The sequence below is a fragment of the Pseudophryne corroboree genome, chromosome 5 (assembly GCF_028390025.1).
Source record: "Pseudophryne corroboree isolate aPseCor3 chromosome 5, aPseCor3.hap2, whole genome shotgun sequence".
Lineage (NCBI taxonomy): Eukaryota > Metazoa > Chordata > Amphibia > Anura > Myobatrachidae > Pseudophryne > Pseudophryne corroboree.
In genome coordinates, this window is record NC_086448.1 from 605404745 (window position 1) to 605548923 (window position 144179).

The following is a 144179-nucleotide window of genomic DNA, read 5'->3' on the forward strand; positions in this document are numbered from 1 at the left end:
GTGCATATTCTATGTACAGTGCAAGGTAATATTGTGGTAATACAATTAGATCTATATAAATCAGTGAACTTAATTGACGTAAACTAGGACTACTTTATTACTGTCTATTTGTATACGTGCAACACTTGTACTGAGCGACAACAACACGGCATTAGACACAAGAAAGCCTTCAGATTGCTTACTGTGTCTCAATTAAATTATTTCACCTAAATGCAATATTAGTAATGTGCCTCAATATTTTCTATACAGCTATCATTCCAATACTTTTTCATCACATAATGCGCATACGGTAATTTGAGCACTGTAATAAGATTAGTTGAACATGAACAATATAGAATAAGCACAAACCTTGACAAAACAATCCCTGTTACTTGTTTGCTCTTCTGTTACAATCTATTATTTAGTACCACTCATGTAACAGTAGCAAACTACAAAAGGGATTTTCCTGTATGATGGATTTGCAAAGGTTGTTTAAATTATATATTACCTTGAAACACTACAGAGTATTTTATGTTCATTTTCTACTTGAAGAGGTAAAAAATTATCGTATTTATTTTTGTTTTTGCATTTTACTTTAGGAAGTATGAATTTTAAACATGGCAAGACATATATGTCATTTTTTATTTTTTTTTAAATGTATTACTGTCTTTGTGTAAACACTTAGGCAGTGTTTTTTCCCGGCAATGAGGATGGCAGACATTTTTCTTTTAGTGGGCCCTATTCAGAGAATATGTCGATGTTGTACCTGTGAAGCGATATTTGCCATGGTGCATGCGTATAAGTTGCGCTGCGCATGTACCTTTATTGTCTCGTGATGGAGGAAGCAGAGAAGATTTATTTGCAAAGTGAGTGACAGGCATTTGAAGGAGGTAACAGGTGGTGACTCAAACGCAGGCGTGTCGAGACAACGTCTCTGGCGTCTTGCTTCCTGCAGCCATGCTGTGGAACTGTAGGGTTATTTGGAAGGTTGATTATTGATCGATGTGTGTCCGATGTCTGTGCCTTCACACACAAGTGGCAGATCCCAGGCCTCTACAGTGGGCTTCTCAATACAATTCCTGGCAGTTGCGACATTTGCATAGTTTTGCCCTGCCGCTGCATACTAAATGTCAGATGTGACTGCATGTGTGTCTACATCTCTAAAAAGAGAAAAATTTAAAGCAATAAAATTAAAAACTTCATATGAAAACACTAAGGGGGTAATTCAGACCTGATTGCTAGGGGGCGTTTTTTTGTATCCCTGCGATCAGGTAGTCAACGCCTACAGGGGGAGAGGGAATTCGCTGTGCAGGTGTGCGATCGCATGTGTAGGAGAGCTGCACAAACAGCAGATTGTGCAGTCTGTGCACAGCCTAGGACTTACTCAGCAACTGCGATGGTCGAGGCCGGAGCTGACATCACGAATCCTCCCACAAAACGCTGGGTCCCTCCTGCATTTTTCCGGACACTCCCTAGAAACCGTCAGTTGCCACCCACAAATGCCCTCTTCCTGTCAATCTTCTTTCGATCGCCGGTGCGATTGGAAGTTTTGCACCATCCCATCGCTGCTTGGTGCTCCCCGCCGCTGCAGACCATCGCGCCTGCGTATTGCGGTGCATACGCCTGCGCAGTTCAGACCTGATCGCCCACTGTGCAAAACCACTTAAAATTGCCCGCTGTGCGAAAACAATTTAAAAAGTGTTAGAAATCCTTTTTAATGATATTCTATTCTAAATTCTCATTATAAGATTAAATGGAATGGCCTCCTTTGGTTGTGGACTGGCAGTGGCCCCCTCCATAGTTATTTGTAGAGTCAGATTTGTCAGTAATATATAATTACCAATGTCAAACCCAGAGAACACAGACAAACTGATATTGTTTATATTACATGTAATTGGAGAAGCATTGGTAGAATAATCCCTACAGGCTGACATGACATCAGTTGTGTGCTATCCCTCAGATGTTATCTTTTCAGACTGTGACACAAGATAAAAGGAGAGTTATGGTAAGAGTTAACATTGTTAAATCTCTTTCTGTGAGTTACACTGGATTCCACAGGGAATAACATTGGGAGTGTAGAGTTGGATCTTGATCCGAGGCACCAACAGGCTAAAGCTTTGACTGTTCCCAGGATGCATTGCACTGCCTCCTTTATATCCCCGCCTCCAGGCACTGGAGCTCAGTTTTGTTAACCAGTCCAATGCAGTAGCAGGTAAAAGAGACGACAATAGTTAGTAGCCACAGATAACCACATTCTCACGACAGGAGAAGGTACCAGCGGCTAATGCCCTACAAACCCAAAGAATCTAAGTGCGTCAGGGTGGGCGCCCTGTGGAATCCAGTGTACCTCGCAGAAAGAGATTTAACAATGGTAAGTCTTACCATAAATCTCCTTTTCTGCAGCGGTGTACACTGGTATTCCACAGGGAATAACATTGGGGATGTCCTAATGCAGTTACTCATGGGTGGAGACCACAGGCGGATTGGGCATAGGGCCTACAGGGAAGATTCCCGGTGGGCCGACGCACCCGTGGGGCCTATTTTGTTTGAGGACATCTGGTCCTATTTATAGACATAATGAATAAGATGCCAAACAATTTGCATATATGAAAATGACTTTGCCACTTAGCCTGTGATTGCAGATGATCTAGTGTATGCTCTGTCTGCCTGTTTGGCTGACATATAAGATTGAGTGAATAGTGATTGGGATACGGTTGGTGTAATAAGCAAGAAAATATATCTTTCTAAAGAATTATATAGTTTCCTAAATTCTAAAGGTGTATCATATAATGTGCTCATAGTATGTAATTTTATTTCCTTTTAACTTCCCCCTTGATTCTGGACATGCCCACTATCTGGAAAGTCTTGGGGGGAGGGTGCTGCTGCCATGGCCCATGGCTAGACCTTACATCTCTGGTGCTGCCCAAGTGGGGACACTAGTACAAATTTTCCAGGGCCGCTTTTTGTTCCCAATCTGCCCCTGGTGGGGACGCACTGTAGCGGGCACAAGAATCCGGCGTCCAAAGGAAGCATCCTGGGAGGTGGAAGTATCAAAGGCATAGAACCTGATGAACGTGTTCACTGAGGACCACATAGCCGCCTTGCACAACTGTTCTAGGGACACTCCACGACGGGCCGCACAAGAAGGTCCAACAGACCGAGTAGAATGGGCCTTGATAGTAGCAGGAGCTGGAAGTCCAGCCTGTACATAAGCTTGTGCAATCACCATTCTAATCCATCTGGCCAAGGACTGCTTATTCGCAGGCCAGCCACGTTTGTGAAAACCAAAAAGGACAAAGAGAGAATCAGATCTCCTAAGAGAGGCAGTTCTCTTCACATAGATACGGAGACCGTTCTTTGGAGGACAGGAGAGATAAAGGCTGGTACCACAATCTCTTGATTAAGGTGGAAAGACGACACCACCTTAGGCAGATAACCAGGGCGAGTTCTAAGAACCGCACGGTCATGGTGAAAAATCAGAAAGGGTGGCCGACAGGATAAGGCACCTAAGTCTGAAACCCTTCTAGCAGAGGCAATAGCCAGCAAAAATAAGACCTTAAGTGTAAGCCATTTAAGATCCACAGACTCAAGAGGTTCAAACAGAGACTCTTGTAGGGCATCCAGAACAACCAAAAAATTCCAAGGAGCCACAGGAGGAACATAGGGAGGTTGAATCCGTAAAACACCCTGAGTGAAAGTATGAACATCAGGCAGAGTCGCAATTTTCTCTGAAACCATACCAACAAGGCTGAAATATGAACCTTGAGGGAGGCCAGACAAAGGCCTAAGTCCAGGCTCTGTTGCAGAGAAGCCAAAAGTTTGGCAGTACTGAACTTGAACGCTTCATAATTCTTAGCAGCACACAAGGTGAAGTAAGAATTCCAAACGCTATAATAAATCCGAGCTGAAGCCGGTTTACGGGCTTTCAACATAGTTTGAATGACCGCTTCAGAAAATCCCTTGGCCCTCCGAACTGAAGCTTCAAGAGCCACGCCATCAAAGCCAGATCCTGGTAGACACAAGGGCCCTGAACGAGGAGGTCTGGGTGTTGTGGAAGTAGAAGAGGACGCTCTATCGAGAGACCCTGCAGGTCTGAGAACCAATGCCGTCTGGGCCACGCTGGAGAGATTAGAAGTAGTAATCCTTCTTCTTGCTTGAACTTCCTTATTACCCTGGGCAGGAGTGACACTGGAGGGAACACGTTTGGCAGCCAAAAGTTCCATGGAATAGCCAGGGCATCTACGAATGGTGTTGAGGATCCCTTGTCCTTGCTCTGAAGACCGGAACCTTGTGATTGTGTCGAGATGCCATCAGGTCTACATCTGGTAGGCCCCACTTGTTCACTAGGAGTTGAAAGACTTCCGGATGAAGGCTCCACTCTCCGGCGTGTACGTCCTGATGACTGAGGAAGTCCGCTTCCCAGTTGAGGACCTCCGGAATGAACACTGCCAATATGGCTGGCAGATGGCGTTCCGCCCATAGAAGAATCTTTGACACTTCCATCATTGCCATGCGGCTTCGAGTGCCACCTTGATGATTTATGTACACCACCGTGGTGGTGTTGTTCGACTGTACTTGAACAGGCCTGTTCTGTACCAGAGGCAGGGCCAGTTTCAGAGCATTGAACACTGATCGCACTTCCAGAATGTTAATCTGAAGGAGAGATTCCTCCCTGGTCCACCGACCCTGAAGAGAGTGTTGCTCCAACACTGCGCTCCAACCCTGCAAACTGACATCCGTCATTAGCAGGACCCAGATGGAGATCCAGAAGGGATGACCCCTGCTCAATTGTTGGTCCTGGAGCCACCACAATCAGAAGAAGGATTGGGGACATTGTTCCAAATAGTGGGGGATGAGTAAACCGCCCTTCAGGTGTTTCTACCCCACCTATCTATTTGTGTTACATGTTTGTAGTGTCTTTTGTTATTGTATGTATACCGGTATTAGGTCTTCAGTAGAATAGTTTTAATTCAATTTACTAAATTTTTGCTTTTACATATTTTATTACCTATACATATTTTAATAAAACATTTTTGTTGACCTTTATTGTGATACGTATATATATACATATCAATTTAATTATATACACAACTACTCCATATCTTCAGCTAGGAAATAAGCGCAGTGTGACGCACCTTCACCCTCTTTTTCGTATATATTAAGAGGGAGTGTGTACCACTCTTCTTGTCATTTACCACAGCTATTTTCCTAGGCTAGTGATTAAGCGCAGCCCTCAAACTACCTTATTTCCTGGAATTGATAATGTAGGTTACCAATAGCAAACCGCAGATATTGCTGATGCAACATGGCAATAGGTATATGTAGGTAAGCATCCTCTATCCAGGGATACCATATAGTCCTTGGGCTCCAAGGCCAGAACAATAGAGCAAAGATTTTCCATACGGAATTTGGTTACCTTCACAAATTTGTTCAAAGGCTTGAGGTTGAGAATGGGCCTTGAGGATCCATTCAGTTTCGGAACTAGAAACAGCGTTTGAGCCAGAGACACTGGCACTATCACTCCTGTGTCTAGGAGGGATTGTACCACAAATTGTAGAGTTTTTGCTTTCAATGGATCCGAAGGGAGGGAGACATTTCTTGAAAGAGATGGCATATCCGTGAGTGACGACTTCCCTCACTCAGGTGTCTGAAGTGGTCTGTAACCATACCTGGGCAAACCACAGAAGTCGGCCTCCCACCCTGGAGTCCCCCAGGGGGAGGCCCGCCCCATCATGCAGCAGGCTTGTCTGGTTTGGAAGCAGGCTGACAGGCAGCCCAGGAATGTTTAGGTTTGGGCTTAGAGGTTTTGGAAGTGCGAGCCTGTTTTGGGTACGCCTGAGCCTTTGCTTTACTTGGAGGTTGAAAGGAACGAAAGGTGGTACTTTTAGCCTTCGGAGCCGAAGGATTAGTACTCTGCAGACATGCAGTTTTAGCAGACGCTAAGTCAGCAACAATCTTATTCAGATCTTCCCCAAAAAGGATGTTTCCCTTAAAAGGGTTTACCTCCAAGGTCTTTTTAGAGTCCAAAACAATAGACCAGGACCATAACCACAAAATCCAGCGAGCCAGAATAGACGTTGTAGATGCTTTGGCTGCCAGCACACCGGCATTAGAGGCCGCCTCCTGAATGTAATGAGAGGCTGTGGTAATATATACAAGACACTGTCTGGCATTATCAGAAAAATTAGGAGGTAGCTCCGCTTCAACTTCTTGAACCCAGACTTCAATAGCTTTTGCAGCCCAAGAAGCCACTAAAGTAGGTCTATGCACAGCACCCGCAAAAGTGTAAATAGACTTCAAGCAACCCTCCACATGCTTATCCGTCGGTTCCTACAGAGAGGTGACGGTAGAGACAGGCAGAGTAGAAGACACCACCAGATGTGCAACATGTGAGTCCACCGGCGGCAGTGTTTCCCAATTTTTACTTAACTCTGCAGCGAGGGGATAACGAGCTAGCATATTTTTAGACAGGGAGAATTTCTTTCCTGGAGACTCCCAGGATTCCTGACGTATGTCAACTAAATGGTCAGAATGTGTCAAAACTAATTTAGTAACCTTCTGACGTTTGAACTTATCAGGCTTCTTAGACGTATCTGGAGGTTCAATTTCATCATCGAAGAATCAGTTTGATAGCCTCCAAGAGGTCAGGAACATCCACCTGTGTTGTAGATTTCCCATCAGAAGCATCTGCATCAGTGTCTCATGGGTCAGTATGTACGCCATCTTCATCGGATGAAGTATCCGAAACATGCGTGGATTGTGAAGAAGAAATGGCTTACTTACATGACCCTTTGTTCCTAGGGGGGCGAGGGTCAGGCTTTTTTTTTTAACCAAGGACTGATTTAACTGCTGTAACTGAGTAGACAGAGTATTCCCCCATGGTGGATTTACAACAGGGACAATATGTGGCTGTAATGGCACAGGAGATCTCACAGGGGGCGCAAGTCTCATTACTAGCGTAGTCAGTAAATTAGAAAAAGCAGCCCAAGGTGGGTCTTGGTGTGCCACCGGTGCTGCAGGCTGACCGAGGGGTACAGAACCCCAATACCTGGACCCTCTGCTGAAATATTTTCCTCAGATAAATCCGCGGCGTCAGCACTGCATGATGCAGGATCAGATACAGATCTCCCGCCCTGTGATGCAGACATTGGAGACTGTAGCTCTAGGGCATAACAGTACAATATAGCCAGACACAGTAACTGATAAAAAAAAACCCTGTGGAGTGTGATTACAATGCAGATCACAGAGGATTTAAATGGTATAAGGTGACTGAAATACACAGAGAAAAATACCAAACAGTATATCCTGTGAAACAGTATATATATAGGACCCTGATGCACTTAGCCCCCGTCAGGGTACAGAATATAGGGAAAGTAATATGTGTGAGATACACGGAATAGGAACCACACAGCAGCTATTGGCACACACAGTCACATGTACAATGCAGAAATTATTACAAACAACAATAAAACTGCACTGGACTAGCATTACTAAGTAAAGCTATGTATGTATACAGATATAACAATGCACAGTAAATACTTGATGTACAGTATATCACAGGATACTTGTACTAAATATCCCTATAGTTATGAACTTGTTCTTAACTAATGCTGTCTAAACGACATGTAGAATACTTAAGTGTCCTGTAAATGCACAGCACTGATGAGGCAGGCGGCTTTACAGAGGAGACAGTGCCCAGCAGTCCCAGAATCAGCGCAGCTCTGTGTAATGGCGCCCAAATGCTGACAGGGATTGAGGAAGGGAGAGAGATGCAGCTCCAGAGTGGGAACATCTGCTGTAGATGGCGCCTGTGGCTGGGGGAGGGGCTACAGGTCAGAGCCTTATCCCCTTTGCTGGACTTCACCACTGGGTACTATGGAGCCTGTACTAAATGGATTTTAGTAAATCCAACCTGTGCTCCTTGCCTTGGTGGATATAGTGGGGTCCCTGCATGGCCACAGTGTCCACGCCAGCGGCACAGTCCGTCCCCGGAGACTATGAACGGATCGCGATTTTGGCAGGTCCCACCTGGGGGACCCTCTTACCTCCTCCCTATCGTGCGGCCATGCGATCCAGGAGAGCAGCGGCGGTATGTGTGCCTGATGGTACCGGAGCGCCACCCCTGTAAGTACCCGGCAACCAGGGCGCGGGAGTATACAGCGCTGCTGGGGGAGGTGATGGAGACCCGCAGCACGATATGTTAGTGTGACATATAGCATCTAGTGCCTTCTTTCTTGTCAGAAAAGCTCTTTTCAGGGCTGCCAAGCGCAGCTCTCCCTGTTAGGCACCAACTTACAAATTGAGCTCCAGTGCCTGGAGGCAGGGTTATAGAGGAGGCAGTGCAATGCATCCTGGGAACAGTCAAAGCTTTAGCCTGTTGGTGCCTCGGATCAAGATCCAACTCTACATCCCCAATGTTATTCCCTGTGGAATACCAGTGTACCCCACTGCAGAAAGTATTACTATCCCATAATGGGAGTCATTTACGAAAGGACTGTTGGAAGATCAGCAGCAGCACTCTGCACTACCCACGTCACTTTGGGGGTAATTCTGAGTTGATCGCAGCAGCAATTTTGTTAGCAGTTGGGCAAAACCATGTGCACTGCAGGGGGGGGGGGGGGGGCAGTTATTACATTTGCAGAGAGAGTTAGATTTGGGTGGGTTATTTTGTTTCTGTGCAGGGTAAATACTGGCTGCTTTATTTTTACACTGCAATTTAGATTTCGGTTTGAATACACTGCACTCAAATCTAACTCTCTCTGCACATGTTATATCTGTCCCCCCTGCAGTGCACATGGTTTTGCCCAACTGCTAACAAAATTGCTGCTGCAATCAACTGAGAATTACCCCCTATGTCCAGTGCATAATTGCTGGGCAATAGGACCCAAAGTCCTCAGGAAAATGCAACCTCTGACCCGATGTGCTATTGTGCAGACCAGGGGTGTCAGAACGTTTTTAGGTTGGGGGGGCAAGATATAATTTCCGTTTGGCGCCCCTTAATCGCTAAATGTCGCCCCCCTCTTTGTTATAAAATGGAGAGAGAGAAAGACATGAAGAGTGACAGAGAGAGAAACATGGAGAGAGAGATGGAGAAAGAGAAAGAGAGGTTTATCATCAGCAGCAGAATGTGAGGTGCCCAGGAGAGCAGTTACCTTGAGGTCTCCGGGAGGAGGCTGCATTGCTCTCCGGCCAGGCAGTGGTTCTGCAGGAGCTATGGCGGACTCCCAGGTCATAGGCATTTGTCCTGCAAAAATTAGGTGGTCGTGGGAGGGAGGGGGAGAGATAGGCGGGAGGATGGGAGGATAGACAGTGACGAGGTGGCTTAGGGATAGCAGGAGAGATTGAGACAGACAAAGCGGGTATCAGGGAGAGAGAGAAATAGAGAGAGGAGAGAGAAAGAAGGTTTCATGGAAAAAGAGGGAATGAGCAAAATAGAGGAGCGAGAAAGAGAGGGTGTCAGGGAGAAAGAGATGAGAGAGGGAGAAACAGTGTCAGGAGAGAGGTGGTGTCAGGGAGAGAGACAGTGTTGGCGAGTGAGAGGGAGAAAGACAGTGTCAAAGAGAGGGAGAGAGAGAGACATACAGTGTCAGGGAGAGAGAGAGAGAGCGAGAGAGAGAGAGACAGTGTCAGGGACAGAGAGACAGTGCCAGGGAGAGATATTTAGACAGCATCAGGGAGAGACAGTGTCACAGAGAGCGAGAAAGCTAGAGTGCCAGGGAGAGACAGACAGTGTCAGGAAGAGAGTGGGGGAGACAGTGTCAAAGAGAGAGGGTGTGGGGAGGGGACAGAGAGACAGTGTCAGGGAGAGAGCGATATAGTGTCAGAGATAGAGGAAGAGGGAAAAAGAGAGAGGGAGAGGGAGCCGGCTGGACATACACTACCTGACTACAGTACAGGTATCTTATGGGGGCGGACACTTCCCTGCGTTAGGCTCCACCCCCAAATGTGCGCAAATCACGGCACTACCACTGTGAGCCAACCAGGGCAGGTAGGACAGGGACAGCACAGGCTGGGTCAGGCTTGGTATCCCCTCTCTCGCTACATCCTCCATAGCTGCAGGGCTTCCAGTGTTTTGGGGTTAACCATGCCCCGTCATCAGGATAAATAACAAAGGTTCCGCAATGCCTAAGAAAATACATAAACAAATGGGCAAGACAAGAAAACAATGACTTAAGGTCCATACACACTTGCCGATAAAATGAGCGACGCTCATTTCCCCCCTCCCTGAGCGACGTCGCTCATTTTATCGGCAAGTGTGTATGCCGCCAGCGATGACCAATGCGCAGCCCCACGGGTCGGCAACGATTGTCGCTGTCGGCAGTGCATGCATGCAGGATCTGGACTGTTGTCCACGACCTGCATGCAGGGCTGCCGGAGGCGTGACGTCACTGAGCGATATGAGCGGTGATATCGCTCAGTGTGTACAGTCCGACCGGCCAGCCCAGGAGGTGAAACATTAGACGACGTCGCTCAAAGAGCGACATCGTCTAATGTGTATGGACCTTTGCAGTACAAGACAATGTAGGACAAGTATAGGGTATATAAACATTGTTGCATCGAGGGTTAGGTAGCGATAAATAGAGTATGAAATAGAAAATAGTCTAAAAGAATTAAAATCGCATGAAGGGAGAGGGCCCTGCCACTTAGCGTTTCGGGGTACGTAACTCTATCATCAGGACACACATGTTTGTATGATTTGGGGATGTTCTCCATTTCCTTAGTACACTGCAGAAAACCTTAAATATTTGACCTATTAGACCCTCCGCAGCAGTCTTCACATGTACGCCGTCTGACCTCTTCCGGTTGCAGCGCTGGTCTGAACAATCAGAAATGGTTTGACAGCGTACACATGGAGACAGCTGCAGGGGGTCTGGAAGGTAAGACGTTTAAGGTTTGTTTTTTGCACGGTATACTTTGCTGTATCCTGAAGAAGGGAAGCACATCTCCAAATCATTGATGTATTAAAGAACAGATTTTTCACCATCAAAAAGTCACTAAATGATTCCCTCCATCTTTGCGGTCTATTGCGGGTGCCGTCCACCTAGGAATGGCACCGATGCAGGATTTGTCTCCTTAGGGACTGCTAGAGTGTGGGATCCTTTGTATGGTGTGTGTTTACAGGCCCGGTGACAAGGGGGGTCAAAGGGGACATGCGTCCCAGGCCTCACCACTGTGAGGAGCCCCAAGGTCCAGCGGCAGCAGCAGCATGGCATGGATCCAGATTTAAATAATTATACAGATTGCGGCTTCGCTGCATCGTGCCAGCTGCGGCCCGCCCGCTATGTAGTAAAAGGACATTTTGGTGGTTCAGCTGCAGCGGCACCCCCGTGGTCACCACCCAGACCAGACCCATCTCAGCTGTCTGAGTCTCCAGCAGCCAGTCCCCGTGTGCAATGACGTTGCATGGCTATACGTAAGACCCTCGTCCTTCCCTCCTCTCCTCTCCACCCGCCCTGTCTCTGCTCTGTGAGGAGCGGCCGAGTGGGACTGTGGCTACAGAGTGCCAGCCCGAGCGTGCAGACACTCAGGCAGGCTGTCACTCATTTTTATTCTCTGGACACTGGACCACAAACATAATCAGTGACTGAACTATAGTGATATATCAGCTCTCTAGGAGGAATGTGTGGGTCTGAGGTCAAGGGGGGTTTGGTCCACACAGAGTTGGGCTGGGGGGGCACAAGGTTTCTGTTGCCGGCCGTGTGTGTGTGTGTGTGTATGTATGTATGTATGTATGTATATATACATACATATATATACATATAATACATACAAATATGATATAGCGCTGATTAGTATCAAGCAGAGTATTTAACATATATAAATGATGTGTATATAGAAATACACTTGACGTGTGTCCATATAGTTGAATCACTGCAACTTCTTATAGATGCTACAAATGTGCACTAGATCCTCGTTTTATTAATAGGACCGCAGCTCCCCTTCCAGCAATCCGAACTCCTCCGGAGAAGAAATATCTGTCAATAGAACATATATAGGGGGCGCTCCATAGTGCGTAAAAACTTTTTATTTTTAAAAGTATACACAAATTGTTAAAACCAACTGTTTTATATTCGTACCAGAAGGCAACCAGTGTGGGCTGGTTACCACGTGATTCAAATCAAATGATCGATAGGTATAGCAGGAACAAGTGTCAAGCGATCATACCGGATACCTCCACCCGCCGGCGGCTAGTCTCCCCAGACTCTCGGGCAGGAATCACACACGTCCCCAACTCCTCGCTCGGCAATACCAACGATCCTCTACGTCACCAGACTCCGCCCCAACGCGTTTCGTCATAGACTTCGTCAGAGGGCTGGAGTCTGTGACGTTCAGATCCATTATAAAGTGTTCAATGTCTAATTTACATAAATGTGAAAATGACTACACCTGAGCTGCAGGCTGTCGTTTGGTGCTATGAAAGGCATATACCATCTGGGTATTCCATGATATTGCATGGATGCCTAATACTAGTAGACTATAAATTAGTGTCTTAAATGACATTAATACCAACTCACCGTTAAAGGTGTAGGGGTTACAGGAGCTGTACTACCTCCATTTTTATGCAGTTACACCAATTTAGCCAATTTACAAACCACAGTGTGCAGCTGAGTTTACAATGCGTTCAGTATCTAATTTACACAGATGTCTAAACTACAACACCTAAGCCGCAGGCTGTCGTTTGATTATATAGTAGATGTATACGTTCTGATTATTCCGAGATACTGCATGGAAGTTTTTCTATGTCTTTCCTGCATGTCTGGGCAAACATTTCTATATGAGGTCCCTTCGATTCTAATGAAAAATACGTGGATTTACACTTGAGACCAGAGGAGTTTGTTTCCCTATTCTCATTCTGCCAGTTTCTAATGGGGGCATCATTCTTTTGCAAAAAGTGCCGTTTGAGGGTGAGGTTTCTTACATATAGACTAAGATCTATCTGTAGATTGGTTTTATTAACATGGCAAGATGGAGCAAACGATAGGCCGTTTTTTAATACATCTTTCTGTGTGTCACTGAGTTCTACTTTGGATAAATTGAAAATGCCTACATCATGTTTATCTAGTCCATGTTCCTTTTCTTTGAGTTGTTTGATGATGGTTCCAGCTCCTCTCCTTCCTCTAGGCGTCTTTTTCGACCTATTGGAGACTGGACCCTCGTGTGGTGGTATCTCACTACTCGTTCTTTTAACCTTGGGGGTCTTTGCTGCTCCTTTTGAAAATCCAGCTGGTCACTGGTCTGGTCCTCCCTCATAGATACTAAACGTTCATATCTATTTTTATGGGCGAATCCATTAGTATCAGATTTATATCTATAGTTCCCTTGGCTGCGTCCATGATAGCTATTGGTATCATATTGCCTTTGTTTATACCTAACTTGTTGCCAGCCTGCATCCCCTTGTGTGGTGTATGAATTATGCCTATCCCTATTATACCCACGATTGTCTCGGGGAGCATATTCAAAAGGTTTACGTGTTATTTGATCTCTCATATTATGATTTCCTTGGTTATTATTATTTGTTTTTCTGGTCTCATTTCTAATGATATGCCAATTACGAACCTGATCATTTAAGTAATCAGTTTTGTCACGAATACATTTTTTACTTTTAGTCTCAATTACTTTCTCCTCTATATTATTTATTTTTTTATCAATGTTAGTTTTTACAGACTTGTAATTAGCCATCAACTGTATATCTTCCTCTAATGAATTAAGCTCTTTTTCTGTTTCTTCCAATGTTTTCTTTTTTTCACATACTAGCAGTTTAATGAGTTCAAACGAACAATTGTCAAGTATTTTATACCATTCTTTGAGAAATTTTTCATTATCATAACCTACTGTGGGATTCTTCATTAGTCTAAGCCCTCTAGGGACTCGTCCACATTTAAGATAGTTTTCCAAACTATTAATGTCCCACCATGTTTTGGTTTCTCTGATGAGTAATTTCTCAAGAAGAGGGAGTCTATCCTCATTACCGTTGCTGAATACTTCCCCCGCTGCACCTGAGGTACCTTCCATTTTATTATCCTCAAATATCCTAGCACATTCATGAGACCTTTTAGTCTTAAAATCACTATTTCTGAACATATAAAAAAATATTTTAATAATTGGATGTTAAGTAATAAGTTCTGGTGTATACATCATTTATATACTGTATTACTAGGGTTGCTGGATAATGTCTCCATCATATCAGATATATTGTTAAACCTAGCCGCAAACTGTGGTTTGTTAATTGGCTAAATCGGTTAAAATATGAAAGCAACACTGCTCTTGTAATATATACATCTTCAATGTTGAGCAGTACTTAATGCTACTAAGCTACTAAATTACAGTTAATGAACATCAGGCTTCCATGCAGTATCTCGGAATAATCAGAACGTATACATCTACTATATAATCAAACGACAGCCTGCGGCTTAGGTGTTGTAGTTTAGACATCTGTGTAAATTAGATACTGAACGCATTGTAAACTCAGCTGCACACTGTGGTTTGTAAATTGGCTAAATTGGTGTAACTGCATAAAAATGGAGGTAGTACAGCTCCTGTAACCCCTACACCTTTAACGGTGAGTTGGTATTAATGTCATTTAAGACACTAATTTATAGTCTACTAGTATTAGGCATCCATGCAATATCATGGAATACCCAGATGGTATATGCCTTTCATAGCACCAAACGACAGCCTGCAGCTCAGGTGTAGTCATTTTCACATTTATGTAAATTAGACATTGAACACTTTATAATGGATCTGAACGTCACAGACTCCAGCCCTCTGACGAAGTCTATGACGAAACGCGTTGGGGCAGAGTCTGGTGACGTAGAGGATCGTTGGTATTGCCGAGCGAGGAGTTGGGGACGTGTGTGATTCCTGCCCGAGAGTCTGGGGAGACTAGCCGCCGGCGGGTTGAGGTATCCGGTATGATCGCTTGACACTTGTTCCTGCTATACCTATCGATCATTTGATTTGAATCACGTGGTAACCAGCCCACACTGGTTGCCTTCTGGTACGAATATAAAACAGTTGGTTTTAACAATTTGTGTATACTTTTAAAAATAAAAAGTTTTTACGCACTATGGAGCGCCCCCTATATATGTTCTATTGACAGATATATACATATGTATAGGTGTGTGTGTGTGGGGGTATGCAAAAGTGAAGGACGCAATTATGTGGTGCGCAGTCACCCAAAAGGGGCGTGGTCACCCAAAAGGGGGCGTGTCCAGTGTAGTAGAACCCCTTATACTATCTAGTACTGGTGACCCTTTCACCTTATAGCACACGGTACGAGCCGAAATTCACATTATAGCACATGGTACGAGCTGAAATTCACATTATAGCACACGGTACCAGCCGAAATTCACATTATAGCACACGGTACGAGCCGAAATTCACATTATAGCACATGGTACGAGCTGAAATTCACATTATAGCACACGGTACCAGCCGAAATTCACATTATAGCACACGGTACGAGCCGAAATTCACATTATAGCACATGGTACGAGCCGAAATTCACATTATAGCACACAGAATGAGCCGAAATTCACATTGTAGCACACTGAATGAGCCGAAATTCACATTGTAGCACAGTGAATGAGCCGAAATTCACACTGTAGCACTCTGAATGAGCCGAAATTCACATTGTAACACACTGAATGAGCCGAAATTCACATTGTAGCACAGTGTATGAGCCGAAATTCACATTGTAGCATACTGAATGAGCCGAAATTCACATTGTAGCACACTGAATGAGCCGAAATTCACATTGTAGCACATTGAATGAGACGAAATTCACATTATAGCACACTGAATGAGCTGAAATTGTGACAGCAGGGACAGGGAGAGAGAGTGACGACAGGGAGAGAGAGTGACGACAGGGAGAGAGAGTGACGACAGGGAGAGAGTGACGACAGGGAGAGAGTGACAACAGTGACGACAGGGAGAGAGAGTGACGACAGAGAGAGGGCGTGACGACAGGGAGGACAGGGAGAGAGTGACGACAGGGAGAGAGAATGAAGACAGTGACGACAGGGAGAGAGAGTGACGACGGAGAGAGAGTGACGACAGGGAGAGAGCGTGACGACATTGACGACAGGGAGAGAGTGACAACAGGGGGAGAGAATGACGACAGGGGGAGAGAGTGACGACAGGGGGAGAGAGTGACGACAGGGAGAGAGAGTGACGGTAGGGACAGGGACGGTAACGACAGGGAGAGAGGGAGCATTACCTCATTTGTTGCTGGTGAGCGGCGGACGGCGGTGAGCGGTGGGCGGCGGTGAGTGGCTGGCGGCGGTGAGCGGCTGATGACGGTGAGCAGCTGTGAGCTTGTACAGCGCTCTACACAGCCGCCGCGCAGGGATGGGGAGCAACATGTGCAGCAGGATGGCCACTTCCCTCGCCTCCTGCTGCACTTTCATTTGCTCATTGCCGGGTCAGTGGAAGAAGTGGCGGTATACCGCCCCACTTCAACCACTGTATACATATATATATACACATACATACAGCACATCTGTACATATGCATAGACATACATATACACACACACACACACATACATCTTACTTACAAGCACACGCACAGCAAACATACACAAAACATACATACACACTGAGTACATACATACAGGCCCACAACCCCCCCCCCCCCCCCCCCAATAACAGAAAGCAAAACTCCTTTTATAATAGACTTCCCACCCTGTCATATGTCATCCCCACTCCCTGTATGTGACACAAACCTGGCTTCCACACAGTCACTGCCTCACCTTTTCAGAGGCTGCGCCTCACACGAGGATCTGTGTTCAAGAACTGCTTGGGATGGGAGGAGCTGCGCGCGGCCACTGCAGCTCCCCCTACATGCAGCCAGTGCTGAGCCCAGCCTCTCAGTGTCAGCCGCTGCCTCATAGCTGTGCCAGCAGCTACGATGAATCGGCGCCGGGGAGGGGGGTTTGTAGGTACTCAGACCCCCTCCATTCTTTTGCGTGCGCGTGTGGCCAGTGGCCACTGTGGTTGGGGGCGGAGCCACTGCGGGGGAGGAGGCGTTCGGGACCACCTGAGAGTGACACCAGAGGAAGCAGGAGGAGCAGCCAGCAGCGGGTATTCACCTGACCGTCTGGCGCTCCTCTGATTGGTAGATCGGCGCCTGTCTCATCTTTGCGGGGGGCGAGCTGCCCCCTTGCCCCCCCCCCCCCCCCCATTCCGACGCCCCTGGTGCAGACGGAAGCCATCTTTGCTGCATAAAAATGTTTAGTCCTCAGTTTTTTTTTCTTGTTTATGACATAGGCATTATTTTCATACTATCACTGTACAAAATATAACTGATGCTAAAAAAACTGTTAACTGCAGACTGACAAAATGTTAATGCGCACCTGATTTCACAACAATTAGCTCTAATGCTGTGGTCTCAGGGATACGTTTTGCCTAGGTCTTATCATTTGTTGTTTTCAAACAATATTATCAATATATAATGTACCACTAGACATAAACTAAGAATAGTAAATAATACAATGATACATTGTAGATTGTAAGCTCTCATGAGCAGTGCCCTCTTCCCTCATGTGAGTTTTCTTCTCTAACTTAAACTATTTTAAACTCCATACTCTCTTCGATGGCACCAAATCCCTTGGTTTTCTGCTGCCCTGATACTTATTTAGTGTCAGCTGCTGATGCATCTATGTTTATATACCATACACTTGTTCTATATTGTCTTGAACTGTAAGTCACTGTTTCCTTTTCTTGCGTATTTGTTTATGTACCCTGTAATTGGGCATTGCTGATCCTTTGTGGCACCATATAAATAAAGGTTAATAATAATAATAATAATAATACAATACTGGGTCAAGTACCAATAATCACAAAGGTAAATACTCTGAAACTGTAGGGAACCAATGCTGCCCCGTGTTAGGAATGGACAATCCTCATGCATCCAGCACATCAAGACCTGCAGAATAAGAAGTAATTATTTTCACAAACATATGCACAAATACATTTTCTCTAACGTCCTAAGTGGATGCTGGGGACTCCGTAAGGACCATGGGGAATAGCGGCTCCGCAGGAGACTGGGCACAAAAATAAAGCTTTAGAACTACCTGGTGTGCACTGGCTCCTCCCCCTATGACCCTCCTCCAAGCCTCAGTTAGATTTTTGTGCCCGAACGAGAAGGGTGCACACTAGGTGGCTCTCCTGAGCTGCTTAGTAAAAAGTTTAGTTTTAGGTTTTTTATGTTCAGTGAGACCTGCTGGCAACAGGCTCACTGCATCGAGGGACTAAGGGGAGAAGAAGCGAACTCACCTGCGTGCAGAGTGGATTGGGCTTCTTAGGCTACTGGACATTAGCTCCAGAGGGACCGATCACAGGCCCAGCCATGGATAGGTCCCAGAGCCGCGCCGCCGGCCCCCTTACAGAGCCAGAAGACTGAAGAGGTCCGGAAAATCGGCGGCAGAAGACGTCCTGTCTTCAACAAGGTAGCGCACAGCACTGCAGCTGTGCGCCATTGCTCTCAGCACACTTCACACTCCGGTCACTGAGGGTGCAGGGCGCTGGGGGGGGGGCGCCCTGAGACACAATAAAAACACCTTGGATGGCAAAAAAAAATGCATCACATATAGCTCCTGGGCTATATGGATGAATTTAACCCCTGCCAAAATACACAGAAAAACGGGAGATAAGGCCGCCGAAAAGGGGGCGGAGCCTATCTCCTCAGCACACTGGCGCCATTTTCCCTCACAGCTCCGTTGGAGGGAAGCTCCCTGTCTCTCCCCTGCAGTCACTACACTGCAGAAAGGGTTAAAAAAGAGAGGGGGGCACTAATTACGCGCAGTATTAAAAATACAGCAGCTATAAGGGCAAAAACACTTATATAAGGTTATCCCTGTATATATATATAGCGCTCTGGTGTGTGCTGGCAAACTCTCCCTCTGTCTCCCCAAAGGGCTAGTGGGGTCCTGTCCTCTATCAGAGCATTCCCTGTGTGTGTGCTGTGTGTCGGTACGTTTGTGTCGACATGTATGAGGAGAAAAATGATGTGGAGACGGAGCAGATTGCCTGTAATAGTGATGTCACCCCCTAGGGGGTCGACACCTGAGTGGATGAACTGTTGGAAGGAATTACGTGACAGTGTCAGCTCTGTATAAAAGACAGTGGTTGACATGAGACAGCCGGCTACTCAGCTTGTGCCTGTCCAGACGTCTCATAGGCCGTCAGGGGCTCTAAAGCGCCCGTTACCTCAGATGGCAGATATAGACGCCGACACGGATACTGACTCAAGTGTCGACGGTGAAGAGACAAATGTGACTTCCAGTAGGGCCACACGTTACATGATTGAGGCAATGAAAAATGTTTTACACATTTCTGATAATACGAGTACCACCAAAAAGGGGTATTATGTTCGGTGAGGAAAAACTACCTGTAGTTTTCCTGAATCTGAGAAATTAAATGAGGTGTGTGATGATGCGTGGGTTTCCCCCGATAACAACTGATAATTTCTAGAATGTTATTGGCATTATATCCTTTCCCGCCAGAGGTTAGGGTGCGTTGGGAAACACCCCCTAGGGTGGATAAAGCGCTCACACGCTTGTAAGAACAAGGGCTCTACCCTCTCCTGAGATGGCCGCCCTTAAGGATCCTGCTGATAGAAAGCAGGAGGGTATCCTAAAATGTATTTACACACATACTGGTGTTATACTGCGACCAGCAATCGCCTCGGCCTGGATGTGCAGTGCTGGGTTGGCGTGGTCTGATTCCCTGACTGAAAATATTGATACCCTAGATAGGGACAGTATATTATTGCCTATAGAGCATTTAAAAGATGCATTTCTATATATGCGTGATGCACAGCGGAATATTTGCCGACTGGCATCAAGTCTAAGTGCGTTGTCCATTTCTGCCAGTAGAGGGTTATGGACACGACAGTGGTCAGGTGATGCGGATTCCAAACGGCATTTGGAAGTATTGCCTTATTAAGGGGAGGAGTTATTTGGGGTCGGTCTTTCAGACCTGGTGGCCACGGCAACAGCTGGGAAATCCACGTTTGTACCCCAGGTCGCCTCTCAACATAAGAAGACGCCGTATTATCAGGCGCAGTCTTTTCGTGGGCAAGCGGGCAAAAGGTTCCTCATTTCTGCCCCGTGACAGAGGGAGAGGAAAAAGGCTGCAGAAATCAGCCAGTTCCTAGGAACAGAAGCCCTCTCCCGCCTCTGCCAAGCCCTCAGTATGACGCTGGGGCTTTACAAGCAGAATCAGGCACGGTGGGGGCCCGTCTCAATGAATTTCAGCGCGCAGTGGGCTCACTCGCAAGTAGACCCCTGGATCCTTCAGGTGATATCTCAGGGGTACAAATTGGAATTCGAGACGTCTCCCCCTCGCCGTTTCCTAAAGTCGGCTTTACCGATGTCTCCTTCTGACAGGGAGGCAGTTTTGGAAGCCATTCACAAGCTGTATTCCCAGCAGGTGATAATCAAGGTACCCCTCCTGCAACAGGGAACGGGGTATTATTCCACACTGTTGTGGTACCGAAGCCGGACGGCTCGGTAAGACCGATTCTAAATCTAAAATCTTGAACAATTACATACAGAGGTTCAAATTCAAGATTGAGTCACTCAGAGCAGTGATTGCGAACCTGGAAGAAGGGGACTACATGATGTCTCGGGACATCAAGGATGCTTACCTTCATGTCCCAATTTACCCTTCTCACCAAGGGTACCTCAGGTTTATGGTACAGAACTGTCACTATCAGTTTCAGACGCTGCCGTATGGATGGTCCACGGCACCCCGGGTCTTTACCAAGGTAATGGCCGAAATGATGATACTCCTTCGAAGGAAGGGAATTTTAGTTATCCCTTACTTGGACGATTCCCTGATAAGGGTAAGATCCAGGGAACAGTTGGAGGTCGGTGTAGCACTATCTCAGGTAGTGTTGCGGCAGCACGATTGGATTCTCAATATTCCAAAATCGCAGCTGATTCCGACGACTCGTCTTCTGTTCCTAGGGATGATCCTGGACACAGTCCAGAAAAAGGTGTTTCTCCCGGAGGAGAAAGTCAGGGAGTTATCCGAGCTAGTCGGGAACCTCCTATAACCGAGCCAAGTCTCAGTACATCAATGAAATGGTTCTGGGAAAAATGGTTGCTTCCTACGAAGCAATCCCATTCGGCAGATTCCACGCGAGAACTTTCCAGTGGGACCTGCTGGACAAATGGTCCGGGTCGCATCTTCAGATGCATCAGCGGATAACCCTGTCACCAAGCACAAGGGTGTCTCTCCTGTGGTGGTTGCAGAGTGCTCATCTTCTAGAGGGCCGCACATTCAGGACTGGGTCCTGGTGACCACGGATGCCAGCCTGCGAGGCTGGGGAGCAGTCACACAGGGAAGTAATTTCCAGAGCTTATGGTCAAGCCTGGAGACATCACTTCACATAAATATCCTGAAGCTAAGGGCCATTTACAATGCTCTAAGCTCAGCAAGACCTCTGCTTCAAGGTCACCCGGAGTTGATCCATTCGGACAACATCACGGCAGTCACCCACGTAAACAGACAGGGTGACACAAGAAGCAGGGGGGCAATGGCAGAAGCTGCAAGGATTCTTCGCTGGGCGGAAAATCATGTGATAGCACTGTCAGCAGTATTCATTCCGGGAGTGGACAACTGGGAAGCAGACTTCCTCAGCAGACACGACCTCCACCCGGGAGAGTGGGGACTTCACCCAGAAGTCTTCCACATGTTTATAAAACTCGACAAGTATTGCGCCAGGTCAAGGGACCCTCAGGCAATAGCTGTGGACGCTCTGGTAACACAGTGGGTGTACCAGTCAGTGTATGTGTTCCCTCCTCTGCCTCTCATACCCAAGGTACTGAGAATTATAAGATGGAGAGGAGTAAGCACTATATTCGTGGCTCCGGATTGGCCAAGAAGGACTTGGTAACCGGAACTTCAAGAGATGCTCACGGAGGATCCATGGCCTCTACCTCTAAGAAGGGACCTGCTCCAGCAAGGACCCTGTCTGTTCCAAGACTTACCGCGGCTGCGTTTGACGGCATGGCGGTTGAACGCCGGATCCTGAAGGAGAAAGGCATTCCGGATGAAGTCATTCCTATCCTGATCAAAGCCAGGAAAGATATAACCGCAAAACATTATCACCGCATTTGGCGAAAATATGTTGCGTGGTGCGAGGCCAGTAAGGCCCCGACGGAGGAATTTTTCAACTAGGTCGATTCCTACATTTCCTGCAAACAGGAGTGTCTATGGGCCTGAAATGGGGGTCCATTAAGGTTCAAATTTCGGCCCTGTCAATTTTCTTCCAAAAAGAACTAGCTTCAGTCCCTGAAGTTCAGACGTTTGTGAAAGGGGTACTGTATATACAGCCTCCTTTTGTGCCTCCAGTGGCACCTTGGGATCTAAATGTAGTTTTGGGGTTCCAAAAGTCACATTGGTTTGAACCACTTAAATATGTGGAGTTAAAATATCTCACATGGAAAGTGGTCATGCTGTTGGCCCTGGCCTGGGCCAGGTGCGTGTCAGAATTGGCGGCTTTATCCTGTAAAAGCCCTCATCTGATTTTCCATTCGGACAGGGCGGAATTGAGGACTTGTCCTCAGTTTCTCCCTAAGGTGGTTTTCAGCGTTTCACCTGAATAAACCTATTGTGGTGCCTGCGGCTACTAGGGACTTGGAGGACTCCAAGTTGCTAGACGTTGTCAGAGCCCTGGAAATATAGGTTTCCAGGACGGCTGGAGTCAGAAAATCTGACTCGTTGTTTATTCTGTATGCACCCAACAAGCTGGGTGCTCCTACTTCTAAGCAGACTATTGCTCGTTGGATTTGTAGTACAATTCAGCTTGCACATTCTGTGGCAGGCCTGCCACAGCCAAAATCTGTAAAAGCCCATTCCACAAGGAAGGTGGGCTCATCTTGGGCGGCTGCCCGAGGGGTCTCGGCTTTACAACTTTGCCGAGCAGCTACTTGGTCAGGAGCAAATACGTTTGTAAAATTCTACAAATTTGATACCCTGTCTGAGGAGGACCTGGAGTTCTCTCATTTGGTGCTGCAGAGTCATCCGCACTCTCCCGCCCGTTTGGGAGCTTTGGTATAATCCCCATGGTCCTTACGGAGTCCCCAGCATCCACTTAGGACGTTAGAGAAAATAAGAATTTACTTACCGATAATTCTATTTCTCGTAGTCCGTAGTGGATGCTGGGCGCCCATCCCAAGTGCGGATTGTCTGCAATACTGGTACATAGTTATTGTTACCAAAAAATCGGGTTATTGCTGTAGTGAGCCATCTTTTCTAGAGGCTCCTCTGTTATCATGCTGTTAACTGGGTTCAGATCACAAGTTGTACGGTGTGATTGGTGTGGCTGGTATGAGTCTTACCAGGGATTCAAAATCCTTCCTTATTGTGTACGCTCTTCCGGGCACAGTATCCTAACTGAGGCTTGGAGGAGGGTCATAGGGGGAGGAGCCAGTGCACACCAGGTAGTTCTAAAGCTTTATTTTTGTGCCCAGTCTCCTGCGGAGCCGCTATTCCCCATGGTCCTTACGGAGTCCCCAGCATCCACTACGGACTACGAGAAATAGAATTATCGGTAAGTAAATTCTTATTTTCCACAACATAGGCATAGAGTATATACTTACATTATTGGCAGATGCTTACAAGTTGGTAGGTTGAGTAGCAGATGTGAGCAAGGATGTTAGTCCACATGTTGCTCCAAACTAGAGTAGGTTTTTGAAGATAACAGGATACAGGCTATAGAAGATAAACTGCAGTCAATATTATTATTATTACATTTTATTTACAGGCCGCCACAAGTGTTTCGCAGCGCCGTACAAAGGACAGTACAGGGAGACAAACCTTAGCATAACAGTAAATAAATAACAAAAATAGAGTGCCGGTAACAAAGAGCACCACAATTCTCAAAACATAATACTGCTTAGATGTAAGTAGCGAGGGAGTAATCATTGTACTACTTGGGGCTGGCGGCCACAGAGAGAGAGAGGAGCCTTTACCAGTAGGAGAAAAAGCAGGTAAAGATGGTCGCTGAGTGAAATGTGTTGAGAAGAGGGCTTAGACAACAAGAGGAAAGAGGGCCCTACTCTGAAGAGCTAACAATCTAGTGGGGAGGGGCGACAGACAGATGACATGAGGTGCAAGCAAGCAGGAGGAGGCCTGATGGTGGTAAGGTATCAGTCTCTCATGGGGAAGCATCACAGCCATACAGCACTGTGACACTCCAATAACACGGTGACCAGCTTGGGCTTATGCAGTACACAATCTAAAAAATAAGCGGACATTTATTTTTAAGACAAGTAGTTTTTATTTATTATTTCAAGTATCACTCCGTTATTCCTCCTCACACGTTCTATGTTGTGACAACCAAAGTAGCTTTTCAAAACCATTTTCACTTTAAACTCACACTAGGTGCCTACCACCATGCTTTGCGGTTGACATCATAGACACGAATCCCCATCAGATGCTTCTATTAGGCACTTTAGCAACATGAACTTCCAGACAGGGGACAAATATCTCAGTTTATTTTTAATTTTACTTCTTTTATAGTGCCTTCCTAGGGCATTCCCCCTTTCTTATTTTTAGGATCTTTATATGTTATATATTATTTAGTGAAATTGGTTTTTAATTACTTCCAGCTTCATGATGTGCATGATGATAAATAAGGACTACCACATGTTCTGGGTACCATTGCTGGCTTGTATAAAGTACCTAGTTGAAATTCCTTGGTGCGTATGGACCTACTTTACAAGTCATCCTACAGTATACAGGTTGGGTATCCCATATCCAAATATTCCAAAATATGGAATATGCTGAAATACAGAATTTTCCGAGTGAGACTGAGATAGTAAAACCTATGTTTTCTGATGGCTTAATGTACACAAATTTTGTTTAATACACAAAGTTATAAAAAATATTGTATTAAATGACCTTCAGGTTGTGCGTATAAGGTGTAAATGAAACATAAATGAATTGTGTATATGTACACAAACTTTGTTTTATGCACAAAGTAATTAAAAATATTGGCTAAAATCACCTTCAGGCTGTGTATATAAGGTGTATATGAAACATAAATGCATTATGTGCTTAGACTTGGGTCCCATCACGATGATATCTAATTATGGTATGCAATTATTCCAAAATACGGAAAAATCCAATAGCCAAAATACTTCTGGTCCCAAGCATTTTGGATATTGGGTCTAATTCAGACCTGACTGCAGCAGCAAAAATGTTCTCTAATGGGCAAAACCATGTTGCACTGCAGGTGGGGTAGATATAACATATGCAGAGAGAGTTAGATTTGGGTGGGGTCCGTTCAAACTGAAATCTAAATTGCAGTGTAAAAATAAAGCAGGCAGTATTTACCCTGCACAGAAACAATATAACCCGCCCAAATCTAACTCTCTCTGCATATGTTACTGTATATCCAGTGACGTGCAGTAAGGGAAATACTTGGGGAGGCACTGGCTAAACGGAGCAGCAGCACATGTATATACACAGCGAGAGGTGACATGGTCCCTAGTAGCTATGACAGGAGTGTTGTACTAGGGGCCTTATTCATCATCAGTTGCAGTTTTGCTAAAATAGCAAAACTGCAACTGCTATCACTTGCATGCCAGTGGCCACCCAGCACAGGGCAAGGCCGCCCAGCATGCTAAAGGCAGTCAGGCCATCGCCATTTTCCACGTCACAGCGGACACCATGACAATTGTGCCGACCGGCCACTGTTTTAGCTGGCCTGCCCCCACAATGCTGCATAACCACCCTGCAAACGCCTCTGCCTGTCAATCAGGCAGGGGTGTATGCATTAAAGCGATACGGTCGCATTGCCCGGATCGGGTACAACGTTCCCTGCACTTGTGCACTAGGCCAAAAAAGCATCAAGATGCGATCGCATAGCACCAGCGTGTGATTCTGTATGAGTCCCTAGGCCCGGGAATGACACCAACAGTACACGCCTATAATGGAGACTTAAACATGATCTGTGCCTGCAATCAGCCCCACTCAGGATATTTAATAATAAGGGAGCAATTCTGTCTACTGTATCCCAAGGGGCAGCTGCATAATACTGGATTGCTGCCCCCCACATGTCGCTGTTGGGCACATGTCCTCGCTACCTGCGTAGCGGGAATTCCTCAGCTACTAGTCACACTCCCCATAACCAGCACAGCTAGTGCTACAGCATACTGTACCTCCCAACTGTCCTGATTTTGGCAGGACTGTACCATTTTTCACGGCCTGTCCCGCTGTCCCACCCACAGGTTCCAGTGTCCTGTGGTGGTGGTGGTGGTGGTGGTGGTGGGGAGTTGGGAGATCCCCCTGTCACCCGCTGCTCTGAGCAGAGCAGCACTAAATAGATGCTGTGAGCATGTGCACAGCGTCTATTCCCAGCAGGGAATCCTGACTGCGTGATCAGCTGTTAGGAGACCGCTGGGTAGCATACCGATGCTGGTATCCTGGCAGCGGAATGCCATGGGAGAGGGGTGAGTGCAACAAGCTCCTTGTGGGCTCACTACGCTCGCCATGCTGCGGGCTCGGTGGCGACCTGTGGTAGCCGCAGTTCCTATTCCCACTCTATGGGTGTCGTGGATACCCACGAGTGGGAATAGTCCCTGTTGGTCTGCATTGTGACCAGCGGTCTCCTGACTCTGTGGTTGAGCTGTGTCCGCAGGCAGAAGTGGCTGGTGAGAGAATGTCAGTCACGCTCCCTCCTGAAAGGAATGCTGGTCTGACGGTACTTAAAATGCGGCTGCCCTGAGGGAAAGGCGTCTGACACCCTGCCCACCCAGCACAGCCCACCACTGCCACTATCCAATCACGTCTGCCTGATTGACAGGGGTGTGCCTTGATGTGGGCTGAAGGTACAGACCCCTGTCAATGAGGCAGACGTTCTTTTCATCAATTTTTCAATGGCCTTTTCCAGCCCACAGCTAGGCACCACCCCCTTCTGCCCCCCACTTCAGCCACTTTATAGAGATTTGGCTGTATTTTCATGCTAAAAATGATTAGAATAATACAAAGTAGAATCTTTGTATTATTTTAATCATTATAACAGGGGAGGCACTGCCTCCCCTGACTGCACGTCCCTGGTTATATATGACCCCCCTGCAGTGCACATGCTTTTGCCCATTAGAGAACAATTTTGCTGCTGCGATCAGATCTGAATTAGGCCCATGGGATACTCAACCTGTACTATCAATGACACAGTTTTTGCACTATCCAAATGAAAATAATGTGGACATGTGCATTTAAATAAGCCTAACTACCATACAATAAATATTCAAACACACAAAAGAGACACTGAATAAAATCTTCTCAATACTTTAATACCAAAGTCAAAAAGTCAAACTTTTGCATGAGTAGTCTTAAAATGTAAGTATGCATAAATTTGAAGTGACTGCTTTACTGCATCCACCATGCGTGTTTCCGGCAGGATGCACGGTAGGATACACAATTCCACAGAAGTAGGTACATGCCATTTTCTAGTGGAAATCCCTATAAGCTGGATGGTGACATACAGTAGAACTGTATAAATAGAATGCATAAAAAGGCGCAATTGCATAAAAAAGGCACCATTGGTGTCAAATTTATAGAAAATGCACGACAAGCACCAAATTTAAAGAATAACTTATAATGACAAAGTATGTGAATATACTGTAAGTGTGATGAAAAATGTTTTTGAAACACTGCCATGATAAGGTGCTGTATTGGTGTGTACAATACCTCTCTGTATTGATGTGTATAAAACCATCCTGTGCAACACATGCATTTGATATTACAGTAGGTTGCTAAAATCTCTCTGGCACAGCTGAAACAACTTGTGAACACATACACTTTTAAACATGCTTCCCCATTGCGCTAAAAAATGCCCTTTGTGCTTTACCTATGTTAGACTGCCCAAGTCGCACCATTTCTAATACCCATCTAGTAGCAGGTAGGCATAAGTGACACAGTCACAACAGTCTGCATGGGTGCATGTGCATTCTGTTCTGGATATGCACAGTGCAAATTCACACAAGACTCTGGTGCCGATTCAGACCTGATCGCTATGCTACGTTTTCTCACAGCCTGCGATCAGATCTGAAGAGCGCATGCGTATGCACCGCAATGCCCAGGTGTGACGGACCGCAGCAATGGGGATCACCGTTCAGCGACGGGATGGTGCAAAATTTACGAACGCACGGGTGATCGCAAAGAGATTGACAAGAAGAGGGCATTTGTGGGTGGCAACTGACCGTTTTCTGGGAGTGTTTGGAAAAACGCAGGCATCTCCAAGCGTTTGCAGGGAGGGTTCCTGACATCAATTCTGATCCCGGACAGGCTGATGTGATCACAGTGGCTGAGTAAGTCCTGTGCTGTGCAGAGACTGCACAAAATCAGTTTGTGCAGCTCTGCTACACATGTGATCGCACACTTGCACAGCTAAAATACACTCCCCCTGTAGGCGGCGACTATCTGATCGCAGCAGTGCAAAAATCGCTGCCTAGTGATCAGGTCTGAATTACCCCCTCTGTACACTAACTGGCATAATATTGCACATCAGGCTCTTTATGTGCATACTTACTCATCTATTGAAGTGTAAATCAGAAACTCTTAAGCCAAATACATATGGTGTGATCTGAATTACCGATATGTACTATATAATGGACTACATGTTTCCTCTCACAATACAAAAACATACTGGTACAGTAGTTTCTTTTGGCTTCTGACCTGCGATTTTCAGCGATATCATCCTATCCTGCCCCCTTCACTGGCAAGTGAGCAAGATGAAGAAGGGGTACCACTCTTCCGGGGGTGCCGTGTTCTCCGGGAGAGTAGCTAATTATGCTGTAAGTTTTGAGTACATGGACTGATGTGAATGATGCAATAGTCTTTGCAAATATGGTGGAGTTATGCTAAAAAAAATAATAATAATAATTAACAAACATAGTTTTCCTTTGGCAGAACCTCTGTGTTCAAAAAATATATTGTTGGGTCCAGTGGCGTAGGTTCATTCCAGTTGCCCAGAGGCAAGATAAAATAAGATTTTAAACCTACCGGTAAATCTATTTCTCCTAGTCTGTAGAGGATGCTGGGGACTCTGTAAGGACCATGGGGTATAGACGGGCTCCGCAGGAGATAGGGCACCTAAAAAGAACTTTGACTATGGGTGTGCACTGGCTCCTCCCTCTATGCCCCTCCTCCAGACCTCAGTTAGAGAACTGTGCCCAGAGGAGATGGACAATACAAGGCAGGATTTAGCAATCCAAGGGCAAGATTCATACCAGCCCACACCAATCATACCATGTAACCTGGAACATACATAACCAGTTAACAGTATGAACAAATGACAGTAACGGTCCAAGACCGATGTCAACTGTAACATAACCCTTATGTAAGCAACAACTATATACAAGTCTTGCAGAGTTTCCGCACTGGGACGGGCGCCCAGCATCCTCTACGGACTAGGAGAAATAGATTTACCAGTAGGTTTAAAATCTTATTTTCTCTTACGTCCTAGAGGATGCTGGGAACTCCGTAAGGACCATGGGGTTTATACCAAAGCATCCAATCGGGCGGGAGAGTGCGTATGACTCTGCAACACCGACCGAGCAAACGCTAGGTCCTCATCAGCCAGGGTATCAAACTTGTAGAATTTAGCAAAAGTGTTTGACCCCGACCAAGTCGCCGCTCGGCAAAGTTGTAATGCCGAGACGCCTCGGGCAGCCGCCCAAGAAGAGCCCACCTTCCTAGTGGAATGGGCCTTAACCGAATTTGGTGCCGGCAATCCAGCCATAGAGTGAGCCTGCTGAATCGTATTACAGATCCAGCGAGCAATAGTCTGCTTCGAAGCAGGAGCGCCAATCTTATTGGCCGCATACAGGACAAACAGAGCCTCTGTTTTCCTAATTCTAGCCGTCCTGGCTACATAAATTTTTAAGGCCCTGACTACGTCCAGGGATCTGGAATCCTCCAGGTCACTTGTAGCCACAGGCACCACAATAGGTTGATTCATATGGAACGAAGAAACCACTTTAGGCAAAAATTGCGGACGTGTCCTCAATTCAGCTCGATCCACATGAAAAATCAAGTAGGGGCTCTTGTGTGACAAAGCCGCCAATTCTGACACTTGCCTTGCTGATGCTAAGGCCAACAACATGACCACCTTCCAGGTAAGAAATTTCAACTCAACCTTGTTAAGCGGTTCAAACCAGTGTGATTTTAGGAACTGCAACACCACGTTCAGGTCCCATGGTGCCACTGGAGGCACAAAAGGGGGCTGAATGTGCAGCACTCCCTTTACAAACGTCTGGACTTCTGGAAGAGAAGCCAATTCCTTCTGAAAGAAAATCGAGAGGGCCGAAATCTGTACCTTAACAGAGCCTAATTTCAGGCCCATATCCACTCCTGTCTGTAGGAAGTGGAGAAAACGACCCAGATGAAAATCTTCCGTAGGTGCATTCTTGGTTTCACACAAAGACACATACTTTCGCCAGATACGGTGATAATGCTTAACCGTCACCTCCTTCCTAGCCTTTATTAAAGTAGGGATGACCTCATCTGGAATCCCCTTTTTCGCTAGGATTCGGCGTTCAACCGCCATGCCGTCAAACGTAACCGCGGTAAGTCTTGAAAACACAGGGCCCCTGCTGCAACAGGTCTTCCCTCAGAGGAAGAGGCCAGGGATCTCCTGTGAGCATCTCTTGTAGATCCGAGTACCAGGCCCTTCGAGGCCAGTCTGGGACAACAAGTATCGTTCGTACTCTTCTTCGTCTTATGATCCTCAACACTTTTGTGATGAGAGGAAGAGGAGGAAACACGTAGACCGATTTGAACACCCACGGTGTTACCAGAGCGTCTACTGCTATTGCCTGAGGGTCCCGAGACCTGGCGCAGTACATCCAAAGTTTTTTGTTGAGGCGTGACGCCATCATGTCTATTTGAGGAGTTCCCCAAAGACGTGTTACGTCTGCAAAGACTTCTTGATGAAGTCCCCACTCTCCTGGATGGAGATCGTGTCTGCTGAGGAAGTCTGCTTCCCAGTTGTCCACTCCCGGAATGAAGACAGCTGACAGAGCGCTTACATGATTTTCCGCCCAGCGAAGGATCCTTGTGGCTTCCGCCATCGCGACTCTGCTTTTTGTCCCGCCTTGGCGGTTCACATGAGCCACTGCTGTGACATTGTCTGATTGAATCAGAACCGGTAGGTTTCGAAGAAAATTCTCTGCTTGTCGAAGGCCGTTGTAAATGGCCCTGAGTTCCAACACATTGATGTGTAGACAGGACTCCTGGTCTGACCAAAGACCCTGAAATTTTTTTCCCTGTGTGACCGCTCCCCATCCTCGGAGGCTCGCGTCCGTGGTAACCAGGATCCAATCCTGAATTCCGAACCTGCGACCCTCCAGGAGGTGAGCACTTTGCAACCACCACAGGAGGGACACTCTGGTCCCTGGGGACAGAGTTATTTTCCGATGTAAGTGCAGATGGGACCCGGACCACTTGTCCAGAAGGTCCCATTGAAAAGTCCTTGCATGGAACCTTCCGAAGGGAATGGCCTCGTAGGCCGCCACCATTTTCCCCAGAACTCGAGTGCATTGGTGAACTGACACCGTTTTCGGTTCTAGCAGGTCTCTGACCATGTTCTGTATGTCTTGGGCTTTCTCTATTGGGAGGAAGACCTTCATTTGTTCCGTATCCAGTATCATACCTAGGAACAGTAGTCGAGTTGTCGGAATCAACTGTGACTTCGGTAGATTTAGAATCCAACCGTGTTGCTGGAGCACTTTCAGCGAGAGCGCCACACTGCTCAGCAATTTCTCCCTTGATCTCGCTTTTATCAGGAGATCGTCCAAGTATGGGATAATTGTGACTCCATGCTTGCGCAGGACCACCATCATTTCCGCCATTATCTTGGTGAAAATCCTCGGGGCCGTGGAGAGTCCAAACGGCAACGTCTGAAATTGGTAATGACAATCCTGTACAGCGAATCTCAGGTATTCCTGATGGGGGGCATATATGGGGACATGAAGGTACGCATCCTTTATGTCCAGAGACACCATAAACTCCCCCTCCTCCATGTTGGCTATTATCGCTCTGAGAGATTCCATTTTGAATTTGAATCTTTTTATGTACAGGTTTAGGGATTACAGATTCAAAATAGGTCTGACCGAACCGTCCGGTTTCGGGACCACAAATAGGGTTGAGTAGTAACCTCTTCCCTGCTGGTGCAGGGGAACCTTTATTATCACTTGCTGTATACACAGCGTTTGAATTGCAGCTAACACTACATCCCTTTCCGATGTGGAAGCTGGTAGGGCCGATTTGAAAAATCGGCACGGGGGCACCTCCTCGAATTCCAATTTGTAACCCTGGGAAACTATTTCCAACACCCAGGGATTCAGATCCGAACTGAGCCAGGCCTGACTGAAAAGTCGAAGATGTGCCCCCACCTGTGCGGACTCCCTCAGGGGAGCCCCAGCGTCATGCTGTGGGTTTTGGAGCAGCCGGGGAGGACTTTTGTTCCTGGGCACCTCTCTTGCCTCTGCCCTTACCTCTGGCGAGGAAAGAGGATCCCCGACCTCTTTTGGACTTGTGCGACCGAAAGGACTGCATCTGATAGGGTGTTACTTTCTTTTGCTGTTGGGGAATATATGGTAAAAAATTTGATTTACCTGCTGTAGCTGTGGAAACCAGATCCGTCAACCCATCCCCAAACAATACATCACCCTTATAGGGTAGTACTTCCATATGTTTCTTGGAATCCGCATCACCCGTCCATTGGCGAGTCCATAAGGATCTTCTCGCTGAGACAGACATGGCATTGGCCCTAGAAGCTAGCAATCCAATGTCCCTTTGAGCATCCCTCATAATTAAGACTGCGTCTTTAATATGGGCTAGAGTTAGGAATATAGTATCCGTATCCATATTATCAAATTGATCTGTCAGCTCATCTGTCCAAGCTGCAATTGCGCTACACACCCATGCCGACGCAATTGTCGGTCTTAGCACAGCACCCGTATGAGATTAAATACACTTTAAGGTAGTTTCTTGCCTGCGATCTGCAGGGTCCTTAAGGGCTGCTGTGTCAGGAGATGGTAGCGCCACTTTCTTGGACAAGCGCGTCAGGGCCTTGTCCACAGTGGGGGGTGATTCCCAAATCTCCCTGTCCTGCTTAGGGAAAGGGTATGCCATATAAATTCTTTTGGGGATCTGCGGTCTCTTATCCGGAGTCTCCCAAGCTTTTCCAAAGAATTTGTTTAATTCATGAGATGTGGGAAAGTTAATAATCTGTTTCTTTTCCTTAAACATGTGTACCCTTGTGTCGGGGACCGAGGGTTCATCCACAATATGCAACACATCCCTTATTGCCACAATCATACACTGAATGGTTTTAGTCACCCTAGGGTTCAATTTACCTTCGTCATAGTCGACACTGGAATCAGAATCCGTGTCGGTAGTAGTATCTTGTGTTAAGGGACGCTTTTGAGACCCCAACGGGCCCTGTGAGTCGGTCCAATCCGAGGATTGACCCCCTGATGTCCCCCCTAAATCAGCCTTATCAAGCCTTTTATGTAAAGATGCCACACTTGCATTCAACATATGCCACATGTCCATCCAATCTGGAGTTGGCACCACAGACGGGGACACACCACTCATTTGCTCCACCTCCTCCTTGGAGAAGCCTTCCGCCTCAGACATGTCGACACACACGTACCGACACCCCACACACACAGGGATTAACCTATAAGGGGACAAAGCTCCAACCAGGTCCTAAGGAGAGACAGAGAGAGAGTATGCCAGCACACACCAGCGCTTAAAAACACTGGAAAAAATATGTCCAGATAGCGCTTTTTTATCTATAATATGCCAATTCCCACTCACTGCGTTGCTAATGTGCCCCCCTCCTCTTTTTTCCAGCCTGTGAAGTTCAGCAGGGGAGAGACCAGGGAGCCAGCATTTTCCTCATGCAGCTTCTGTGGAGAAAATGGCGCTGGTTAGTGCTGAGGATCAAGCCCCGCCCACCCGACGGCGGGCTTCGGTCCCAGTGATTTTTCAATAAAATGGCGGGAGATCATAGATTTACTGCCTCCGCAGTTTAATCAAACTGTTTTGTGCCAAAATGTGAGGTTTATTGCTGCCCAGGGCGCCCCCCCTGCGCCCTGCACCCTTCAGTGCTGCTCTGTGTGTGTGTGACTGGGAGCAATGGCGCGCAGCTTACCGCTGCGCACCTTACCTCATGAAGATCTGATGTCTTCTGCCGCCTATGATGTCTTCTGCCTTCTCTATCCGGCTTCTATCTTCGGCATCTGTGAGGAGGACGGCGGCGCGGCTCCGGGACGAACCCCAGGTGAGACCTGTGTTCCGACTCCCTCTGGAGCTAATGGTGTCCAGTAGCCTTAGAAGCAGTGCCCAACTTGACAAGCCAGCTCTGCTTCTCTCTCCTCGGTCCCACGATGCAGGGAGCCTGTTGCCAACAGGACTCCCTGAAAATAAAAAACCTAACAAAATTCTTCTTCCACAGAAAACTCTGGAGAGCTCTCTGCAGTGCACCCATTCTCCTCTGGGCACAAGATCTAACTGAGGTCTGGAGGAGGGGCATAGAGGGAGGAGCCAGTGCACACCCATAGTCAAAGTTCTTTTTAGGTGCCCTATCTCCTGCGGAGCCCGTCTATACCCCATGGTCCTTACGGAGTCCCCAGCATCCTCTAGGACGTAAGATAAATATTGGTAGCCCCCCCTCCCCTATATATAGATAAATATATGTGTATACACAGCACCTCCCCCTACATCCATCCTCCTCATAATCCAGACGGTCGGCATGCCGACCAACAGGGATTATTCCCACTCGTGGGTGTCTACGACACCCATAGAGTGGATCACCACCAAGCTCACCTCCCCCTGCTGGTATTCAGGAGACCGCCGGTCAGCATACCACACCCATATACATATGTATGTATGTATGTATATAAGTATATGGAATGTTATGAAAAAAATGTATATATATATTTCATTGTCCTTTATTTTCAATCACATATTTCTTAGCAGTCATACCCAGGATTAGAACCCATGACCTGTTACACTGAAGGCAAACACCTTACTGTAAGAGTTATTTGCTCCTGCAGATTCTAACTACTATATATGAAGCAAGCACACACTAGATCTGCTCAGTCACTCACAATGCTGATTATTTCTCTGACAATTATTTTGCAAGTATCATACCCAGGATTAGAACCCACAACCTATTACACTGGAAGGAGGCACCTTACTGATGGAGCTATCTGCTCCTGTATAGGAAGCATGAAAATTGTAACTACTGTATATAAAGTTACAAGTAATTGTCAGAGAAGTAACTTCATATAGTTAGAATTCCAGTGCAGGAGCAAATAGCTTAATCAGTAAGGCGTCTGCTTCCAGTGTAATAGGTTGTGAGTTCTAATCCTGGACAATCCAATTGAAAAATGTATATCTATAATGAAGAGGCTGTGACTTGTAAGGTGCAGGGACTTAGTGGGGGATTCGGCCACGAAAGAGATAGTGGGTGGCTGTCAACTAACTTAATTGGTGTCACTGAACACATGGAACTGGAGGCGAGGCGCCTTCAGATCAGGAGCCCGGCGCCAGCTGAATCCGTTGCCTCCCACAGTTACACCTCTGGTTGGGTCCATAAACACCTAGCCCTCTTTGTAATAATCCTTGCTTGTTCATTTTTATTCCTTGCATCATAGAATTGTTTGTAACAAATTAGAAGGCAATAGTACACTTGAATTTCTCGCAGGAGTGAATGAAGAATACAATGAATGAACTATTGTCTATTACAACTCTTTATTTATAATAAAACACTGGCATACAGTATATCACAGTACTGTACATGGAATGGATCGTACTAAATATAACATTTCTTTAGAAATCTAAGGTATGAAGTTAAGTCCCAAAATTTTCCATAAAAGGAAAATAAGCCTGTTTTGAGGCATCGTGATAGACTTTGGCAGTCATTTGGCAATGTTTAAATAACATATGCGCTATTCAAAACATGCAAGTAGTGGATTGTAACAGAAACTTATCAAATTACCCAAAACCACAAAAGTAGAAGTAAACTGAATATTTGATATCTCAAGAGAAGCAGACCATTTATCAATATTTCACTTTGCCAGATCAATAGTTTGCAAACTAAATAAAGGTTGATGAAAGAGCTGAGATGTCACTAGTTTGCAAATACTTGTTACTTGGTACATTCTTGAAAACGTAAACGGATGTTGAATTTCAATAGTTCAAAGGCAAATAATCACCTTGCCACCTTATTACATATTATATATTACCAGTGCTCCAGAGGTGCTTTGTCTGTCTAGGGGTGCTCTGTCTGTCCATTAAGGGGTCCAAGGGGTCGCTGTGCTCATTCAGGGGTGCTCTGTTTATCTAGGGGTGCTCTGTCCACCCATCAAAGGGCTGCTGTATCCTCCATGGGTGCTCTGTCCATTCAAGGGTGATCTGTCTGTCCATCCAGGGTAAAAAAATATATAATATAAGGATATAATAAAAAATCTTAATAATATTAATAATAATAATAAATTATATATATATATATATATATACCGAGTGAATAATATTACTATATAATAATAATCAGATAATACGGAGATCTTAGTTGCGTATATCTGCAGATATAGGGTTAAGCCCCCAGGCCGATCGACAAGGCTTCTCCGTCACTGGGGGTCCCTAATACTAGGTATGGGCCTGGGGTGCAGGACCCCACAATGTCGGCACAGGTCGGCCACCCCAGGTCAGCACACAGGTGAAAATTAATAGGGGTTAATAAGAAGCACAGAAGTGCTATGTAAGTGGTGTGATTAAAAAATATATACAAAGTGATAGGAAAAATAATAAGTGTTAATAAAGTGTTAGGGTGTGCCGACCTGCAACAGCCCACCCATACCGACACAGGGGCCACTTCTGTGCTTCTTATTAACCCCTATTAATTTTCACCTGTGTGCTGACCTGGGGTGGCCGACCTGTGCCGACATTGTGGGGTCCTGCACCCCAGGCCCATACCTAGTATTAGGGACCCCCAGTGACGGAGAAGCCTTGTCGATCGGCCTGGGGGCTTAACCCTATATCTGCAGATATACGCAACTAAGATCTCCGTATTATCTGATTATTATTATATAGTAATATTATTCACTCGGTGTGCATTAGGGAACACAGTTTTTTTTCCTACACAGAATTACCCCTCCCCTTTTAGCACCTGAGTGACATTACAATCTGATTGAGCAGCTTCCCACCTTGTGTATTGTATATATATATATATATATATATATATATATATATATATATAAAATCAAAGAAAAGGGTGCTCCATAGTGCATGAATCCGTTTAAAAAAAAAAATGTATTACACCAACTTTGCAAACACAAATGTCAGATAAAACGTACCGAAATAGACGGTATCATCCACAATACGTATAGCTATTGATAAAATATATAACGGACTTCACTGCATCTCACCACCTTGCAGTAACTCGCCACCTTGCAGCAGTCCTCGCACTAGGCCACGCCCCTACGTGTTTCGTCATCTAAGACTTCATCAGAGGGCTGGCCTAGCGTAGCTCAGTCTCTCCTTTTGTACTCCACTGAGCCAATCACGGAGCACCGCTGACAATATGATACAGCGATATTTACCATATTACACATCTGACACACTTTAGTGACAAATTAAAACAAAGATAATACATAATAATACATCATAAATACATAAACAGTTCATATTAAAAAAAAAACTTGTTTAAAAAGTCATAAAACTTTGCCCAATTTCTCTAGAATCACTATTAGGTTATTTAGTTAACCCTGTCAATGCGGTTATTAAAGGAACACTATAAACGAATTACTAAATGGGGTAATTTCAAATCCCTCGTTTAAACCAGCGGGATACAATGTATCAAGCGTAAGAATCCAATATGTCTCTCGTTTAGCCAAAAGCTTTAGTCTAATCCAACAAACCTCATTAAATTTGGATTTCCATCCTGGAATGTTTTAAAATGCCGGGGTACACTGTGATTAGTTAGTTTATTTTTAATATCTCGATAGTGTTCAAGGATACGTAACGTTAGAGATTTCTTCGTTTTACCAATGTACTTTTTTCCACAGACACAAACAAGCATATAGACTACATATGTAGTATTGCAGTTTATTAACCCCTTTATTTTATAGTCCCTTTTATTTTCACTACCCTGAATGGTATTTTTCCCTGCAAGGCCATGTGCATACATTTTGCAGCCTCCGCAAGTAAAAAAAACCTTCACTTTTTTTTCAAAAAACTTTTATTAGCAGGTTCAGGCGGTAAAGATAGCTCACTTGGAGCCAAAAGATTTTTCAAAGTCTTGGCTCTTCTAAAAACAACTTCGGGCTTCTCCGTGACAATATCTTTAAGTAAGGGGTCAATTTTTAACACATGCCAATGTTTATTCAAGAGTTTCCGAATACTAGTCCCCTGGACATTATATTGAGTTACAAAAGGACACGTGAATTGTTTCCTTTCTATTTGAGATAAATTAGTTTTATGTTTATATTGGATTAGTTCTTTTCTATCCAGAGATCTTGCTTTATGTAGTGCTGCTTCTATCAGGTTCTGGGGGTAACCTTTTTCTTGAAACCTCCTAATGTAAATAACTTCTTGTTCTTCAAACATATCAATATGATTACAGTTTTGTCTAAGTCTCATTAGTTGGGAGATTTTTCTTCCATCTACTAAAATGGCAGCTACTATATTCTAAATAATTATTGCTATCAACAGGTTTAAAATAGGTACAAGTATTTACGCAGTAAGTGTCAAATCCAAAAACTGAATTTCTTTTTTATGAGTATTATATGTAAAGCTTAAATTATATTTATTTATATGTATAAAATGAACAAATTCTACAAAGAATTCTTCAGACCCATCCCAAACTAAAGAAAAAAACACAGAATTGGGCGCTAATGTTTAAATCGAATGTTAGCCGCACGTTCCTGGGGCTTGGTTCCTCTGCCACCATTTAGATACAACAAGAAAAAACAAAAAGACTGGAACTGCGCTTAACATTCAATTAAAGATTTTATTCATTCCCACAATAAAAAAGATATATGTATAAAATATATATACTTATACAATTATCGGCCGGTTTTCATATATTGCACAAATCAAACAAATGTATATATATAGCATTTAGTGCCTCTATAGCACATAACTATTCTACACAGAGAAATTTTCTCCTAAAAACATACATTAAAACATTAGTGCACATAAGGGAACTCCACTAATTAAAATAACTGCCTTTTGGTGACTCCTATAACATTGCAGGCGTCCCTGCAATGTAAGGTAATTCGTATAATGTCCGTTTGTTTCTATGACAGAAAGAGATTAGTAGGTTATTGCTTCAGTCACTTATTCCAAACTGTCCCAAAGATCATAGGTTAGCAAAGCAGTATTGTTAGAGCAATATTGACAAATGTATAATATGTCTTTTCTTTTGGCACTGAAGTGTCACAGCTGCCTCTGAGTGAGATGTCTTAAAACTCAGGTATAAGAGCGTCCCAAAGATCGTCGGTCAGCAAAGCAGTATTGTTAGTGCAATTATGTCAAGCTTATAATATGTCCTTCCCTTTAGCACTAGGGTATAACAGCTGCCTCTGAATGAGATGTAATATAACTCAGATAGGGGAGCGTACTCCCTATTCCCCCTTAGCACTGGGGTCCAGATGTCTGGGTACTGAGTACGTTAGTGAGAAAATGAGACAGCATGCAATTGCTTGAAGAATTGATTAAGCCGGCCGGCTGTAAACTCACTTGTCCACATACGCGTTTCTCCGCCTTAGTATGTCCTCGGCGGCTTCCTCAGTGTGTCTCAGTACTATCAAATCATCGATATAGCGTTTGTACAACACAATATTTTTTATATAAGGATTATTTAAATAAATGCATTCAAGCTCCCATTCCCCCAAATACAAATTTGCAAAACTGGGGGCGCAAATCGTCCCCATCACCGTCCCGCAGCGCTGTAAGAAATGCTCCCCCCAAAAAGTAAAATGATTGTTTAAAAACAAAGCACAAACAATTCAAAACAGACTCCACTCTATCTATCTCTATTTCTTGGTCTCTCAACTAGACAGTTTTTATAGAACTCACTCCCTTATCGTGAGATATTGAAGTATAAAGGGAATTAATATAAATTTTTCCCCACAAATAACTTTCCTTCCAGGTAAAATTTTCAAGAATCTGCAAGATTGCTGTTGAGTCCTTCACATACGATTCTAATTGTGAAACCTAATTTTTTATATTAATATCCACGTACTCTGATACTCTTGCCGAAATAGAATCTATTCCGGAAACAATCGGGCGCCCTGGTGGCGTGTCTCGATTTTTATGGACTTTGGGCAAATGATAGATTGTTGCCACACATGGATCCTCATGCTTCCTGACTCAGGATTTTAGTCTCCTTCCCTCTAACTAGAAGGTCTTTTAATATTAAAACAAATTCTTGCATAGGATCTGTTTTAATTCTTTCATAAGACACAGAGTCTGAAAGCCGCCTATACATTTCTTTTACATAATAATCTCTATCCAGCATAACAAGACCACCCCCATTATCTGCTTGCTTGATAACTACTTCCTTATTTTCTATTAGTTCTTTTAAAGCAGGGGTCTATATTTAGATACGCCGACGTTACCCCCTTGATTTGAAAGGAAGGGAATCATATATTATTGCGCATATATACTGGTTATCACAGTTTATATGGTATTTCTGAGATACTGTGTATATATATATATATATGTATATATATATATATATCTGTATATAATTATTTGTATGTGTGTGTATATATATATATATATATATATATATAAATATATACAATTCCCCCCCCCCCGCCAATTATTTTTTGGCAATGAATGCGTTAATTAACACGTTCTCCCCAAAACACCAGAATGAATGTAAGAAAGGTGGATGAGGAGGGAAGGGGGCGGGGGACACACATGACTTTTAGGAGACAGATGGTCACATCCTCACCTCAGTAATCTCAGTGGGAATTTCCCACTGTTATGTGGGCCACTGTCTGATCCTGTGGAACTCGATCAGCCACAGAACACTTCAAGTTCTGTGTGTGGGTTGGCGGGCCGCGAGCAGGAGGACAGGACAACGCAGGACGGGTGGGCGTGAGGGAGCGCGGTGTGATGCCAGCACATCACACCGTGGCCAGGAACATAGCACAGGGTGTCCAGGAGCACAGCGCAGGGCGGGCAGGAGGGAGTGCGGTGTGACGTTAGCACGTCACATTGTGAGTCGGCCGATGCTGGACGGGGCTGTGTCTCGGCAGCGCGACTATCCATTACCCCCAGGAATTTCATTTTTACCCCATTTGGGGTCATTTACCCCTGTTCCCTGACCACTGTTTTAAAGCATTAGACTCGGCTTTGGTTAAATTCTCCATTACTTGAATACGGTTATCCAAATTATCTATAGCTTTCTTAAGCAGTTGATGAAAAAGGTCTAAATAGGAACCTTTAGATTCAACTGGATAAAACACACTTTTATTTTTGAGACCAGTTTTATTCACTACTTTTTCATTATCCCAATTTGTTACAGGCGCCTGATTTTTATTTTTTTAAAAATGTCTCTGTAGAGTCATCCTTCTTATATACAGGTTCAAATCTATATAAAGATTAAATTTATTAACCCCTACCGTTGAAGCAAAAGATAAACCTCTTTTTAAGAGGCTTTGCTGGGTCTGAGATAACGGTACTTTTGATAAATTAAATATACCTTTGGTCTCTATATTTTCTAATTGGGATTCCTTTTTTTGTTGGTTTGTAAGATTTTTTCCTCCTCTCTTGCCTCGTCTTCTCTGAGGCGCTTTCGAAACATTGACAGAGGTTCTTTGTTTGCTCTTTCCTGTGGTATAAAGCCACGGTCTCTGAGATCTCTCTAAAAAAGACTGATCTACGCTAGGCCAGCCCTCTGATGAAGTCTTGGATGATGAAACGTGCAGACGCCTGACCTAGCACAAGGACTATTGCAAGGTGGCGAGTTACTGCAAATTGGTGAGATGCAGTGAAGTCCTTTATATCTTTTATCAAACGCTATACTTACGGTGGTTGATACCGCCTATTTCGGTATGTTTTTCTGACATGTGTATGGAAAGTTAGTGTAAAAAAAAAAAAAAAAAAAACAGATTCATGCAGTATGGAGCGCCCTTTTCTTTGATTTTAGATTTTAAAACCATCTGGATTTCGGTGTTAAATGGAGCTGCTGATCATATGAACTGAAGTGCAAGGAGACATTACGGATTTTCCTTTGTCAGAGGGAACTGTCTGCCTTTCCTAAAAACACTGGGACATGCAGTTTCACTGAATAATTTGTAAGACGGACTGATCTTTGCACATAAACTGTGTTCTAATATTAGAGAGGAGCCGGGGTGCGACTGTACATGCGCAAACCCCTGGCTTGTATGGATTGCATCGGCTGCAGTCCATAGAAACCAGATTACTCTGCATGAAAGGCAGGAAGTGGCTTCCTGTTGCAGCCCGGTCTGGCAGTCTTGGAGGGAGGAAACATCTTCCAATGGGACTGCCCTGTGTGTCTGTGACTGGCAGGTATAACTTCCAGTAGGAAGTCACTTGCAGTCACAGGGAAGCCAGTCCCGTCATGGACTGCATGTGGCTTCACTGACACTGAGAAGGATGGTGGATATTTCCGGGGGGTTGCATCGATTTAGAATGATGCAGCACTGCTTATACACTGTAAGTGACTGGCACACAGTGACTGCAGTGCACCAGATGCAGTGGAGGTCAGGGTGCCCCCTACTGAACTGGTGCCCAACTTCATAGTTTCCAGTACTTCTGCCACTTGTGTGTGGTCCTTTTATGTTTAATGTTTCGTATATGTTTTTGTACTATATATGTAATTTCAATTGCCTTTTTTGTTTTACATACATAAAGCATACCACATCCACATTTCTGGGATAAATTATTTAATATATCACATATGTACTTATAAAACAATTTATTCTCAGTTCCAGAGCCAGCGCGACCATTACGCCAGGTACGCGGCTGAGTAGAGCGCCACAGGATGGAGGACGCAAACAGCCATGGAGACAGAGGGTGTGTGGTTTGGCAGCCATACTGAGAGGATGCTGCCTACCTCAACTTGGGAGCTGTGATAGCATTCTATCATATACTAGTGCCCATTTGAACATCTACGCAACTGAGCCGTCACTGTGGGGCTTCATTGCCTGACTGCGTACCTGTGTGTGCATCCTCCCCTTCACTCACAGCTCCTGTCCTCCTTGACCACCATGATGGCGGAAGATGGTGCAGAGAATCTGGCACCCTTGCCCTGAGGGTGTGTGGCCAGACTTTGCTTAGTGTGTTCCTGCCTGGAGCGGTACGGCGCTGTGCAGGACCTGCCCATGCTGTCATGTTGGAAGAGGCACTGAAAGAGAGCAGATGGGAAGGAATGATGGAGGAGAAGGAGTAGCAGGACTGGGGCGGCTTGTTATGGGGAGGAGGAGAAGGCGACATACTGATTTGTGGAGGGACGGGGAGTTGACCATCTGAGAGTGGTGCATAATTGTGTTTACTCATAGGGGAGCTCTGACTGCCATAATGCAAACTTCATCTTCCCTATTGTTACAGGTGGGTTAAGTTCACGGAGACCCAGATGGGTGGATTCCCAGGAAAGTACTTCAACAAATAACTTCAATATATATAAATATGAATTTATTGTATACTTAGCTAAGGTTATTGATCAATTCAGCAGATGTTCAATACAGCAATTGCATCAGCATACTCAGGAGCCTCGCCCTCTGTGTCTAGAGGCTGAGTTATATTCAGATCATCCTGGCACTTCTGCAGTCCGTGTTTCATTCAGGTTGTCTAGGCTGCTTTAACATTGAACATTACTATCTTAAATAGGCTGGAGAACTCCTGAGTAAGCATAGTTCATATGTACAAAGTTCATATTACAAAATATACATAAATGCTAAGAAACAGTAGGGGGCACTATTGCCTCAATTTTGAGTGTTAGAAATAACATAAAAATACAATGTGTAACATGAATTATATAGATTAACACACAAGGTAAAACCCACTGTCTCAATATGGAGACGCAAACATTCCAATGTTGACATATGCTATGCAGATGATACACAACTGTAATTGTCCTTTGCTCCGGGCACTGATAACCCAATAACAACCCTAAATGGCTGTTTAGCTGAACTACAGGAGTGGATGAGCGCCAGTTGGCTGCGACTGTACCCGGATAAAACAGAGGTCCTTATGATACGACTGCAACATCAAAGGACAAGACTGCAGCATAGCCAACCAACTGGACTTACACTCGGGGATTCAGAATTACAGACCAGTGATCGTGTGCGGAATCTTGGCGTTGTCCTGGATGGTGGATTGACACTTAAACATCAGATATCAGCCACAATCAAATCCTCATTCTTTCACCTGAGCAACATAGCCAGAATCAAGCACTTAATTCCCTCAGATGATATGCCAAAAGTCATACATGCATTTGTATCATCTCGATTAGACTACTGTAATGCCCTCTACTTTGGTCTACCAGCAAAAGAATTGCAACGCTTACAGCTGGTGCAAAACACAGCTGCCAGGCTGCTAACCAACCAGCCCCGTTCTAGCCACATAACACCCATCCTCTACTCCCTTCACTGGCTGCCTGTAAGATGGCGAATCATCTTCAAGATTGGCTTACTGAGTTTCAAAGCATTACATGACCAAGGCCCAAGGTACCTGAAACAGCTTCTGACCCCATACTGCCCCACTCGATAACTGCAATCTGTAGATGAAGGACTTTTAGCAGTACCTAGAATCTACCGTAATTCATCTGGGGGTCGAGCTTTTAGTCATGCGGCTCAGACTCTATGGAACTCCCTTCCCCGCACAGTGCGAGAGGCCCCAACTATAGAATCCTTCAAAAGTAGACTCAAGACTTTCCTATTTACTCAAGCATTTCCATAGTGTCCCTTTTAATATCTTCATGCTTCTGTATTTTATGAAAATGTACTTCACTATTTTCTGTACTATATTATGCTATGTATCTGTTAAGCGCCTTGAGTCCTATTGGAGAAAGAGCGCTATATAAATAAAATTATTATTATTATATTATTATATGTCCAACTCCAAACACTTGTCTTGTTTTGGTCTCATATAACCAGACAATGGGGGTCATTCCGAGTTGATCGCTAGTTGAATTTGTTCACAGCGCTGCGATCAGGCTAAAAAAATGGCAGTTCTACGCATGCGTATGCGGCGCAATGCGCACGCGTGACGTACAGGCACAACGAACGATGTAGTTTTGCACTGGGTCTAGCGATGCATTTCAGTCGCACTGCTTGCCGCAGAGTGATTGACATGAAGTGGACATTTCTGGGTGGCAACTAACCGTTTTCAGGGAGTGTTCGGAAAAACGCAGGCATGCCAGGAAAAATGCAGGCGTGGCTCGGCGAATGCTGGGCGGGTGTGTGACGTCACATCCAGAACTGAATAGTCTGAAGTGATCGCAAGCGCTGAGTAGGTTTTGAGCTACTTACTCTGAAACTACACAAATTTTTTTTGCAGGTGCTCTGCGATACAACCGTTCGCACTTCTGCTAAGCTAAAATACACTCCCAGTGGGCGTCGGCATAGTGTTTGCACGGCTGCTAAAACTAGCTAGCGAGCGATCAACTCGGAATGACCCCCTATGGACATTGCCCTTGCTTGTAAAATATACCCCTGTCAGGAATACTGACACACACAGAACATATCAGTTTGTAATATATACATATATATATATATATATATATATCCTATATAATAGCCCTGTGACTCTGTGCTTGGCTTTCTAACGCTAGGCGTCACAGCGGTGGGCGGGGTCAGCAGCATGTGCAGGGAGACACACCATGCCCTGTGCCAACACTAGCTGCACTACAGCATAGGGAGGTGGCCAGCGGTACCAACAGCCACAGGTGCTGCCAGCACACAGGCGATACCGGATGCTGCAGGTGGACGGACACCGCACCTCTCCCGGTAACGCCACTGACACCCACGCCGGGGACCCCTCCCACGTACAACTCCATATCACCGCCTGCCGTACGCACCACCCACTCACCACTGCTGATCGCACAGGAGCTCCTGCGACTGCAGCCTTCGGCCGCACCACGCTCCACTCCGGAAACCAAACAGTAGGCAGTGGCAGGTGGACGGCCGCCGCACCTCTCGCTATAACACACCCGCTCCGCTCCTTACATGCACCCCACGCCGGGGACCCCTCCCTCATACATCCCACGGCCTACTGTACACAGCCGGGGGGGGGGGTGTCATGCGGACCGGCAGCCGACGACGAACGTGGTCTGCAGGGCGCCGCACGGACCACCCTCTCCCCAAGCCCCACTGCTGCTCAGACGGATATCCCTCCCACTGCAGCCGTGGCTTGCAGCACGCTCCTCTCCTGACACTAAGCACTATGCCTGGCAGCTGACAGCCAGACAGCAGGGAAGGGACAGGCTAAACACCTGACGATGGCACACAGTGCGGAGGCATCCTGGCCTGCACACAAAAAACCCTTCCCCATCTGTGCAAACCCCCCTCCCAGCCCCAACACCTCACCACACAGCAACTAACACTACCCTTGCACACTCACACCTCCCCCTCACACACAATCTAAATTTGAGACCCGCCACGTCAACGCACCCACCTGTGAAACACCCGCCGCACCTCATAAACCCATCCCTCATCCAAACTAAACCCCATACCTGCCACCCACCTTCCACACATGTACCATACCTCCACCACCTCCTGCATCTCAACACACCCTTCCCCATCCACCTACCCCACTCACCCCCCCCCCCCACCCCTGCACACACCACATAACCCCAATACATTCCCCCACCCACCCCATGTGGACCTCCCCCACCCATGCCACCTTCGGACACCCTCCCCCATCTCCCTGCCCCACGCACGCAAAACTCCCCACTACAGCACAAAACCTCCAGTCCCCTCCCCCATCCCTCAACCCCAAGGCCGCAGCATATACAGTCACCCACCTGCAACTGGTCACCCAGCACCCACAGCATCTTGGGGACCCCCACCCTATTCCACGTACCCCTTCAAAACAGTCTCTCCACCAACCACAGTACGTTCACCACCCTCCACAATTCTGCACCAACACCCCCACAAACTATCACATACAACGTCCACCCCTCACCCTAAACCACCTGAACCTCCTCCATCATCAGCACCGATGAACCCCCACTGGCATATGCTGCACCTCCTCTGAACCCACCTCTCCACCACCCGTTCCTCTCTCCACCATTTCCATCCCTCCCGTAGCCACCCCAACACCACTCACCCCATGTACACACCCCATTCACTACTGGACCCCTGAAACAACACCCCCCTCCACAGGCCCCTTTTGCAAACGCCCATCCACCACACACACCACCTTGAACATCATCCGAAGCCCCTAGCAGGCACTACCTAAATCCAAGGGTAACGTGCCACCTCCACCTCACTGCACTCACCCCCTTTCAAATCCAAACCACACACAATTTATTATGGTACATATAGATGCCACCATATCACATTCTGGTAATAAGCAACACTAATACTGTGGCCAGTGTGTCCATAAGGAACTGTCCTACCTGTGACCAGTGTGTGTGTGTACGCCCCTGTAAAACCTTCCTCTTATTTGTAGCAGAGCTGCGATCCTTTCGTTGGCACTTCTGCTAAGCTAAGATACACTCCCAGAGGGCGGCGGCCTAGCATTTGCACGACTACTAAAAGCAGCTAGCGAGAGACCAACTCGGAATGAGGGCCATTGTGTGTAGACAAGTCTTTGCATCCTGTCAACACAGTGTGTATACACGCCGCAGATAGCTGTGCCCACTGTGTGTATAAGCACCTCTAATACCTGTGAACACCATGGTCTTGCACCTTCAAGTTGTGTGGGGGTTAAGGGGGCTTAGCCCCTTACGATGGTGTGAGGAGCGCCCATAGGGCGCGATGAATCACCTAGTATATATATATATATATATATATATATATAAATTTCCCTTGTATTAAATCTACATATATATTTCTGACAATGCTGATTTTATATACAGGAATGAAAGCTATACCTTAAACACACTTTACGTACTTTTTACGCTGTTAGCGTACAGAGTCCCGTATCGTGTACGGACTTTGCGTACAAACGCCGCACTGACGGTACAAAGTACACACAGCGCGTACACACCCAATGAATACACTTTAAACCTTATGCAGCAATGCAGTGTGATGCTATTACACTTTTCACCTTATGCAGCAATGCAGTGTGATGCTATTACACTTTAAACCTTATGCAGCAATGCAGTGTGATGCTATTACACTTTAAACCTTAGCAGGGAAAGAAATACACGACACCAGTCTGTAGTTAAACCACTGGGTTCCGACACCACAGCGTATTATTGCTGAAAGGGGGTTACAATACAAACAATACAATACAATATAACAGAGTAAATGGCTACAGTCAATGTTACATACGTGAGTGGATTCGCTTGCGCAACCCGGTCCGGTCCTCGGTCATCTGATAGATAACGTTGTGAGCCTTGTGTCTGACCAGGCCTGCTGCAGGCTCTCTTTATTCACTTCATCCAAAACATAACACAATGGATACTGTAATCTCTTTGTCCATTTGACACAGGGATGGTCATTTACAGTACAGGAGAGGTCATAGGTCTGTTTGAATAGGTGGGTGATGTCTATTTTCACTGCTCTTGTGGGTGGTCTCCTCTGGATTCATAATGTACAGTAAATACAGTTTTTATCTATATTCTGCTCCTGCACATAACTATCCGCAGGAACATGCAATCTTCCTCGAACCAACACCGGAATGTTTCCCTTAAAATACCCTACAGCTGGATACCAAACACCACCTTGTAACCTTGTTATGTCCCCTTCTATCCTGTAAAGGTGAATCCCTTTGTTCTGTTACCATTTAAACTGCTGTTAATTTCTGATGTGGTGCAAGGAGACTATGTGTACATTGTGCACTATTTGGATTAAATATGTAATGTGTTTTGATAGCCTTCCATGTGCTCACAAACTCTACCATAAATACTCATACCACGCGCTAATGCGCAGGACCGCGGGAGCGACCATACGCAAATTGCGAATATGCGCACGCACAGCAGAGCAAGTACGCGCACGGAGGCCACCTGTGTGTAGTTTGTACTGCAATATTTTTCGACTTTGACAGTCCACCCTTTGGCAGTCACCAATAACTGCCACTATCTATTCACTAAACAGAAAAATATCTACACACAATATCTACAGAAGCTTGGAGTTGTCAGAGGAGAATTGTAGGTGGGAAATGTATGACCTAGTGGGATAGTAAAAGTATGTATGTATGAATCCATGTCTGAGGGGCATGTATCATCGTGCCGTATATGTTCTACATAAGCTTCAAGGTATTGCGAAGTATACATTAAATCCTTCTCATCCCGTATTAAGGGTCTGTAAATGGGCCAATAAACACTACCGAGCTCTTTTCGGCTTCTTGTTCCAACAAATGGGGTGCACATTTAGTTGATGATACATGGAGGGGGAAGTGTATGTGAGTGCTAGTATGTGTGAATATCACCTGTCGACTATGTGTGTCATTAACTGGAGGTTGCAGAGATGAAGATAAGACACATATATAAAATACATTCACATAAACATTTTGGGTAGGGCTGATGTCTTTTTCCGGATGGATGTATCTGGGCAGAGGGGGAGACAAAAGAAAAACGGGTGAACGAAACAGGCCATGAAATTCATTTGCAATCCTTATCATATCACAGTCTCTATGGATGGGTCGTAAACTAAATCTGCTGCTGTAACAGTACCCTTGCTCCTTAGACTCATTAATTTTGTGCCGTGGTTGCGCCGCGTCAGAATTCGAACACACCTAAATATCAAACCAATAACTATGACGCCTCCCAGGATACAAAGGAGAAACTTCCCTACACTCATGAAGACATTTTGAGCCCACTTTCCTAAACCTGAGAACCAATTGCGTGGTATCAGTTCCTGCTTGTAAGCTTGTAACTCCCTTCCCGTATACCTGAAGGTGTCATCATACATCTCAGTGATATTATCTATCAAGTTCGCTAGCGCATGGATATACCTATAACTTATAATTCCTCTGGCAGTACGGGTGATGTCTAATGCGAGAAGGAATTGAATCCCGGTGGATTTGTGGATCAAATCAGAGGCTGCGTGCTCTGTCCTATCTATGAGGTGTCTCTTGATGATGTGTTCATAGTGAGTATGAGTATAAGGAGCCTGAGCACTGCGGTGAACGTCTTTCATCTTATCATGGGTTATGGTCATGACCTCTGGCAGTACTCTCCCAATATAACACAATCCCTCTGAGCTCGGGGCAAGCCACTTGCACGCCTTCCTCCCACATATGAAATAGGCATCATCTGGGAGGACATAGGGGACAAAATATAACATCACCATATTGCAAATTTTCCCATTAAAGAAACCAATCCCTAGTTCTCCCATCTGCTCAGTACAAGTATCGGGCTGGATGATATGAGCACAATACCCTGGTGATACTTTTCCAACCCACATGGTCTTGCTTCCACGAGTATACCTATACCGAAAATACCTCCCACTGTTGGCTATTTGGCGTACAAATTCAGAGTCTATGGGTATCCTATCAGCTCTGTGTGAAAAGGTCATTGTCTGGTTATTCCACGTCACTTCCCAATTTCCCGGTTTTCGGTAGTTGGAAATATTAAAACACAATAAGGACCTGTCTACATGATACTGGTGGAGCTTCAAACTAGGGGGCCTAGAGATATTGAATTTCTTGTCCACCGGTCTCCCACCCCGTAATTCGAGTACCTCATCTACTGCTAAAGGGTACGGTACTAATCCTGACTTGCTCTGACCTTGAGGTACCTGTGAGCACACCCAGCATTCTGTCTGGTTTAGGACCTTACCCACTAGTGAGTGGTAATCACTCAACGGATGATGGTCCATGTCGATATTAAGGTTGGACTGACATCTCTGGATGCACCCATCCTCAACTATATTCTCACAATTCCTACAAACACAACACAACATTCAGACAATAACCCCTCACAGTGTCTCCGAGCTCTCTGACTACCAGAGCGCTTACTGATGCTAGCCTTTACTTGAGCGATGTGCCGCTCCTGAGATTCTACAAATTCATACTCGTTATCAGAGCCCATTCCAGATCCCTGCTCGACCTCTCTGGGACCCTCACCAAAACAAACTGTCTTGATCAAAACCAGAATTACTAATAGAACCCTAAACGCCGTCTCTTGTGATCGATCCATTTCATTTAGGGAAAGGAGAAAAATAAGAAGGGGAAAAGACAGGAAAATGCAAGGGGGAGGTGATAACAAAGAATGATACTACAACCGTTCTAGATCTGTGCTCGGATGCCCTTCAACAGTCCTGCCTCTCAACCTTTCCGGAACAGACACTCCAGTGATACGAGGTTCTCTACACTCTGCTCTTTGTCACGAGTTCTCTCCGGGTCAGCGACCTTTCTGTAGGGAACATAAATCTTGCATTTCAATGTGTTTAACTGTTGTGTATTATCAGTTGTGTGACGTAAACCATCTGTGGAGAGTGAAAAGAGAAAGGAAATAATAAAAATATTTTTTTTCAGATTTGCGTTCACCATCAGGCTGTCACGCCATCATGCATATAGGTGTCTATATACAGTCTCCCTTCACCCGTATTCCCATTCTCCACCCTTTGTACATGACCAGTCACACTGATACTGGTGTCCCTATGCTGGTGAGATATATTGGATTTGGGCAGAACTCTGAAAGACCGAGTAGGCCTGTGGCGTCTGAACTGTAACCCTGTCGGTGAACGTAAGGGATGAAGAGGAAGCTTTGAAGACAAATCACATAGAGTTTAGTAACAGATAAGTTGGTAGAGGCAAAGAAGATTTTACAAAGTTTGACATCTGGATTGGGCACTAAAGGGAATGATTCTCTACTCGGTCTGCTCCCCCCCCCCCAAAAAAATCTATGTGTGTTATATCTCTACTGGGACTATCCCAACCATCAATCCAGTGTCCTGTCCATTCTAAATTCATAGGGAACCCGGTATCTTTGAGATAATTTTCTCTACCTGTGATGGACATGTATCTAGAACAGCGAAATGCAACCTTAGTCTTCGTGGGTATCCAACATAATTCGTACTTCCTGGGCGGGAGCACGCTATATGTATACCATCTCTAACAAAACTTCTGCTAAATTAATTAGAGGTCACTTCTGCTAGAGAAAGAAGCAGAAGTTTAGGGACCTCCTCCTAACCCCAGTAAGTTCTGTCAAAAGAGTAAAGTTGCATTTATTCCATTCTTCCCATTAACCGAATCTGTGTTTTCTATATGGCTCGTGACTCCTTACTATATGTCCCTTGATCCCGTCTATGTGTTTAATAACGTGGCTTGTTTTCTCTGTCTAGGGGTCTATATTGGCTATGTGCTCTACTACTCTTGCAATCTCTAGCAAAATGTCCTTTATTTTTTTACAAATGTAACAATTTCTCGGTCTTTTCTTACCACCAGGGTTTTTGGGGTTTAGGCTGATGAGACTCTGGTGTAAGAGCCTGTATACTTTCAATCCCCAGCCTCTCCTCCTGCAGTTCTCTACGCGTAGCAATATTCTTATGGTATTCAATCGCGCACTCTCTACGTCAAGCTACTGTGGCCCCTCTCCAATCAGGCAAAAAATGTTTGTACCCTGTCCCTTACTGTCTGATTGAGTCCGTCCATTAATACAGAAACAGCTACCTTCCTGTAATTTGCATCATTCCCTGTATCTGATACCCCCATGTATCTATCTATTATTTGCAGGTCCTGATGGAAGTATTCAGATGTCATTTCATTTTCCCTCTGTTTTATGGAGAAATTTTTTTCTCCACTTAACAGTTGTGGGGAAATACAACTCTAGTTGCATGTTAATTTGCTCTAAGTTCTCCTGATTGTGTTTTGTCAGTCATAAGACTATCCGACTCTAATCTACAATCAGTGATACATTTTTGGGTGTCAATATTAGGAGGTAGGCACGCTTTCAAAAATATCCGCCAGTGTTTGTTTGTCGGTTCATACGCATTACCCAGATCTCTGAAAAATTTCTGACATCTGGCAACATGCTTCCGAGGGTCGGGGAATTCTGAAATGATTGATCGCAGCTCATCTCTGGGCCACGGGCAATACATTGCATTATTCCTGGTGAGGATTATTCCCTGACTATCGGTTCCCCTATTGGGGGTTACTATTTCCAAGACAGGGTGTAATCCTACCATTCCGTTCCTAATCTGTTTACTGTGAGGTGTTGTTGTCTCTGTGCAATGATCTGTCTCACACTTACTGGTAGCTGTGACCTCACCAGTTCTTTCATCGGGGAATATTGTTACTGCTCTACCTGGTCGGACAGGCCCCACCTGAGTTTCCTGCAGCAAGGTGACTGCTTGGAGGAGAGCTGCGATTTGGCTGGATATATTTGTTATTAAAAAAAAGATATAGATTCAATTTATATATTACAAAGTACAGTATACCTATAGTTACAACTCATACAGTAAGCAGTTAAAACATACAGTTACATACAATTACAGTTACAGGCCAGCGATACAATTACCATTCCCTCCAATGCATCTTATGTCTCTCTCTCTCTCTGTAAATAAATAAATAAATACAGGAACTGATCTGCCAGCAAGTCCATCATCCTCTTGTGACCTATAACCTTGAAAAGACTTCAAAAACAGGATACATCTTGCAAAAAATAATTAGGGTTAATACATTGTTTTTACATACTACTATATTTTACGGATATACCATTGACTGTAGCCATCTTCTCCCCCGCAATATACGGTAGTGGTGGTGGTGCGGTCGCCATTATTTTCCTGCTAGGTTTGGAACCTGCTGCGCGAGCTAATTTCCTTTGCACGTCTCCCTCCTGTTGCCATAAATTTAAACAATCTGTATGTCTACTCCTTTGTTTCTTGGATTTTATCAGACATATCCTTATCCTTAAGTTCTGTAATACCTCTGGTTCAAAGCTGCCCACTCTAGGGAATGGTACCCTATCATTGTTAGTCATACATACCCACTCATTGCATAAAACTTCTGTGTGTGAACCATATTTTTCACACATGTTAAACCTTGCTGAGCCTTTTGGCCACAATTCTGCCTGAACCCTGTCTAAACGTCTCTTGCTTGAGCAACTGGCTCCCATATTTGTGGGTCTCTTCTAATAATTAAAAAAAAAATTCCCACAAACACCAAAATACTCAATATAAGTAGACGGTGGAAGTATACCCGAGCGCCTTCCACTCGCTCTCGCCCACGCTGGCCAGTACAACGATACACTGTTGGTAGCGGATCGCAATGTCCCCAACTTAGGGCTCCTATCAGACCTTACACCGTAATTTCTTTCGGTGGACGTTCTGTTTGTAATATTTTCCTGAGAGAGGCAGTGAAAATTTCCTTTTCGGTATCTTTTAAAACAGAGAAATTAGATAACTATCTTTCACCCTTTCCAGTGAAGCCCACCAGGGAGATTTCCCGAAGTTATCAAAGAAAAACCCCTTTGTCTATACAATCACGTCTGCGTATGCTCTTCCACAGCGCATGTGACACAATAATATCACGTTGTGCTGTGCAGAACAAACGGACATGTGATGCAATAGCACAGACTATAGATACTAGTTATCTATATGCCCTACGATTGCTGTAGACCACCTAGCCTGGACCACTACAGACCACTAAGAGTTGTATGGGATACCACTCAGTCCACTAAGACCACCTAGTTAATAACGCAGGGTTGCGAACCCTACGCCACCGGGCCTCTACTAACCCAGTGTGTCCACCTAGACCACCTAGCTTAGACCACCTAGACCACTTCAGTTCTTGGGTTCAGTATCCACTCACTCCTGCATTCGCTCACTCAAATACACTTTATTTTTCTGTACAGAAAATTAGGATTCATTCAAGTTGGCAGCTTTACCCCCAGAGGCAATTTAAAAAAAAATTATACTAAATTTTGTTTTTATACTAAATTTCTTTAGAAACCAGGTGGTTTGGTGCTATTGTAGCGTGGCTACTGTCCCACCTTTAAACTAAACAAACCTATCGTGTGGTTTTATTATGCGCGCACAACCCTACGCAAGCTTGCGTAATTACGCAACCATGCGTACCTCTATGCCACGTGTGCGGCCTTGTGCTACGTGTACATTTTTGTACGCTGTCCTCACGTTTTGTACCACGTATACCAATGTGCGTACGCAATAAAACAGATCACACAACTTCTATAAATGTGAGCAATAAAACTACTATTGCCCACTAAACACAACACACACTTGTTCCGTATAAACCTTTACAACTAGGCCAGACTGTGTTTGTGCTTTACGCTTACTTCCTTAAAATACTGTTATTTCAGATTTACCTATAAATTTACCTATATAGCAACAAATGTATCCTATTTCACACAGATCTATAATGACTCTAGCAATAATCAATAATTTAAATGATATGATTCAGATTGGATAGCCATCTTGCAGAACATACATTGATATAAACACACACATAATTATAATATTATATATATGTACTATTCACTGGTCTCCTATGGGACTCACTTTCCCATTCAGTGCTTCTAATTTGCATATCAATGCTATGTGCTTTTGGCTGCCTGTAAAGGTGGTTTTTCCACTGCTAGGATAAAGCAGTTACACAGGTTAATTTGCATTTCAATGGCTATCTTACAGCAAGAAGAGTTAACTAAATCCTAGAGGTAAAAAACAACAACAACTTTGTTTATATCTGTGTGTAATTCTTACATCAAGTATTCATCTCACTATTAACTTTGACTAGGCCCCATTGAAACTATTTGTAATTGACTATGGCATGGGTTAAATAAATGCATTGGTAACTCATAAATCGTGTTTCATGTGACCAAGGAAAGCTGATTATTCTGAGCAGACTGAAAATCAGCCATTTAGAAAAATGACCTTCCCAAAATGGCCGCTGCTCCTCCCCCTTCCACATCCATGAGGGTTACACAAAATGGTGGACAGGCCATGTGGTTAGTCCAAAATGGAGGACAGACCATGCGGCTTCCTTTGTCACAAAGAAATCACACATCATACAAGCACCAGAAGTTATTTTAGGCCTGAGTTAAAAATAAAAACTATATCAAGGCTATGCAGCAACTTTTAAATGTACTTTTAAACCTACTTAACAGATAAACAATCCAATCTGAATCAAACACAATATGACTTATTTGAACCTTGTTTTGCAACACTAAAAATACATTTTAGCATCTTATATATTATGAGAAACGCATTGTCTCTTGAATTTCATACCAGCGGATTACTGATAGCACAAAATTACATTAACGTGGATGTTATTTTCATCAGCTTCTCAATGCGTACATTGGAGCCGGTCAATTACAGCCGCGTTTGTAATGTACAGTGCATCATTAAGAACGTGATATCCAGTGAGAGCCCCCAATTGACAATGCTGATTTATATACAGGAATGAAAGCTATACCTTAAACACACTTTACGTACTTTTTACGCTGTTAGCGTACAGAGTCCCGTATCGTGTACGGACTTTGCGTACAAACGCCGCGCTGACGGTACAAAGTACACACAGCGCGTACACACCCAATGAATACACTTTAAACCTTATGCAGCAATGCAGTGTGATGCTATTACACTTTAAACCTTATGCAGCAATGCAGTGTGATGCTATTACACTTTAAACCTTATGCAGCAATGCAGTGTGATACTATTACACTTTAAACCTTAGCAGGGAAAGAAATACACGACACCAGTCTGTAGTTAAACCACTGGGTTCCGACATCACACTGTATTATTGCTGAAAGGGGGTTACAATACAAACAATACAATATAACAGAGTAAATGGCTACAGTCAATGTTACATACGTGAGTGGATTCGCTTGTGCAACCCGGTCCGGTCCTCGGTCATCTGATAGATAACGTTGTGAGCCTTGTGTCTGACCAGGCCTGCTGCAGGCTCTCTTTATTCACTTCATCCAAAACATAACACAATGGATACTGTAATCTCTTTGTCCATTGGACACAGGGATGGTCATTTACAGTACAGGAGAGGTCATAGGTCTGTTTGAATAGGTGGGTGATGTCTATTTTCACTGCTCTTGTGGGTGGTCTCCTCTGGATTCCCGCCGCATACATAATGTACAGTAAATACAGTTTATATCTATATTCTGCTCCTGTACATAACTATCCGCAGGAACATGCGATCTTCCTCAAACCAACACCGGAATGTTTCCCTTAAAATACCCTACAGCTGGATACCAAACACCACCTTGTAACCTTGTTCTGTCCCCTCCTATCCTGTAAAGGTGAATCCCTTTGTTCTATTACCATTTAAACTGCTGTTAATTTCTGATGTGGTGCAAGGAGACTATGTGTACATTGTGCACTATTTGGGTTAAATATGTAATGTGTTTTGATAGCCTTCCATGTGCTCACAAACTTTACCGTAAATACTCATACCACTGCGCTAATGCGCAGGACCGCGGGAGCAACCATACGCAAATTGCGAATATGCACACACACAGCAGAGCAAGTACGCGCACGGAGGCCACCTGTGTGTAGTTTGTACATGATGTGTGTACTGCAATATTTTTCGACTTTGACATTTCCCACTTGGTCTATTAAAAACACCATATTATATTATTCATAACAAACACCAACCACCTTTCCAAAGATATAAAATAGAGCACTTATATAATAATCAAATGATGTTAAAAACATGACTTGTATATAGTCTGTATGTAACCTGACATGTAATGGGTAACTAATCCTATCTTCAGTATGTTTACTCATTCTTTTCTTTGTATTTGGTACTAAAAACACATGAGAGCATGAGATTGATAATAGTGAAACATAGATTTTTATATCACTCCTTACACCTGTTCCCCTCATCCCTTACATTCACTCCCCTGACAGCCTTATTTTCCCTATTGACCTCAATCCTGATCATACCTCCGTCTGACAAACTTATCTTACCTAAACCTCCCCATCCCTGATCGTTCCTTCGTCCAACAACCTTATCTTTACAATACCTCCCATCACTGACCTACTCTGACAACTTAAAATTTGTCAGGAATCGGCGTTCAGCAGCATCTCACTTACCAGCGCGCTGGTGTGCAGGCCTCCGGAGGTCACGGCCCCAGTTGCAGCTGCATGAACGCACTGTCCACGAGCACCATGTTCATTGTCGCTAAGTACCCCTGAACCACATCCAGTGTGTGCCCTGCTGTGTGCCGGCGTCTGTCCAGCATGGGCGCCGCCATGACACCTGCACTCAGCTGATCTGGACATCCAATCCTGCGATGTGTTTGCACACAGAGCCCAGCAACCAATCACTGCAGAGCAAGGGGTATAAGTTTCAGTCCGTGGCTCAGTCTCATCGCCTCAGACAACGAGTCACATTCAGTGTACAAGTTCTTCTGGTTACTGTTTTCCTGTTTCCAGTGGTTTCCTTATTGTTACTCCATCGTTTGATCTTCAGTCTTCCAGCTTGCTACGAACTCCAGCCACAGTCAGCCACTAACAACTTGCAGTAAGAGACTTTCTCCAGGTGTTTCTTCATTACTCAGCCTGTGCAACTGATTACCAGCCTTCCACATTGTGCATTGCATTCAGCACTTAAAAATTTGCTGTGTTAGCGCTGTCTCCTGCTTGGGCCTTGCTTGGCTTAAAGAATGTGTGCTTCTACAGAGACTATGTGCTTTTATTACCATTCATTATATACCGGAGTTCTGTTTTCTTCCTCTGATTTCATTATTACCATTACCATTTACATCAACCTTCAAGTTCATCTTCATTACTCATTTGTTATCAGCAACTTTTTGAATACTCATTTCATTGGATTAAGTTATTATTCATTATTCCTGTCATCAGTTGTACCAGTTTACCATTCATACATCATTTCTGTTGTTGCTGACTTCCAAGTCCATCATCCATTGTTTTCACTCATCAGTTACCAGTTTGTTCAGTTGCTGTGTTATCCCTGTGTGATAATAAATATCAAGCGCACATGTGCAGGACTTTTCTTCTGCCTCCTCGTTTTCTCTATCACACCTACACTGACCCACTAGTGCCCCCTCCGGGGACAGACAAAACGACAGACCTGACAATCTTCCCTTTACCTCCATCCCTGACCGTCACTCCCTCAGACAACCTTATCTTCCCTATACACCCCCTTTCTATCCCTGACCATAACGCCCTCTGACCATCTTATTTTCCATATATCCCCCTCCATCCCTGACTCCCTCCGACAACTTCATCTGCCCTGCCAGGTATGGACCTGACATGACGACCCGACATACTTTTCTTCTATATTTCCCCTCATCTCTGATTTTGATTCCCTCAAACAATCTTCTCTTCCTTATTCTACCACCAATCATGACCGTGAACCCTGGTTTAGGTGTTGGTGGACATATAGTTACTGCAGAGACCACCGATGCCCAAAGGAAGCATCTGCAGCCAAGAATACACTACAGCCAGGTAATACCTTGCTGCCTTCTCCTGCTCTGAATAAGTTACAGATCTCTATCTCTTTGCCATTTCCCCAATTCCTTTACACCTGTCTCTCTGCCATTTCCCTCTATTCCTCCTCTCTCTCTCTTACCCGTCTTACCCTATTCCTCCTTTCTCTTTCTCTGCCATCTCACCCTATTCCTTCTCTCTGTCAGCTCCCCCATTCCTCCTCTCTCTCCCAACTCCATCTATTCTGCCTCTCTCTCCTGTCTCCCCCATTTCGCCTCTCTCCATATTCCCCCCCGTCTCTCTCTCTACCATCTCCCCCTATTCCTCCTCTCTCTCCCAGCTCCCTCTATTCCTCCTCTCTCCCTCTATTCTTCCTCTCTCTTTCATGTCTCCCCTATTTCTCCTCTCTCCATATTCCTCCTCTCTCTCTCTGTCATCTCCCCCAATTCTTCCTCTCTCTCCCGGCTCCCTCTATTCCTCCTCTCTTGATGCCATCTCCCTCTATTATTCCTCTCTGTCTCCTGTCTCTTCTATATCTCCTCTCTCCATATTCCTCCTCTCTCTCCCATCTCTCCGAATTCCTACTTTCTTTCTCCTGTTTCCCTCTATTCCTCCTCTCTTTTCCATTTCTCCCTATACCTCCTCTTTTTCTCACATCTCCCCCTATTCCTCCTCTCTCTGCCATGACCCTCTATTCCTCCTCTCTCTCTCCCCTCTCCCCCTATTCCTATACTTGCCATTTTCCTCCTCTCTCTCCCATCTCTTAATACTCTTCCTTTCACTCTCTTGTTTCTCCTATTCCTGCCCTCTCTCATCTTTCCCTATTGCTACTCACTCTCCCATTGCGGGAGAGGAGTCTGTGCGAGGAGCTAGCTGCTTTTTAAGCCCAGTCCGGCCCTGGCTGCACATAGCACTTTTCTTGGCTTTCTTGAGCCCTCAGAACAAATATAAACCAGAGGGCAATTGCAATGTATTTTATGTGGATCTGGCTTTGTTAGTAGCATATATGTGTGTGTGTGTGTGTGTGTGTGTGTGTGTGTGTGTGTGTGTGTGTGTGTGTGTGTGTGTAGACTCAATGTGGCCTTTCCTGTATATTTAGTATAGTTCTGTTTTCTCTTACGTCCTAGAGGATGCTGGGGACTCCGTAAGGTCCATGGGGTATAGACGGGCTCCGCAGGAGACAGGGGCATCACAAAGAACTTTAGAATGGGTGTGTACTGGCTCCTCCCTCTATGCCCCTCCCCCAGACCTCAGTTAGATCCTGTGCCCAGAGGAGATTGGGTGCACTACAGGGGAGCTCACCTGAGTTTCTCTGAAAAAAAATTTTGTTAGGTTTTTTATTTTCAGGGAGCACTGCTGGCAACAGGTTCCCTGCATCGTGGGACTGAGGAGAGAGAAGCAGACCTACTTAAGTGATAGGCTCTGCTTCTTAGGCTACTGGACACCATTAGCTCCAGAGGGAGTCGGAACGCAGGTCTCCCACCGCCGTTCGTCCCAGAGCCGGGCCGCCGTCCTCCTCACAGAGCCGGAAGATTGAAGCCGGGTGAGTATAAGAAGAAAAGTAGACTTCAAGGCGGCAGAAGACTTCAGATCTTCACTGAGGTAAGCGCGCAGCGGTAACGCTGCACGCCATTGCTCCCACACACTACACACACTAGCGGGCACTGAGGGGTGCAGGGCGCAGGGGGGGCACCCTGGGCAGAAATAATAACCTCTATATCTGGCATTATAATAGGCACTGCGGAGGCAGTTATTCTTTAAATCCCCCGCCAGTTTTGAGATTGAGCGGGACCGAAGCCCGCCGCTGGAGGGGGCGGAGCTTGGTCCCTCAGCACTAACCAGCGCCATTTTCTCCACAGACATCTGCAGAGAAGCTGGCTCCCCGGTATCTCCCCTGCTGAACACGGCGACACAGGGCTGAAAAGAGGAGGGGGCACTTGTAAGGCGCAGTGAGTGTATTAACACAGTGATTAATATAAAAAGCGCTATTATCTGGGAGTTTATTTTCCAGTGTCAGTTGGCGCTGGGTGTGTGCTGGCATACTCTCTCTCTGTCTCTCCAAAGGGCCTTATTGGGGAACTGTCTCCTTATAACTATATCCCTGTGTGTGTGGGGGTGGCGGTACGAGTGTGTCGGCATGTCTGATGCGCAGGGCCGGATTAACAATGGGGCGGATGGAGCTGCAGCTCCAGGCCCCCCATCAATATAGGCCCATCGCATCTACTCTGCTGCTGCTGTAGGCAGGAAAAAATGTTTTCCTGCTACAGCAGCCTACGAGTGGCCACCAAGGTCACCTCCCCCGGCAGCGGACTGTGCATTCAACTCCTGTAGCAAGGGCGCTGCGGACCACTTGCCGCCGCAGGCATACACTTTATATACATCGCAGCAGAGCGGAAAGGCGTCACTAGCCCTCCCTGTGCTCTGAGTCCATACACAGTGAAGAGGCACCACCGCTGAAGCCGCATCGCATGATGTTGTGACCTCCTGGTGCACTGGTAGTGGCAGCGTTCACATCAAGCAGTGAAGGCGGCTACTGAGGTGAGGTGTCAGTCAGATTGGCTACTGTGCTGCTGCTAGTATAACAATTATAACTGAGCTGCTGATTTTGATTGTGTGTGTGTGTGTATATATAATATATATATATATACACACACACCATACACACTACACATGAAGCTATCCTCATGTTGCTGTGATGCAGCATGCTGCATTCCTGTATGCTGTGCTGGGCTGTAACTATTTGCTGCCGGCGGTCACTCCATTAATTGGGAATTAATGGACTGATCACCGGCTGCGAAAAGTCACAGCTCGGCACACCATGTAGCATGATGCATCACAGCATAGATGAGCATGGCTACATGATATAGGTATGTGTATATATATATATATATATATATATCTAACACAACTTGGACCGGCACTCCCTCAAGCATAAATCATCCAACTCCGGTGCCCTCTGAAAGGTATAGGCACTGAAATTTAAAGGAAACAGCGGCACTCAGAGTTTTAAAGTTGCAAACAGCGTATTACAGCATCACAGCAAGGTGTCCAACGTTTCGGGGCTACAACGCCCCTTTGTCAAGTTCTCACCTTGATATCACAGCAAAATGATGATAGCTATTCATATAGTTAATAATATATAATGTGTGTATATAATAATATATAATATAAATATATTAAAAATAGCATGTGGGGTGCTCCATAGTTTAAAACAGTTTTATAAAAAAAAAAAAACACATGCAAGAGACAATAGGTAAGATCTGCTTCTACCAAGATTATAACAGTGTAGGCTTAATACTGCACCATGATACTGTTAATACTCCCCTGGCAACACCAACCATTCTTGTCAGAGTGGTCTTGGCACCTACTAACTATATTATTTAAAATTTATGAACATATAAATATATGTGTATTTAAAAATATTTATATTGTAGCTTAGTAGCTCTTCCAATACACCAGTGAGGTGGCTGTCCAGTGTCATTTTTGTATTTGGAGTGTCACAAGTAACACTGATTCCCAGCTGTTCTTTCTGTTCATTTTTATAATCACTTTTCCATTGCAAGATGGGTTTAAAGTTTCCCTGCCGTTATCAATGTTGCTATTCCAAGGCTGCGAAGTGTACAACAACGTGAGGTCTGACCGGGATCCCAATTCTCTAGTATGTCTTCTGGGATTCGATGTTACCACTCTGCTTAGTTTTCTTCCAAATCCATCCAATGGAAGGCCCAAACAGGCTCCATGTGTCAAAGTTCTACCCAGCGCTTTCCACCATGAGGTCCGACCAGGAAGCTAACACCCCCCCTCCCCCCTTCCCCTCAAACGTAACCAGGATCCAATTGGATTACCTCGCGTTGGTTTCATCACAATTGGTGCAGGGGTGTCCAAATGCATATCTGGACAGACGAACAAACAGACCAGTAATTTTTAGATATATCAAATATATGGCTCTGGCCCTTACAGGGGTGAATTTTTTTTGTTTAAATCCGCCCGTATTTTAAGTTGGATAATGAAGTGTATGTGTACCAAGTTTGGTCCAGATCCATCAAGCCATGTAGGAGCCTACGAAGAACAAACATACAGATGTGTCCTAATACATCCTTACCCGCAATGCGCTTTAAGACGCAGCGTATGTTCGCGGGATTGTGTATACAGACACTCCCGCTCACAGTACAGAGCTAAAAGCCAGGAGACCCAAAAAAGGTAGTGGGCAGCGGTGCTCCCGCTACTTGTTCACTGAGGGAGCCAGCACAGGGTAATTCATTGGGGTAGTGCGAGTTTGTGTTAAATACACGTGCCTGCGAACAACAGCCACAGTGCGGAAGCGTCATTAAGCACACAATAGCACACAATGGGGAAGCTGTGTTATGCCACGATGCAGCAATGCCACAGTATGCAGCCTCCAGCAGCAACAATGTATGAGGACACATCTGGACTTATGCACGCACGCACGCACGCACGCACGCACACACACACACACATATATATAGGGCTATGTGGTGTAAAAGCTTAATTTTTCGCTTTGTCGCTATGTGGTCTAATTCAGTGGTAGCCAACCATGGCCCTCGATTGCTACCAACAGTTCATGTTTTCCAGGTCACCTAGCAGGTGCACAGGTGTACTCATTACTCACTGACACATTTTAAAAGATCCACAGATGGAGCGATGGAGCTAATTACTTCATTTGTGATTTTGTGAGGAGACCTGGAAAACGTTAACTTTTGGTAGCTCTCGAGGACCAGGCTATCCCTGGTCTAATTGCTTCACTTATCAATACTAAGTAACTATAAAATTTGGTAGCTTCACCTTGCAGAAATCATGCAGTCATGCCCTGTTGGCAAAACAATTGAATATTTACGACGGGCATCTAAAACTTATTGGCCCCCAAAAAGCAATTGAATTCCCTCCAGTGACACTCTCTCTCTCTCTCTCTATCTCTCTCTGTATGTATGTATGTATATGTATAGATACAGTATATATATATATATATATATATATAGACAAATGGTCCCGGCACTCTTTCCACGAAGTGAAGATACTGCGGTGCCTTCCCTGAGGGGTTACCTCATAGATACATGTGGGGAATAAAGGCGGCACTCACGCAGATTTTTGCTGATGTAGAAAATTTGTCAGTTTTATTAGACCGACATGTTTCGGGGACTCGCCCCGTCCTCAGGGCATTAACGTTAATGCCCTGAGGACGGGGCGAGTCCCCGAAACATGTCGGTCTAATAAAACTGACAAATTTTCTACATCAGCAAAAATCTGCGTGAGTGCCGCCTTTATTCCCCACATGTATATATATATATATATATATATATATATACTGCTCAAAAAAATAAAGGGAACACTTAAACAACACATGCTAGATCTGAATGAATGAAATATTCTTATTAAATACTTTGTTCTTTATACAGTTGAATGTGCTGACAACAAAATCACACAAAAATTATCAATGGAAATCAAATTTATTAACCCATGGAGTTCTGGATTTGGAGTCACACTCAAAATTAAGGTGGAAAAACACACTACAGGCTGATCCAACTTTGATGTAATGTCCTTAAAACAAGTCAAAATGAGGCTCAGAAGTATGTGTAGCCTCCATGTGCCTGTATGACCGCCCTACAACGCCTGGGCATGCTCCTGATGAGGTGGCGGATGGTCTCCTGAGGGATCTCCTCCCAGAACTGGACTAAAGCATCCGCCAACTCCTGGACAGTCTGTGGTGCAACGTGGCGTTGGTGGATGGAGCGAGACATGATGTCCCAGATGTGCTCAATTGGATTCAGGTCTGGGGAACGGGCAGGCCACATGAGGTCTAGCATTGTCTTGCATTAGGAGGAACCCAGGGCCAACTGCACCAGCATATGGTCTCACAAGGGATCTGAGAATCTCATCTCGGGCGGGCCACATGAGGTCTAGCATTGTCTTGCATTAGGTGGAACCCAGGGCCAACCGCACCAGCATATGGTCTCGCAGTCAGGCTACCTCTGGTGAGCACATGGAGGGCTGTGCGGCCCCCCAAATAAATGCCACCCCACACCATTACTGACCCACTGCCAAACCGGTCATGCTGAAGGATGTTGCAAGCAGCAGAACGTTCTCCTTGGCGTCTCCAGACTCTGTCACGTCTGTCACATGTGCTCAGTGAGAACCTGCTTTCATCTGTGAAGAGCACAGGGTGCCAGTGGCGAAATTGCCAATCTTGGTGTTCTCTGGGAAATGCCAAACATCCTGCACGGTATTGGGCTGTAAGCACAACCCCCACCTGTGGATGTCGGCCCTCATACCACCCTCATGGAGTCTGTTTCTGATCGTTTGAGTAGACACATGCACATTTGTGGCTTGCTGGAGGTCATTTTGCAGGGCTCTGGCAGTGCTCCTCCTGTTCCTCCTTGCACAAAGGCGGAGGTAGCGGTCCTGCTGCTGGGTTGTTGCCCTCCTACGACCTCCTCCACGTCTCCTGATGTACTGGCCTGTCTCCTGGTAGCGCCTCCATGCTCTGGACACTACGCTGACAGACACAGCAAACCTTCTTGCCACAGCTCGCATTGACGTGCCATCCTGGATGAGCTGCACTACCTGAGCCACTTGTGTGGGTTGTAGACTCCGTCTCATGCTACCACTAGAGTGAAAGCACCACCAGCTTTCAAAAGTGACCAAAACATCAGCCAGAAAGCATAGGAGCTGAGAAGTGGTCTGTGGTCACCACCTGCAGAACAACTCCTTTATTGGGGGTGTCTTGCTAATTGCCTATAATTCCCACCTGTTGTCTATTCCATTTGCACAACAGCATGTGAAAGTGATTGTCAATCAGTGTTGCTTCCTAAGTGGAAAGTTTGATTTCACAGAAGTGTGATTGACTTGGAGTTACATTGTGTTGTTTAAGTGTTCCCTTTATTTTTTTGAGCAGTGTATATATACTGCTAGCAAGGGAGAGAGAGAGAGAGAGAGAGGTAGATTAATAAATGTTTCTATTTTTAAAATATTCATAAATGCACATACAGTATATTTAAATACTGCACTGGACACAGAACCATACCAGTAGTCACCCGTCACATGCCCACACACCCCGCGGCAGCCCACAATAGGCCCTTGACAAATTTCAGCTCCAGGCCCATGAGGACCTTAATCTGGCACTGCTGATGCGGAAGGCTCAGCTAAGGAGGAGGTGGAGCAGATGATTGTGGTGTCTCCGTCGGCAACGCCGACTCATGATTGGATGGACATGTGGAATGTTTTAAATGCAAATGTGACCTTATTGCATAAGAGATTGGACAAAGCAGAGTCCAGGGAAAAAGCAGGGAGTCAATCCATGGCTTCGGCTGGGTCACCGGGCCCTTCTGGATCTCAGAAACGTCCCCTATCCCAAATAGCAGACACTGATACCGACTCGGATTCTGACTCCAGTGTCGACTACGATGAGGCGAGGTTACACCCAAGGGTGGCCAAAAGTATTCATTATATGATTGTTGCAATAAAAGATGTTTTGCATATCACAGATGACCCCTCGGTCCCTGACACGAGGGTGCGCATTTATAAGGAAAAGAAACCTGAGGTAACCGTTCCCCCATCCCATGAGCTGAACGAGTTATTTGAAAAAGCTTGGGAAACTCAAGATAAAAAACTGAAGATTCCCAAGAGGATTCTTATGGCGTATACTTTCCCTGCACAGGACAGGGTATGTTGGGAATCCTCACCCAGGGTGGACAAGGCTTTAACACGCCTGTCCAACACGGCAGCCCTCAAGGATCGCAGATAGGAAACTACTTTAAAGTCTATTTATGCGCATACCGGTGCTTTGCTCAGACCGGCAATAGCATCGGCATGGGTGTGTAGTGCAGTTGCAGCTTGGACAGATACCTTGTCAGCTGACCTTGATACCCTAGATAGGGATACCATTTTATTGACCTTAGGCCACATTAAAGACGCAGTCTTATATATGAGGGACGCTCAAAGAGACGTTGGGCTGCTGGGTTCGAGAGCCAACGCCATGGCGATTTCTGCTAGGCGAGCCCTGTGGACCCGCCAATGGACGGGTGATGCCGACTCAAAGAAGCATATGGAGGTTTTGCCATACAAAGGTGAAGTTTTATTTGGGGAAGGTCTAGCGGACCTGGTTGCCACAGCTACCGCGGGTAAATCTACCTTTTTGCCTTTTGTTCCCCCGCAGCAAAAGAAAACTCCACAATATCAGATGCAGTCCTTTCGGTCGCGTAAGTCCAGAAGAGGTCGGGGCTCATCTTTCCTCGCCAGAGGTAATGGGTAGAGGAAAGAGAGCACCTGCTCCGGCTAGTTCCCAGGAGCAGAAGTCCTCCCCGGCTTCTACTAAATCCACGCATGACGCTGGGGTTCCACTGAGGGAGTCCGCCCCGGTGGAGGCACGTCTTCGACTCTTCAGCCAGGTCTGGGTTCTGTCAGACGTGGATCCTTGGGCGATGGCTACAAACTGGAATTCGAAGTGATGCCCCCTCGCTGGTTTTTCAAGTCGGCCTTGCCAGCTTCTCCCCCAGAGAGGGAAGTAGTGTTCGCTGCAATTCAAAAGCTGTATCAACAGCAAGTGATTGTCAAGGTTCCCCTAGTCCAACAGGGGAAAGGGTACTATTCGACCCTGTTCGTGGTCCCGAAGCCGGGTGGTTCGGTCAGACCCATTTTAAATCTAAAATCCCTAAACCTGTGCTTGAGAAAGTTCAAATTCAAGATGGAATCGCTCCGGGCTGTGATCTCCAGCCTGGAAGGGGGGATTTTATGGTGTCACTCGACATAAAGGATGCATACCTTCATGTCCCCATATATCCTCCTCATCAGGCGTACCTGAGATTCGCTGTACAGGACTGTCATTACCAGTTTCAGACATTGCCGTTTGGGCTTTCCACAGCCCCGAGGATTTTTACCAAGATGATGGTGCTCCTGCGCAGGCAGGGAGTCACAATTATCCCATACTTGGACGATCTCCTGATAAAAGCAAGACCGAGAGATCAATTGCAGAAGAGCGTGTCGCTCTCCCTGAGAGTGCTACAACAACACGGTTGGATTCTCAATCTGCCAAAGTCACAATTGATTCCAACGACTCGACTATCATTCCTAGGCATGATTCTGGGCACGGAACAGAAGAGGGTTTTTCTCCCGATGGAAAAAGCCCAGGACCTCCAGGACATGGTCAGAGACTTGCTAAAACCAAAAAGAGTGTCTGTTCATCAGTGCCCTCGAGTTCTGGGGAAAATGGTGGCAGCCTACGAGGCCATCCCCTTCAGCAGGTTTCATGCAAGGACGTTTCAGTGGGACCTCCTGGACAAGTGGTCTGGGTCCCATCTACTAGTACATCAGAAGATAAGCCTGTCCCCCCAGGCCAGGGTGTCTCTCCTGTGGTGGCTGCAAAGTGCTCACCTTCTAGAGGGTCGCAGGTGCGGCATTCTGGACTGGGTTCTGGTGACCACGGACGCGAGCCTCCGAGGATGGGGAGTAGTCACACAAGGAAGACATTTTCAGGGGCTATGGTCAAGCCAGGAGGCTTGTCTACACATCAACGTACTGGAATTGAGGGCCATATACAACGGCCTACGACAAGCGGAGGATCTTCGCGACCTACCGGTTCTGATTCAATCAGACAACGTCACAGCCGTGGCTCATGTAAACCGCCAAGGCGGGACAAGGAGCAGAGTGACAATGGCGGAAGCCACCAGGATTCTTCGCTGGGTGGAAAATCACGTAAGCGCTCTGTCAGCGGTCTTCATTCTGGGAGTGGACAACTGGGAAGCAGACTTCCTCAGCAGACACGATCTCCATCCAGGAGTGGGGACTTCATCAAGAAGTTTTTACAGAGATAACAAGTCTTTGGGGAATTCCTCACATAGACATGATGGCGTCACGCCTCAACAAGAAGCTTCGGAGGTATTGTGCCAGGTCAAGGGACCCTCAGGCAGTAGCGGTGGACGCCCTGGTGACACCTTGGGTGTTTCAGTCGGTCTATGTGTTCCTCCCTCTTCCTCTCATCTCAGAAGTATTGAGAATCATTAGACAAAAGAGAGTGAAAACAATACTCATTGCTCCAGATTGGCCTTGAAGGGCCTGGTATTCAGATCTTCAGGAGATGCTCACAGAAGATCCATGGCCTCTTCCTCTCAGGGAGGACCTGTTACAACAGGGGCCCTGCGTGTTCCAAGACTTACCGCGGTTACGTTTGACGGCATGGCGGTTGAATGCCGAATCCTAGCTGGGAAAGGTATTCCGGAGAAAGTCATCCCTACTCTGATAAAGGCTAGGAAGGAGGTGATGGCAAAACATTATCACCGTATCTGGAGGAAGTATGTTTCTTGGTGTGAAGCCAAGAATGCTCCTATGGTAGATTTCCATATGGGCCGTTTTCTCCACTTTCTACAGACAGGAGTGGATATGGGCCTAAAATTAGGCTCCATTAAGGTACAGATTTCGGCCCTGTCTATTTTCTTTCAGAAGGAATTGGCTTCTCTCCCAGAAGTCCAGACTTTTGTAAAGGGAGTGCTGCACATCCAGCCTCCTTTTGTGCCCCCAGTGGCACCTTGGGACCTTAACGTGGTGTTACGGTTCCTGAAGTCCCACTGGTTTGAACCTCTTCAAACGGTTGAATTGAAATTTCTCACTTGGAAGGTGGTCATGTTGTTGGCCTTGGCATCTGCAAGGCGGGTGTCCGAATTGGCGGCCTTGTCTCACAAGAGCCCCTATTTGACCTACCATGTGGATAGAGCAGAGTTGAGGTCAATTTTTGCCTAAGGTGGTTTCTTCATTTCATATGAACCAACCTATTGTGGTGCCTGTGGCTACGAGTGACTTGGAGGATTCCAAGTCCCTGGATGTAGTCAGGGCCTTAAAAATCTATGTAGCCAGGACGGTTCGAGTTAGGAAAACAGAGGCACTGTATGCAGCCAACAAAGTTTGCGCTCCTGCTTCAAAGCATACTATTGCTCGCTGGATCTGTAACACGATTCAGCAGGCGCATTCTACGGCAGGATTGCTGTTAACAAATTCGGTAAAGGCCCATTCCACTAGGAAGGTGGCCCCTTCTTGGGCGGCTGCCCGAGGCATCTCGGCTTTACAGCTTTGCCGAGCAGCTACCTGGTCAGGTTCAAACACTTTTGCAAAGTTCTATAAGTTTGATACCCTGGCTGATGAGGACCTTGCGTTTGCTCAGTCGGTACTGCAGAGTCGTCCGCACTCTCCCGCCCGGTCTGGAGCTTTGGTATAAACCCCATGGTCCTTACGGAGTCCCCAGCATCCTCTAGGACGTAAGAGAAAATAAGATTTTAAACCTACCGGTAAATCTTTTTCTCCTAGTCCGTAGAGGATGCTGGGCGCCCGTCCCAGTGCGGACAAAATCTGCAAGGCTTGTATATAGTTGTTGCTTACATAAGGGTTATGTTACAGTTGAGATCAGTCTTTAGCTGATACTGTTTTTGTTCATACTGTTAACTGGTTGCGTATATTCCAGGTTATACAGTGTGGATGGTGTGGGCTGGTATGAATCTTGCCCTTAGATTAACAAAATCCTTTCCCCGTATTGTCCATCTCCTCTGGGCACAGTTTCTCTAACTGAGGTCTGGGGGAGGGGCATAGAGGGAGGAGCCAGTGCACACCCATTCTAAAGTTCTTTGTGGTGCCCATGTCTCCTGCGGAGCCCGTCTATACCCCATGGTCCTTACGGAGTCCCCAGCATCCTCTCCGGACTAGGAGAAAAAGATTTACCGGTAGGTTTAAAATCTAATTTTTTTTTTTTGTGGGAATATACAGCAGTTTTCTTTCCTATGAATATTAGTTACTAATGTATATTTCTGTATTTGTACACTTTATACTGTATATTATGATTGATTGACATAACACCCACCCTCACAGCCCAAACTTTACAGGTTTATGCACCAATTGATGCCCAACCCCTGTTGTAGATCCTCCCACATATTCAAAGTGAGGGGTGCCAAAATCTGTATTCACTCACCAAAAAAACTAGGCTCGGGCCGGCCCTGCTCAGTCCCTTCAGTGCCTTAAAACTTGTAAGCAGGGGTTAAAGTGGGTTGGAACGGGGAGGAACTGCATTCTGTCAGTTGTTTTTGGAGGTGGTCCACGCCCACCCACCTTAATGCTGAGATTGTGAAGGAAAAGGCAGCCTGGTAGGAGGGCTGTCTTCTCTCTGCTACACGCAGCCCTCCGTCGCTGTCCATATCAATAAGCTTGCATGGTGCGGTGGGACGCAGGTGGTAACAGGCAGACGCTTGACCCGTCTCCTTTAGTGTCTGGCCAGCCTCCTGTTGTGCCAGATCCACTCCCTACAGTCTTCTTCATTGCAGTGTCACTGTACTGCACCAGGGGTCACAGTGCAGCAAATAGAGGACCCCAGCTCCTGGACTGGTTAAGTATTAAGTTATTTTGCATATTGTCAAAAATGGCAGAGCTTTGCAAAGCCTTCTATTGCCATGATATTTACAGCCAGGGTGCACCACATGCTTGCGTACCATGCATTGGCATTTCTATAATGGGTGCAATGTGTGCGGTGCACATGGGCCCTGGGCACAGGGGGCCCACACCGCACCCATGTTTTATTACCTACCATTCTAGAGTCCCGTGTAGGAGCTACAGCCACGGTAAAAAGTCACTGCCAAAATGGCCGCCACATATGCGCAGTAGGGATTAGTCTCCGGAACATGGCGGGCATTTTATCTGGAGAAGCAGAGATCCAGGAGGCTGATCCGGACTGCCCACTGGCGATATAACAACTCCCATGCTCATAAAGAACTGACTTTTGCCAGTTCTTATTATCCGGTGATTGATGCATTACTACTATTGCTGACCTTAGAAAATGTGAGTGCCAATTTGTTTTAAGGAAAGTTGTGTCTTTTGGAAATCAGTTTTTATATTTTTATCCATGTGTTTGTATTAAAACGTATTACACTATATACCCTCCCCTGTCTTATGTTGCATGCCATTGGTGGAGAGATCGACGGTTGACCTATTCCAGCATTTGGTTTATAGAAGGAGAGTAATACGGATGATCAGACACACTGCACATGGAGAATATCTACACAATGCTATAGGTATTAAAGGAATGTACTCTTATTTATTCATTTAGCGTTGTCATAGAAATTGTTTTATTTTTTAAAGTTGCACGTAATTTGGGAGTCTAGTGAGATGGACTCTGTTTAAGCATATTTTTTGATTGGCTGCTATTTCTCTGCACTTACAAGGGACTCACTATTCTTTTCGTATTTTCCATTTATTATATTATCAGACCATTTAACAATGGCTCAGATATCCAGCTGCAAGCAATAGTGGGGCGTTGAGCTACGCTCACTGCAGTATAGATTGATTTGAGTGTAGTCTCAATTTTGCGATCAGCTGGGTCTTTGAGGGAGATAGCCCCAGATACAGGCAGTACGATTTTACGTGACAGCCTGGACACTGAAGTATCCACAGACGGTGGGTTTTCCCAAACCTTTCTATCCTCAGCCGGAAAAGGAAAGGAATTCAGTAACCACTTAGGAGTAATACATTTCTTGTCAGGATTTACCAAAGCCTCTTTGGTAAGGGAATTTAATTCTTTTGAGGTAGGGAAGGTGACAGAGGACTTTGGTTTTACATTAAAAACAATTCCTCTTCTGGTTCTGTCTCCTTATCCTGTGTGTTGAGAACTTCTTTAATAGCATAAATCAGGGCCTCAACCCCAGGGGACAGAGCATTGTCATCTTCCACTTCCAGTTCTCCCTCATCTAACTCTGGTATTTTAGTATCAGAGTCAGACTGGAGCACCTGTAGGAGTGTGTGTTTACGAGACACCACCAGAGGGGGATGAGTAGCCTGTCTGTGGTCAGCAGTCTTAACCAAGAAATCATCTACAGACTGTTTCAGGGTCTGCCTTTCCTGCTTTGCTTACTCTGAATTTTTATTAGTAATCATTGTGACAGATGTATTAACCAGGAGAAGGTATAAGGAAGTGATAAACCAGTGATAAGCGCAAGGTGATAAACCCACCAGCCAGTCAGCTCCTGTCAATTTGCATATTGGGGCTGATTGGCTGGTGTGTTTATCACCTTGCACTTTTCACTGGTTTATCATTTCCTTATGCATTCTCCAGGTTAATACATCTGCCCCCATTGTTTTTAATGATTCTAACCATTCAGGTTCCTGCAAGCCAATACCTTGTGAAGGCAGAGAACACTGGGTACACAGTAGGGTATATGCTCCCCCCTTTCTCTCAGACCCCCTGGTACCAGTATAATTGCTGGTTTAGTGACCTCTGTGGAGGCGCAGTGCCAGCGTGCAGCCTGTAGTCAGCAGCAGCAGCAGGAGATGGCACCTTTCAGCTTCTGGTCCCAGTCTCCGGGAAGCCCCGTCCCTTCAATGGCACGCAGTCCCTATAAAGATTATACTGGCATTTATGTCATATTGTGTAAAAAGAGAGATTAGGATCTCCCTTTTACTCTGCGCCAGTGTGGGTCCCCAACGGGCACTGCAACTCGAGGCCTGGTGACCGCCACGCCTTAATGCCTCCATTGTCACCGGGGACCCCCTATCCAGGACCCCAGTGTAGTTCTCACCGCACCGCGTCTATTTGGCCTCCGTTAGGGGTTGCGGCATGCTGCCGGCGTGGGTTCACACCCTGGGGCATGAGAAACGGCACCTCAGGAGCTCAGTATCCTGTCAGCGGGGATACAAACCATTAACTCTATATTAAGTTGGTTCGGTCCCCCATCCTAAGTCCCATGACGCAGGCAGACTGGTTACCAAACAGTGCTGCCTGAAAATATCAAACTAACATAAAGTCTGAAGAAAACTCTCTGGAGCTCCAGAGGAATGCTCCCGGCTTCTTTGACACATTTTTCTAAACTGAGTCTGCAAGAGGGGCATAGAGGGGAGGAGCCAGCACACACTCTGGGGTATTCAATTTGTCCCGAGGGTGCCGGGTGATAAGTATCGGCGTCGGGGGCTATTTAATTGGCTCTGATAAGCCGGCGCGTGAAGCGGCTTATCGGGGGTTTTGCTTCACCTGCCTCTGGAATGCGAAGCAAAATGCCCGATAACAGCCTAGTTTTGATCCATTTTCATGTCTCTTCGGGCCAAATTGAATATCCCCAAAGGACTATATGACTGTAACAGCTCACTCGGTAGATGTATGGCCTCCCGCAGCGGCACCAGTATCATCATCTTTCAAACGCCAACTAGGCAGGCTACGCTATGTATCACCGCTTTCCATAAGAGGCACACAGCTGACAACCTCTTACGGAAACTGAGGAACATCATCGCAGAATGGCTTACCCCAATTGGACTCTCCTGGGGATTTGTGATATCGGACAACGCCACCAATATTGTGCGTGCATTACATCTGGACAAATCCCAGCATGTCCCATGTTTTGCACATACAATTAATTTGGTGGTGCAGAATTTTTTGACAAATGAGAGGGGTATGCAGGGGATGCTGTCGGTGGCCCGAAAAATTGCTGGCCACTTTCAGCATTCTGCCTCTGCGTGCTGAAGACTGGAGCGCCAGCAAACACTCCTGAACCTGCCCCACCATCAACTGAAGCAAGAGGTGGTAACGAGGTGGAATTCAACACTCTATATGCTTCAGAGGATGGAGGAGCAGCAAAAGGCCATTCCAGCCTATACATCCACCTATGATATAGGCAAAGGAGGGGTAATGCACCTGACTCAAGAGCAGTGGAGAATGATTTCCGTTTTGTGGGTTCTCCAACCCTTCAAACATGCCACACGTGAAGTCAGTTCAGACACTGCCAGCTTGAGTCAGGTCATTCCCCTCATCAGGCTTTTGCAGAAGCAGCTGGATAAATTGAAGGAGGAGCTAAGATGGAGCGAATGCGCAAAGTATGTGGGACTTGTGGATGGAGCCCTTCATTCGCTTTGCCAGGATTCAAGGGTGGTCAATCTGTTGAAATCAGAGCACTACATTTTGGCCACCATGCTCGATACTAGGTTTAAAGCCTACGTTGTATCTCTCTTTCCAGCAGACACAAGTGTGCAGAGGTGCAAAGACCTGCTGGTTAGTAAATTATCAACTTAAGTGGAACGTGACCCATCAACAGCTCCTCCTTCAATTTCTCCCGCCACTGGGGCTGCAAGGAAAAGGATAATATATCCTAGCCCACCCACTGGCGGTGTTGCAGGGCAGTCAGGAGCGAAAGCTGACATCTGGTCCGGACTGAAGGACCTGCCAACGATTACTGACATGTCTACTGTCACTGCATATGATTCTGTCACCATTGAAAGAATGGTGGAGGGTTATATGAGTGACAGCATCCAAGTAGGCATGTCAGACAGTCTGTATGTATACTGGCAGGAAAAAGAGGCAATTTGGATTCCCTTGCACAAACTGGCTTTATTTTAACTAAGTTGTTCCCCCTCCAGTGTGACTCCGAAGGAGTGTTTAGTGCAGCCGGTAACCTTGTCAGCGATCGGCATAGGAGGTTACTTCCACAAAATGTGGAGAAGATGATGTTCATCAAAATGAATTATAAAGTCTTCTGGGAAGACCTTTACCAGCAATTACCTCCAGAAAGTACACAGGGACCTGTGATGGTGGATTACAGTGGGGATGAATTAATACTCACTGAGGAGGATGTACACAGTGAAAGGGGTGAGGAATCGGAGGATGATGATGAGGTGGACATCTTGCCTCTGTAGAGCCAGTTTGTGCAAGGAGAGATTGATTGCTTCTTTTTTTGGTGGGGGCCCAAACAAACCAGTCATTTCAGCCACAGTCGTGTGGCAGACCCTATCGCTGAAATGATTGGTTTGTTAAAGTGTGCATGTCTTGTTTATACAACATAAGGGTGGGTGGGAGGGCCCAAGGACAATTCCATCTTGCACCTCTTTTTCTTCTTTGCATCATGTGCTGTTTGGGGACTAGTTTTTTTAAGTCCCATCCTGTCTGTAACTGCAGTGCCACTCCTAGATGGCCAGGTGTTTGGCCGTATACTTGTGTCACTTAGCTTGGCCATCCAGCTACCTAATTGCACCTCTTTTTCTTCTTTGCATCATGTGCTGTTTGGGGACTAGTTTTTGAATAGTGCCATCTTGTCTGCAACTGCAGTGCCAATCCTAGATGGGACAGGTGTTTGTACCGCACACTTGTGTCACTTAGCATAGTCATACAGCCACCTCGTGCAACTTTTAGGCCTAAAAACAATATTGTGAGGTGTGTGGTGTTCAGAATAGACTGGGAATGAGGGGAAATAATGGTTATTGAGGTATATATACTGTAGGAGCAAAATTACACCTAAATTCTGTGATTTTAGCTGTTTTTATGTTTGTTTGTTTTTAAATCATCCAGATCCAAAACCAAAACACGAAAGGGTGGTTTTGGCAAAACCAAGCCAAAACCAGAACACGAAAATGGAATTAGAACCAAAACCAAAACAAAAAAAACACGAAAAGTGCCAGCCGCACATCTCTATATATACTGTATATGTGGTTGAGCAGGATGACAGGATAACCATATTTTAAGGAGAGCACATACATTTGAATGTGTGTGTTCACACAGTGTGGCTGCGCCGCACTGTGTTCTACTTAAAATCTAGTTGTGGCATCTGGCGAATCCACATAGCGTTTTCATCGGACCCAGTTCGTGCGAATCGGGTTCGGCGAAAAACACTGTGTGGCCCGCCGCCCAAGCCATAGGAGAAACTAGAGTTTTAATAAGCTGCCCTGCTTATTTCTGATGCAGAAATAAACAAAGTTTTTAGGTGGTCATTTCGAGTTGTTCGCTCGCTAGCAGTTTTTAGCAGCCGTGCAAACGCTATGCCGCCTCCCACTGGGAGTGTATTTTAGCTTAGCAGAAGTGCGAATGAAAGGATCGCAGAGCAGCGGCAACGTTTTTTGTGCAGTTTTAGAGTAGATTAATACCTACTTAGTGCTTGCGATGACTTCAGACTGTTCAGTTCCTGTTTAGACGTCACAAACATGCTCTGCGTTCGCCTAGCTATGCCTTCGTTTTTCCTGGCACGGAATGACCACCTTAATGAGCAAAAGAAAGCTAGAAGCTGGAAATTATGGGCCTAATTCAGATCTGATTGCAGCAGTAAATTTGTTAGCTAATGGGCAAAACCAGGGGGAGTCATTCAGATCTTGTTAGATTTGGGTGGGGTGTATTCAAACTGAAATCTAAATTGCAGTGTAAAAATAAAGCAGCCAGTATTTATCCTGCACAGAAACAATATAACCCACCCAAATCTAACTCTCTCTGTACATGTTATATCTGCCCCACCTGCAGTGCACATGGTTATGCCCATTAGGGGAAAATTTTATTTTGCAGTCAACCTTGAATTAGGCCCTATGTCAGAAAGGAAAAAGGCAAAGCAGTCGCAAAGCTCGTGATTTTTATTATGCATTACACCACTGAAATATTAATATAACATTGCCATTTATTGCAGCATGAGATTATAATATTTTATCAGTAATGTTCCATATTTTACTTATAGAACAGATCTTTATTGATTAGATAAATTGGTATATGCTAATGTTTTATTTGTATTATAAATAAATTATATTAGTAGCCACTTTAATGACAATTACTCTTTGGTAATTGTACCCAAAGTAATTTTATTTCCAAGTACAAAACAGATATTACACCCCTTAATAGCTCATTAGATTTATGTACTATATTTTAGCAATAGTGGTATCTTCATTCAAAATTCTATGTAGTTTGTACAGTCTGGCCTTTAAAGGATCACATTATAACAGATTTTTCTACAAGTAAAACACAATGTGATACCACATTTAGGGCCTACAGTAATTCAGACCTGATCGCAAAAGTGAAATCTTTCTCTAATGGGCAAAACCATGTGCACTGCAGGTGGGGCAGATATAACATGTGCAGAGAGAGTTAGATTTGGGTGGGGTGTGTTCAAACTGACATCTAAATTGCAGTGCAAAAATGAAGCAGCCATTATTTACCCTGCATCCTTGTTCAACACTGCTTGCCAGGGGTGGATCTTTGTCCCCTGGTAAAGTAAGGTGCTGGTACTCCACCCTCCCCGCAACCACATATTTGAACTAAGGAAGGTGTGTCAAAAGAGGCATGGTCACACATTAGCCAATTCAAATTATGCCACGCAGAAGTGTCCATTATTCACATTACACCACATAGTAGTGTCCATTACTCACATTACATCTCACAGTAGTGTCTATTATTCACGTTACACCACACATTAGTACCCCTATAGGAAACACTGTCTATACAAGGCATATGAGGAATGCGAATAGAAAATAGAAATGTGGACCAGTGCTAATAAATGTAATTCTATTTTTATATGGGGAATGCCGTCAAACCGCATTTTGCCATTAGTACATCTGATCCCGCCCATAGGCACACACATACTGTATACACTTACATACATAATGTGACACATAAAACACATACATATGATATACAGTCACACATACAGTATATACAAATACTGTATATAGTTACACAAATTTATACAGTCACACACATAGTTACACATACACACTAATTCACATACATACACATACCTCCCAACATTTAAGTACCTCAAAGAGGGACATCTCGGCGCACCCGAAAAGGGGGCATGGCATATGGGACAGGGGGTGTGGCTTCATGGGAGGGTCGGTGATCGCGAGCCCTGCCCCCATTTCACTGAGGGGGCATCGCCAGCGCTCTATGAGCTACTGGCATGCCCCCTCTCCCTCTGTCACTCGTGAATAGATGCTTTGCGCAAGCGCACAGCGTCTTTTCACCGCTGCTCTGCTAAACAGGGCAGCGAGAGACAGATCCTCCAAACTGCCCCCCCCCACCGCAGGACACTGCGGCCCGCAAGTGGGAAAACGGGACTGTCCCATGAAAATCGTGACAGTTGGGAGGTATGTATACATAGTCACACACATACATAATTGCAGTCACAGACACACATACAGACATACTATATAGTTCTCCCGCCCCACATCACACACAGGGTATATCCACCATATGTAGTAGCTACTCTGTACTGCTTTTCTGTATCTCCATGCTGCTGGGCTAGCCTGGCACTGAATGAGGGCTGTGTAGCACCGCCCCCTGCCTCAACTCCATTTCCCTAATCAAAGCCGTGCAGTGCAGTCCTGTGCCCCAGCCCCCTTAATCTGGCTCAGACTGTACCATACTTGCCTACTCCCCCGGAAAGGCCGGAAGGCTCCCCAAAATCGTGTGGCACTCCTGGCCCCCAGGGAAGTGGGCAAGTCTCCTGTATCCTGTGCCCGCCGCCGCACCCCCTACTCACTGCTATCTGCACTCCCGCGGCATAACACAAAAGGCAGGTGGGCGGGGCGATGATGCAGTTCACGCTAAATTGCGTCATCGTAGCCCTGCCCCCTGCTTTACAATGCCGGTAACAAGGCATTGTTCAGTGGGCAGCAGTGCTACGATAACTCGATCGCATCACTACGTCCCCGACCCGCTTCCTCCATGCACCCCTGCTGTGTGACAAGGCAGCTCCATCCCGGAGGGAGCAGTCAGAAAGTAGGTAACTACATACCCTCCAACATTTTACACATAAAAATCGGTACAAATTCTTTTCCTATACTTTCATTGGAAGTTTGGAGAGCAAAAAATGGTACAGACCTGCCAAAAAGGTACATTTGGAGGGTACTGTATGTAACTATGGACTGAACCTGGTGAGTCTCTGTGATTGCCAGCATGTATGTCCAGTGGCACAGCACAGCACTAGAGATCAGACTCAAAATAAACTACAGCTCCCAGCAGCCCTTGCTGCTGGGAGTTCCCGGCAACAACGACTGCTGGGAGCTGTAGTTTATTTTGAGTCTGATCACTAGTGTGTTGCTGACGAACACACCGTCACCGACAGTAACAGAGACTCACCAGATACAATACTGATTTTACCCCCTGGCTGAGGGTGGCACCGCTGGGCAGTGCTCCCTCGTTCCACTGGTGCATGCCATCCTGGACAATAGGTAGTTACACCCCTGCTGCTCGTTACTCGGGTTGAAATTCCAGGTTGCTCGACCAGGCTTATTTCAACTGGCCCCTTCCAGACCGTGCCACAACCCGGGTTGCTGCGTGTTCACGTGCTATAACCCGGGTTATTGCAGTCTGTCTGAAAGGAGTATGAGAGAGCATTTGCTGACTATTTAGATCAGAGGTTCTCAAACTCGGTCCTCAGGACCCCACACAGTGCATGTTTTGCAGGTCTCCTCACATAATCGCAAGTGAAATAATTAGCTCCACCTGTGGACCTTTTAAAATGTGTCAGTGAGTAATTAATACACCTGTGCACCTGCTGGGTTACCTGCAAAACATGCACTATGTGTGCCCCGAGGACCGAGTTTGAGAACCTCTGATTTAGATAGTGTCATCCGTTTTGATAGATTATAAAAAATCGATACTGTGGCAATGGTAAAATGCAGACAGGATGTGATTTTTCACCTCAGCATGCTGATCATGTGACTTGCTCACATCATGAGCAGTATTTGTGATGTAATTCTGCTTTGATGGAATTGTCACTTATTTGTAGAAAACTGTCAGATATCACCTGTATCTGCTGATATCTCGCAATATATGGTATCACACCTCCCAACTGTCCCGATTTTCACGGAACAATCCCGTTTTTTGGGGATTGTCCCACCCGCGTTCTGTAGTGTCCCGCGGTGAGGGGGGCACTTAGGAGTCCCCTGTCACTCTGCTCTGCATAGCAGAGCAGCAGTGAAAAGATACTGTGTGTGCATGCACACAGCATCTATTTACATAAGATAGAGGTGCTGGGGGCATGCCAGCAGCTCACAGAGCGCTATAAAAAATGTACATATAAATGCATCTAATTTACAAGGAGCGTCTTATGTGCACGCCATCAATTAACACATACATATGCAGTATATTCACAATTAATATACAGGTTGAGTATCCCTTATCCAAAATTAAAAATCACACATTTTTGGTTCCCCTACTGAGATAATAACACATATACATATATATTATATTAGATATCTATATTATAATATATTTATATATACACATAATATATAATATATATATATATGTCATTATCTCAGTAGGGGACCCAGAAATGTGGGATTTTGATTTTTGGATAAGGGATACTCAACCTGTATTTATATACAGTCATTACCACACAGCTGTGTGAGGACTCTTCATATGAGTATGTGAAAATGCTGCTGTATGGAGACGGGACTTATCTGATGCGGTCATCCGCTCCCCGTCTAGCGTGGGTTCACTGGAGGCACTCGCTTCTAATTTGACCCATCAGACATGGCTCCCCTTTCCCTGGCCATAGACCTTCACTAGGAGGGATTGTCTCAAGTGGGATTGATAACATGCGGTTCCCCACTCACGGCCCGTACCCATTCATGGAGGCTGCGGAAGTGGCATGCACGTGCACTGTCCGTCTGATGTGCACATTTCGCCAAAATTTATTTTTTTCAATTGTGACATTTTTGCTACACTTATCCAACATTATTTATCCATATTATTTTTCGTTGAGCTCATTTAATGTTAGCAACATAGGTGATTAATCCATTTCAATTAGGGACCTATCCCCTGTACTCAACCAGTGCCTATAATAGGGCACATTAAGAGTTAACAGCAGATACAGGCCTTGGGACTATTGCATGTACTCCAGGTGGTTCTCTCATTGGAAATTTGATGTTCTTGTCTCAGATTTTCAAAAGCAGAAACAAGGTACATGTAATTTATTATCCACTTCCTTCTTACCTTTTCCTTTTTTTCTTTGTTACCATGATTAGATCCACAAATCTTCATGAATATATGAACACAGTCCGCTATTTCAATACCAAAAGTCATCCACTATGATTTGGGACTGAAAACTATTTTTTATATTTGTTACATTATTCATTTCTCTATCGTCCTAGTGGATGCTGGGGTTCCTGAAAGGACCATGGGGAATAGCGGCTCCGCAGGAGACAGGGCACAAAAAGTAAAGCTTTTTCCGATCAGGTGGTGTGCACTGGCTCCTCCCCCTATGACCCTCCTCCAGACTCCAGTTAGATTTTTGTGCCCGGCCGAGAAGGGTGCAATCTAGGTGGCTCTCCTAAAGAGCTGCTTAGAGAAAGTTTAGCTAGGTTTTTTATTTTACAGTGATTCCTGCTGGCAACAGGATCACTGCAGCGAGGGACTGAGGGGAGAAGGAGTCAACTCACCTGCGTGCAGGATGGATTGGTTTCTTGGCTACTGGACATCAAGCTCCAGAGGGACGATCACAGGTACAGCCTGGATGGTCACCGGAGCCACGCCGCCGGCCCCCTTGCAGATGCTGAAATCAGAAGAGGTCCAGAATCGGCGGCTGAAGACTCCTGCAGTCTTCTAAAGGTAGCGCACAGCACTGCAGCTGTGCGCCATTTTCCTCTCAGCACACTTCACACGGCAGTCACTGAGGGTGCAGGGCGCTGGGAGGGGGGCGCCCTGGGAGGCAAATGAGTACCTATAAAGGCTAAAAATACCTCACATATAGCCCTAGAGGCTATATGGAGATATTTAACCCCTGCCTAATTTTTCTAAATAGCGGGAGACGAGCCCGCCGGAAAAGGGGCGGGGCCTATCTCCTCAGCACACGGCGCCATTTCCTCTCACAGCTCCGCTGGTCAGGACGGCTCCCAAGTCTCTCCCCTGCACTGCACTACAGAAACAGGGTAAAACAGAGAGGGGGGGGCACATTTATGGCGATATTTTGATATAACAAAGCAGCTATAAGGGAGCACTTATTATAAGGCTATCCCTGATATATATATAGCGCTTTTGGTGTGTGCTGGCAAACTCTCCCTCTGTCTCCCCAAAGGGCTAGTGGGTCCTGTCTTCGTTAGGAGCATTCCCTGTGTGTCTGCTGTGTGTCGGTACGTGTGTGTCGACATGTATGAGGACGATATTGGTGTGGAGGCGGAGCAATTGCCAAATATGAGGATGTCACCCCCTAGGGAGTCGACACCAGAATGGATGCCTTTATTTATGGAACTACGGGATAGTGTCAACACGCTAAAGCAGTCGTTTGACGACATGAGACGGCCGGACAATCAATTAGTGCCTGTCCAGGCGACTCAAACACCGTCAGGGGCTGTGAAACGCCCTTTGCCTCAGTCGGTCGACACAGACCCAGACACAGGCGATGACTCCAGTGGTGACGGTGACGAATCAACCGTATTTTCCAGTAGGGCCACACGTTATATGATTTTGGCAATGAAGGAGGCGTTACATTTAGCTGATACTACAGGTACCACTAAACAGGGTATTATGTGGGGTATGAAAAAACTACCTATAGTTTTTCCTGAATCAGAAGAACTAAATGACGTGTGTAATGAAGCGTGGGTTGCCCCTGATAAAAAGCTGATAATTTCAAAGAAATTATTGGCATTATACCCTTTCCCGCCAGAGGTTAGGGAGCGCTGGGAAACACCTCCTAGGGTGGACAAGGCGCTAACACGCTTATCTAAACAAGTGGCGTTACCCTCTCCTGAGACGGCCGCACTTAAAGATCCATCAGATAGGAGGATGGAAAATATCCAAAAAAGTATATACACACATGCAGGTGTTATACTACGACCAGCTGTAGCGACTGCCTGGATGGGCAGTGCGGGGGTAGTTTGGTCAGAATCCCTGATTGAAAATATTGATACCCTGGACAGGGACAATATTTTACTGTCGTTAGAACAAATAAAGGATGCATTTCTTTATATGCGTGATGCACAGAGGGATATATGCACACTGGCATCACGGGTAAGTGCTATGTCCATTTCGGCCAGAAGAGCTTTATGGACGCGACAGTGGACAGGCGATGCGGATTCAAAACGGCATATGGAAGTTTTGCCGTATAAAGGGGAGGAGTTATTTGGAGTCGGTCTATCAGATTTGGTGGCCACGGCTACAGCCGGGAAATCCACCTTTCTACCTCAAGTCACTCCCCAACAGAAAAAGGCACCGACTTTTCAACCGCAGCCCTTTCGTTCCTTTAAAAATAAGAGAGCAAAGGGCTATTCATATCTGCCACGAGGCAAAGGTCGAGGGAAGAGACAGCAACACGCAGCTCCTTCCCAGGATCAGAAGCCCTCCCCGGCTTCTACAAAAGCCTCAGCATGACGCTGGGGCTTCTCAAGCGGACTCGGGGACCGTGGGGGGGTCGTCTCAAAAATTACAGCGCGCAGTGGGCTCACTCGCAAGTAGATCCCTGGATCCTGCAGATAATATCTCAGGGATACAGGTTGGAATTAGAGACAGATCCACCTCGCCGTTTCCTGAAGTCTGCTTTACCAACGTCCCCCTCCGAAAGGGAGACGGTGTTGGAAGCCATTCACAAGCTGTACTCTCAGCAGGTGATAGTCAAGGTACCTCTTCTGCAACAAGGGAAGGGGTATTATTCCACTCTTTTTGTGGTACCGAAGCCGGATGGCTCGGTAAGGCCTATTCTAAATCTGAAGTCCTTGAACCTGTACATAAAGAAGTTCAAGTTCAAAATGGAGTCACTCAGAGCAGTGATAGCGAACCTGGAAGAGGGGGACTTTATGGTATCCTTGGACATCAAGGATGCGTATCTCCACGTTCCAATTTACCCCTCACACCAGGGGTACCTCAGGTTCGTTGTACAAAACTGTCACTATCAGTTTCAGACGCTGCCGTTCGGATTGTCCACGGCACCTCGGATCTTTACAAAGGTAATGGCCGAGATGATGTTTCTTCTTCGAAGAAAAGGCGTATTAATTATCCCATACTTGGACGATCTCCTAATAAGGGCGAGGTCCAGAGAACAGCTAGAGATGGGATTAGCACTGTCTCAGGAAGTGCTAAAACAGCACGGGTGGATTCTGAATATTCCAAAATCCCAGTTAATGCCGACAACTCGTCTGCTGTTCCTAGGGATGATTCTGGACACGGTTCAGAAAAAGGTTTTTCTCCCGGAGGAAAAAGCCAAGGAGTTATCCGAGCTTGTCAGGAACCTCCTAAAACCAGGAAAGGTGTCTGTACATCAATGCACAAGAGTCCTGGGAAAAATGGTGGCTTCTTACGAAGCAATTCCATTCGGCAGATTCCACGCAAGAATTTTCCAAAGGGATCTGTTGAACAAATGGTCAGGGTCGCATCTTCAGATGCACCTGCGGATAACCCTGTCTCCAAGGACAAGGGTGTCTCTTCTGTGGTGGTTGCAGAGTGCTCATCTATTGGAGGGCCGCAGATTCGGCATACAGGATTGGATCCTGGTGACCACGGACGCCAGCCTGAGAGGCTGGGGAGCAGTCACACAAGGAAGAAACTTCCAGGGAGTATGGACGAGCCTGGAAACGTCTCTTCACATAAACATTCTGGAACTAAGAGCAATATACAATGCTCTAAGCCAGGCAGAACCTCTGCTTCAGGGAAAACCGGTGTTGATCCAGTCGGACAACATCACGGCAGTCGCCCATGTGAACAGACAGGGCGGCACAAGAAGCAGGAGTGCAATGGCAGAAGCTGCAAGGATTCTTCGCTGGGCAGAGAATCATGTGATAGCACTGTCAGCAGTGTTCATCCCGGGAGTGGACAACTGGGAAGCAGACTTCCTCAGCAGACACGATCTTCACCCGGGAGAGTGGGGACTTCATCCAGAAGTCTTCCACATGCTGGTAACCCGTTGGGAAAGACCAATGGTGGACATGATGGCGTCTCGCCTCAACAAAAAACTGGACAGGTATTGCGCCAGGTCAAGAGATCCGCAGGCAATAGCTGTGGACGCGCTGGTAACGCCTTGGGTGTACCAGTCGGTGTATGTGTTTCCTCCTCTGCCTCTCATACCAAAAGTATTGAGAATTATACGGCAAAGAGGCGTAAGAACGATACTAGTGGTTCCGGATTGGCCAAGAAGGACTTGGTACCCGGAACTTCAAGAGATGATCACGGAAGATCCGTGGCCTCTACCTCTAAGGAGGGACTTGCTTCAGCAGGGTCCCTGTCTGTTTCAAGACTTACCGCGGCTGCGTTTGACGGCATGGCGGTTGAACGCCGGATCCTAAAGGAAAAAGGCATGCCGGAAGAAGTCATTCCTACTTTGATTAAAGCAAGGAAGGAAGTAACCGTGCAACATTATCACCGAATTTGGCGAAAATATGTTGCGTGGTGCGAAGATCGGAGTGCTCCGACGGAGGAATTTCAACTGGGTCGATTCCTACATTTCCTGCAATCAGGATTGTCAATGGGTCTCAAATTGGGATCTATTAAGGTTCAAATTTCGGCCCTGTCGATTTTCTTTCAAAAAGAATTGGCTTCAGTCCCTGAAGTCCAGACCTTTGTTAAGGGAGTGCTGCATATACAGCCTCCTGTGGTGCCTCCAGTGGCACCGTGGGATCTCAATGTGGTTTTGGATTTCCTAAAATCTCATTGGTTTGAACCACTAAAAAAAGGTGGATTTGAAATATCTCACATGGAAAGTGACCATGCTTCTAGCCCTGGCTTCTGCCAGGAGAGTGTCAGAATTGGCAGCTTTATCTTACAAAAGCCCATATCTGATTTTCCATTCGGACAGGGCAGAACTGCGGACTCGTCCGCATTTTCTCCCTAAGGTGGTGTCAGCATTTCATCTGAACCAGCCTATTGTAGTGCCTGCGGCTACAAGTGACTTGGAGGACTCCAAGTTACTGGACGTTGTCAGAGCATTAAAAATATATATTGCAAGGACAGCTGGAGTCAGAAAATCTGACTCGTTGTTTATATTGTATGCACCCAACAAGATGGGTGCTCCGGCGTCTAAGCAGACGATTGCTCGTTGGATCTGTAGCACAATCCAACTTGCACATTCTGTGGCAGGCCTGCCACAGCCTAAATCTGTAAAGGCCCACTCCACAAGGAAGGTGGGCTCATCTTGGGCGGCTGCCCGAGGGGTCTCGGCATTACAACTTTGCCGAGCAGCTACGTGGTCAGGGGAGAACACGTTTGTAAAATTTTACAAATTTGATACTCTGGCTAAGGAGGACCTGGAGTTCTCTCATTCGGTGCTGCAGAGTCATCCGCACTCTCCCGCCCGTTTGGGAGCTTTGGTATAATCCCCATGGTCCTTTCAGGAACCCCAGCATCCACTAGGACGATAGAGAAAATAAGATTTTACTTACCGATAAATCTATTTCTCGGAGTCCGTAGTGGATGCTGGGCGCCCATCCCAAGTGCGGATTATCTGCATAAATTGTACATAGTTATTGTTAACTAATTCGGGTTATTGTTGAAGGAAGCCATCTTTCAGAGGCTCCGCTGTTATCATACTGTTAACTGGGTTTAGATCACAAGTTGTACGGTGTGATTGGTGTGGCTGGTATGAGTCTTACCCGGGATTCAAAATCCTCCCTTATTGTGTACGCTCGTCCGGGCACAGTACCTAACTGGAGTCTGGAGGAGGGTCATAGGGGGAGGAGCCAGTGCACACCACCTGATCGGAAAAAGCTTTACTTTTTGTGCCCTGTCTCCTGCGGAGCCGCTATTCCCCATGGTCCTTTCAGGAACCCCAGCATCCACTACGGACTCCGAGAAATAGATTTATTTGTAAGTAAAATCTTATTTTATTGCACAAGATGTACATGGAACAAATGTTTATGTGAGCTGGCAACATTGTTTTCAATGGTTGGCTGTGATGAGATTTCTGGAAAACAAACTCTTCAAATATTATAACATAACATGTTGATTTAGAGGAATAATTGTATCAACCTACTTATCACTTTGATTCCAACACAGAAGCTAATCATTCCAATACCAGAATATATTTAGTACTCAGAGGTCTAACGATTAACACCATTAATTGCTTTTTATATTTATATGTTATGTGTTTATATGTCAGTGTTAAGGGCCCCATACACTACAACGATATGTCTGAGGCTGAAGTCAGAGGCGATTTCCCTTGAACTCTCCCGGGAGCTTCCCGGGAGTGGTTCCATACGATTTGGTACATTTTGCATGCGATATATTGTATGCGATCCCAGCCATGCATGCGGGAACCGACATATCACGAGTGCAGCACTCACGACCTAGAGGAGTCGAACCGAAGCTCATTGGCCGCGCATCGGATCGGAAACACATTCAAAATGCCCAATTTCACCCAATATATCGGCTTGAATTGGGCTGAAATCAGGCATAATCGTTCTACTGTATGGGGCCCTTTAGTCTTTGAAATTTAGTTAAAAATTAAGTTTTAAATAATTTCAAGAGTGCCCCATAAAAAAAGAGTTGTCTTTCCTTTTTGTATTCTAAAGTGTAAGCTGCCAAGGTAACGTCCAGGGCTGCTGTTTTAGGAGTAGTAAAACTACTTCATGATTTCCTGAATTCTGAACCAAATGCTGAAGGAGTTGCTAGACCACTCAATGAATTTATATCTCGTTTTCTGTCTTGTTTTCATCCATTAACTTTGTGATGCTTGGGAAACATACATAGTACAGGGGAAGTTCAGCATAGCCACACTGTGGAATGTTATAAATAGATGGTTATAAAATTTAAACACTATTTCAATTGGCACAAATATTAAATGTACAGCTCTTGTAATTGCCTAATGTTTTAGAATAACTGTAAGCTTCAGTTTGTGAGCTGTGATTCATTTACAGCACAATACTGGAATAGCTGTTTCCCAAAATAAATCAAAGTACACCACAAAATGCCCTTTTCACAGTACGCCGGCTCATTAAGATTTCCATCTCTTGTATGTTAGCACAGTAGGTGTGATGGGAGACTCATTTACTCTCCACCACAAGCTAGAAAGCACACCAAGAAGATTTCAGCCGCAGAACTAGGCGCTGTTTTTGTTATGCAGCATAAGAGGTTTCCACAGATTACTTATTTATGATGAGTAATTGTATATATTTAGACACATGGACTACTATTAGAGACACCACGGCTCCCCCTCTTCCCCTCTGACATCCATTTACAGTTAGAACACTATTCACTTGATTCACGGCAATGTTCTAGAAAGATTATGTAGAAAATGGCACCAATAGAATTAAAGATGTGGTCGGTGTATCTAATGCACTCATGCCTTATTTATTATACAATATGTAAGCTTATGCACACCAATATTATTACCTAGATTACCAGAGATCAGAGCAGAAGAATGATAAATCACACTTGCCACTGCTGAAACCTTTGGAAAAAGACAGGCCTTTTTCTCTATTTAAATATATTTATTTATGGTTTATTGGGCCTAATTCAGCCCTAATCGCAGCAGCAACATTTTTCTTTAATGGGCAAAGCCATGGGGGTAATTCAGATATGATTGCTGCTGGGTATTTATGCACAGCGGGCAATCAGAACCTAACTGTGCATGCCTATGCACCGCAATGCACGCGCGTCAGACTACAACAATGGGCATCGTCGGTCAGCGATGGGATGGTGTGAAAAATCCAATCGCACGAGCGTTCGCAAGGTGATTGACAGGATGAAGCTGTTTGTGGGTGGCAACTGAGCGTTTTCTGGAAGTGTTCAGGAAAACACAGGTGTGCCCAAGCATTTTAAAGGAGGGTGTCTGACGTCATCTCCGTCCCCGATCAGCCTGATTCAATCTCACTGAAAGAGTAAATCCTAGGCTACGCAGAGACTGCACACACAGAATTTTAGCAGCTCGGCGTACACATAGCATCGCACACTTGCACAGCGAAAATACACTACCCCTGTAGGCGGCGACAATGTGAACACAGGACAACAAAAAAACGTAGCCCAGCGATCAGATCTGAATTACCCCCCATGTGCACTGCAGGAGGGGCAGATATAAAAAAATCTAAATCTAAATTACAGTTTAAAAATAAAGCAGCCAGTATTTATCCTGCACATGTTACATCTGCCCCACCTGCACTGCACATGGTTTTGCCCATTATAGAAAGATTTTGCTGCTGAGATCAGGTCTGAATTAGTCCCATTGCTCCATGAATTTGATGCATGTTATCACATTTCAGTTTGCACTGATATCAATATTCATTCTCATATATTTCCTTTAGCACATGCAGAGCTTCTAGTAGTAAAGTTGATGTTTAGTATAATAAACCAAGTCTCATAGTCCTGAATATAAGGAGGCATAAAGGGCAAGATTCTAATGTTTTTTTTACCGCTGACAGCCACTAGATGGCGTCGAATGGAGCTATTCTAATGTAGCTCCGTTCAGGAGCGATCGGCTGCCGGCGTCTACATTTCAGCTTGCACCCGCTGCAGCCAGCACTCTTCTGTTTTGCTGCAGCTAACCCCCACTTCTGTCTCTCTGCAGAAAGCCTCTAGCAGTCTTTCTGTCTCTCCGCAGCCTGCCCCTCTATGTCTCTCTACAGTCAGCCCCCCTTCTTTGTTCTGCAGCAAGCAGTCTTTCCGTCTCTCTGCAGACAACCCTTCAAATGGAATAGCATGCCCATCCCATATCAGGTTTTCTCCTTGTATAATACTGTATAGATTTGCATACATTACTGATATCAGGATATATATATATATATATATATATATATATATTTATACGGGATGCGGTCAAGATGCCGCCGGCCGGAATCCCGGCGGTCGAAATACCGACGCCGGAATCCCGACCGCCACAATCCCGACATATTCTCCCTCCGTGGGTGTCCACGACACCCACAGAGGGAGAATATAATAGTGTGCCGAGCGTAGCGAGGCACCGTGCCCGCAGCGTGGCGAGCGAAGCGAGCCCGCAAGGGGCTGCGTTCCGCTCGCCACCCCTATCGGGATTGTGTAGTCGGTATTCCGGCGTCGGTATTTCGACCGCCGGGATTCCAGACAGCGGCATTTAGTACTGATCCCACTTATACTCGTCATTCCATATAGCAGAGCTCCTTATACACATTGCACAACTGTAGAGTCCCTAATAAACATTACACCACAGTAAAGCCCCTCCTCCTCATTTCTCATCATCATCATCATTTCTCCTCCTCCTCATCATCATTCCTGCAGCTGTATTCCATTTTATTTTTCACTTTATTTCTGTCTTTTCACAATTGGAATAATACATACTTCATTTTAATAATATTTGGCTGCTTGGACATCTGTACTTATAATAAAGTTGTAGTGGTTGTGTCTGTACATATATATATATATTTCTTGAGAAATGTACTCCTTTAGGAATGTGTATGAACTATGGAGATAAAAAAAATTGGGGGGGAATTTTTGTTTGTCTGGTCAATCCAGCAGCACTCAAAAACTATGGGATGAATTTGGATTGCGTTTTTATGTATTACCTCAATGTGACATCAGGGAGAGGAGCAATAAAAGAAAAACCAGACGCTTGATAGTCAGCGCATGCAGTGTGCAGGCTCCTCATGCAAAAAATGACTATACAGTATGTATATTATAAATATACATTTTTGGGGAACAAAAATAATTCTAGGGACTGTTTATAAATTATGAAGACAACTTTTTTTTTAAAATCAGAATTTGCACAGGCTCAGAAGTCCAAAATAACTATATAGGGCGATTCTCTGTGATGCATGGGACAGCTACACAAATTCAAAAGACATACTTCTTCAAAACACCAAGGCCAAAATTTACTAATATTCGTGTTTGTGTCGGTTTGTGTAGTGTTTAAACTCGTCTTGTATCGGGTGCATTTTCATGCAACTTTTTGAAACTATATACGCCAAGTTACTAAGCATTCGAGTTTATTGTTTTCGTGTTTTCCGATGTCGATGCCAGTCGTTTTTTTTGGCACATTTACGGCCGTCATTGTCGTTTGCGTACGTGTTTGTGTTGTTTTTGCTGGGTTTTTTTCTAAGTTAAACGCGGCAGGGTTTTTTTTCCCCGCGGCCGCATTTTCACTTTTAGTTTCGGTTTTCATCCCCGTTCGTGATTGGTTGTGTTTGGAGGAGTATTTTTTGCGAGTTCTGAGTGTTGTATTGTGTTTGAAAGTAGTTTTGTCATTCTTGTTGTCTTGTATTTTTTGATTTTGTCTCAATTTTTGTCCAAGTTTTTTTAATTTATAGTCCCTTGTCAGTGTTTGTGTGTGTGTGTGTGTGTGTGTGTGTGTGTGTGTGTGTGTGTGTGTGATTAGTGTAGTGGTAGCAGAGGAGTGTTTTGTTTTGTCTTTTTTTTTCTGTGTTAATTGTTTAGTCACACCATTATGTGTGACTCAGAGGTGGCTGAGGTGAGTGAGGTGGAGGGTGTTAGTGAGGGGGAGGAGGTCGGTCAGGTGGAGGAGGTGAGTGTTAGTGAGGTTAGTGAGGTGGAGGAGATTGGTGAGGTTGCTGCAGCAGCCTCAAGTGACAGTGATAGTGACATTCAAACAGCTCCGCAGCCACGCACCACTACTAAGACTGGGCGGAATGTCAAGTTTAGTTATGCAGAAAATGTGGCATTGGTGCGGGAGCTGATGAAGTATCAGCGGCAGCTATTTGGGCCTGAGTCCGCCAAGGTGCCAACACGGAAGAAGACGGTGTTGTGGGCGAAAGTAGTTGCTGCTGTAAATAGTGAGGGGGTGGTGAAGCGGATGGAGGACACGTGCCGCAAACGGTACTATGACATAAAGCGACGTGTCAAGTCCAAATGGCCAAGGAGGCGAAGTCGGCTCGCAAAACCGGTGGTGGTCCGCCCTTTATTGCCACATATCTGGACTATGAGGAGCCCATGCGGACTTTAATCCCTCCAGAAGTAGTGTCTGCAACCCATGTCCGGGATTCCGATCGCCCCAGGAAGGATGGTGAGCATGTGTATTTGCCTTAACATTCTATGACATTACTTCTGGCTTACTGTATGTTTTAAATGTGTGTCATGTGACGTTGCATATTACTCCCATCTTCAAGTGTGCGTCATCAAATACATTGTTTTGGGTCATGTTTCATACAAAAGTCAATGTAACGTCTTACTTGCTTGTATGTCATGTGGTTTTTGGACAGTACATTTTCCATGTGTAGTTTGGACTTGGTGTGTCATTGAATTGTCCAGCAATAATGTTTTACTTTTGCACATTGTACATTTTGAAAGTTGGACTATGTTTTTTTATTCTGTTATCCATGTGCAATGTTTCCAAATCAGTGGTTGATATGTTAGAGGCTGGAGTAGTGCAAAGTGTCTTTGAAGGCAGTTACATGTATAATTTCATTAGTACTCAATGTAATATTGTTTAAGTCAAGGCCACTATTTGCTGGTTCATTTTGAGTCTGTATTTGTACACTGACACAACAACTGCAGACTTAGTTACCTTACTGGGTTTTTTTTGTTTACATTTTTTTAATTTTTGTTGGCCTCATATTGTGTTAATGTGTGTTTGGAGTGCCACATCACAGACCTATTTCTATATCGCATCTGTATTTTTTTTTTTTTTTTTTCATTTTATTTGAAAATGAAGATGTGTGTATTTTGGCTTGTTAGTGTATGTTTTTGGAATTGTGTCCTATGTCTGTGTCCTGTATACGATTCCATGTGTTGCACTTTCCATAGTGCATATGGCTATTGGACAATGTTTTGGGTTTGTTGTTGTGCTTTTTGTGTTTAATGTCCTTATTTTTAGATTCATAATAAAACATCCATTTTTTAAAGATGTAATGTTTATAAGCATAATGGGTGGATGTATTAACAATAGCATGAATAAAAATTTTTTTTTTGGGATTTACAGTGTTGAAAAAAAGCAGTACTGGTCGTCCTACAGTCACTCCCATCACATCTGATGATGATGACGCTGCGGAAGCAGGTAAAGTGTCCATTGTAGTATAGGTTAGGTTTGTCAATGAATGGCCATAACAAAATGTCACTTTCAATACTAGGTCCATCCAAAGAAATCTTAAGCAGCAGAAGGCGCACTTCTGGAACACACCACAAAAAACATCTGCTAGCAAAGAAAGCAAGGTCTGATGTCCAGGGCCAACCACAGCAGGCTACCCCGCCACGAAGATTATCTACTGTTTGTTCGGTGCCCCCACTCCAAGTTTTGGACACACCTCCAAGACGACAACCACACTCCCCTCATCTTGATTGTGAGTAACAAACTGTGATAACAATTAAAAATGTCAGATCTTTAAAAAAAAATTACTTAAACTCATTAAGTCAATACCCATCAAAATCTGCTATACTTACCCAAGTCAGTAAAACATGAAATGGAAACCAAACAAAATGGCCTACACAACATCCAGTAAAGATATGTATGTCCACTTCAGCCATACAGTAGCACATTGTGTGGAAGATGCTGCAACAGAAACTCATGTGTAAGCTTTGCAAATAGTAAGGTTGTTAGAATCATTTACACATGTGTGCTTGTCCTAACATTGCCAACTGCATACAAAAACATTACTATGTTTTGGTTGGAGACACTATAAGGCAACACATTATGGATTACAATGTGTTTTTAGGCAGGAGTATGTCTGATGTACCATACAACTCATGTGTTTGCTTTCAGAATGAAGTAACCAGACACATTTGCCACAAACAGGCATATGTATGTATTTAAGTAATGAGTGATGATGTTGCTAGGCCGGATATCTGAAAGCACCAGTCCATTACATGTGTTCCATGTTTAGTGCTTTGTACCAATGTATTAAACATATGGATAAGTAATGGATAAATGTTTTTAATTTCAGCTTCTAGTCCTGGTACCAGCATCCCTCCGCAACAACAGCAACACAGTGACATGGATGACACAATCATGTTAGAAATGCATCCAGTAAGCGAAGGAATCAGCCCCCCAGCACCTGTGAGTACTCCCCCACAGCAAAGCACACCACCAACCCAACACAGCCCAACAACACCAGTAACACAAGGCCCTGATCAAGTGTTCTGGACCATTTGGGCTAGACAGCAGGCCACTAATGAAGATTGCCTGCGTAGGCAGACCCAAATGTTTGCAAGCCTACCATCTCACCTCAGACGAATCAGCAGAAATCTGAGTAGACAAAATGAAACAAACACAAGAATTGCAAATACCATGGAAATCATACGTGCAGACATTACACATGTCATGGGCAACTTACAGCGCATAATGGAAGAACAGCACAGACAACAGCAAAGCTATATAAACATTTTAGAAAGCAATCAAATGATCAATGAATCCATGTCCAGAATGCTGCAACACGTGAACTCAATGCCACCCTCAGTAACCTCAATGAAACACTCAGATCCCTGCAGCAACAGCAAACAAGCAGCAGTTCTGGTACAACTACTCCAAATGTAACGCCAGTGTCATCACCACCAAGGCGCTCCACCAGAGCACGCCAACACGACAGTGGTAAAGGCAAAGGCCAGGACAAGCAACCACCCAAATAAACATTAAAAAAACCACACCCATTTCTTTAAAGAGAAGAGAAAAAAAACACTTACCAAGTGTATGATTAACAGAATATATATAACACTTAGCTCCTTGACAATTTGTACAACATCATTAATTATAACTGGTACAAACAACAAAAGGAATTTTGTACACACATTTCTTCTTTATCATCTTTGTATTTTTTGTTAGCAGGAAACTGTTGTTTGAGCTGCACATAGATGTTAGCATGCAGAAAGCAGACCACTTGATTTTTTTTCTAATCATTACTCTTTCTAGATTCTAATCATTCTCTGAGCCAGCAGACAGACTAATTGGCAGCCAGGCAGATTCATCCATGACCAATACAATTTACAATGTGAATTGTAACTGTTTTACATTTCTTCTCTGGACGAATTGACAAGAAAAACACAATTGAGTTGGCTAAAAGTGTCCTAATATGTTGGGAGTAATATTTAGATAATTCAGTCCGAAAATGACTGACATTATTGTTGTGCCATGTTTGTGTGTGTTAAAAATAAGTAATCAGATTTAAAAACATGATGCAGAAACAACAACATTTGAAATATTTGAAAGTTGAACACAAATGTGTGTAATAATGGATATATGTTGTTAAATGTGTATTGCCTTACAAATCTACAATTTTTGGCCAGCAAACATAAGGAAATAAATTGTTTTGCATGAGAGAAGTTTGTGTCCCTTTTATAGGCATCCTAATTCAGGTTAGAATGATTTGTAAGTGTCAACACATGTAAACACGGCTGAAAAAAGCAGGTCTATTTTTTTGCTGCGTTTTTTTCCGAATCGCAAACAAATCCGACCGCAATTGAGCACTCAGAGACTAACACCCAAATACGAATGAATAGTGAATTCCTGTATTGTATGAAATAACAGGCGCGTTTGACCGATGGTCTATTCATTCGTATTTGTGTACTTTGCCGTTCAAACCATTACGAATGTCCCAAACACTGCCGAGATTTGTGCTTAGTGAATTCCCGTGTTGGGACTTAGTAAAAAAAACACAAATCGTCCAAACTCGGATTTTTAGTAAATACTGGCCCAAGAGTGTAGTGGATCTTAAGTTATAGGATAAGGCATTGCTACTATGTTTTCATATAACAATTTCTTAACAGACCAGTTTAAAAGAAATTAAAAATTAAAAGTGTGTGATGCATGGAACTTTATGTTCACTTTCTGGAGAATCAATATATATATATATATATATATATATATATATATATATATACATGTACTGCACGCCCCAGATCAACTCAACGAGATATTAGTGATGTCAGTACTATGTAGGTCCACCATATGCAGTGATTTCTGCAGACATCTTTCTAGGCAAACTGTCACAAGTTCCTGGACAACAGCAGGCTGTATGTTTTGCCATTCACCTTAAGTACAGTGACCAACTGTGACACTGAAGAAGGTTGTGTCCGCCTAGAATGCTCCTGTCACTACAATTCGTCCCAGAGGTTCTCCATAGGGTTAAGATCTGGACACTGAGCTGGCCAGTCCATCCGGGTTACTGAATTTTCTGTATACCAGTACAGTGTTGCCCTTGAAGCATGACAGGTGGCATTGTTGTCCTAATAACAACATTTGTAGTTTCCATAAAACTGCCACAATGTAGGGAGCACAGAGTAACTGAGAACATCTCTATACATCTCAGAGTTAATGTGACCATGCATTACAACTAATGGACCCATGCCAATCCAGCTGAAACAGCCCCACCACCATAATGCCACCACCTCATGCTTTACTGTAAGTACTGTACACTCTGGCATCAGACATTCTCCTGGCAATCGCCAAACCCATACATGTCCATCTGATCTGAAAAGTCTAAACCGTGATTTGTCACTCCTTAACACTTGCCACAATTGTTCCATTGTTAAGTTTTTATGCTCTTTACACCATCATAAGCGCTGGGCTTCAGGGATGCCATCAGAAATTGTGGGGCCCAGGACTGACAAAATAGGCAGGGCCCTCCACCCCCCACCTTCCAAAAACAAATAAAAATTTAAAAATATGTGTGTATATATATATATATATATATATATCATAAGCACATACTGAGCACCACCATAGCATCTATTACAATATTATCCACCACAGTAATGCCCCATACAACATAATATAGCCCCGTCATTAATGTCCTTGTCACTATAATATGGCCCCACATTAATTATGCAGTACCTGCTTGTTGTGAAGGTCTTGCTTCTTGCAAGGGTTCTGCTCTACCTCAGGGGGTTCTCCCCCCACCCCCCTGGCCACCACTGCTGCACCTGCTGCCGTGCATACTGTTCGCGCCTGCCTGCTTAAATTGAAAACATCCCTCCCAAAATGGCTGCCACCTCAGAGGAGACAGTTATTAAAGATACTAGAGCCTCCTCTAGTATCTTTAATAACTGTCTCCTCTGAGGCAGTGGCCATTTTGAGAGAAACATCTCCATTAGATTGCTTCGAACGGCGGCGGCAGAAGACGGGGATGCAGGGTGGCGGAAGATGGGGACGGGCGGCGGAGGCCGAACTGAGGCACAGGCAGCCCAGGCCCTCTCCTCTCTGTTAGAGAGGCCGGGCCCGGGACTACTGTGCCCGCAGCACCCCCCTGATGGCGGGCCTGCTGGGCTTCATGCTTCTGTATGATGCATGGTTTATGAGCAGATGCCTGCCTATAATATCAAAGTGCATGGGCCTCCCTACGAACTGTTCTTGTTGAAACCAGCACATTAGTGGCCATGTGGAACTTATGTGCGGTGGTATGCATGGGATGACCCCTGTTCTTTCGTAGCTCTCAGGTTAGCACTCTCTTTCAGAATGGGTTGCATTCCTGTACTGAACGTTCTTCTACGTATTAATAAAAAAAGACACAGTGGATTTAGGATCCTTCTGAACATTCGCAATCCTTTTCACACTCATACCTCCGATCGAGCAGCCTATGATGATCCCCTTTTCAAACTCCAATCCAGCAAGCCATTTTATTAGCAAATGATCTAATCAGTGCCCCGCTGCCTGTTTATACCTTCATGAACATGTGTCTGCTGCAGGAGCACAACATTTCGCTTGTACGGGGGTATCCAATCTCTTTTATTTACATAGTGTATAAATACATAAATATATACATCTCAAGAACTATTTTGCAGGGAAATCCGAATATATATTAAACACCAATCAGGCAGCTTGTCTTGACTCATGAAGTTGTATTATACATGTCAATCCAGAAAAGGGCGCACCGAAACAAATACTAAATATAGAGCCACTGGTCATGTTACTTGTAACCTTTAACTGTAGGATGGCACTACTGTCTTTGTAAAATTAGTTCCACTGAGCAATAACAGACATCCACGCAAGCAAAGCTGTGAGCAAACGCTGGTATAAAATGTTTTAATTCATTTAATAAAAGTTGAATTTTAAGTGATTTTCAGTGTACCTTATACAGACTCTTTTTTCTTTCTTCCCATTTGACTTGTTTGGTTTGGTATTACCTCTTGTTTATCTAATCAATATTAACACAAGAAACTAAAATAGTTTGGGTTTATAAAATTATAAATAACAATTACCAATTTTCTGTGCAAAAGATTCCTTCTCTTTTTGGTCAGCCAGTGCAACTGAGACTCATACAACAACGCCAGTAGTTGCTTATAGTTGCATATGCTCAGCTCGGATGCATGCATAGTGCAAAAAATCACAAGATCCGTCCATTAAATGCACTTCTTTTATCAGCAGGAAGCGGTTACAATACCGCTAGTTGAGATCCCGGTCGTCAGTATACGACAGCGGGATCCCGACTAGCGCTGAAATTGCGACGCTGGAATCCCATCGCCACAGGCTTTTCTCCCTCTGTGGGTGTTCACAAAACCCATAGAGGGAGAATATAACCTGTGGTGAGCGCAGCGAGCCACCGTGCCCGCAGAGAGCCTGCATCCCATTGCCGGCATCTCCGTGGCCGGGATCCCGCTGTCGGTATACTGATGGCCAGGATTCCGGATGCCGGTATTACATACCGATCCCGTATCAGCCATATATAGTCCTACAAAGCAAAATAAAATCTGTTCTCCCCAGATTTGCAAATTAAAAGCAATACTAAATCCTCTGGATCTGAAACATTTGATGAAAAGTGCAAGTACTGCAATAAGTGGCTAATAAACAACTTTGACTAGGAAGTAAACATACATAATGTAGTAAAACTGCAAAACACTTATGTATTGCATAGAAACATAAATTATGCATAGGTCACAAGAACAAGCAACTTAGCATAGTATTACAAATGTAATTTCTATAAGCAGACTTAAAATAGAATAGTAAGATGTACTTGCAGGAAACAAACAAAAGCAATCAGAGGAATACTTTGGTTTATTATGGTTTCATCTGTTTTTTTTGCCCTTTTTAATACGGCACAATGGGGCTTATACATAGTGGGCACTAAGCTAGTTGGCATATTTGGCTTGAACGTATATAGGGGGTCATTCCGAGTTGATCGGAAGCTGCTTTCGTTCACTGCGCAGCGATCAGGCAAAAATTCAGCACTTCTGTGCATGCATTTGCGACGCAATGCACACGTGCGTTGTACTATTACAACGAACGATGTAGTTTCACACAAGGTCTAGCGAAGCTTTTCAGTTGCACTGCTGGCCGCAGAGTGATTGACAGGAAGTGGACGTTTCTGGGTGTCAACTGACCGTTTTCAGGGAGTGTTCGGAAAAATTCAGGCATGCCAGTAAAAACGCAGGCATGGCTGGCCGAATGCAGGGCGTGTTTGTGACGTCAAAACTGAATAGTCTGAAGTGATCGCAAGCGCTGAGAAGGTCTGAAGCTACTCTGAAACTGCACAAACTTATTTTGTAGCCGCTCTGCGATCCTTTCGTTTGCACTTCTGCTAAGTTAAAATACACTCCCAGTGGGCGGCGGCATAGCGTTTACACGGCTGCTAAAAACTGCTAGCGAGCAATCAACTCGGAATGACCACCATTGTGCAAATTTGCAATGGGCTTACCCAATTTTTTCACACATTTAAATGCTTGTTACTAACCTGCATGTATTTTACACGTACAGCACCAACAGTGAAGGCACCAGGGTCAGTGACACCTGGTGCAGCCAATAATACCCCCTTACGTACTGATGGTGTGCGTGGGCGAAAAGGGGGGTGACCTGGGGTAAAAGGGTGTTACCTTGCTGGAAGTCCTCCACCGATGTCACTGCGGGAATGTGGCCCTACAGAAAGCCCCCAATTTCCTCACTCCTGGTGCTTGCCCAGCATTCCCGGAGATGCTTAGCTGTCCCCGGAGACTAGTGCCTGTAATGCTGGCTACTCAGTGACAGGAGTCAGTTGCTGCAGGATAATGTCACACTGCAGCACCCAGCTCCTGTCACTGCGGAGGAGCTGACGTTTTGGTATCATCCCCTGAAAGGGTGACACACAGAGCCGGCCCTAACCAATATGATGCCCTAGGCAAGATTTTGGCTGGTGCCCCCTAGCACCGCCGCTAGTTCTGCAGGAGATGCCTGGCATGAGTCAGCTGCCAGCTCTACTAACGTTGGGCGCCTTTTCTTTATGAAAATGCATCTTATTTGCATTACTATGTGGCTAGGATGCACAAGCAGCTTCTGCTGATTAAAATGATATGCAGCATGCCTATATTCTGTGTGCGACTGCGGCTGTATCTGCATACAAAATGCTACATTACAGTGAGTTACAGGAATACACTGCAACGTAGCATTTCGTATGCAGATACAGCCGCAGTCACACACAGAATATAGGCATGCCGCATATCATTTTAATCAGCAGAAGCTGCTGGTGCCCCTAAGTATACCAAATGCCCTAGGCATTTGCCTAGTTTGCCTATGCCTAAGGCCGGCTCTGGTGACACACAGGTACAGCCCTCACTCCCCCTGGTGACTCCTGAACGTACCAATCCTAAGAATCGGGGAGACAGGAAGAGGAGTTCTAAATAGCCTTGCTGTAGGAGCATGATGATTCAAATGTGGCACATGTACACTGGCAGATTAGCAGATATACAGTAAGCTTGAAAGGTGTACATCCTATCGGCCTACATTGGATGATTGCCAATTCACCAGCACAATGACAACACTGCTTTCATTAAGCACACCTATATCAGCTGAGTATACCAATGTTTTTTCTTGGTTTACATACAATTGCACATGCATACAGTATGTCTCACTAAAAATGCTCACAAGCATTAATATTCATTCCCATTCAGTGGCAAACGCAGGATCTCTAGAGGGGGGTTTCCAAATGCAGTCCACAATTTCCCACTCTTCGGAACATTGGAGCAAGTGTGGGAGTCTGGAGGAGCGGTAGAAGAACCTAGTGACAATCCTGGACATTTATGTAAACATTGGTCTTTTTATACACTGGATACTGTATGGAATACAGTATTAATATGTAACACTATAGATCAAGCCTGATAAACCCGTGGCTCTCCAGCTGTTGTAAAATTACAAGTCCCAGCGTGCCGTGCCACAGTTTTGCTATAAGAAAATTCTAAAACTATGCCAGAGCATGCTGGGATGTGTAGTTTCACAACATCTGGATAGCCACAGGTTGGCTACACCTGCTATAGATGGTCTATAGTATAGGCTGTATCAAACATTTAAATAATACAAATAAGTGGTCAGGTAAAGGTTAAACATACTATAATAAATAAATACAAATAACAGAACCAGTACTGAACTTTCTAAGCACACATTCTCCCATCTCATGGTAAGGCTCCTGTCTCTTCTTCCCGGTAGCTACTCTCTGGTCCAGTCAGGGCCAGTGCTAGGGTGTTCGGCGACCCCCTGTAAACTATAAATTTGCGCCTTCCCTCCCATATTTCACGACACAAAAACGGATGTAGTCTCACAAGTCACATTACGCCACACAGTAATGGCCCTTATCACGTTACGTAACACGGTAGTGGCTCTTATTCACGTTACATCACACAGTGGTGCCACTTATTCACATTGCACCACAAGATAATGCCCCTTATTCATGTTACACCACACAGTAGTACCCCTTATACACGTTATGCCTCACAGTAGTACCCATTATACACATTATGCCACACAGTATCTAATGTCCCTTACACATTATGCCTCACACAGTAATGCCCTTATCACACTATGCCACACACACACAGCAATGCCCTTTACATATTATGCCACATCTGGCGCTGACTGTGAGCCACTGCAGATTGGCTGCTGGTGTGTGAGCTCCAATTGGCTCACGGCCTCCAATTGGATCACGACCTGTATTAGATTGTGATACAGTGACTGGGACAGAACACAGACAGAGTGGTGGGTGACACAGTAACTGGGATAGAGCACAGATGGGGGGGTGACACAGTGACTGGAACAGAACACAGAGGGTGAGTGACGTTTGGGACAGAACACAGGGGGGGGGGGGGTGACAGTGACTGGGACAGAAAACAGGCGGGTTGACGCAATGGCTGGGGCAGAATACAGTGGAGGTGACACATTGACTGGAACAAAAAACCAAGGGGTTGACACAATGGCTGGGACAGAACAGATGGGGGGGGGGGGGGTTGACACAGTTAAAGAACACAGAGGGAGATGACAGTGACTGAGACAGAAGACGGGGGAGGCGGGGTTGTGAGACAAGAGCTGGGACAAAAAAAGAGGGGGTTGTGACACAGTGACAGGACACTGGGATGACACAGTGACAGGATACAGGGAGGGTGACACAGTGACAGGACACGGGGGGTGACATAGTGACAGAACATGGGGGGTGATACAGTGACAGGACATGGGGGGTTACACAGTGACAAGACACTGGGGTGACACAGTGACAGGATACTGGGGGGATGACACAGTGACAGGACACGATGGGGTGACACAGTGACAGGATACTGGGGGGATGACACAGTGACAGGACACGATGGGGTGACACAGTGACAGGACACAGGAGGGGTGACAGTGACAGGACACAGGGGGGGTTAACAGAGTGACAGGACATGGGGGTGACACAGTGACAGGATACTGGGGGATGACACAGTGACAGTACACAATGGGGTGACACAGTGACAGGACACGGGGAGTGACACAGTGACAGGACACAAAAGGGGTGACACAGTGACAGGACACAGGGGGGTTGACACAGTGACAGGACATGGGGGGTGACACAGTGACAAGACACAGGGGAGGGTGACACAGTGACAGGACACGGGGGAGTGACACAGTGACAGGACACAGGGGTGACACAGTGACAGGATACTGGGGGGGTGACACAGTGATAGGACACGGGGGGTGACACAGTGACAGGACATGAGGGGTGACACAATGACAGGACACGGGGGGGTGACACAGTGACCGGACACAGGGAGGACATGACAGGATATGGGGGAGTGAGACAGTGACAAGACACTGGGGTGACACAGTGACAGGATGCTGGGGGTGACACACTGACAGGACACAAGGGGGTGACACAGTGACAGGACACGGGGATGACACAGTGACAGGAAATGGGGGGTCACACAGTGACAGGAAACAGGCGGTGACACAGTGACAGGACACGGGGGGTGACACAGTGACAGGACACTGTGGGATGACATAGTGACAGGACACAAGGGGGGTGACACAGTAACAGGACACGGGGGCGTGACACAGTGACAGGACACAGGGGGGGTGACAAAGTGACAGGACACTGGGGAGTGACACAGTGACAGGGCACAGGGGGGGTGACACAGTGACAGGACACTGGGGAGTGACATAGTGACAGGACACAGGGGTTGACACAGTGACAGGACACGGGGGGTGACACAGTGACAGGACATGGGGGGGTGACACAATGACAGGACATGGGGGTGACACAATGACAGGACACGGGGGGTGACACAGTGACCGGACACAGGGAGGACACGACAGGATATGGGGGAGTGAGAAAGTGACAAGACACTGGGGTGACACAGTGACAGGATACTGGGGGGTGACACAGTGACAGGACACAAGGGGGTGACACAGTGACAGGACACGGGGGATGACACAGTGACAGGAAATGGGGGGTGACACAGTGACAGGAAACAGGCGGTGACACAGTGACAGGACACGGGGGGTGACACAGTGACAGGACACTGGGGGGATGACACAGTGACAGGACACAAGGGGGGTGACACAGTAACAGGACACGGGGGCGTGACACAGTGACAGGACACAGAGTGGGTTGACACAGTGACAGGACACTGGGGAGTGACACAGTGACAGGACACAGGGGGGGTGACACAGTGACAGGACACTGGGGAGTGACACAGTGACAGGACACGAGGGTGACACAGTGGCAGGACTCTGGGGTGACACAGTGACAGGATACTGGGGGATGACACAGTGACAGGACACAAGGGGGTGATAGAGTGACAGGACACGGGGGTGACAGTGACAGGACACAGGGGTTGACACAGTGACCGGACACGGGGGATGACACAGTGACAGGACACGGGGGTTGACACAGTGACAGGACACTGTGGTGACACAGTGACAGGATACTGGGGGGTGACACAGTGACAGGACACAAGGGGTGACACAGTGACAGGACACGGGGGATGACACAATGACAGGAAATGGGGGGTGACACAGTGACAGGAAACAGGCGGTGACACAGTGACAGGACACGGGGGTGGTGACACAGTGACAGGACACTGGGGGGATGACACAGTGACAGGACACAAGGGGGGTGACACTGTGACAGGACACGGGGGGTAACACTGTGACAGGACACAGGGGGGGGTGACACAGTGACAGGACACAGGGGGGGTGGCACAGTGACTTTGACAGAACACTGGGGGAGGCGAGAGAGACACAAGGCTGAGACAGAACACAGAGAGGAAGGGGGGGTTACACAGTAAGAAGAAGGCCAGGGAACAGCTCCACTCACAATTACCAAAGAGTCCCTTGTGTCCTCACCTACCTGAATCCAAATGACCTCCCTCTGCCCAGAGATCTAACCTGCTGTGCAGCATTCAGAGCCACAACCACCCACTCAGGATGCTGCGTATCTGGCTCTGGCGCTGCCTGTCTGTGCTCACATCGGCCACGATGCTGCCTTGTATAGCTGAGGACCAGGAGAGCAGTTTTCCTCTAGTGTGCTGACACCTGCAGCTGTGTGGATTCTGGAGGCTTCCTGGCAGCCGGCCGCAGCAGCAAGATGAGGCACTGTGGAGTGAGAGAGCGTGTAGCTTGCTGATATCTCGTTGAGGGGATAGGGGTTACTGAAACCTGGCGCACTGTTCTATAACATCTGGCGGAGAGGTGACCACTTGATTAATTTGGTTAAAGTATCTAGTATGCCGCACAGCTGCCAGCACCGCTGCCTGTATGATAGGTGCAACGACAGCGGGCAGCATGTCATGTGCAAAGTCCGGGTTTCACCGAATCCCCAAAAGCAGGGATGCAGAGCAGGGAGAGTGCCTCTCCAGCCTAGTGCCTCCCTGCACTGCATCCCTTAGCTGAGCGGTTAGCGTCGCTCTGGGTCCAGTGCACTGAGGACTTAGATTTACACACACAGCAAACTTGGTAGAAGAAGCTGCTACCACTGGGCATGTGCAGCAGCTCTGCTCTGTCCTTTAAACTGCATGATGTGGTAACAGCTCTAGTAATCGTATTATATATAATTGCTATTGTTGTAATCATTTGAGACACTTGCCAAGAGGAGGGGGTTTTCCAGGCAACCAGAAACCCACCTGCATTTGCCTATGCCATTCAATCCATCTACCTACATTTTGAACTAGATTTATCAAGCCTTAAGGTGGGTACACACTAATCGATGTGCTCGGTGAGCGACATCACCTAGTGTTTTGCCTCCCAGGCCAGGCCGCCTGACGGCGGGCATGCACACTGTGCGATATCACTAACGATGAGTCCAAATTGAGCTACATACACGCCGAGACCGAGTGTAGTTAACGACCTGTGGGGCTGCGCGGTGGTATGCACACTAGATGATACAGTAAACTACTGTATATCGCTCAGGAGGGGGGAAAGAGTGTATGCACCTTCAGAGAGTGATAAATTGCACAGTGAGAAAGTACCAACCAATCAGCTCTTAACTGCCATGTTACAGGCTGTGTTTAAAAAATGGCAGTTAGGAGCTGGTTGGTTGGTACTTTATCACCGTGCTATTTATCTCGCTCCAAGAGAATCTCGAATTTTGTTACAACGCAGCGACTCATGTCTGGGGAGCGGCCATCATCCTCTTTCACATCTCTACAGTCTGTCACTTAGAGCAGGTAGGCTGGTTTATACACTGCATATGACTGCATCAGTGATTGCTTGGCTGTACACTGTTGTAGGGTTGGCGTTAGCATTAAGCAGCTTTAGGCAGCTGCCTAGCAGTGACGTGCGGTGAGGTTAATGACTGCGGAGGCACTATACATTGGTAACGGGATACCAGCGGTCGTGATGCATCAGCGACATCCCGATATTTAAAATACCAACACTGGCTGATTTTAAAGGCTAACCCTGATCCCTAAACCCCCTAACCCTAACCATCCCTCCCCCACAAAGCAACCCTAACCTTCCCTGCCCTGCAGACTTACCCTCAATCCCCCCCACCCCCCGCAGCCTAACCCTAACCCTTGCTCTGCAGGGTAAACCCCCCCCCCAGCTTACCTCTCTGGCAGCCCGTGATAGCATCATTTGGGATCACCGGCGCCGGGATAGTGATGAACGCTGGGATACCGGTGCCGGCATTCTGAGTAGTGTCGGGATTCCAGCGTCGGTATTGTGACTGCCAGGATCCCGACCAGATCATATATATTAAAGAAAAAAAAGGCACTGTACTCATATAATAATTAAATGAAGTATGGACATATACACAGAGCGGTACACGTACACACACAGTATAAGCCCTCTTATCTATGTAATGAGAGAGCTAAGCTCACTCATTGCATAGTGTATATCAGCCGGGTACAGGGGTAAACGCAGGATTTAATGTGGGGGGTTCCTATTTATAAATATATATATATATATATATATATATATATATATACACACACACACATATACGATTCACAGACACAGGCTGCACAAACAAACATACATAACACAACACACTGTATCTTTAAACAAACACAGTGCACACGTACTCGGGGCTGCAAAGGACACACTGCCAGGGGCAAAAAGTGTAAAGATGTGTGAGGTCACACTGCCAATAGAAGAAACATATGATGTCACAAAGCCACAGAGGAGACACATGATGTCATACAGCCATATATCTGCCCATTAGAGGCAGACAACTACAATATAGGAATTAACCAGACTGAGAGGGGCTACTTTTCCTTACTAACATCATTGTTCAGGTGAAAGTTAAACTATTCAACAGTCATTTGAGACTAGCCACTAAATAATATTGTAACTAGAAAGAGCAGTTACTGCAACACGCCAGCTAAATATACATTAGGTTTGAGGAGGGTGATTTAATTTTTTTGGGGTGTCCTGCACCGAACGGAGCAATTCTATTGTTGCTCCAATCGGTCGCGCATACCACAGGCATCCATTATTTCTGCTTGCCCCCTCATGAAGGGGCGAGCACACGTGTAAAAAGTCCAGATTTTCACACATTTCTTTTGTCTTTCCCAATAATTTAGTTTGGTTTAGCTGCTTTGGTGCTAATGGGTGTGATAAGTGTGAAAAATCATGAGCGCTCAGCGCCGGAACAAGCATCGGTATACCTCCACTTCTAATGTGATGGGAGAGGTGCAAATACGGGTACCCACAGAACATTTGAATCTCCCCAGTGTCCAGTCTGCTACTGCTAGGCACACTTTGGTATTTTGGTAATGAAGCTTTATTTATCCTCATAGCTATAAAAACACAGATAATTAAGGTGGGAGAACAATTTTAGGTCTTAAATCTTTACGTTTTTAAATTGACCATCAGAGACATGTAAAACAACAACATCTTTAAAGTAGTGCCCGAGTGGAGCATAATCTATGTTCCTGCCAGCCGCAGCACAGCACAGGGAGCAGGACATACTGTATGGAGATGCTGTGTATGAGCAGCAGCTCCCACTCACTGACAGGCGCTGTAGGGAGACTTTGCTGTCGCGTCTTTTCTTGAGACGGAGACACAGCTGCCCCCCCCCCCCCCCTGCATGCGCTGTACCTGCTGGTCTCCTTTCCCCCAAAACTTTTGCAGTGCTGGGGTAATCTCCCATCCCTCGCCCGCTGGAATTATGAGCTGGCAAAGGAGAGTGTGTCTGCGGCAGTCCAGGGACTCGGGTCTGCGGCTGCGCCCCTCTCCTCCAGTATACGGCCGGGCTTCCTCGGGTAAGCGGGTCCCGGCATTGCAGTGGGAGACAACTTCATCTCCTGTGCAGGGGTGGGTGGGTGGGCGCTCACTATAACAGCGGGTCCGGGCTGCAGAAAATGGGCAGCCTCGGCCATTATGTTCCTAATGAAGTGCTTCGGTCTCTCTCTTCCTGGATGGTCACATGATACATCCGAGGTCTCCAATCACCGCTCAAGCCACAGTGAGGCATGCCTCACTTGACACTATTTCAACTAGTGTGATTGGGCTTCTGTGTATCCCCACCTCACTCTATAGGCTGTGCTGCAGCAGTCCCCATCTATGAGACATGAGGCAGAGCTTTTGCTGCCTCACGTCTAGTTTCCCACTGCAGTTCCACAGAGATCCTAAAATCTGAAGAGTATTAACTATACAGATGATTACTTTAATACAAAGAAGATGATTATTTGTTATAAATATCTTCTTTGTATTATTTTAATAATTTTATAGTAAAAACTCTGGAGAATGACAGGGAGTATGACAGGTGAGGCACTGCCTCCCCTGCCTCCCCTGACAGCACAGCCCTGCTTTCGAGCCTTTTCAAGATTTCCACGCAGAGGTGCATTCCAAGGTAGAGGAACACAGGCAACTCAGCGACCAGCCGTCAAACCTGCTGCATGATGGTTCGGGGCCTCCGGATGGATCTTCGGTGGTGGGGGCTCGGTTACTTCAGTTCAAAGAGGCATGGCTCCTGTTGAAACCAGATCGTTGAGTGACAGGGGTCTTATCTCGAGGATATATTTTGGATCTTGAGGAGCTGGTCCCACACCGATTTTTCATCACACCTCTCCCAGACGATCTCTCCAGATGTCAAGCACTCATTCATGCAACTTCAACGCTTTAACACAACGGAGTAATTCTTCCGGTACCCAACCAACATCAGGGTCAGAGTTTTTACTCAAGTCTTTTTCTCGTAAACAAACCGGCTGGTTCGTTTCATCCCATTTTGAATCTAAAGTGTCTAAATCCATATCTCACAATTCAAAAATTCAAGATGGAATCCATTCGTTCAATCATCAGTTCCATGGAACCGGAGGCATATTTGGCATCCATAGACATAAAGGGTGCCTACCTACATGTGCCCATTTTGAAGGGTTACCAACAACTTCTAAGATTTACAATTGGCCCTTGGCGCTTTCAGTTTCAAGCTCTTCCATTCAGGCTCTCCACGGCCCCTCGGGGTGTTTACAAAGATCATGGCCCACATGGTTGCAGTACTGAGGTGACAGGGAGTCAATATCACTTAAAATTTGGATGACCTCTTTCTGAAGGCTCCATCACAGTCACTTCTTCATCAACACTTGCAACTCACAATAGACACTCTGCAATCATTTGGGTGGATACTGAACTTACCGAAATCGTCTCTGACTCCATCTCAAAGGATGGTGTTTCTAGGCCTCTTATTTGACACCAGGAGTCAGAAGGTCTTTCTGCCTCAGGACAAAAATCAGGATCTACAATCCAGGATCTGGTCTCTTCTACAATTACCGTGGCTCTCAGTTCTCCGGTGAATGCACGTATTGGGCAAGATCATAGCAATATTGCAGGCAGTACCATATGCCAGATTTCCTGCTCGACCTCTCCAATCTCAGATTCTCTAATGTTGGACTCTAATGGGCCCACATCTGGACTCACAGTTGTTCCGCTTGTCAGTTCGGACATGTCAGTCACTCCTTTGGTGGCTTCACAGTCACAATTTGACCAAGGGTACACAGTTCAATGTTTGGACCTGGATGATGGTAACCACGGACGCCAGCCACACAGGTTGGGGGGGGGGGGTGTTTCAATCTCAACACTTCAAAGGTCTCTGGACCAACCAGGAAACAAAACTGCAGATCAACATTATGGAATTGAGAGCAATCCGTTATGCTCTGCTTCAGATACAATCCGCCGTCCGAGGTCATCCCTTATGCATTCAATCAGACAATGCCACGGCGGTGGCTTACATCAACAGGCAAGGGGGAACTCACAGCTGGAGAGCCATGAAAGAAGTTTCTCACATTCTACAGTGGGTGGAATGTTGGGTTCCGGCTATCTCCGCAGTTCACATTCCAGGTGTGAAAAATTGGGAAGCAGACTACTTAAGCCATCACACGGTTCATCCAGGGAAGTGGGAGCTTCATCAGGAAGCCTTTCATTCTCTGATGTCTCGGTGGGGAACCCCTGACATAGACCTCATGGTGTCTTGTCTAAACAGAAAATTTCCTCATTATGGATCACTAGCTCAGGATCATCGGGCAATGCTGATCGATGCTTTAACAGCTCCATGGCGGTTTCACCTGGCCTATGTATTTCCGCCGTTTCCTCTGCTTCCATGTCTGCTTTAGCGCATCAAATGAGAGGGACTACCAGTCATTCTCATAGCTCCGGACTGGCCTCATCGCCAATGGTACACACTTCTACGCAGCTTAGTGACCAGGGAACCTTTCTCTCTGCTTCTATGACCAGACCTTCTACTTCAAGTGCCTTGTCGTCCCCATGATTTACCTCGTCTGGCTTTGACAGGATGGTTCTTGAATCCATTATTCTAAGGGCTAATGGTTTATCTCGACCATTGGTGAAAACTATGCTCCAAGCTTGGAAGCCAGTCACATCTCGGATTTTCCACAGGGTGTGGTGTATTTACATTGCTTGGTGTGAAAAATGCGGGTTGTCGCCGGGTCCCTTTCGTTTAACTTGATTGTTGTCCTTCCTTCAGGATGGTCTGATGAAGGGACTTCATCTTTCCTCACTTAAAGGGCAGGTTTCCACTCTGTCTGTACTTTTTCAGAAGAGATTGGGTCTCATTCTGGAAGTCCAGACATTTCTTCAGGGGGTTTGTTCCCCCGGTCCCTCCTTGGGATTTATATTTAGTTCTAAAAGCTGTTCAGAAATCTCTGTTTGACCCTCTAGATTCTGTTGAATTGCGGTTCCTGACTCTTAAGGTGGTTTTTCTTTTGACCACTGCTTCGGCCAGACATGTGTCAGAGTTGGCGGCCCTTTCTTGCAGGCCACCTTTGTTAATCTTTAATGATGATAGAGTGGTCGTGCGTACGAAGCCTTCCTTCTTGCCAAAGGTTGTCTCTGCTTTCCACTTGAATCAGGATATTGTGCTTCCAGCGTCTGTTCCAAATTCCTCAAGAGAAGATGGTCACTTGGCATTATTGGATGTTGTTAGGGCTTTACGCATTTATTTGTCCTGTACTGAATCTATTCGCTATTCAGATACATTGTTGATTCTAATTGATGCATCCAAACAGGGTTGGCTTGCTTCTAAAAACACGGTGGCTCGTTGGGTGACTTCTGCTATTCGGCAGGCCTATGTATCCTCTATGGTTCCTGTTCTTGACCCACTGAGGCTCATTCGACTAGGGCAGTTGGGGCCTCCTGGGCTGCTCCTTGGGGTGTATCCATTGAACAGCTGTGTAGAGCAGCGACCTGGTCGTCCGTGCATACCTTCACAAAGTTTTACCGTTTTCATACTTTTGGTTTGGAGTCTGCCTCTGTTGGGCATCAGATTTTACAGACGGCTCTAACGTCTGGTTCTCCCTCCTCTAATTAGCTTGCTTTGGGAAATCCCATCAGTAAGTGCGCAGGGTCCTCCAGATGGATGAAAGAGAAAAGGTGATTTTTGTTTACTTACCGTAAAATTTATTTCTCTAATTCCATCTGGGGGACGCTGCGATCCCTCCTGTATTTTTGTCTGGTTTATTGTTTTTTCTCTTTTCTGTCTCTCTCGGCTTTGCTAAACGTTAACTGAGGTACAGTAATTCTATGACAGACTGAGAGTGGGAGGGGTTAGATGGGGGAGGAGTTAGTTTCTATAGGTTCTGTGCCAAACTCCCTACCCACACACTCTAGCTCATAATTATTATTACAGTATTGTAAACTACAGGGGAAAAAAGGACTCTGATTTTGGGACACTCTTATATGTCATAAACAGTATAAAATATAACTTTTGTCTATATGTACTAAAATACAGTATTACCCATCCTATGAGAGTCCAGTAATTACAATAACTCAATACATATATCTTAAAAAATGTTAGTTTGTGACAGCTAAAATGTGTAGTGATTACAATAATCTGGATATGGAATTATCCCACAAATCACAATAGTAAGTGGCTGTATTTGATAAAACAAAAGTGGTAAACAATTGATGAAATAAACTAAACAAATGGTAAAAAACATATATTTAGAAGCCGGATTATCAATAAGGCATCATGTTGAAAATAGGTGTGGGGACCCTTGTGTTACAGTATATGTGTGTAATGGGTTAGTATACCTAATAGGCTGGGTCACCTAAAACTTCCACAATTCTGGTAAAGTCAAAGAGAATCCCTAGTGAGTGTCAGCATGTGTGTAAGATGATGTCCTGCTTATGTGAATAAATGAACATATTGGAGAGGAGAGTAAGTTAATACAGAAATAGTAGTATATACGCTTGCTATCTACTGTCCACCTGTGTGCCTATGGGCAGTGAATGGATGAATGAGCGTACCAAGATAAGAATGGTTAACTGTGGGAAGAAAGATAAAGCAACTAAATCTGCTTTCGCTGGGTATTTCTCAGTGGTCCCTGTTGGACTTTACAGTGCAGGGGAAGCTGGGAACGCCTCCACAATGAGAGTTCAAGGAAAAAAAGAAGTAGTGGTAATGAGTCTCAAGTAGATGTAGAGGAGTAAATGATGAGGTAGGCAGAAGAAGATTAATGGTTGATGTATGTGAATATCCTAGTCCAGGTTGTCCTGGGTAGGTGCTGGTGCTATCAATTAAAGGTAAAACAAGTAATATGTGCAAGTAAGCTGTCAATTTCATGATGGCATTGCAAGTTGGGCTGTAATTTTCATAACACAACTTCGGTCGTTTGTAAATATGCAGCTAAGTCATCACCCATGAATAATTGTAGAGCAATTAGTAACATTTATCTAGTGTCAATTACTCCATTAATGCTGATGACTGTGGGTCTCAAAGCTTCCAAAGTACAATTTATCTAGAGCTTTGAATACTTCTCTTCAACTGTATAAAAGTGCACTGTCTGTGCAATTTCAAGTACATTTTGCTTACCCATGCAAAACCACATTCTATTTACAACATATCACTTTTTTTTTCAAATCCAAAACTCAAGATGATGTGATTGTATAGAAGGAAGTGCATTACGTCCCCCGACAAGGTGAATCAAATTTCATTAGTTTTGCATTAGCATGTGGTGAGAGCTCCAATGTTTGGTAATGGTTTCCACAGGTAGACGTGATACATTGGGACTTCTTCTGCTGACTTCCCACTAATGCACTTGTAAGCTTTACATCTGTATTTGTCATGATGCTGAGGTTTTGGAAAGTGGTTATCAGAACCAGGCGGTGTGCATTAACATCACTCAAAGGTCATTGACAGTAATAATAGGAATGTTTTATAGTTTAACCTTCTGACAGTGAAAACCCCTAATGATCAATGGAAACCCTTATGTGTTTGCAGCAAAACATTCAATAGCACAATTGTACTGATTTCTGTTTGAATACAATGGAAATATCTAACACTTCTAAAAGGCTTTATGTCATGTACATTTAACAAGGTCAAATCTGAAATGTGTTTTTAATCTTATGATGTTTTCAGTGTCCACGTTCAACAACTATATTGAAGTAAAACAAATAAATTACTTTTAAAGAGACATTTACTGTGAACAGAAATGAAATATCCTTTAGGGGTTCGGTATGGTTTCCCGCCACACGGGATGCCGACTGTCAGTATACCGATATCGATATCCCAAGTGGTAGAATGCCGCCAGAGGGGCGAGAACAACAAAGACACTTGCGGGCTTGCTGCGCTCGCCACACTACATGCTCAGTGGCGACAGGTTCTATACTCCCTCTATGGGTGTAGTGGACAACCATAGAGGGGGAATTACCTAACTCACTGGGATCCCGGCATGTGTATTATGGGTATATATGTATTTCTATGGGTAAATAATTACTAAAAAGTTTTTCAGAAAAAAAGGTAAAAGTATATCTGTAGCTTCAACCATGCACAGCTGTGCGTTCCAATACTCAAAGCGTTCCTATCTCTAAACATTTTGAAAATGAACGGTTAAAAAAAACACTTAAACAAACATTGAACAATATCAAGAAAGAACTCAGGAACATTATGTGGACTCACCACACCTCTGCAATGAGATCACCAGGACCAACCTACTACCCTTCTGGCAGAGAACATCAGGACTGCCGTATGGGCCTACCCCTCAAGGTGAGCAGAGATCACTGCGGGAAGAGCACCAGGACCAGGTCTGGCAGGGACATTTCCATTGGACTTTAGTGTGCTCACTACATTTTTCACACCCACCTGTACTGCTCCTATGAGGCCAGGATAATTTCCCTCCTTTCATTAGTTACCTGCAAAGGTGTTCTCAACATGTGCCTTTTGTTTTTTTAAATAATATTTTTACTGCATACTTCCAACCCACCAAAATTTTGCAGGGCTACGATCAACTCGGAATGACCCCCTATGTGCATTGTTTTGATGTCTGTAAAGCGCCTTGAGTCCTGTTTGGTGAAAGAGCACTATATAAATAAAATTATTATTATTATTTTTATTATTAATAATAATAGTAATAATAATAATAATAACAGTAACAATAATAATAATAATAATAATAATAAGAAGAAGAAGAAGAAGAAGAAGAAGAAGAAGAAGAAACAGACTACTTTCAGCAGTTGTGATTTATGTCCTAATTAATCTTTAGTTGTTCATAACTAGAGATAAGTGAATCTTCCACAAGGGTTTATTGATTTGTTTACAATGGGCTCATAATTCTGTTTTATATTCATGGACTCCCAAATGTTATTATTTGTCACAATATGTGAATTAAGGTATTTGTAATAGAGGTTTTTTTTCTTTTGTAATAAAATGAATTTTCCAAGTTTGGACAATAGCAAACTATGGTATGTATTTATTGTATTGTCCATCTAGACTCCAGAATATAGGTCTGTCAATAAAAGGGCTCAAAGAACACCAGCATTATATAAAATGTTAAATATTTCACACTAATGGTGGTATTCAATTCTTTGTGCCCCCTTTCAAATCCGTTGTTTCTGCTGACGGGCATGGTATCATGCACCAGGGTAGCGAGGCGCCCTAGCCCTTTACGCAGCTAAACCTGATTACTATGGTCAGTATATGCGCGATAACGGGGATCACTTTAGAAAGGATATTGGGTGTGATATATCATTTGAATACCGCCCTATATTAATAGAAATGTTGCAGAATTCCATGATATATTTAAAATATCATTGCATAAAAATACTTGTTCAGGGTAACAGAGGGAAGTTTCACTAATGAAATTCAGTGAAAAATGGTGCAATCTTTAATCCATAAGCCAACGTTTCGGGGTGATAGAGCTCCGAAATGTTGATTTATGGATTAAAGATTGCACCATTTTTTGCACTGAATTTCAAGTCTCCTCAGTGCCGACTTGTTACACTGCATACTACATAGACAGACTGTCTAGTCTGTCAGGAGGGCACCAGAGTGAATTGTGCTAAAGCCGAATCTACAGGAGTGCCAGACCGAGTATTTGTAAATATATATATATATATATATATATATATATACATAGTAACATAGAATGTGACGACAGATAAGAACCACTTGGCCCATCTAGCCTGCCCCTTTTTTATCCTTTAGGTAATCTCAACCCTTTTTGAACCTTAAATCTTTGTAAGGATATTAATATGCCTATCCCAAGCATGTTTAAATTGCTCTACAGTCTTAGAGAAATATAAAGAAATGTCAAGTGCGCAATAGCAGCTAGTAATCTCTCAAACTCCTATGAGGTCTCCTTCAACCCTCACCTTGCCACTCATGCACTATCAGAGCACTTTAGGATAAAGCATCAAAGTAGCTCTTCTGGGATTAAACAATGTTGTGATTTTAAACATATCAAAGGACATTGGAGATGGAAGGATGTATCCTTCCAGTTAGCCAAAGCAGAAATGAGGGCTATTTACGATCTAGGTACCCTTAAACCAAGGGGACTAAATCTGGACTTTGAGGTTAAATGGTTTTTATAAAGAAAAAATCCCCCTCTTCTGATATTTTTCTTCTATTTGTCTTTTTATATGGTGTATGTTTTAAATTTATGTTTTTCTGTCTAGATGCGATTCTCTTAAATCCGTTTTCTACCATTAAGTAAAGAATAAGAAATACCCATTTGTTTACATAGTACGTCACCGGAAGTGACGTTACGGGCGAGATTTTATAATATATTCGTTCTGGGGTGAAAACCCTATATTTATACACTTGAGCATGTTTTTATGTTTTATTCCAGCATAATGTGGTCTGGAGGTTCGGCCTAAATACCATAGGCCCCAAGTACACTCAATGGTATAAACCACATTAGAGGTGTTGCAAGTAATGAAGTCCACTATCTTACAATCATGACCATTGATGGTTACTTCAGTAATCTTACTGTTTTTACTTTGTATCCCACGGCATCCCAAACAGAGGCCACATCGGGAAAAAACCTTGGATTTTATAGTGCACATCGCTTTTTTCAAAGGCTGAGCACTTTTTGCAAGACTTGTTCTAAGGTTAGGAGCCCTTTTAAAGAAACACTTGGGTTTGGATGGAATATAACCTCCAATGATGGGGTCCGTCTTCAAAATCCCCCAATGTCTACTGAGGGATTTTTCTAAATTCTTATACTGGCTATTAAGAGATGTAACGAAGGCCCATTCATAATTAGTTTCCTTTTTGTCTTTCCCACGTGGTAATAGCAATTGCTTCCGATCAATTAGTGCTACTTTGTTCTTAACACTCTATATTTTTTCTTTTTGGTATCCTGATGCTTCATACCTAGATGCCATGTCATCTGCTTGTATATGGTACATTTTTTATTCTGTACAATTTCGCTTGAGGCGTCTAAACTGCCCTTCGGGAATTGAACCTAGCCAATCTGGGTGGTGGCAGCTTATTGCCCCAATATAGGCCCCTGAATCAGTGTTTTTTTTTAAATTCATAGTATAGATTTTTCCATCCTCTATAAACACAGTGATATCTAAAAAAATAATTCTTGAGGGCGTGGCTTCGGCGGACATGGAGTAGCACACAGGCTGTGTGTCTCTCCAGCTACCTAATCCTGATCTACCATCCTGTGTCCCCCCCTGGGCCTGCAGTGCACCCCAATACCTGCAGTACAGTGTGGAGGTGCCCCTGTGCCATTTTGGGACCCGTCTGCCCGCTATCCGCTCCAGCAGGGTGATTCTGGTGTGCCGGGGCCCGGGCCTGCTGGAACACGTGGGACGCCGCCATCCTGGTGCCTGCGCTGAGTGTCTGCATCCGGCTCCAGTCTTGAACGCTGCTCACACCCGGGTCCGCTGCTTTCCCTCTGCCGCCGTTGTGGAGACTGTGGCGAGCGCCTCTCCTCCCTTGCTCCTGTCTCTGCCTGGGAGCGTCTGCGGGCGGTCCACGGCCGCGCCGCCGTCACGTGACCCGCTGCCGTTCTCCTTGTTCTCTCCGGCGGCCCCAGCCTGTACCCTCCGTCTCCTGCACATCCTGTGTCCTACTGCTGGGGAGGAGGTGCACGGCACGGCTGAGTGTTATAAGTGCCTGTGCCCTCCCCATGATATGACTGCTGCCCTGCTGAGCTCTGCTCCAAACAGGGACGGGGCACAGTGGGATATTAACCCTTGGAGGGCCTCAGTGTTGCTCAGTTTCAGCTCCACAGGACATAATTAATTTAATCCAGTGCTATGCTGCATGTGCCCCATATGCTGAGGGGGGAGTAAAAATATTTCTATATCCTGTTGCATTTGTTCATTCTGTGCTGACAGAGGCTGATTCTTCCGATATCATACATGTTCACTGGTCAGTTTTGATATACTACACTTACCCGCAGGCAGCGACTGGACAATCCTGATATACTACATTGAATTCTTCATTGGCCGCCCCTGGACAGCTCTTGATATATTATTTTCTATACTTCTTGCTCCCTGCCGTCCGCTCGGCTATAATGGTCAAACCGCATCAGTCTGCCGCGGCTGCGGCAAAGTTGGAGAAGTATGCCAGAAATCCGCCGACACGGTCCCAACAGGGGGGGGAGGTGCGGTCTACCTCGGCACCGCCTTCTCCGTCAGCTAGCTCCTCATCTGTGGAGGCCACCGATGCTGCTTTGCAAAAGGTGCTGGATGCGGTTACGGCAAGTGAAGCCCGCTTGGCCGACAGGATCGGTCAGGTCCAGGCGGACTTATCCATTATACACCAAGACCTTCAGCGGGTGCGAGAGAGGGTCGGTGAAGTTGAGACGCGCACCTCCACGCTGTAAGACACAATTACGCCTCTCGGTAGACGCACCTCTGCTCTGGAGTCTCAGATGATGGAGGTACATAAAAAGATGACCGATATGGAGGGGAGATTGCGGCGAAACAATGTCCGTTTCGTCGGACTCCCGGAAAAAGAAGAGGGTGCCTCCCCAGAAAAATTTCTTGAACGGTGGCTGCTGGATGCGTTTGGACCGGAGGAGTTCACCTCACACTTTGCAGTGGAACGAGCCCATAGGGTCCCGATGCGCCCGTTACCTCCAGGGGCGCCTCCTCGTACGTTTATTGCCAAACTCCTTCACTACCGGGATAGAGATGTGATTCTGAGACTGGCCCGTACTAGGGGTCCCCTTAAGTGGAACGGTTCCCCGGTTTCAGTTTTTCCGGATTTTGCTGTCGACGTCCAAAAGGACAGAGCTCAGTTTGTCCCTGTGAAGCGCAGGCTGCATGAACTGAATATCCCCTATGCCATGCTCTTTCCGTCTAAATTGCGGGTGGTCTCGGATGGTGAAACAAAATTCTTCATGACCCCTCGTGAAGCATCAGTGTGGCTGGATGGACGCTTTCCGGCACGGCGGGCATTAGCCGCTGATTGAACTTATGCATTTGTTCTCTCTATTTGCAAGTATACTGTTTCTTTTATGCCTGCTATGTTATGATTATATTGGCTTGGGAAGGATGTATAGTTGTTTGTAGATATGTTATTTGTGACTCCCTGCGAGATGTCAGTTTGGCTGGTTAGACGCTTTCCGGCTTGGGGAGCGGTGGCCGCTGGTTGCAATCCTGTATGTGTTTTCTCAGCTAGTCCATACGCTACTGTTTGTCATGTGCTGCTATGTTGCTCATGTTAGGGCTTTCTGCAGCCCTTATGGGCCTTCACTGGGAGTGGATGGCTCTGTGGAGACGGGCGACTGTTAGACGTTGCCTCTACGCTGATCTTGGGCCTTAGGCTCTCGGTGATTGCTCTGCCATAAAGTCTTTAAGGGGTAGACGGTTATTCAGTTGGGGTGGGTGTAACGGCCCAGGGGGGGGATTGGTTTTGTTTTGAGTTTAGCTGGGGGATTCTCCTGTCTTAAGGTCATTATATTCTTGGCCCCTTTAGTGGATATAGAAATTTGATCTTGGTCGGTATTGGCGGAGTATGTTACGGTGCTCTCTGCCTTAGCTGTTATTGTTAGCATTTAGGGTGTTTTCTTGTTTGGGAACCAGGTATGCTGCTAGTTGTAGGTGGTATACGGGGTGGGGGTGGGGGTTACTTTAGACTGTTAGTATTGATGTGTTTTTATCTTTTGCTGTGCAATGTGCTTATTTCCGCTAGGTCTATGTTGCAACTAATTGCGGGCATATCTTCTTTGATGTTCACTGGCGTTGGCTGGCCGCGGGCGCTCTGCAATATTACAACTATGCTCTGCTATGGCTTTGGTTAAGTTACTGTCGTGGAACGTGCGGGGGATCAATGACAAAATTAAACGCTCCTTGATCCTTCGACAGATCAAGCTTGATGCTTCGGATATTATTTGCCTGATGGAAACCCACTTACTGGGTACCAAGATTATGTCCCTTAAAAAACCATGGGTGGGCTGGGCTTACCATTCTATGTATACTGCAGCGTCCCGGGGAGTGTCGATCCTAATTAGGAAGTCTGTCCCCTTTGCTCTTGATTCTGTGCAAACGGATCAATGGGGTAGATATGTATTTCTTAAGTGCAGGATTAACTCCGTCCCCTTGTTATTGCTGGCTGTGTATGTGCCCCCTCCATACTCGCACGACGTTCTTAAAAAGGCGTCTGCCTTTATGGCCGCTTCCCCTGGGATAACTGTTATCTGTATGGGGGACTTCAACAACGTTTTAAATCACGAGTTGGATAGGTTGTCCGGGGCGTCCTCCAATCCACGGCCCAAGCATTCCCCATTTGCAGATACTGTTTCGGAGTTGGGTCTGATTGACCCCTGGAGATTGAGGAATCCTGATTTGAGGCAATACTCATGTTTTTCATGCTCTCACTCTTCCTTCTCTAGGATAGATCTGGCTCTTCTGTCCCGGGAGCTTTTGCCCAAAGTTCAAAGTGTCAAATATGAGACTAGGGGTATCTCGGATCACTCCCCTATATCGTTACATATTGACTTAAACTGTCAGCGAGGCCAAGCAGTGTGGAAATTTAATCCCTTTTGGCTGACGCATATGGGTGAGGGATCCGAATTGGAGGCTAGCTGGTTAGAATTCTTTGTTATGCATGATGACACCTCGGACGTGACTCTGTTATGGGACACTTTCAAGGCTTTCTTGAGAGGAACATTGATTAAATGGGTGGGGAGTCTTAAATCCTCCTTCAAAAAACATGAGTCTGATTTGGAGGCCCGGGTGGTTGCTTCAGAGGTGACGTATGTGCGGGATGGCTTGGACGCCTCTAAGTTGGTGTGGCTCCATGCGCAGGGTGAATGGAAGGATTACCTGTGGGGGAAAACCCAGCATAGACTTCTCTTCTCCTCGCATGTCCAATATGCTACTGGGGATAGACCAGGTTCTTATTTGGCCAATCTTGCAAGGGGTGACCGTTCCTCTCATACTGTAGTGGAGATTTTGGATTCAGCTGGGTCGGTGCTGGACCGCACCCCACAGATCGTGGCGGAATTTGTCTCATACTATCAGGCACTATATAGTTCTAAATTGACCTGTTCCCCAGTAGAACTGTGTGACTACTTGGATGGAGTCCACTTGCCCCATATCTCCAGTGAGGCCAGGGCCCTTCTAGACGCTCCTTTGTCGGTGGAGGAGATTGAGCTTGCGATCTCTGCCTCCCCCGATGGTAAGGCCCCTGGCCTTGATGGCATCCCATCAGAACTGTACAAGAAACATACAAAATTCTTTGCCCCTCGGTTGCTTGAGTTGTTCAGTGAAATTTTTGCCCAAAGTGCGCTTCCCCCGTCTATGGCGGAGGCTTTGATTATAGTGATTCCCAAGCCAGATAAGGACCCCAGGAGGGTTGAATCCTACCGTCCTATTTCCCTGCTGCCCACGGATATTAAAATCCTGGCCAAGGTTCTAGCTTCCAGACTTGGCCGGGTTATCTCTCAAATTATTCACCCTGACCAAACGGGCTTCATGCCGGGCAAGTCCACTGCTGTGAATTTGAGGCGCCTGTTCACTCATTTCCAAGTTTCTCGGGAGGAGGACTGCTCTGCCGTTATAGTCTCCTTAGATGCCGCAAAGGCCTTTGATTCGGTGGAGTGGGCCTTCCTCTGGGAGGCTATGAATAGATTTGGTGTGGGCCCCAACTTTATCAATTATGTTAAATTATTATACTTTCAGCCCATGGCCAGAGTCTCGGTGAACGGGTTTGTTTCGGACTCCTTCCCCCTATCCAGGGGAACGAGGCAGGGCTGCCCTCTGTCCCCGACTCTGTTTGCCATTGCTATTGAGCCACTAGCATGTTTGATTAGGGCAACTCGGGATGTTGTGGGTATTAGGGTTGGCGCAAGAGAGGACAGGATAGCGTTATACGCTGATGACCTGTTGCTCTTTGTGGACGACTACGTTTCCTCCTTACCTAAACTCCTTGACTTAATAACTGACTATGGACGATTCTCCGGGCTCAAAATTAACTGGGATAAATCCACCATTACTCCACTTAGAGGCCCGGTCAAGGAAGCCTCAGTGATCCAAACCCCCCTTAAATGGGTAGAGTCTTTCAAATACCTAGGTATATGGGTATCGAATGACCCTTGTACCTATGTTTCCCTTAATATCATGCCGCAGATGAGGTATCTTCGCTCGAAGGTCAGGGTTTGGGGGTCCTTGCCCCTGACTGTTACTGGCAGGGTCAATTTGGTAAAAATGGTATATTTGCCAAAACTCCTTTATGTTCTCCAGCAATCCCCTATATATATTAACTTGAAGACATTTAGACAGATTGACAGTTTGCTCTCTTCTTTAATATGGGCCAGCAGGAGAGCACGGTTGAGACTTGACGTCCTTTCCAGGCCGAAAGTTCTGGGAGGCTTAGCTCTCCCTATATTTCGATTTTATTATTATGCTGCGCAGTTGGTACATATATGGGAGTGGGTGAATGCCCCGGATGCTCTCACTATACACTCACAAATGCTTTTGCAGGTCTACCCTGCCGGCACTCCATTACAGATGCTTCTTTGTGGGAACCCTAACTTGTCCAAGATCCCTATAATAAGACAAGCCGTCCTCATATGGAAACAGGTACATGTCATCCTACTAGGCCAGGGTATTGACCCTGATACTCCTCTGGACAATGCCCTTGGCTTCCCAGAATTGGCTTCACTACAGACTGGGGCGGTGTGGGGGAGGTGGGGAGTGACGTCCCTGGGACACTTATATAACGATGGTATACTGAGGTCCTTCCTGCAGCTTCAACAGGATTACAGTATACCCTCTTCACATTTCTACCGATACCTGCAGCTGCGACATGCACTTAACGCACAATTTCCCGATACTCCTCCAATGATTGCTGACTCCCCGGTCAAGTCTCTCCTACAATCCCTGGGAGGCGGGCATTTGGTGTCCAATATTTATACAAGCATGCTTCGGTCTCACTACTCTGACCCGTTGTCCCTTCTCAGGGACAAGTGGGAATCTGACTTGGGTGCCATATCTGATGAGATCTGGGAGGGAGCGTTATGTTCTCCACGATTATCCACTACCACCACTAGATATCAACAAATCCAACTGTTTATAATACACAGAGTATATATGACGCCGGTGCGTTTGCGACACATAGGGGGTACCAACTCCTCCAGATGTCCTAAGTGCGATAGTCTGGACGCAGACTTTTGGCACATTATCTGGCTATGTCCTAAGGTAGCCGTATTCTGGTCGGGTGTTGCTGACGTCCTGATGTCAACGGGTATTCCCTCGTCTGTATGCTCCCCGGCGACATGTGTATTATCTGCTGTGGAGGAGGATGCCCTGGACCCCCCTGCCAAACGATATGTAATTAATCTGTGTGGCCTAGCTAAGGTGTGTATTGCCAGGCTTTGGCTAGCCAAGGATGCGCCCACACTACGGTCCTGGGTCTCACTTGTAAATGATACGGCCTCTCATGAGAAATATGTATACTTAGCTAGGAAAGCGGAGAAAAAATATCAAGACCTGTGGGGTAGATGGCTTGAGTCCCCGCTCTCTGGGACCCGGGGCGTCTGAGCACCCGCTACTGAGGGCTACATGTCCCCTGGCGCCCGCGGTTAGCCATTCCCGTGCCAGTGCTATAGCTCTGTGTTCAGCTCAATATTTATGATGTTGCCATAGACGACCATGTACAGCATAAATTGTTCTGTAAGCTTCATGTTAACATGTGATATTGCTTATAACTTTTCATTTATGTCTCGGATTGTAAGCCTGCACCTGTTTACTGTGATAACTGTGTTAACTGGTCCCTACTGGACATGGGAATCTGCGCATTCCCTGGGTTGGGGATCTGTTGTGGGTTTGCGTTGTTTTTTCTTTGTAATTTTGTTTAATGGAAAACAGAAAATCAATAAAAAAGCATTGAATTAAAAAAAAAAAAAATAATTCTTATACTGCTCTTTTCAAATGTGAATTTTTTTAAGACTGTTAGTATTCAAGTACTCAAAGAATTGGTCTAAAAGCACCTCTCCTCCCCTCCATATAAAAAAACATAGTCGATATACCTCTTCCAAGACCCCAGGTTCGCCCCAAAGGGACAGTGGTTCCAGATACTCTCCTCCTCCCATTGCCCCATAAAGAAGAGGTATATCGACAGTGTCTTTTTTATATGGAGGGGGGGGGGGGGGAAGAGGTACTTTTAGACCAATTTTTGGAGTAATTGAATACTAACAGTCTTAACATTTTTTTCACATTTGAAAAGAGCAGTATAAGAATTCACTTTTTAGATATCACTGTGTTTATAGAGGATGGAAAAATCCATACTATGAATTTTAAAAGACCCACTGATTCAGGGGCCTATATTGGGGCAACAAGCTGCCACCACCCAGATTGGCTAGGTTCAATTCCTGAAGGGCAGTTTAGACGCCTCAAGCGAAATTGCACAAAATAAAAAATGTATGATATACAAGCAGATGACATGGCATCCAGGTTTGAAGCATCAGGATACCAAAAAGAAAAAACAGAGTGTTAAGAACAAAGTAGCACTAATTGATCAAAAGCAATTGCTACTACCACGGGGGAAAGACAAAAAGGAAACTAATTACGAATGGGGCTTCGTTACATCTATTAATAGCCAGTATAAGAATTTAGAAAAATCCCTCAGTAGACACTGGGGGATATTGAAGAAGGACCCCATCATTGGAGGTTATATTCCATCCAAACACAAGTGTATCTTTAAAAGGGCTCCTAACCTTAGAACGAGTCTTGTAAAAAGTGCTCAGCCTTTGAAAAAAGCGATGTGCACTATAAAATCCAAGGTTTTTTTCCGATGTGGCCTCTGTTTGGGATGCCGTGGGATACAAAGTAAAAACAGTAAGATTACTGAAGTAACCATCAATGGTCATGATTGTAAGATAGTGGACTTCATTACTTGCAACACCTCTAATGTGGTTTATGCCATTGAGTGTACTTGGGGCCTATGGTATATAGGCCGAACCTCCAGACTACTTAAGGTTCGCATTAGCGAACATCTAAGGAATATAAGGAATGGCCTTCCCACTCATGCACTATCAGAGCACTTTAGGATAAAGCATCAAAGTAGCTTTTCTGGGATTAAACAATTTTGTGGTTTTAAACATATCAAAGGACATTGGAGACGGAAGGATGTATCCTCCCAGTTAGCCAAAGCAGAAATGAGGGCTATTTACGATCTAGGTACCCTTAAACCAGGGGGACTAAATCTGGACTTTGAGGTTAAATGGTATTCTCTTAAGTCCTAGAGGATGCTGGAGTCCACATTAGTACCATGGGGTATAGACGGGTCCACCAGGAGCCATTGGCACTTTAAGAGTTTGAGAGTGAGTGCTATGCCCCTCCTACCAGACTCAGGTTAGAAAATGTGCCCGGAGGAGCCGGTCACAGCTAGGGGAGCTCTACAGAGTTTTTCTAGGAAAGTTTATTTTTAGAGTTTATTATTTTACAGGGAGGCTGCTGGCAACAGCCCCCCTGCAGCGAGGGACTAAGGGGGGGAGCAGTGTCCACCCTGCGAGGTCTGAGCCACTGTCTCCGCTGACTGGACACTGAGCTCCAGAGGGTTCAGATCATTCTCCGCCACAGGGGACAGCTTGCCCCAACAGCATGCCGCCAACCCCTTACAGAGCTAAAGATGTGGTGAGTGAGACACCGACCCCCCTAGCAAGCGGGGGGCCGGTGTGAAGATGGCAGCAGCGGGGAGGGAGTGCAGTATTAACTGCGCTCCTGGGAAGGCTCAGCGGCACATGGTGCGGCGCTGTGAGGGGCACACTGGGCCAGCGCTTACCCCCTACACTGGTCCAGAAGTCTGTCGGGGCCCTCAGATCTTAGCCAGCACACTTTCCTCAGGCCTGTATAATCCATGAAGAGCGGGAAGACAGCGCCATTAAGGGGGCGGAGCTTCTCAGAGCGGACCCAGCAGCGTTTCTGTGCCATTTTCCTGCCTGCACAGCGCTGAGAGGAAGAACAGGTCCCTCCACAGCAACTCCAGCTATCTGTACACGGTACCAGGGGGTTGTAGAAGGGAGGGGAGACTGTGTGTCCTATTAAGGTGCACAGTCAGCGCTGACAAGGGGTCTCCCTTTGCTAAAAGCGCTGTGTGTGGGTTGGCTCCAATCTCTGTGTCTCTCTTGCCATTCTTGGGGGGGAAACTCTGTCTGCCCTCACCTGGTGTGTGTGTGGAGTGTTTGGTGGTCTCCTTTAGCTATGTCCAGGGACACTGTGTCATATGCTGCAGAGGATTTATCCTCCCAGGATGATCCCATTCCATCTATTTAGGATAGCACTGGTTTAGCACAGATACCAGCAAGGGAACCGGAGTGGTTTTCCTCTATCAACTGACAGGGTTGCAAGTAATGAATCTGCAACCCAGGTACTACAGAGCTCTATGGCAGTATGGCCGGTTTCTGGTACCTCAGGACGCCCCGCTATATACCCTCACAAATGTGCGCTTGTGCAGGTCACACAAGACGACACGGATAATGATTCTGACACCACAGACAGTGATGGGGATGTGTTGCGGGGGTCCGCATCTCTTGCAAACGGGGTGCAAATGTTGATAGAGGCTATTAGGGATGTGTTGAATGTTAATGATACCACACCTGAGCAGGTTGAGGAGGCCTTTTTCTCTGAAAATAAAAAAGCCTTGCTAACCTTCCCTTTGTCTAAGGAATTGAATGCTATATTTGAAAATGCATGGGTAAACCCTGAGAAAAAATTCCAGGTCCCTAAAAGGGTCCAGGTGGCGTTTCCTTTCCCTGAGGAGGATAGGAAATAATGGGAAATCCCACCGATTGTTGACGCATCTGTGTCCAGACTCTCAAAGAAGGTGGTTTTGCCTGTTTCAGGATCTACCGCCTTAAAGGAGCTGGCTGATAGAAAAATTGATAACACACTTAAATCAATGCACACTGCTTCAGAAGCCATATTACGTCCCACTATTGGATTGCAAAGGCAATAGTAAAGTGGTCGGCTACCTTACTTGAGGATTTGGATATGATGAATAGTGATGACGTTGCTTTATATTTACGCAACATAGATGATTCAGCAGGTTTTATGGTAAAATCCATGAAAGACCTGGGTTCCATGGCTCCGGGAATATCGTCCATGTCTGTTTCAGCTCGTTGGGGACTGTGGCTGCGCCAGTGGTCGGCCAACGCGGAATCCAGGAAAAGTGTGGAGGCCTTACCCTATACAGGTCAGGCTCTCTTTGGGAAAGCTCTAGATGCGTGGATATCCACGGCTACAGTCGGTAAGTCTCCGTTTCTTCGCTCAGCAGCACCTGCTCCGAAGAAATCCTTCTCTTCATCTGCAACGCAGTCCTTTCGGCCTAACAGGCCTAGAAAGGCCAGAACGTCTAATACCTTCTTTAGGGGAGGTCAAGTTAAGTCCAAGAAACCTGCAGCTGCAGGTTCCCAGGAGCAAAAGCCTGCTTCAGGTATGCCAAAGTCCTCCGTATGACGGTGGACCGTGCGGCCTGGAGATGGGGCCAGTGGGATTCAGACTCAGACACTTCAGTCACGTCTGGGTATCGTCCGCCCTGGATCCCTGGGTGATAGATATTGTATCCTAGGGTTACAGGCTGGAATTTCAAAGTCTCCCTCGTCATTGTTTTTTCAAATCAGGCTTACCAACTCTGTTGGCAGACAGCACTGTACTACAGGACGCTGTCCAAAAACTGGTGGAGGCACAGGTCATTGTGCCAGTACCACCTCACATGCAGAACAAAGGTTACTATTCGAACCTTTTCGTGGTACCGAAACCGGATGGTTCGGTCAGGCCCATTTTGAACCTGGAATCATTGAACCCCCTTTTTTTTTTTAATGTTTTTATTGGATTTTTCTTATACAAGAAAAGAAAGGAGAGAACAGTACAAAATATAATACACAGAGTACAAAATAATTGCATACAGAAGGCAAAAGGCAGGGACAGAGGCGGAACTACCGGCAGTGCAGGCAGTGCACTGCACTGGGGCCCGCCTCTGTCCAGGGGCCCAAGCATGTAATGAGTCAAACTGACTCATTACATGCCGCTGTGCGCTGCGGGCAACCGCTGCCCGCAGCGCACAGCCGCCCGGCGAAGAGAGGAGAGGAGCAGCGGTACTACAGACGGGGGAAGGAGGAGGAGGGAGGCTGAGAAGGGAGCCGCAGCAGCGCTTTGTTACTGGTGGAGGCGCTGCTGCTGCTGCCCCTCTGCTTCCCTATAGGCTGTCTTCCGAGAACAGCCTATAGGGAAGCAGAGGGGCAGCAGCAGCAGCGCCTCCACCAGTAACACAGCGCTGCTGCGGCTCCCTTCTCAGCCTCCCTCCTCCTCCTTCTCTCCAGCCCGGGAATCGTCTCTGACGCTGCACCGAGGAGCCTGAGCCAGCGGAGAGGGTAAGTATAATTCTTCTTTCTTTCTTTCTTTCTTTCTTTCTTTCTTTCTTTCTTTCTTTCTTTCTTTCTTTCTTTCTTTCTTTCTTTCTTTCTTTCTTTCTTTCTTTCCTTCTTTCCTTCTTTCTTTCCTTCTTTCCTTCTTTCTTGTGCCTGCCTGCCGCAATGTGTAAAAATGGGGGACTACCTGCCGCACTGTGTAAAAATGGGGGACTACCTGCCGCACTGTGTAAAAATGGGGGACTACCTGCCGCAATGTGTAAAAAGGGGGGCATACCTGCCGCAATGTGTAAAAAGGGGGGACTGCCTGCAGCAATGTGTAAAAAGGGGGGACTGCCTGCAGCAATGTGTAAAAAGGGGGGACTGCCTGCCGCAATGTGTAAAAAGGGGGGACTACCTGCCGCAATGTGTAAAAAGGGGGGACTGCCTGCCGCAATGTGTAAAAAGGGGGAATCAGCCTGCCGCAATGTGTAAAAATGGGGGACTGCCTGCCGCTATGTGTAAAAAGGGGTAATCTGCCCGACGCAATGTGTAAAAAGGGGAATCTGCCTGCCGTAATGTGTAAAAAAGGGGGACTGCCTGACGCTATGTGTAAAACAGGGGGACTGCCTGACGCTATGTGTAAAAATGGGGAATCTGCCTGCCGTAATGTGTAAAAATGGGGACGCTGTCTGCCGTAATGTGTAACAAGGGCACGCTGTCTGCCGTAATGTGTAAAAATGGGGACGCTGTCTGCCGTAATGTGTAACAAGGGCACGCTGTCTGCCGTAATGTGTAACAAGGGCACGCTGTCTGCCGTAATGTGTAACAAGGGCACGCGGTCTGCCGTAATGTGTAACAAGGGCACGCTGTCTGCCGTAATGTGTAAAAAGGGCACGCTGTCTGCCGCTATGTGTAACAAGGGCACGCTGTCTGCTGTAATGTGTAAAAAGGGCACGCTGTCTGCCGTAATGTGTAACAAGGGCACGCGGTCTGCCGTTATGTGTAAAAAGGGCACGCTGTCTGCTGTAATGTGTAAAAAGAGGAATCTGTTCGCTGTAAGGTGTAAAAGGGTCTCTACCTGGTGTAGTGGTGCTACTGTGCGGCGTAATTTGAATAATGGAGACTACTGTGTTGGTATTATTTTGTGGCCACACCCCTTCCCCACGAAGCCACGCCACTATGTATTTTTGCGCGCGCCTACGGCGCGCACTGCCCCTGGGGTGGACTTGGATGGGGGGGGGGGGGGGGCCCAAAGCATTTTGTCGCACCTGGGCCCACCGCTTGCTTGTTCCGCCACTGGGCAGGGATATGGGTTATGCAACACAGTGATACGAAATAGGCTCTGCAGCAAAATGTGTAAGAGCCACGCCATCAAAGCTCCAAAACATGACATGTCAAAGAATCAGTATAAAACAGTTTGCTACAGCCTGTAGCATCTTAGTTGCAATCCCCAGAAAACATACCATAAAAAAAACAGACACACAAGCCTGTGATATGCAATTAAAATACAGGATAGAAAAGAGAGAGAGAGAGAGAGAGAGAGAGAAAAAGATAGGACAACACAAACAAGGGTATGAAATAAAGGTCATGGGAGTTGGGGGGGGGGGGGGTTGCAAACATCCGACAAAGATCTTCTTCAAACCAATCAGGGGCGTTAGCAGCCATTCCAAAAATTTGGAAGGATCAGACTATACGGTCAGGGTCACCTGAGATTGCGGATATACATTATCACTAAATAGGGATGCATAGTTTGCGGTAGGAATCCCAGCTGAGTGAGTCAAACGGTTTCAGTATATGTTGCCGTTGAGGGGGGGGGGAAGGGATTCTATATAAGGACCCCATTTATTGTAAAAATGAAGGGCGTTACGATCAAGGTCAGGGAGAGTGGACTGACGCTCGAGATATAATGTAACAGTAAGAATAGATTTAAGGTTTTCTAAGGAGGGCGAGGTCCGAAATATCCAGTGGTTCAGAATCAGTTTTTTCCCTAGAGTCAACAAAACATACAGAAAGGGGGTATAGTGGATCTGAGACGGTGGAAGGCACCAGGCTGTAGTGTTAAGGCCAAGGATTGCTGCTGGGTCCATAGGGAGGGAGATTCGAAAGGTAGACTTCAAGTACCACAGTACTTTATGCCAAAACCGTCGAATTTTCGGGCACTGCCAGAAGTTGTGTATAAAAAGAGCATTGGGTGCTTTACATTTAGGACAATGTCCTGTTTCTGCAGAAACCATATATTTGCGTTGCCCAGGGGCTATATATGCTCTATGGAGAAACCTAAAGTGGATCTCCTGGAGCTGGGCAGAGTGTAGAGCCTTCAAAATAGAAGGCAGGGGGGATAGGAAGCAATCCACAGACGGAGCCCAGGACCAATCACTCGACCATTTAGAGATCATAGGGGACCACAGGATATCAGGTTTACTTAGGAGCAGGTCTTGATACAACCAACAGACCTTATAAGAAAAGTGTCTTAGCTTCACCAGGAGAGGGGACAGAGGGTCACTCCTCCGCTCGTGCACAGAAGGGATAGGCAAGGACTGCACATAGTGCCGAATTTGGAGGTACATATAGAAATCCGATGCCAATACACCATACCTCTCAGCTAAGTCTCTGAATGACATAGGAATCCCACCGGGATCAAAAACGTCCCGAATGAGATCAATGCCTTTAGACTTCCACAGGAGAAATCTACCATTGTCGAAGGGTGGGGTGAAACAGGGGTTCCCAATCAAGGGAATAAAAGTGGAGTACTCCGGGCTCCTATCTAATGCTTTGTTAATAGACCACCATGAACGGTAGGCATCCCAAAAAAGGATGTTCGTACGTGATATAGACGGGAGCAGAGATTTGGGGGTGTGGAGAAGGGCCCTGAGATCATAAGGAAACATAAGGGCTTGCTCGACCTCTCCATTAACGTAAGAGGATGTACCCAAAAGCCAGTCGGAAATATATCTAAAGTTAACTGCTTGGAAGAATGCCAAGAGGTCAGGGACAGCCAGGCCACCATCCTTGCGAGGAAGCTTAAGTTTAGCAATGGAGATCCTCGACCTCTTGCCATTCCACAAAAATTTTGAAAACAGCTGATCACATAGAAGGAGATCTTTACGAGGGGGTTGGACAGGTATCATCTGAAGCAGGTATGATAACTTAGGAAATATAATGTTTTTCAAAATGGCAACCCGCCCCAATAGAGAAATAGGAAGGGAGGACCAGGTGGTTAGCAATTAAGACACCGTTTTAATGACAGGTGTATAGTTAACTGTGTATAAGTCAGACAAGTTCACTGGGATAAAGATTCCTAGGTATTTAAGCTTAGTAGTATTCAGCTGGAATTGAGTAAGGACGGGCGAGGAGGAGCATGCGCAAGCAGACGGAGTAAGTGGGAAGAGCTCAGATTTGGTAGCATTTATTCGGAACCCTGCGAAGGAGCCAAACTGAGCAATTATCTGCATGGCTAAGGGGATAGAGATTTCTAGAGACAAGGGGAGGGGTGTAGGGTACTGCGCTTATAGTAAAGGAACAGGTTTATCCTGGACAATGCAGCTGAAGGAGGCGGGGCTACTACCTTGCTCCGCTATGGAAGATACAATAAACAGGAAATTTTCCCAGCGCAAAGAACCAGAATATAAAGTTGTTCAAAGAATTAATTGAGAATAAACACTTAAATTCAAAAATCTTTTTCTTTTATTGATTACTTATTCAAGATATTTAACTCAATAATATAAAATCAGAACCAATGGTGTGACTTCCTATTACCGGTAAACAGGGACATAACTCACATAAACAAAACATATAACATGTATGGATGGAGTGGAGAAAATCTTATACCCCACTGTATTGTGGTGGTCTCCAGTACATAGAGATCGCTGTAGATGATATAATTGGAAAAGGACGCGCTGATCTGCGACTTACTCCCTCGACCTTAATGATGCCTTTTCAGGGATTATATGGGCACACTTGGGCTATGTTGGAATGGGCTAAAAAGTCACTGTCAGTGAAAAATCCACATTCACTGTATGGTGCACCTGCACAGTCACTGGTAAAAGTACCTTATAACTTATGGTGTTTCTCCAAGGACGTCTTCAGTGGAGTTCCTTCACTGGCTGTGAGGTCCCCAAGGCCGCTGAGAAGGAGTCCGGATTCCGCCGGCGGAAAATCCCGTGCCCGCTGCTCGTAGCGCTGCACAGCGTTGCTCGGGATCGATGATATCTGCGCTCGACGCGTTTCGCCTGTAAAGGCTTCGTCAGGATCACAGAATAATCGATCCGTCTTCTCTCATGGCTTTTATAGGACATCCAACCACTATTTCCGTTTCCTATATGCGTTCCAAATGAGATCATGCGTTCCATCATACTATGGACTTCCTAATTAGTAATGGAACCACCTTATTTCCTCCCTTCTTCATAATTGCTTTCACAAACAAAAAGGGGGGACGGAGTTGGAGATGTATAAAAGTTCTTGTATATATACATACACAATCTTACTAGATTCCACAATAATAACAAACATAGAACAGTGCTCATAATATTCTAATGGCTAAAACTATGAATATAAATAAAAATGAATAATGGGGTTTTGTTTATCACAACAAGAGAGTCAGAATTTGAAGGAGGCGGAATTTAAGGAGGCAGGATTAGAAGGAGGCGGAATTACAAGGAGACGGAATTAAAAGGAAGCGGAATCGGAATGGAATAAAACATTATAAAAACCAATTTTTTTAAAGAAATTGTTAAATAAATAGACTCTATATATATTGTTGAAGGATCCATTTGTGTCTAAAAATATTATATGTTAATTAAAAACTTTTATTATAACTAAAAATTAATGGTCCATATTAATTAGCACTATTAGAGATTTCTGGGTTTGAGATGAAGAGAAGCATGTCATCCGCAAACAGGCTGACACGCAATTCATGATCTCGCACCAGTACTCCCGAGCAGTGCCGTAACTAGGCATTTTAGCGCTGTGTGCAAGAAACGACAGTGGCGCCCCCCCCCATGTAAGATAGGGGCAGAGCGCGCCGTAGGCGCGCCAAAAATTTCTGGGGGCGTGGCTTCACGGGGAAGGGGCGTGGCCACAAAATAATAGCAATTCATACTACGGTGCACAGTAGTCTACATTATTCAAATTACGCTGCACAGTAGCGCCACTACACCAGGTAGAGCCCCTTTTATACATTACAGCAGACAGTGTCCCCCTTTTTACACATTGCGGCAGCCAGTCCCCCTTTTTACACATTACAGCAGCCAGTCTCCCTTTTAACACATTGCGGCAGCCGGTCCTTCTTTTTACACATTGCGGCAGACAGCGTCCCTTTTTTACAATTACAGCAGACAGCGTCCCCGTTTTTACACATTACGGCAGACGGTGTCCCCCTTTATACACATTGCGGCAGCCAGTCCCCCTTTTTACACATTGCGGCAGCCAGTCCCATTTTACACATTGCGGCAGCCAGGACCCCATTTTACACATTGCGGCAGCCAGTCCCCATTTTTTACACATTGCGGCAGCCAGTCCCATTTTACACATTGCGGCAGCCACGACCCCATTTTACACATTGCGGCAGCCAGTCCCCATTTTTTACACATTGCGGCAGCCAGTCCCATTTTACACATTGCGGCAGCCAGTCCCCATTTTTTACACATTGCGGCAGCCAGTCCCATTTTACACATTGCGGCAGCCAGTCCCATTTTTTACACATTGCGGCAGCCAGTCCCATTTTACACATTGCGGCAGCCAGTCCCATTTTTTACACATTGCGGCAGCCATCCCCATTTTTTACACATTGCGGCAGCCAGTCCCATTTTTTACACATTGCGGCAGCCATCCCCATTTTTTACACATTGCGGCAGCCAGTCCCATTTTTTACACATAGCGGCAGCCATCCCCATTTTTTACACATTGCGGCAGCCAGTCCCATTTTTTACACATTGCGGCAGCCAGTCCCATTTTACACATTGCGGCAGCCAGTCCCATTTTTTACACATTGCGGCAGCCAGTCCCATTTTACACATTGCGGCAGCCAGTCCCATTTTTTACACATTGCGGCAGCCATCCCCATTTTTTACACATTGCGGCAGCCAGTCCCATTTTTTACACATTGCGGCAGCCAGTCCCATTTTTTACACATTGCGGCAGCCAGTCCCATTTTTTACACATTGCGGCAGGCGGTGTCCGAGAGAGAGACAGAGAGAGAGAGAGAGAGAGAGAGGGGGAAATATACTTACCTTCTCCCCGCTGACAGGCTCCTCGTGCTGCTCCCTCGGTGGCGGCAGTGAGATGAGAAGGAGGAGGAGGGAGGGGGAGCAGGGAGCCGCAGCAGCGCTATGTTATTGGTAGTAAGCGCCGCTGCAGCATCCCCCTCTCCTTCTGTATTGGCTGCCGGGCAGCCAATACGGAAGGAGAGGGGGATGCTGCAGCGGCGCTTACTACCAATAACATAGCGCTGCTGCGGCTCCCTGCTCCCCCTCCCTCCTCCTCCTTGTCCGCTGCCTCCGGCGCTGGTCTCTCTCCTCCAGCGCGGCGCACGGCGCACACAGAGGCGGCATGTAATGAGTCAATTTGACTCATTACATGCCGCTGGCCGTGCGCCCCCAGGGCAACTGCGCTGTGTGCCAAGCCCCCTTGGCACACACGTAGTTACGGCTCTGCTCCCGAGAAACCCACCAGGTGGCGAATTTTAATAGCAAGGGGTTCTATGGTGATGGCAAAAAGTAGCGGGGAGAGGGGACAACCTTGCCTAGTGCCCCTGTGAAGGGGTATAGGATCTGAAAGGTAGCCATTGCACATAATTTTGGAAGCTGAGGGGGAGTATAGAGTACGTAGCATATTGATCAGCTCCAGCGGGAACCCAAACCTTTCTAGGGTAGTGTATAAATGGTCCCAGCTGACCAGGTCAAAGGCCTTCTCAGCGTCCAAAGAAAGGACATATTGGGGGTCTAAAGTCCCGCTGGAACGTAACCATATGGCTGCCGCTAAAATTTTACGAATATTATTCGTCGAGTGCCGGCCTGAGATGAAGCCAGTTTGGTCTGGATGGATAATAGGAAGAAGTAAACCCTTCATTCTGTCAGCAATAATCTTTGTGAAGAGTTTGTAGTCGGTATTTAGGAGGGATATAGGGCAGTAGGAACCCGGGAGATGGGGGTCTCTACCTGGTTTGGGAAGGAGACGGATCAGAGCGTCATTAAAGTATAGAGGGATAGAATTTGAGGTTAAAATTTTGTTAAACACCAGGGTTAGGGGGTCTACCACATTAGGGAGGAGCATTTTATAAAATTCTCCAGAGAAGCCATCAGGCTCCGGAGCCTTCAAAGGCTTAAGGCCCTTGATAGCTTTCTCTACCTCTTGTGACGTGAGTGGGGAACAAAGGTAGTCAGTCAGAGTAGGTTCTAATCGGGGGAGGGGGGTCGCTTCCCAAAAAGAGCTTTTAGCTTGCTCGTCAATAATGGGACAAGAATAGATATCAGTATAGAAATCTGAAAGGAGTTTGGCCATATCAGCAGACTTAGTAGCCAATGATCCATCAGTTCGTTGCAGTGATTGAATTACTGAAGAAGGTGTCGACCCCTTCAACAGGCTGGAGAGGAGGCGACCCATCTTGTTCCCAAACCTATAGAAACGGTGATTCTTGTGAAAAGTATGTCGGTCACCCATCGCAGCTAACACAGCATTAAACCGTGATTTACATTCTAAATAAGTCTTCTTAGAAAGAGGGGTGGGATGTTGTTTGAAACTCTGGAAGGCCTCAGTTAAGCTGCGTTGAGAGTTTTTAAAGTCAGACAGAAATCGCTTCTTTCGTGAGGAAACGTATTCTATAAGCCTGCCGCGTATGACTGCTTTTGAGGTCTGCCAGAACATCAAAGGATCCGCATTAAGGCACCCTCGTTATCCATTTTGAACTCTTCCCAAAACTCAGCCAGCCTGCGCTTGAAGTGTAAGGAGGAAGCAAAGGCAGTGGGGAAGCGCCAGCACTTAAAGGAGCCCCGGTCAAGGGACGTGTTAAGCGACGTCCAAACTAGGGCGTGGTCAGAGATAGAGATAGCCTCCATCTGAGAGTCAGAGATTTGGGGGATGAGGGAGTCGGACAATAGTAAAAAGTAAATCCTGGACATGGTGCCATGGGCAGCCGAGAGGCATGAGTATTCCCTGTCTGTAGGGTGGAAAAATCTCCACACATCAGTGAGGTGCAGTTGGTGCGTGAAAAAGGGGATACCAAAGGTAGGGGAAGGGCGTGCACGAGCGGAGGAGTTTGTGTCCATATAGGTAGAGGCGACGATATTAAAATCGCCGCCCACTATCATGGGGAGGGAGGCAAACAGATATAACTTGGTCAGTAGTCGTTTAAAAAATACTTTAGAGTAAGAATTAGGTGCACACATTGTACAAAGAACATATTTAGTGTTATATAACATAATCTCTAAAATAAGAAACCTGCCTGTAGGATCACATATAGAGGTAAGAACTTCAATATGCAAAGATCGTTTAGCCAGGATCAGGACACCTCTAGCTTTAGAAGAATATGGAGCATCTGCAAGCACCTGCCAACCCAGGACACCCAGTTTTTGGGCCTCCGGGGAAAGAAGCTGGGTCTCTTGTATAAACATCAAATCCATATGCAGTCTATTTAAGTAAAGTAGGATCTTCTTCCTCTTAATAGGAGAATGTATTCCCCCTACATTCCATGTACCAACCCTAACGGAAGACATATATAACTACGCTATAAGGAGTCTCATGAGAGGACACAATGCATACCCAGAAAAGAGATCGGACAGGGGAAGACACAAAAGGAGGGACGGGAAGGGAGAGAGAGAGAGAAACAACAGAGTCATAGAGACACAAATGAAAACAGAGATCCATATAGGAGTCTCACAATAACAATCTAAGAGCGGCTTCACGGGTCGAGAAAACAAGAATTAACAATAAGCAGCGAGGAGCGCACCGCTCCGAGCCACCCACCACAATATAGCACTAAATAGGGAGGGGGAAGGGGAGGGGGACAGGGAAGGGAAGTATAAGTGTGAGCGGTCAAAATGGCGAGGCGCGCTGTCTAAACTCACATAAAAAATAAGGAGAAGAAGAAATATGTAAACGTTTGATAACAGTTGCTAGCAAGGCATTTGTCAATAATAATTTGAAACAGGTAAAAGGTATAAGCATTTACAACAATATACATCACCCAGAGGACTGGAGAAACCAGGGGGAGAAACATCATCAAGAACATATGAGATGCATTGTCCAGGAGGTAGAAGGGGCATGAACGTACGGGGAATATGTATAGCACCCGGGGGGAGGGAAGGGGGTAACCATGGACGTAGAAGGCATTTGGACGTGGGCCATATTATCCGATCAGTTCGAGCCAGAGTCAGGTGCCAGGAGTTCCGAGCAGCAGCATCGTCTGGGTTGGTGAAGTCCTTGAAAGAGGAACCCTCGAAGACTCTCAACCGCGCGGGGTAGAGTAGGGCAAACTTGCGGCCTTCACGGGCTAGTTTGGAGCAGACGGGAGAAAATGCCTTTCTGAGTCTGGTAAGTTCAGGGGAAAAGTCTTGGAAGAGGAGCAGCTTAGAATCTTCCCACAGGATGTCCCATGTGCGGCGGTACGCTGACCAGAGTGCCTCTTTGTGGAGGAAATTGAGACAGCGGAATAATACGGCTCGGGGCCGGGACTCTGGGGAGGAAGAGCGAGCAGGGCCCATCCTGTGGGCACGTTCCACTACTAGGTCTGTACAAATATCTTGCACTCCGAGAAGTTCAGGCAATGAATTACGGAGAAAGTGATAAAGAGCATGTCCCTTGACTGACTCCGGTAGACCAATGAGCCTGAGATTATTGTAAAGTTATCTATTCTCCATGTCGTCGAGTTTTGACCATACCATGTTTTCCGATTTCTGTAGTTTAGCAGAGATTTCAGAAAGTTCAGCAATCTGTTGACATTTTTTACCAGCGGTGTGTTCCACTTGCAGGACACGCTTCGCTAGCTGCTTGTATTGACTTTTGATGTCGAGTACGGCTTGCTGCATGAGATTTTGCTTGTTTCTGAAACATGGGTTGTACAGCCCGCACAATGTCCCCATAGGAAAGTGGCTGGGCAGGAGGGGGAGCAGACAGCAGGTCTTCCGCAATGTGAACCCTGGCAGGGGCAGCGGGAGCCGGGCCGCCAGTTTGTGTCTCTGCAGCCGGAGATCCGGAGCTCAGAGACGCTGCGGCAGCCATTTTGGCTGCAGGGCCGCGGGCAGCGTCTTGTTTGGTGCGGGAAGTTTTGCCCGGCATGGAGGGGGCCAGATATTTGTCCATAAAGGACAGTCCCGTGTGCAGGGGGAAAGCGGGGGGAGACAGACCGCTCAAAGGACGCCCAGAACGGGCGATTTGCAGGGTATTGTGGCGGGAGGCACCGGAGCTTAAGGAGAGAGGTGCTACTCCATTCAGCCCAGAACCGGAAGTCCATTGAACCCCTTTCTAAGTTAGTTCAAGTTCAACATGGAGTCTCTTAGGTCGGTGATATCAGGTCTGGAAGAAGGAGAATTCCTGGTATCACTGGATATCAAGGATGCGTACCTCCACATTCCGATCTGGCTTATCTCCGTTTCGCATTGCTGGACTGTCATTTCCAGTTCCAGGCCCTGCCATTCGGCCTCTCCACAGCACCAAGGGTGTTTACAAAGGTGAAATTATGGTTCTCCGCCGCAAGCAGGGTGTGTACATCATTCCGTATCTGGACGATCTGCTGATAAAAGCAAAGCATTGTCCAAGGAGAAGCTGCTGCAGTCCATTGTTCTCACTACATGCCTCCTCAAGAATCATGGTTGGATTCTGAACCTTCCAAAGTCACATTTGGAACCAACCTGGTGGTTGTCCTTTCTGGGAATGATCCTGGACACGGAAGTGCAAAAGGTGTTTCTTCCGCAGGAAAAGGTATTGGTGATACATGCTATGGTCCGGAATGTCCTGAAGCCAGCCTGGGTGTCGGTTCATCAATGCATTTGCCTATTGGGAAAGATGGTGGCCTCTTACGAGGCTCTCCAGTATGGGAGGTTCCACGCTCGGACCTTCCAACTGGATCTCCTGGACAAGTGGTTAGGATCTCATCTCCACATGCACCAGAGAATTTGTCTGTCACCAAAGGCCAGGATTTCGCTCCTCTGGTGGCTCCAATTTACTCACCTTCTGGAGGGCCACAGGTTCGGGATTCAGTACTGGGTCCTTCTAACCACGAATGCGAGCCTTCGGGGCTGGGGAGCAGTCACTCAAAGAGTAACCTTTCAAGGACGGTTTTCAAGCCTGGAAGCCGGCCTGCCCATCAACATCCTGGAACTAAGAGCCATCTACAATGGTATTCTTCAGGCAGCCCCTCTTCTAAGAAATCAGGCCATTCAAGTGCAGTCGGACAACGTAACAACAGTGGCTTACATATACCGACAAGGCAGAATGAAGAGCAGAGCGGCAATGTCAGAGGTCACAGGAATACTCCTCTGGACAGAAAAGCACGCATTGGCGCTGTCAGCCATCTTCATTCCAGGAATAGACAACTGGGAAGCAGACTTCCTCAGCAAACACGATCTCCATCCAGGGGAGTGGGGTCTTCATCCGGAGGTGTTCAAGGAAATAACAGACCTGTCGGGTTTACCCCAAATAGACATGATGTCCTCTCGTCTCAACAAGAAGCTTCGTCTGTATTGTTCCAGGTCGAGGGACCCACAGGCAGTGGCAGTGGACGCCCTGGTGTCTCCGTGGATGTTCCAGTCAGTGTACGTGTTTCCATCACTCCCACTCATTCCAAGAATCCTAAAGCTCATAAGGAGAACAAGGGTTCAAGTGATCCTCATTGCCCCAGACTGGCCAAGAAGGGCTCGGTACGCGGATCTTCTGAATCTACTGCAAGAAGAACCGAGGTCTCTTCCTCTTCGGGAGGACCTGCTGCAGCAGGGGCCATTCACGTATCAAAACTTACCGTGGCTACGTTTGACAGCATGGAAGTTGAGCGCCTGATACTTGCTCAGAAGGGCATTCCGAAGACGGTCCTTCCTACCCTGATACAGGCTAGGAAATGGGGAACGTCTAAACATTACCATCGTATTTGGAAGAAATATGTCTCTTGGTGTGAGTCCTACAGTGGAGTTTCAACTCAGACGTTTTCTCCTCTTCCTGCAAGCAGAAGTGGATATGAGCCTGAGGTTAGGATCTGTGAAGGTCCAGATTTCGGCCCTATCTATTTTCTTTCAGAAACAGTTGGATGCCCTCCCTGAGGTTAAGACTTTTTTGAAGGGAGTTCTGCACATCCAACCTCCCTTTGTACCGCCTACGGCGCCTTGGGACCTTAACGTGTTGTTGCAGTTCCTCCAGTTGGATTGGTTCGAGTCTCTACAGGAGGTTGAGGTCAAATTTCTTACATGGAAGGAAGTCACATTGTTGGCCTTAGCTTCTGCTAGACGCATGTCCGAGTTGGGGGCTTTATCCTGTAAAAGCCCTTACTTGATCTTCCACGAAGATAGAGCTGAGCTCAGGACACGTCAGCAGTTTCTTCCGAAGGTTGTGTCTGCATTTCATATCAACCAACCTATTGTGGTGCCAGTGGCTACTGACTCCTCAATTACATCAAAGTCCTTGGATGTTGTAAGGGCTCTGAAGATATAGAAGAGAATTTCTCCATCACCGAAAGTCGGACTCTCTGTTTGTCCTATATGATCCCAAGAAAATTAAGTGTCCTGCTTCTAAACAGACTATTTCTCGCTAGATTAGGTTTACTATCCAGCACACTTATTCTATGGCAGGATTGCTGTGTCCAAAATCTGTTAAGACCCACTCTACTCGTAAGGTGGGGTCTTCCTGGGCAGCTGCCCAGGGTGTCTCGGCAGTGCAACTTTGTCGAGCTGCAACTTGGTCTGGGTCGAACACGTTTGCAAAGTTTTACAAGTTTGATACTTGGCCTCTGATGATCTGAAGTTCAGTTGATCAGTTCCGCAGGAGCCTCTGCGCTCTCCCTCCCGTTCTGGGAGCTTTGGTACATCCACATGGTACTAATGTGGACCCCAGCATCCTCTAGGATGTAAGAGAAAATATTTTGAGAGCATTACAGCTGGGTTAAGTCCAACACATCCCCTGTTTTGCTCACACGATCAACTTGGTGGTACAGGGATTTTAAAAACATGACAGGGGCGTGCAAGAAATGCTGTCTGTGGCCCAAAAAATGTTGGGACATTTTGGGCATTCAAAAACAGCATGCAGGAAATTGCAACACCTGCAACAATAGTTTAATTTGCCCTTCCATCAACTGAAGCAAGAGGTGGTAACAAGATGGAACTCCACCCTTTATATGCTTCAGCGGATGAAGGAACAGCAAAAAGCCATCCATAGCTATACTACAAGACTTGACATTGGGAGAGAAGGGGGAGTGTACCTTAGCCCAGCTCAGTGGAGAGTACTTTCTGTCTTGTGCAAGGTGCTCAAACCCTTTGAAGTAGCCACCTATGAAGTGAATGCTGACACTGCTAGCTTGAGTAAGGGGATTCCCCTAATTAGTCTTTTGGAAAATCAACTGGAGAAATTGAAAGAGGAGATTAAACAAAGCAAATCCACAAAATAAGCTGGACTTGTAGATCAAGTCCTTTATTCACTTCGCCAGGATTCATGGGTTGTCAATATCTTGAAATCCGATCACTACATTTTACCAACCGTGTTCGAACCTAGGTTTAAATCGTATGCTGTGTATTTCTTTACAACTAATCCAGATCTTACAAGAAGCAAAGAGCACCTGGTGAGCAAGATGACCCTGTGGTGTTACAGATAAGTCAACCCAACAATTTGACATCTGGTCGGGTCTAAAAGAATTGCCCAACATTAGTGACACCTCTACCGTAATTCCATCTGATACGGTCACCATACAAAGAATGATAGAGGATTATTTTCATGACCCCATACAATTAGACATGTCACAGAGTTCCATCGAGTACTAGAAGGAAAAAATACAATTTGGAGGCCCTTTTACAAATTGGCTTTGCATTATTTAAGCTTCCCACCATCTAGTGTGTACTTGTAGAGAGTTTTCAGCACCGATGTTAACCTTGTGAGCGAACGACATAGAAGGCTACTCCCTTAAAATGTGGAAAAGATGATGTTCATCAAAATGACCTGGAAATTCCATGAGGAAGGCCTTTCCGGCAATTTCTTCAAAGAACAGAAAATTCTGTAATGGTGGATTCCAGCGGGGATGAATTAGTACTGTGTGAGGATAATGTACACACTGATGAGGGTGAGGATGGCAAAGATGATGACATCTTGCCACTGTAAAGCTGTTGCCATAAGCCGATATCTTGTTTGGTGGGGTCCCAAACAAGTGGCAGTACTTGTTGCTGATGTGCTTGGTCTGTTACACTCTGCATATCCTTTTTAATTTGCAACTTAAAAGTGGACCACCTTTCATTTCTGCCACTGCTGTGCCGCAAAGTTTAATAGATGTGCTAGAAATTGCTGTGTGTTTGTGCCGCTGTTCTGTTGCTTAGTAACCAGCCAGCTCACTGCAGCCTTTGGCCAATAATGGTGAAAACAATATTGTGAGATGTTTGAAAATGACTGGAAATTAATGTTATTGAGGTTAATAATACCTTAGGAACAAAAAAAGGCCCAAACTAAGTGATTTTATTTATTTATTTATTTATTATTTTGGTCAACTTAAAAAAAAATCCAAATCCAAAATCAGTCACAGAGGTTTGGCAAATCAGAGCCAAATCCAGAAAAAATGGTTCGGCGCACATCTCTAGTAAAACCTGAATATTACATATAGTGCCACTCTGCTCCAACAATGTAGCACTGGGGCTCATGCTAGTTCCACAGTACATACAGTAGTTACCCAAAGCTATCGTTTTCAAGCAAATGCAAAAATTTATATTTTTTTCCCATATCACTGTTGGATAT

The 144179-nt window shown here is 45.8% G+C and overlaps 1 long non-coding RNA gene across 1 annotated transcript; it reads right to left on the reverse strand.

Moving 5' to 3' along the window:
* Window positions 1-35865: 35865 nt before the first annotated feature.
* LOC134929256 (uncharacterized) lies at window positions 35866-108952 on the reverse strand. Its single transcript, XR_010178420.1, has 3 exons — window positions 108826-108952; window positions 43214-43401; window positions 35866-36435 (listed from the first exon to the last, which is right to left on the reverse strand). It is a non-coding gene; the product is annotated as an uncharacterized LOC134929256 (long non-coding RNA).
* Window positions 108953-144179: the final 35227 nt, after the last annotated feature.